This window comes from Triturus cristatus, chromosome 5_2, assembly GCF_964204655.1.
Source record: "Triturus cristatus chromosome 5_2, aTriCri1.1, whole genome shotgun sequence".
NCBI lineage: Eukaryota > Metazoa > Chordata > Amphibia > Caudata > Salamandridae > Triturus > Triturus cristatus.
The window spans coordinates 1,125,964,123-1,126,108,301 of NC_140588.1; the positions used below are offsets into that span (position 1 = coordinate 1,125,964,123).

The 144,179-nt window shown below is 46.1% G+C and overlaps 1 protein-coding gene and 1 pseudogene across 1 annotated transcript; one reads left to right on the forward strand and one right to left on the reverse strand.

Annotated features, from left to right (window-relative positions):
- Positions 1-11,999: 11,999 nt before the first annotated feature.
- Positions 12,000-12,665, forward strand: LOC146829881 (uncharacterized; annotated as a pseudogene).
- Positions 12,666-33,307: 20,642 nt separating this feature from the next.
- On the reverse strand, positions 33,308-114,319 carry LOC146829882 (vomeronasal type-2 receptor 26-like). The gene is made up of 3 exons (XM_085606558.1): positions 113,783-114,319; positions 111,731-111,854; positions 33,308-34,209 (listed from the first exon to the last, which is right to left on the reverse strand). Exons 1-3 carry the CDS (start codon positions 114,317-114,319, stop codon positions 33,308-33,310), a joined length of 1,563 nt encoding a protein of 520 aa, XP_085462684.1.
- Between the last annotated feature and the right edge of the window lie 29,860 nt (positions 114,320-144,179).

Genomic DNA, 144,179 nt, shown 5'->3' on the forward strand with positions numbered 1-144,179 from the left:
AAGAAAAGGAAGAAGGGAAAAGGGGAGGATGTAGGCAAACAGAAGAGGGAATATGGATAGGCCCAAATGGAAAGATATGTTTACTGACGATCATGCTTGATCCCATGGCCCAACATTTTCATGGTTCATCACTTGTCGGACGTGATGGAATGATCAGAGTGTTTTCCTAAATGCTGGTACAACAGTAAAATTGGAGAGGGTACTTCCACTGCCCCAGGCCACTTCTCTTCTCCACATGAAATGGACTTCATTGACATGCCTGCTACTCAAAAGCACAAGTACGTGTTGTTTATAGTGTGCATGTTCAGCAAATGGACTGAGGTATACCAATCCAAGACCTGCAATGCACAAACTGTTGCCAAATGCCTCCTGAAAGAGTTCATACCGCGCTTTTAAGTACCTATGCTTTTGGGTTCTGACAAAGGACTGTCATTCATCTCACATGTGATTGAGGGGTTGTGCAAGGGGCTAGGAGCTACACAGAAACTACCAAGTGTGAATGGTATCCCAAGCTCATCCTGAAGGGTTGTAAGTGCTGCACACATCAGAGAAAGGAAGAGTGTGTTAGCGGAACCCAACGATACAACTAAAGATGTCTGGAACATCAATGCTCCAAGCCCTCAGTCTACAAGTTGTGACAACGAGACATCTTTACCTTCTTGATCACTTTTGTTCTTCTTATTGAAAGTGCCTAAGTAATAGAAGTGCTTGTAACCTCTCAAATTACTTGAAGACAGGCACCAACGGTTACTTTTTCTGTTTACAGGTATGATCACTGAGGCTCTGCACTATTCCTCAACAGACTAAAAGTAAATGTTCAGGAGAAGATAAGACATTCTTTCAACTAGTCACACTAGCCACACGTGCCAATGATTGGAACAATGCCTCAAGACTTTCAGAACAATTAGAGAAAATGATCATGGGTGCTACTAGCAGTATTGACCCCCATTGCTGCCACTATAATGACTACGCTCCTTATAGTGTATTGTGGTCACAGTTCTATACCTGAGATATTGCTTAAATGACACAGGGATATTGTACCAAATTGAATAAATATCGATTGATATAGATGGGACAGGGGGGACAGTTGACAGGACTGGATCTCCCGTCCGAGATCCTCCCAGTCCCTCCAGCACCATGAGGCGCATTGTTGCCCACTAAATAGTATGTTTAATTGTCTTTTGTGTCGTAATGTTGATTATATGTTGTACGTAAATTGTTTGTTAAAAGTTTGTTTTATACATGTGAAACTTTCACGAATACTGGCACCTTACCAGCATGCCCTTATTTGCGTAAAACCTTGACAATCATGCGCTCAGTTTTTTCAGGATGTTTGAATGAAGTGACGCTTTACTAAGAGACCACAATTTTGAGCGTTATACTTACATGGCTCATGATCTGTTTTGCCTCAAGGTGCACGATAACCAAATAGTACACGCTATTAATATTATTTTCTGTTGCATACATGCTTTTCATTGGGCACAACGGGGTGAGCACTATAGGCACGATCCTTGCCTTAGTAGCTCACTCGTATTAGTTCTGTCATGCCTTTGGTCAGTAAGGAACAGATTTTAAAAACACCTGTACAGGATTCTATGTGGGTGTGCCTTACTTTTGCATGTTATTTATCACACGCACGCCATTGTTTCAATGTCACAGACTGTATATGATATTTACCTACACAATCAGAAGTAGGGTGTCCAACAAAATTAACAGTGTTTTTCCTCTACAGGTAAGATACCGTATGTATTAACGCGCATGCTTATTGTTTGCAGCACGTATCTTGAATTCCAATTTAGGTCACTTTTAGGAGTGGAAGGCACAGGGCTGGCCCCTGTACCTGTCCTGAAGAGGAGCTGAGGGGAAGCTCGAAACATGTTGACACCCACTAGGGATATCTGACGCATCACAGCCAGACCCCCTAGGGACTCACCCCTTTTTAATATATCAACTGGGAGCAAGAATAACAGCCATGTAACCCACTAGTTAGATATTTTTAATTCTTTCACTCCACTCCCCACACATATAGTTTCATTAAAGGGCTCCTACGTATTTTCCGCACGTCGCAGCATGCCTCAATCCGCAGCGGGTTGGGATGGCCCCTATGATGAAGCATGTCACCGTGGGGAGACCCTGGTGAGTGAGGGGACTCAAGAAAGGACATTTTTTCCTTCTTCTTTTTCATAATTTTTCACCAACATTTGAGTGATTATTAATTTTTGCTAGGTTCTCTATCTGAGAGTTCAGATTTTTTTACTACATATGATACAGGAGGGTGGACCTAGCCTCTTTTCCCTCTACCTCCCTCATTCTTTTTGATCTCGTATATTTACAGCATCCAGCTTTGGGAGCAATTTACTCTGTTCCTACTAAACACTACCCAACCATGACTGAAACAACAGGCCTAACTTTCTCGGAAGAGGAAGTAGAAAGGATAATCCCATCCATGTTATCATTAGCTGGGATACCAGCGAGAGACTCAGATGAATCTAGTCAAGATTGGGATGAACTGTCCGAACTAAAAAAGAATCAAATAAAAACCATGATACACGGCATTATGATGGCCGAATACTTAAGATCCAACATGGCACCACGAGGACTAATAGTGCGCAATGAGCCTTTCATCTTCCAACAGGACAAATTGTTCAAAAAGGATTGGTCGCTAATTTCCTGGCACTGCACTAGGGATTGGCTAGTGCTGATTATAAAAACAGCAGCACGTTTGTCCGAAGAGATGAAAGGGGAGATCCAATCACTAGAAATCCGTTTAAGATCCTATCAGAGCGTAGTTGACTTAAAGAAAAGATTGGAAGAACTGAACAAAACAATGACGGATATTGAAATAAGTCTAAAAGACACCAAGGTGCCGATTCCGATCCTGGAAAAATTTTCCCCGTACGAATCGTATCCGGATTTTTTTCTGTACGAATCGTACAAGTACCGTACAAACTGGCAAGTACGATTCGCATGGGAAAAAGTCCATACGAATCACATTGGGAAAATTCCCCCACACGTCCTCGGGTCGGAAAAAGTGTCCGACACATCCCTGGACGATTCACCGTACGAATCGGAAAAATGAAGTCCCACCGCGCAAGTACGATCAGTCCCGTCCTTTCGATTTTACAACCGTATGGAAGAAACACCGTCCGGACCGAACTCCCATAGCAACCATGAAGACATGTGCCCGCATACGAGCCGAACCCCCCCCCCGCCCCCGCATGTATGCCCCGAACACCCCCCCAGCCCCCGCATGTACGCCCCGAACCCCCCCCAGCCCCCACATGTATGCGCCATCCCCCCCCAGCCCCCGCATGTACGCCCCGAACACCCCCCCCAGCCCCCACATGTATGCGCCGTCCCCCCCAGCCCCCGCATGTACACCCCGAACACCCCCCCAGCCCCCGTATGTACGCGCCGTCCCCCCCAGCCCCCGCATGTATGCCCCGAACACCCCCCCCAGCCCCCGCATGTACGCGCCATCCCCCCCAGCCCCCGCATGTACGCGCCGTCCCCCCAGCCCCCGCATGTACGCACCGTCCCCCCCCAGCCCCCGCATGTACGCGCCGCCCCCCCAGCCCCCGCATGTACGGACCGTACCCCCACCCGTGTATATACACCTGTGTACATACGCACCATACCCCCACCCGTTTATGTACACCAGTGTAGGTACGGACCGTACCCCCACCCGTGTATGTACACCCGTGTACGTATGCACCGTAGCCCCACCCGTGTATGTACACCAGTGTAGGTACAGACCGTACCCGCACCCGTGTATGTACACTAGTGTAGGTACAGACCGTACCCCCACCCGTGTATGTACACCCGTGTACGTACGCACCGTACCCACACCCGTGTATGTACACCAGTGTAGGTACGCACCGTACCCCCACCCGTGTATGTACACCAGTGTAGATACGGACCCTACCCCCACCCGTGTATGTACACCAGTGTAGGTACGGACCGTACCCCCACCCGTGTATGTACACCCGTGTACGTACGCACCGTACCCCCACCCATGTATGTACACCAGTGTAGGTACGGACCGTACCCCCACCCGTGTATGTACGGCGCGAACCCCCGTACAAATCGTATCCATAGCGCTGGGGGTTCGCGGCGTACATACACGGGTGGGGGTACGGTCCGTACCTACACTGGTGTACATACACGGGTGGGGGTACAGTTCGTACCTACACTGGTGTACATACACGGGTGGGGGTTCAGCGCGTACATGCGGGGGCTGGGGGGGTGGCGCGTACATGCGGGGGCTGGGGGGGAGGGCGCATACATGCGGGGGCTGGGGGGGACGGCGCGTACATGCAGGGGCTGGGGTGGTGTTCGGGGCGTACATGCGGGGGCTGGGGTGGTGTTCGGGGCATACATGCGGGGGCTGGGGGGACGGCGCGTACATGCGGGGGCTGGGGGGGGGGGTACGGCGCGTACCGGGCCTCCTATTCCACTGGCTTCGTGGCGCACTTAGCTTTTCCGGCACTTTTTGGTTGCCGTAAAAAAATTGCCATCCGGACTGCTGTTTGTTCGAATCGTACTTCCTGGTTCGTGAAACGCAGCCGGAATGCGTCCCGACGTCACGTCGGCGCTTTCCCGGATCACATTTGTATGGATATTTTCGTCAGTCGGTGTTTTTAACGGTTCGTACGGAAATGGTGTTTCCGTGCGAATCGTACTTGCATGTTTGTAATGTTTTTTCCCCGGGTACAAGTCGGACGGAGAAAACACTCCGACCGACGGTTCGTACCCGGTTTCTCCAGGATCCGAATCGGCACCCAAGTATACTAAACTCAAAAAAGACCAGAGGAATTTCACACATGAAACGGTCTATCCATATACCAAGAAAGATTACATTTAATCTGGTAGAAACCCAGGATATAACACCAACAGCAATGGTTCAGACACTGGCTCAGACAACTCTGATGGCAGCTATAATAGTAACTACAGAAACAGAAGTAGACGCTCATGAGGTGGCCGCTATAGGAACAGAGGGGGATACAATTTTGGTTGGCCAGGATATCAGGGACCATCCACTTATGGAGGCCCACCACCTTTCTTCTATGGCACTCCACTTTTTCACCAGCAAGCCTATCAACAACAACCACATGCATTCTGGGAGCACAAACAGTCACATACACCACAGACCAATCCTTTTTTAGGACGGGGCCAAGGGACCACAGAGGGGAAAATCAAGAAGAAATCAACAAGTACAATGGGCACAACCTCTGGAGACGTCAAGGAGCCACACCAGGAGCATGGGCCCACCGGACAACCCATCAACTAGCCACAATCCCCCAGTCTAGTGGTTAATCTATCTGACATTACCCTTACTGCAATACAAAAAGCAGTCCTGGAAAAGGGACTTGGTTTTGTGCCTATGCCAAGTTTGGACAAATTCAGACTCTGCTGTGAACTCAATGAGTTTATTCGCAAAATCAAACTCCAAGTCTACTTCAAGGAGAAACCACCTACGACATCATCTACTACCAGTGACACAGGCCTCAACAGAAAGTCTAATTTCAAACCAGCAGCGGCATGTCTCCCAGTAGAATTACTAGCCTTTGAAAAGGCAGTCCTAAAGGAAGTATCAGAAATAGACCCAAAAACCATCAAAATCTTTCACAACACCAGCAAGAAAGAACATGAGGCGATACAAGAACTGGGTAACAATGAAAAGGTAACCATAAAACCGGTGGACAAAGGAGGTGCCATAGTACTACAGAACACCACTTCGTACCGGGAAGTGTGCCTATCCCTTCTGGCAGATGAAAGAAACTACACAAGAATCAAGAAGGACCCAACAGAACGCCTACTCATAGAAATTGCTCGTCTGTCAGAAGAGTCCACAGCTAACAATTGGATTAGCAAGAAGGAAGCCAATTTTTTAGAAAACAATAACCCCACCATTCCTTACTTTTACACCATACCAAAAATTCACAAATCCATGGAAAGACCACCAGGGAGACCTATAGTGTCAGGCATTGGTTCCATCCTAGAACCTTTGTCAAAATTTGCTGACGCTTTTCTTCATCCTATGATCCAGAGTACTAGCCCGTACTCTCAGGACACCAAAGCAGTGCTATGCCTTCTCCAAGACCTGAGTTTCAACCCAGCAACTAATATTCTAATTTGTCTTGACGTAGAAAGTCTCTACACCAGCCCACCACACAAAGAAACCTTACAAATCCTCGAAGAGGTCCTTTTTGAAAACCCATGGATTTACCATATACCACGGCACGTGGTTCTCGAGTGTTGCCAGCTGGCATTAACAGAAAATAATTTCAGGTTTGAAAACACGCTATACCGTCAGGCACACGGTACTAGCATGGGAAGCACTTTCGCGCCGAGTGTAGCGGGATTGCACGTCCACCATCTTGAAAGAGAGAAAATACTGAGTACCATCAATCCTCACATCAACCATCTAAAACTGTGGAAACGTTACATTGATGATGTTTTGGTAATCTGGGAGGGGAATGAAATAGAAGCCACAGAATTCATGAATTGGCTCAACCTTCAAGACCCCTTCCTCAAGTTTACTCACACCACGAGTAGGTCTGATTTGATCTTCCTGGACCTAAACATCACAGCTAATCAAGGCAAATTGTCCACAACGACACATTTGAAACCAACAGCAAGAAACTGTTTACTGGTCTATGACAGTTGCCATCCTCTGCAACTCAAAGATAAACTTCCTTTCGGTCAGTTCTTGAGACTAAGAAGAAACTGTACCGAAAAGGAAGACTACAATACCCAAGCAAAAGACCTCTCGAAAAAACTATTAGCACGACACTATCCAATACACCTGATCTCAAAAGCTAAGAAGAGGGCAGCCAACAACCACAGAGAAGCCCTTTTGGAACCTAGACCTACAAATGTAACAGAGGAGAACAGACCCATTTGTATAACCACTTACAATATTGCATCAGGCCAAGTGACTAAGATCATCAAAAAACACTGGCGCACACTGAACAGTGGAAATTTGGATATCCCATGGCCTATGTTTAGCCACAGAAAAGGGAAGAATCTCCATAACTATCTGGTCCACACCCAGCCTAAGAACACCAACACAAGGGATGGTCAAACAACCCTACACACACTACTCAGCGGACACTACCCGAGCAGTAATTGCAGTGTCTGCCACTTGACCACGGTCACCAAAAAGGTTTCCTTCAACAATGGTATGACCTGGGACATTCGCAATTTCACCAACTGCAACACATCAGGAGTTGTGTACATGATTACCTGCACATGCAATCTACACTATGTAGGAATGACAACCAGGAAAGTGAGTACAAGGATCGTGGAACACAGGAGCAATATCAGGTGTAAGCGAGCCACAACGAAAATGACAACGCACTTTATTGAGCAACAACATACCCCCAACAACATCAAATGAGTGGTACTGGAACAGATTAAGGGATGTGATAACCTGGAAAACAGACTCCTCGAGAAGGAGCAACGCTGGGTATTTAAATTACGCAGCAACATACAAGGCCTGAACGATAACATTCCTTGGGGCCAGCTCCGTAGATAAGACCCCTCCCAACTATTAACTGTCCACCAAGCTAAACGCGCCAATACCTGCATATGGTATCTACAGGATTCAGCCTTTTACTTAAATGGACCTTTTGGGACCAGTCCCAATCGACTACAACGTTTGTTTATACATATAATTAATGTCTGACCACTTCTGTTTTGTGTTATTATTACTTTTTTCTTTTATCATTTCCTAGATTATCCCCTTTAGCGTCCTAAAGGTACATCCTGTTATAATTTATATTCATGTGTTATTATTTTATAATTTTTTAGAGAGTTGCCTCTAATTCCCAGTTAAGGATAAATATAATTCAATAATCAAAACCCTTTATCGTCCTAAACACTTTCCATGTATCTAGGCGGTAATTTTTTTCCCCCCAACAGGGCGCCTCAACGAGCCATCAGGTGGTGGCCATTTTGAGAGGTTCCCGCTCTAGTCTTCCAATATGACTAGGCGGGAACACTTCCTTAAAAACTGAACCCGCCCCGAGACTCGCTAATATGCGGTCTCGAGGGACACACTAGGCAGACAAGCCAGAGAGGACTTTCTCCGACAAGTAAGCATTTTCTCCTCACAGGAACCGGGCAAACTAATGGTAACCGCTTTGATCCTTGGTTTTGCTCCCATAGCATCGAGGCAATTGACAACACTTTTCCCTCGTTTCCCTGTTTCCTTCTTCTAGCGCTCGAGATCCTCCCAGTCCCTCCAGCAGCATGAGGCGCATTGTTGCCCGCTAAATAGTATGTTTAATTGTCTTGTGTGTCGTAATGTTGATTATATGTTGTACGTAAATTGTTTGTTAACAGTTTGTTTTATACTTGTGAAACTTTCACGAATACTGGCACCTTACCAGCATGCCTTTATTTGCGCAAAACCTTGGCAATCACGCGCTCAGTTTTTTCAGGATGTTTGAATGAAGTGACGCATTACTAAGAGACCACAATTTAGAGCGTAAAACTTACATGGCTCATGATCTGTTTTTCCTCAAGGTGCACGATAACCGAATAGTACACGCTATTATTATTATTTTTGTCGCATACATGGTTTTCATTGGGCACAACGGGGTGAGCACTATAGGCACGATCCTTGCCTTACTAGCTCACTCGTATTAGTTCTGTCATGCCTTTGGTCAGTAAGGACCAGATTTTAAAAACACCTGTGCAGGGTTCTATGTGGGTGTGCCTTGATTTTGCATGTTCTTTATGACACGCACGCCAATGTTTCAATGTCACAGACTGTATATGATATTTACCTACACAATCAGAAGTAGGTTGTCCAACAAAATTAACAGTGTTTTTCCTCTACAGGTATACAAGGTTAAGATACCGTATGTATTAACGCGCATGCTTATTGTTTGCAGCACGTATCTTGAATTCCAATTTAGGTCACTTTCAGGAGTGGAAGGCACAGGGCTGGCCCCTGTACCTGTCCTGAAGAAGAGCTGAGGGGAAGCTCGAAACATGTTGACAGCCACTAGGCACATCTGACGCATCACAGCCAGACCCCCTAGGGACTCACCCCTTTTTAATATATCAACTGGGAGCAAGAATAAAAGCCATTTAGCCCACTAGTTACATATTTTTAATTCTTTCACTCCACTCCACGCACACCACACCACACATAGTCTCATTAAAGTGCTCCTATGTATTTTCCGCAAGTCGTAGCACGCCTCAACCCTGCAGCCGGTTGGGATGGCCCCTATGATGAAGCATGTCACCGTGGGGAGATCCTGGTGAGTGAGAGGACTCAAGAAAGGACATTTTTCCTTCTTCTTTTTAATAATTTTTCACCAACATTTGAGTGATTATTAATTTTTGCTAGGTTCTCTATCTGAGAGTTCAGATTTTTTTACTACATATGATACAGGAGTGTGGACCTAGCTTCTTTTCCCTCTACCTCCCTCATTTTTTTTAATCTCGATTTCATTATGTTTCATGGTCAAACATCAAGTGACCTTTTAGAAAACTTTTTGAAGCGTGGGTGTCACTTCTGTGTTCTTAAATATTTACGGGAAGTGACCGAAATGTTTCATGTTCTATAGGTCAAGGCACCTGATAATGTCGTCATTCTATGGTCAGTAGTTCATCATTGAAAGAATGTAAAGATCTGCTCATCAGTCCATTCTACGGACTACTTTGCTGAAATGACCCCTTGGATCACTTACGCGTGTGTGGTCTCCTACAGCCATCTATCTAGCATCTTTGGCTGAAGCTATAATTGCTTATTGTACTTGAAATTGTCTCTTTCTCTCTCCTCTGCATTGCCCTTATTCTAAAAACATTATTGCAATTGAATGTTCTTGCTCGCCAAGAGAATTTTCATTAACGTTGCATATTTTGTAGTGTATTCTGAATAGTATTTCTATTTGCATATGCGTCACTTGTTAGGGAATGTATTTTTCTCCTTGTACAATCGAAATGTATGATTTTTTCACTGCAGTTATCAAAAGATATATTTCTCTCATTACACTTTGAAGTATTCATCATTGTCATAGTTTACAGGATATTGTTCTTCTCTTATTATTGCATTTATGTATTTCATGATATATCCATGCCAGCTTTTTACCATGAATTGTGTTTCATTTTGTCTTTGCTAAGACACAGCATTTCGTTTTTGCACTTAAAGTGTTCTTTTTTCACTTCAGATTGGAAGTGGTTTTCATTTAATAAAGTGCAAACAAACCTGATTCAACTTCTATCATTTACACATGTGTTTCTCATATTTTGTAGAAGCACCCCCACAAATTAGGCTGCCCTGGTCCAGTGCCCCAGGACCATGAAATTTCACCTTTAACACTGTGAGATCGTCGGATTGGGCCCACAGGTACTGATACAGTAGAGGGCCAGATGTACGAGCAAGAATTTTGCGAGTCGCAAGTTGCGTCGCAATTGGGACTCGCAATTTTCGAGTCGCAAAATGCTGCGTAAAATAGTGTCTGAGACACTGCTAGCAATTCCTAATGGGGTCGCATATTGCATGTCTCCTGCATATTAATGAGGCACTTTCAATTTGCGACCTCATTAGGAATGTTGCGGTTCGAGCTCGAGCGCGCTCGATAACCCCTCCCGCCAGAACTGCAGTACCCAGAAAACCCGTGCGCGCATCACGCACGCCGCGTGATGTGTCATCACGCCCGCGCATCCTCTACAAAGACGTCGACGCAGCCACACTGAGCATCGGAAATTCCTTCCAGGAGCCGGATTCTTGTGTGGCGGTCGCTGTGGAGCCTGTATAGCCTCGGTGCGGAGGTCAGAAGGAGGAGGTAGAGAGTTTCCTTTCTGGCATCAGGTCCGGTAAGGGTGCAGTGCACCGAGTTCAAATGCTGACCCCGGTCCCTTCATCTTCTTTCCCGTTGGAGAGCTGAGTTCAGCTCATGCGGAGAAAGGGGAGTGGTTCTTCTTCATTGCACTCGTCGTCAGTGGTGCAGTACCACCGACTCCTTGACTATTGATATTTACACAAGTCCGGAGGCTTCCGGCTCTTCTCAGTATATTGCGAATCACCTGTCAAATTGTCACAGGCCAGTAAGGAGGCAGTAACCTAGGCCTCATAGCTTTACTCAAAGCTTGTTTTGTTGTGTTCTTACGTCTTTATCTCACGCTATGCATGATGTCGGGACTCCGACCTCAAGAGGAGGTTGAGAAACCCTTTGGCGAATTACTCTCTGTTGTTGCTCCTAAATGTTCAATGTTGTGTTGTATTGTGTGTGCTCTCGACTCCATCTTTAGCAGGGAGCCCTTTTAAGCGAGCGGACAACGCGCTCTTCCTGTGAAGCAAGGTGGTGCATTGCTTGGGGTAGGTGCGGGGGGGAACCTAAACTGTGATGTAACATGTGTTGGGGAAAACCTGTGCTTAGTGGAGACGCTGTGTTGTTGTCCTATGATTGCATTGTTGCTATGTATCCTCTTATGTAGCCCACCAAAGAGAACAGCTGTTAGGAGCACCCAGAGAGACGCCATAAAGCTGCATGTTCTTTTCCTTTACAGGTACACAGATATTGTAATATGTTTAGGAAGCCTGTATAGATATATATAGATAAAGAGGCATTACCAAGAAGTTAGGGAAGATAGGTAGGGTATTAATCGTGTTCTTTATGTCTTACAGATCTCCCTCCCTGCTGTCCCCTTACTTTCCTTCCCTCACTTGATCCTCCTAATGACCTATGCCATTACGGCTATTTAGGCTTGGGTAGATCAAGAGGTGGACCTCAATTAGCAACAATCCGATCCCGAGGGCTGAACCAATGTGACACCCTCCCAGGTATGGTGGCCTGCTGAGCTCAGCAGACATCCATGTCTGGGACTGATTTTAATAAAGCAGTTTTTTTTAATGCAGCCAGTTTTCCTTAAATGAAAACGGGATGCATTAAGAAAAATAAAAATGAAACTTTTCGGTTTAATTTTTTAAGGGCAGGAGGTGGTCCGTATAATTTTGAGACTGTGAGAGTAGCCTTGCAATGAAGACGCTCGCCCTCGTGTGCCTTTTGGCTGTCACTGGGCTGGGGCTGGCAGTCCCGTTCTGCTTGTTAACCACCCTCCTTCCAACATTTAATTTCTTTGGAAACCAAACCAGGATGATTGGTTATCGCCTGGGACAATCTTTTGTCGCCAGCACCCTGAGCTGCACCTCTGGCGCTGAGTACACGCCCACCTTCATCCTGGTCGCGGTCTTCACCATCTCCTTGCAGGTGTGACGGACACAGATGCCATCAAACACCTCATGGTTGTCCTTACGGCGCAGGTATACTATGCTGGGCAGTTCAAGACTGTGCCCTGCAGGGTAGCTGGAGACGTCGTCCAGGGAGCAGCAAGGGCCTGGGCAGTAGGTTCACACTGGCCACGGTCCTCGGCTACCAGGTGGGAATGGAAGACGGCACCACGTGCAAGGGGCCTACTGCAACCAAGCCCTGCAGCCGTCATCGTCTTACAGGGTGAATTTCACTGGCTGGTCCAACCCCATGAATACTTTAAAGTGACTGACGTGATGGACATCGACCTCGGCCTCTCGGGGCGGTCCAGCGGGACGCTGACCATCAGTGCTGCTGTCAGCGGTGCACTTCACGCTGATTCCGGCTCTGATTGCATCACTGGTAGTGGGACGGTAAGAATCGACGCTCCCCTAAAGGATGGCATCAGCCATCACAATGACGTGACAGACACTTGCAGCACATTCCTCGCACCCCCACGAGTGGAAATCACGTGTTGTGCTTAGTGGGAACTGTAATGGCGCCGAAGTAACAGTGCACAATGACCAAACAGGTCAGGCACTAGGACCGGCCTGAAGGGGGACCAGGGCGGGCGTAAAGGGAGGAGCGGAGGGCTAGGGATGGCAGTTAGCCGTTAGCCCAGGAAGAAGAGAGCAGCAATAAAGGAGCTGACCAGTAAGAACCCTGTGTCCGTGTCACTTCTTTCCACGGGGACTCGACAGGAACGTTTCGTGAAATGTCACAGTGAGAGCTGTTTCTTCCAGAAGCATCCTCCGGTTCAGACTGGTAGCCAAGCTGGAACCGCAGGGGTCGCAGATTCATGTAGATATACTATAAGCTCTTGATGTACACGGCAACGCTTCAAGACACAGCCCGTTTCACTGTACCAACAGCGGGGGTAAAGGGTCACTGTCTGTCACATATTTAAGTGTCCATTGTACATAGCCGGAAATGGACCTGTCTTTCAGCTCCAGGTTCTTGATAGGACCTCTGGGGGAGGGGTGGGGGGTTGTACTGGTGCAGATCAGGGCATATAAATTCTCCCTACTTCCACGGATAGAGTAATTTCACAGATACACGCACATACACTCACCATACACTTGGGCCCATTTCACTAACATACGCTCGATTACTCTATCAGTACTGAACCTGTGGAAAGAAATCTTCTAAACACCCTGCATCTACACTAAGGTCAATAAGACCAAATTGACACTGTCTTGAGTCATGATATAAACAATAATAACCACAATAATTGACAAGAAATAACCACCAACACTGTATTTAAAATAATGGTACTTTATCTAAAATTAGTTCAAAGAAATTCAATCAAAGCAAAATCATTATTCTCATAATTACCTATTCTAGCTAAATGTCATAAATGGGTCAGGACAGGTCTCTCAGTAGAAGTCTCCCAAGTCGCCGTCCTCACAGCATCGATCCTCACCAACGCAGGTTTGGGAAGAAGTGGCCTTATACCCTCTCTAGGCTAACAATACTTATAGAAAATCTTACAAATTAAAGTAACATAAAACATTTTAATATCCGCTGAACCGCTGAGCAAAGCGAGCAGGAAAGGATGTAGCATTGCTACATTTGGAAAAATCTCCGCTCAGAAAAATCACAAAAATAAAAAGACGGAAGAAGGAAACTCGAGTTTTGCAAATGTTTCTTTCGCATACACATTTCCTCGGAACCACCACTGTAATCACAAAGTTCATTGTGGCTCCCTTGTCCTCCAAGGTTACTTGGACTCACGCCCAGAACTGCTGTCCTCACGGAAAACTTTTAAACCAGGCGAAGACTGTGGTCAGATGACTCTCGACCATATTCAGCAAGGCCCTCTCATCAAAATTCGATCACTCGAGCACAGGCTTTAAACGGCAGCCATTTTCTCTTAGGCCAAAACAGACCATCTTAATTAAAAGAGACAAAAACAACATTACCACAGCATAGTGATTAAACAGTGTTAACCCCACTAATTACCCTTATGTGTATGTAATTATCTAGCCTTTTGCAACACAGTAAAGCATTAGTACACGTTATTTCAAAAGCATTTTGTGCTTTAAATAAACAGCACTTAGCGACATTCATTTAATTAAACCTGCACATTATTATTAAGCAACATTTATGCATTCCCATGTGTAATTTCTCTTGTTAATTCGTGTTGATTAGTCAGAATTTTCACACAGAAACAAATAATTAAGGATTACAATTAGTATTTTGAATTCACAACATATAGACAAACTGGAGCTTCAAAACCCGATAAATTTTCAACAGAAAACTCTGCTCCAGCAATCCCCCCTTTGGTGATATTATCACCAAATAAACAACCCAAAAAAAAAAAAATGTGTAAATTTAATCCCATTTTAGGAGAAATTGGAAATGTCTTTTTTCTCTTTCACAACACTACACACCAGACTCCCTTTCATCATCCCTCTTCGTTTCCAAGTAAACACTCTCCCTCAATTCTTCTAATTCTATTTCTTGTGGATCTCTTTTTGACCTCTTATTTCTCTTTTCAATATTTCTTTTGATTCATTTCTTTTTCCCTCCCCTGTTTTTACAACACAAACACACCAATCTTAGTATCAATAAAGCAACAATTACACAAGTCAAACGAAACAATATCTTACCTATAATAGTACTACCTATTTTTGCAATAAAACTTTTAACAGCAACTATCTTATTAGCTATTTTTGTCCAAATACTCTCAGCTTCCAGTGGTACTAATTCTTCATGCAAATCAGTAATATTTTTGATATAGACCTTCAGGTCTTTGCTTTCATCAGGAATGTAAGTGCAACAATGTTGAACTTTCAGCATTCCACAGACCCCACCCTCCTTGGCCAATAGAATATCAAGGGCAAGTCGATTTTGCATAGACATGGCACGTACGGCAATCATCTCCGTATTCACCAAAAGAAACCCTCCAGCGGTATTTGTCGATAAGCAATCCACCACTGTTGACAGTTTTCTAATCCCATATGCATTCAAAGAAATTCCCACTGCTGGAATTAAAGCTCCAAAAATATCACCTACAATTTCAGACCAAGTTTCTCTCTTAAAACGTGTTAGTAAATTAATATGTTCTACATCTTCTATTCTATCTATATGAAAGATCTTTGGAAAGACCAGGCCCACATAACACGTGCCATACCAATGGTCAGGCAACCTGTAATAAGCCTTGTTCCCACAAACATAATACACTCCTAGGAATATTGGATCTTCTCCTCCCTTGAAACCCCATCCTGTTGCAATGAAGTATGTATCATGACACTCACTAGTCCCAACAAAATATGTATCATATTGGGATTTCCTTCTTGTAATGCATAGCTTACCCTTCTGTGGTGCATCTAGAGCTAAAGTTGGACTAGCCCAATTTCTCAATTCTTTCCCCATCTCAATGTCCCAAATTGTCTCACTCATTTTATATTTCCCTGCCTTTTCATGCATGCTCATTCTCCTTTCCTCCACCATGTTTAGGAAAGCCTTCTCCTCTTCTTTCAAACTGCAAGTTAAATTATTCTTAAAAATGTAATCTAATGTTAATTCTTCTTTTTCAATAAAAATCTCACCAAAAATATTAGCTTCTTTAGCTGGATTCAGCTCTTTGTTCATAGGCAATTGCCCAAAAATGTTATCTTTGTTAGACATCTTATAATCTATTTTCCCTAACAAATAAAAAACACTACTTAATACACTACAAGAAATTCCATACGTAGCTGGTAAATGGTGATAAGTAACACCCTCTGAAACGGATGCAGGTAACTGCATACATACGTAGCAATCCCTAACTTCCATTGTCTTCACGTATTCATACAACAATTTTGAAAAAACATTACTTGAAAAATTATTAATTGACCTATCTTTATGTATATAAGTATTACTAATTCTAGTTGGAACTACCTTTTGTGAACTCTTCTCTACATTAGTCACATTCTCTGTATGTATCTCAAATGTACCTATAGTAACTCTAAATGTAACTAATAAAGCTAATACACCCCATAACAGCATTAATAACACCATCTTCTTAGGAAGGCACATCTACTTTGGTTATTCTCTATGTTAGCCATTTTACTACTTTGACCGTGTCTTTTGACTTAGCCTCTACTACTCCACTACTGGAATTTCTAGAACTCTGGATTACTTCAAACAACTAATTTTCAGACTTTCTCCTTTTCACTTTTCTCCAAGTGATTTCTTCTGTTCATTCAATTTGGATACTCATCACTCTTTACTTCATCTTCTTCAACATCAAATTGTATTAGATCTCCAACATCATCCTCAGTATCCGACTTTTCTCCAATATTAGTCAAGATTACTTTCAGGATTTCACCAGTATCTTCCGCAACCACTTCACGTACGGTCTCCTCTGGATTTCCCTGACTTTCTGCCTCTTCACCTTCAGACAGTGCCACGTACGTCCATTCCGGCGACCTATACTTCTGGTTAGGTTTTCTTATCCTTTTGATCTCCTCTGGTTCTTTCGACTCTTTTCGCTTTTCACCTTTTGCTGGATTCTGACTCGATACCTCATTCACTTGTTCAGCTTTCGAGGTATTTGCTCGTATCAGTCTGTATCTCAGCCTCTTTATTCTGTTGTTAGGCCAAAGATCTCCTCTTACAACCTTTTTTGGTCTTGTTTCTTTATTATTTCTTTCTCCAATCCAAGTTCTCTTTCTCAGAACTCGACCCTCTGATTTCTCATTTTCACTTTCATCCGATTCTGTTTCAAATGCCTCTTGTTCTTCAGCAGTTTTCTTTCGCTCCACAGTCTTTTTCACCACTGTTTGAGACTTCCCTATTTCTGTCTCTCCTCGAGTCTCCGACACGCAATCTTCTTGCTGTCTACTTGTCCCTTCACCTAGCTTATCAGGAATGTTCCCTACACCTCCTCGGGGGTCTTCCGCAATCTGTCCCTCTCTATCTTCTTCTAACCCTACTTCTTCAGGTATAATCTCAAGTGGTTTTTCAACCTTCTCCTCTTCTGATTCAGGAGTATTTTCTGTGGAACTGCTCTTTTCTCTTCTTTTTCCTCCACTGCTTGTTGGAACTTCAGGCTCTCTTACAGAATCTGATCTCCCTTCTGAGACTCTCAACGGTTCTCTTGAAACCTCCTCTGATTCTCTTTCAGAATTTCGATTTCTTCTCACTGGTTCTGTTTCTTCATCATCACTGGAATCTGACTCTTCAAAATACTCCTTACCAGTCCCATCTTTTGGGTTTGGAACTCTCAGAGTATGACTTGCATGTACCCAGTTTTTCACACCAGCACACTTCACTGCAGTTGTCGTAGTCAGAATGACTTGTCTTGGCCTTCCCCACCTTGGAACCAAGCAATTTCTTCTTCTGTGCACTTTAATCCTCACCCAGTCCCCTGGACTCAGATCATGAGCTTGCTTCTTCACAAGTGTGGTAGCGTCTTCTCCAACCTGGTGAAACACAGAATGAACTGCGTCAGCCAGGCCTTTACAGTAATCCAAAATCATGTCATCAGTTATTGTCATTAACTTATTGACAGGTACAAATGCATGACGCATTGCACGTCCCATCAAGATCTCATGTGGACTCAAACCAGTAGTTCTATCTGGAGTAGATCTAATAGTCATTAGCCCTAGAGGCAAGACATCAGGCCATTTCATTCCAGTGGCTAAACACATCTTACCAATCCTGTTCTTGATTGTGCCATTCATCTGCTCAACCACGCCAGAAGCCTCTGGCCTGTATGCACAATGTAGCTTCTGCTGTATGCTCAATGCTTCACAAATTAAACTCATGAGCTCATTATAGAAGTGTCCACCTCTATCAGACTCAATCGTTACTGGAAACCCGTACCTAGGAATCAACTCTCTTAACAGTAACTTTGCCACTGTTATTCCATCATTTCTCCTAGTCGGATAGGCCTCCACCCATCTTGAGAACAAGCAGACTACCACTAGAACATACCTCAATCTGTTCACCTGTGGCATTTCAATGAAATCTATCTGCATTCTCGTGAAAGGACCACCTTCTCTGCCTATCGTTCCCAGACTCACCACTGTCTTTTTCCCAGTGTTAAATTGCTGGCAAATCAAACATCTTTGACAGATGCTCTCTGCAATCGTCCTGAACTTTGCATTGTACCAAGTCTGTTTAAAAGACCTGATCATCGCATCCCTTCCCAAATGTCCCTGGCCATGATACATTCTTGCCATTGTTGACAACATAGAGTTAGGCATGACTGGTCTACCATCTCTATAGACCCAAACATGGTCTGTTTCTCTTGGGGCACAACCTGCCTTGATCCAATCTTTCTTTTCTTCCTTTCCTGCCTCATCCTGCAACTGTTTCACCTCATCCCACGTTTCTAGGACATTAGTAAACATCACAGAACACAAAGACATTTCCCCTTCTCGTTCCCTATTAATCGAGTGATTATTTTTCGCACAATACTGTGCAATGTCATTTGCAAACCTGTTTCCAAGTGTTACAAAATCATCTCCTTGTCCATGAGCAGCACATTTCACAACTGCTAATTCCTTAGGCAGCTGTATCGCCTCAAGTAATTTTCCAATCACTTCAGCATTCTTTATTGGAGTCCCACTCGACGTCAAGAAACCTCTCTGCAGCCAAAGCTGGCCAAAATCATGCACAACTCCAAATCCATACTGACTATCAGTCATTACAGTCACTCTCAGATTCTCTCCAATTTTGCAAGCTTTTGTCAACGCCACCAATTCAGCCACTTGAACAGATCTTACTCCTTTCAATGATGATGCTTCCATCACTTCTGAAACCTTGCACACTGCATATGCTGCACTCAGCACACCCTCATCATTCGTCAGACATGATCCATCCACAAACAGCACATGATCACTCTCAGGCAATGGAAGATCTCTTATGTCTGGTCTCGGTTTTGTACAGTAATCAAGCACATCCAAACAATTGTGATCATCTTCTGTCTTTATACCCACACTTTCATTATCTGGCAACAATGTTGCTGGATTCACATTCACACATCTCTCAAGAGTCACATTTGATGCTCCCAGAATGACTTTCTCATATTTAGTCAGCCGACTATGTGACATGTACTGAGTTCTGCTTCTTGTCAAAAGAATTGCCACATTATGAGGTACGAATACCCTTACAGGATATCCCATTATGATTCCCTCACTCTGTTCCAGACTTCTGCATGTTGCAGCTACAGATTTCAAACAACCTGGTAAACCTACAGCTACAGGGTCAAGTGTCGATGAGAAGTACGCAATAGGCCTCCTCAGTTGTCCGTGCTTCTGAATTAACACTGAAAGTGCACATCCATTTCTCTCACTGCAGTACAACTCAAACTCTTTTTCATAGTCTGGCATACCCAAAGCAGGAGCTTCACACATTCTGCTCTTCAGCTCTTCAAATGCTGCCATTTGTTCTCCATCTAGTTCCAATGGGTCTTTTACCTCACTCTTTGTCAACTTAATCATTGGTCTTGCTATCAGAGAGAAGTTACTAATCCACTGACGACAATAGCCCACCATCCCCAGAAACATCCTCACTTCTCTCTGGGTCCTTGGGGCCTTCATTCCCCTGATAATTTTGATCCTGTCATCAGTCACCTTTCTCAGACCCTTTTCAATATTGTGTCCAAGATAATGCACCTCTTTCTTGCAAAATTGCAATTTGGCTGGAGATACTTTCAACCCTCCATCTGCCAGATGATTCAGTAAAGCTATGGTATCTACTTCACAAGCTTCACGTGTCTTTGATGCCACAAGTAGGTCATCAATATACTGCACTAGTACTGAGTTTTCAGGCATGATCAAACTCTCCAATGACTTTTTCAATAACTGATTGAATATCGAAGGACTCTCTGTATACCCCTGTGGGATACAACACCATGCTAAAATACGCTGGCCAAACCTAAATGCAAAAATCGGCTGGCTGTCATGATGCAATGGAATTGAAAAGAAAGCATGACACAAATCAATCACTGTGTACCACTCAGCATCATGTGGAATCTGATACAAAATCACTGACGGATTTGGCACAATGGGACAACATGCCACCACAATCTTGTTAACTTTTCTCAAATCTTGTACAATTCTGAACTTCCCATTAGGCTTCTTTAGCCCCATTATCGGTGAGTTACACGGGCTACTCAGTAGTTCTCTCAAAACTCCTTGCTGAATCATTTTCTCAATAATAGGAGTTATTCCTTCAATTATTTCTGGTGTCATTTTGTACTGAGGAATGTTAGGATAAGTAATTCCCTCTTTCACTGAAATTTTCACAGGATCTACATTATTCATCAATCCCACATCCTCTCCAGTAAAATCCCAAACTGTCCTTTTCACTGTGTCTCTCAGCTCTTGAGGCAAATCCTCCGGATTAAACACAGCATATGTACCAACCATCTCACTTTCTCTATTATCTAGAGTCATTCGGTACAAAACATCCTCATCTGGTGTTTCAAAAGCTATTCCATCCGGCGTACAAAAAATTGTACAATTCATTTTACATAGCAAGTCCCTGCCTAACAAGTTCACTGGACTAGTGTCACAGACTACGAATCTGTGCATGTCTGAAAATTTCCCTATTCTTACCCTTACTGGCTCGGTAAGACGTGTCTTGATTTGTGTATTTGCTACACCAACTACTTGGATTGCTTCATCCGAGAGAAGAAGATTTCTAACATCTGCTGACCTGACAGTTGATCTTGTCGCACCTGTGTCTACTAAAAAAGTAACACTTTCTTCATTTATTTTCCCATCCACAAATGGTCCTGCCTGGTCTATTTCTAGAGTTGCACCAAGTATGCACTCTTCCTCCTCTCCTCGGCACCGTCAATAATCACCTTCAGACTCACTCCCTTCATTCTTTAACAAATACTGTTGTACCTGGTTAGAACGCCTTGGTTTGTTTACCTGCTCCTCATTGTAGAATCCCGAATCCTGATTGTACTTTTGTGACCCTCTATTCTGCGGCAAGGGCGGTTTTGGCTCTTGGCTCTGCTGTCTCACAACCTTCTGTTGTTGCTGCTGTTGATTATTCCCTTCGTTCTGCACCTGTTGATTTAAGGTTTTACTCTCATTATTCGCTAATGGTGGATTGGTACATTCAGATCTCCAATGTCCCAGTTGGCCACAGTTGTGACAAGGAAACTTCTTTTTTGCTTCCTTAAGATTTCCCTTTCCTTTCCCTGTATATCTGGGCCTATTCCCTGGATTATTTGCCTGTTCCACCAACTGTGCTTCTTGTCTTTCCGCAACCTTCACTTGTGCCCACATTGCCTTTTCTTTCAGCTTTCTCTGTTTTGCTTCAATTTCATCACTGAAGTACTTTGCATGTCTCAGAATCTCATCTATTTTCTTACTCTGCCAGTCCACTGTATGCTCACGAATTCTCTCACTAATCTCAGGTCTCAGGCCATATACAAATCTGTATACAAAATGACTCAAATCGTTGTCACCCAGGTGCTCATCCCCACTGAACTGTTTAAAAGCCAGTATCAGCCTTTCATAAAAAGCATGAACTGATTCTTTTGCTTCCTGATGTGTTCGATCTATTTTAACCCAGTCTGTCTCTTTCGGAGGAACTTTACTCTTCAGGTATACAATCACCTGATCATACTTCCTCATTACCTCTGGATCTGGTGCTCCTGTTCTCTGATCTCTTGGATATTCCTCAGTAGGCCAACTTACAACTATTTTACACTCAGCCCACAAGTCTGCTGGAACAATTATATCAAACAGACTATTCAGATCAATCCACAGCACTTTTGACAATTTCACAAACCTATCTACCTGCCTATACCACTCGACGGGCTTTTCTCTCAGTCGAGGGAAATCATTCGTAAATGATAAAATGTCCTGTCTGGTCCATGGAACATGTACATATCCTCCTCCAGGTATTTCTCTCATGGGATAAGCATCCACTGCTTTCTCTTTTTCTCTCACAGGAAATGCTGAGTAAGTCCTATCCACTGATTCTTCCCTTTTCTTGTACCACCTATCCTTCCATTTTTCAACATCACCCCATTTTCGCAACAATGCAATCATTTCCTTAATCTGTCCTGTTCTACCAGCACCATTCAGATTTTCAATATCTTTGTCCGTGAAATCCATCCTGTAAGACTTCTGCAAAGCTTTCACCTTATCAATGTCAACTCCTTGCTCATTCGCTATTGCTCTTAACCTGTCATGTGTATTTTTTGCTCTCCAGGTGATGTTTTTACACATAAATAATAATTCTCCATCATGATGGATTTTTAGAATTTCTGTAGGAATTGTCCCTGCAACAAGCTCCTCTAGTTCTACACGTAACCTGGCCACATCAATTGCCTATGAATCTTTATCCCTCTTTTGAAGGACTCTCATCCAATCATTCAAATCTTCAGCTGTTATTTCAGTAGTTCTTTTCACTGGAACCACTTTCTTCTGTGGTTCTAAAATTGGCATCCCTGAACAACTAGCATCACTAGCATCCAATCTCGAATTAGACTGCACTTCTAATCCTTCACTACATGTGTCATGTCTGGATTGTCTCAGATCACTACTTTCTGTCCTTCTTCCTGAGTCTCCTGAGGGGCCAAACTTGTTATCTTATTCCCAACATATGGAACCACCAAACCATTTTCACTCGTCCTCTGCTTTTCAAAAATAGGCATAACCGGACCTATGGTTACAGGCACCGTAACAGCTTCTAGATTCTTTGTCAGTTCTCTAATCTTTTCAGTCAGTTCAGATATAGTTCTGGCTAATTCTCTCGTATTCTCGTCACCACATCGATTCTCTCTCTCTTTTTCCCTGAAAGGATTACCACTTCTTAACTCAGGTGTCACAATTTCTGTCTCAATGATACGCAATGTATCTCTTATCGGAGAAACAACTGGTGTGCTCTCTTCTGGTTCTGGTCTATATGGAGGTGGTCTCTTGTAAATCATGTCATTCAAGACCTCATCCTCATACTCATTAACTCCATATCTTTTCACTTCTGCCTCAGGAACCCTTTCCGCACCCTTCCTTTCTTCCCTTTCGTCAACCTTTCTCATAGGATATAATCCCTCTGACATACTAGCATCTCGCCATCTCTTCATTCGATCATGATGAGTTTCACGATCATGTTTCCTCCCAAACATGTATCTGTAGTTGCCTCCAGACCTCTGTTTTTCTCGCTCATGTACTTCCTCTTCCCATTCCACCAAAGCCTCAAACTGTGTCGGCCTTGGTCTAGGCTCTAGACTCATCATTTTCTCCCGTAAATTTCTTAACACGGCCAGATTAAATGAACCATGTTCTGGGAATGCTAGGACACCATCTTCCTTAGTATACCTAACCCAATTCTCCAACCATATACAGGTATGATACCCATATCTCGCAACCATGAAGGATGCAGGCGTTTTCGTTGGAGGTAACAATTCACCTTCTCTTGTTTTAACATCTTTATCCTTGTTAAACCATCTTTTTATCTTTCCGAAGAAAGATTTCTTCTTTTTCTCTTCTTGGTAATACATTTTAGCTTTTACCAAAACTTTCTAATCCCTTCCGTAATACAACTGTACAGTACGATATTTCATCCAATAACAGCGCGACTCACACCAACGCACCAATCCTGGAGTGTCTACGTCACCCTGTACCCCTTCCAATCCTTGCGCGGCTCACACCAACGCACCAATCCCAGCGCGAACAATGTTCTGATCCAATATCCAATCAGAGCGCGGTCTGTTTGACGTCAGCAGTCGCTGCAGTCGCTCCTACTACTGTCTCCTGTCACTCGTCTACCCCTCCTTTACAAAACCTTCTCAGTAGACTTCGTGTCAAATTCTACAAAATCTATTAGTTACAACATATAAACATCTCCATTGTCTGCTTCGCTAACCACAGAATAGTAAAGAAAATCTTTTTCACATGAATCCAGTCTTTCCCTGAAACAGCACTCACTTCTACTCCAGTACGGAATTAATACTCTCGTTGACACAGTAGCACATCCCTCTACTCTGCCCTTCTATCATGCATTCATTAACTGTTTCCTCTAGGACTGCTCCAAAGAGTCTTACAATCAATTAAATGCTCATACATTCACGCACATTCATACAAGAAAATGTAGTACATACACACAGAATCCTTCCCGAGAACAGCGAACAATCTGTCCCACTACAGAATTATAACACACGTTAACCAAGCAGCTTACCTCTGCCCAGTCCTTCAAACAAGCTCAGAGAATACCTATTACTTCTCCCGCGATAAGCTTTAACGGCGAACCTTACGGATCCCTGGGACTTAAGACCAGAGTTTCACAGATAACCTTCGCTACCATACGCACTCCTTTTATACCAGAAATATATTTCTAATAGTAACATACGACGATGTCACTGATTCCGAACCCAGACAATGTGACGCGCAACTTCAATTGTCACACGTTTCTCCTGCATACGTACAGGACCAACAATCCCGTCTTTCCCGAGAGCAGTATATACTTCCCTCTGCCCTACTACGGAACTGCTACCAGCTCCCAAATTCCAGAAGCACTACATATAACTCAATACGACGACTCCAACATATAGTATTAGTACATATACCAACATTAATCAATAATCAATAAATCAAAAGCCAATATACAAGCAATCTAATCAGATCAAGACAATAATCAAAACCATCAAACTCTGCTACCAGGAAATTGGTGCAGATCAGGGCATATAAATTCTCCCTACTTCCACGGATAGAGTAATTTCACAGATACACGCACATACACTCACCATACACTTGGGCCCATTTCACTAACATACGCTCGATTACTCTATCAGTACTGAACCTGTGGAAAGAAATCTTCTAAACACCCTGCATCTACACTAAGGTCGATAAGACCAAATTGACACTGTCTTGAGTCATGATATAAACAATAATAACCACAATAATTGACAAGAAATAACCACCAACACTGTATTTAAAATAATGGTACTTTATCTAAAATTAGTTCAAAGAAATTCAATCAAAGCAAAATCATTATTCTCATAATTACCTATTCTAGCTAAATGTCATAAATGGGCCAGGACAGGTCTCTCAGTAGAAGTCTCCCAAGTCGCCGTCCTCACAGCATCGATCCTCACCAACGCAGGTTTGGGAAGAAGTGGCCTTATACCCTCTCTAGGCTAACAATACTTATAGAAAATCTTACAAATTAAAGTAACATAAAACATTTTAATATCCGCTGAACCGCTGAGCAAAGCGAGCAGGAAAGGATGTAGCATTGCTACATTTGGAAAAATCTCCGCTCAGAAAAATCACAAAAATAAAAAGACGGAAGAAGGAAACTCGAGTTTTGCAAATGTTTCTTTCGCATACACATTTCCTCGGAACCACCACTGTAATCACAAAGTTCATTGTGGCTCCCTTGTCCTCCAAGGTTACTTGGACTCACGCCCAGAACTGCTGTCCTCACGGAAAACTTTTAAACCAGGCGAAGACTGTGGTCAGATGACTCTCGACCATGTTCAGCAAGGCCCTCTCATCAAAATTCGATCACTCGAGCACAGGCTTTAAACGGCAGCCATTTTCTCTTAGGCCAAAACAGACCATCTTAATTAAAAGAGACAAAAACAACATTACCACAGCATAGTGATTAAACAGTGTTAACCCCACTAATTACCCTTATGTGTATGTAATTATCTAGCCTTTTGCAACACAGTAAAGCATTAGTACACGTTATTTCAAAAGCATTTTGTGCTTTAAATAAACAGCACTTAGAGACATTCATTTAATTAAACCTGCACATTATTATTAAGCAACATTTATGCATTCCCACGTGTAATTTCTCTTGTTAATTCGTGTTGATTAGTCAGAATTTTCACACAGAAACAAATAATTAAGGATTACAATTAGTATTTTGAATTCACAACATATAGACAAACTGGAGCTTCAAAACCCGATAAATTTTCAACAGAAAACTCTGCTCCAGCAATCCCCCCTTTGGTGATATTATCACCAAATAAACAACCCAAAAAAAAAAAATGTTGTAAATTTAATCCCATTTTAGGAGAAATTGGAAATGTCTTTTTTCTCTTTCACAACACTACACACCAGACTCCCTTTCACCATCCCTCTTCGTTTCCAAGTAAACACTCTCCCTCAATTCTTCTAATTCTATTTCTTGTGGATCTCTTTTTGACCTCTTATTTCTCTTTTCAATATTTCTTTTGATTCATTTCTTTTTCCCTCCCCTGTTTTTACAACACAAACACACCAATCTTAGTATCAATAAAGCAACAATTACACAAGTCAAAGGAAACAATATCTTACCTATAATAGTACTACCTATTTTTGCAATAAAACTCTTAACAGCAACTATCTTATTAGCTATTTTGTCCAAATACTCTCAGCTTCCAGTGGTACTAATTCTTCATGCAAATCAGTAATATTTTTGATATATTCGTTGCTAATACAGCGTTAGTGTGGGAAAATATTCCAGCGGTAGCTTGCGATAAAACTATTGGCGCTAAGCGCAGTCTGCGGTGTTTATTGCAGTTTGTTGGTAATATGGCCCAAAGTCCTTGACTGCCACAAGGGGAAGATGCGTCTATTTTATATCAAAGGCACTAGATGACAGACTTTGAACATGTTTACATATTTGGGGTTACCCTTTGATAGGGAATGCAACTGGAACCATCTTGGCCAGGTTAGATACATTAATTTGAAAAAAACGTTGCCGCTAATCACAAGTTTGGGTGCGCTGCTTGATATGTATAAGGTTAGAAGTGTTTCAGAAGCTACCTATGGAGCAGGGATCTGGGGAACACAAGAGCCGTCACGATTGCAGGTTGATGAGACAAATTTACACGCAAACTGTTGCAAATACCGCGGCCTGGACCGACATGCATTCGTCTTGAAGAGTTGTGTCTTTTCCTTGTGCGACGCACTGTCTTGTTCGTTCCACTTCTGCTTTGGGTCTCAGTCAGGAATCCTTCGGAAGCAGCGTTCACCAAAGCAGTAATCAGTGATTGTTTGAAGCTGTGTGAGGCAGGTAATATCCAGAGGTTGGAAAGTGTTAAAACACAATCCCAACTGATAGGGGGAAAAGACGTTTGTAATAACCTCATGAGTATCACAAGGCACACACAAGCCATGGTTACAAAGGAATGGGTGGATTGCACAATGAGACAAAGTGAGGAGGGGGAGCTCGGCAAAGGATGAGTCAAATTATAGGGTGCGCTGGTAATGACCAGATATATTGAACCGTATTTGCTCACTATCCTTCGTTCATACCAGTATTATTGCTTATAGTGAGATTTTGTCTCAAAATGTAACACTTTATGGCCCTAGACAGCCAGCTGTGGTCAGGACCCCCTAGCGTGCCCAGGACGTTCGCTTTCTGTCTAGTCACAGTTGCATTGTCTCTTTTTCTGTGGCTCGTATGATAGGAATAGGAAGGCTGTACCTGCTGCCCTGCGTAGGAGTCTAAACACCAAACAATGCAGACCTGTTACACTTACAAACACTTCAAACAGAGATGTTCTGCCACATAGTCTATAGGCCTGTTGTTTCCTCTGATAAGCTATGGAATATCAAGGGTGAATAACTCTTCTTATGTTTACACCGCGGTTTGTTGCCTCACAATCGTGCACTCTGATCTGCACACGCACTTTCAAGCAGAAGTTTCATCAACAACAGTTGCAGAGGTCACAGCATTACAAACAAGATGTGGAGGGACAACTAGAATAGGGGCACAATGCAATGTCTCTTTATGCCCAGTACATAAGCTGGGATTCTTTAGCATGATATAGTTTTACATGAATGGAATATTGATTTTATTTTATTATCCTATTAATACTGGTTAGCTGATGAGTCACCATTATTGCATATTCACTTTATTAGATCATGTTTTGAATTTACAAATTCGAATGAATTATAAAACATGATTTTACTATGTCCAATGTTGAACCCAAAATGTTTATGTTTTTAAATGATTTTATCTTAGATTTCATGGCAAACATTATTGATTGAAACAGCGTGCCAATGTTGACACATGTGGGTGCTTGGCTGTACATTCAACCTATTGACATCAGATGGGTGTAAATCGGGTGATTTCATACTTTGCATTTTTAGCTTTTTTGTAACCTAATAAATAACACTACCTACCTAAATATGATGGAGACCTATGAGAAACTCACAATGGGTGAATGCCCATCCATCATTAGTCTGTACACTGCATGATCGGATGTTGGTTCTAAGGTAGTCTGGATTGAGTCTAAAACACAATCTGAAGCACCCACTATTGCATTATAGACATGATGAAAAGCATATCTTAATTCACCTGACTGGTACGGATTCAAACCTTTTTAGTGCATCTACACCTGCAAAAACTGACTTTACCCTGCATGCCAGTTACCCTGTCTAGCTATACCATCGGCCAATATTTGGGAAGAATTGAAATCCTTACAATCATATTATCAGTGTAGTTAACGTCACCTATGCATACTTCATTGCACGATGACAGCGACAAATGGTAGTGGATAAAACAGGTAATCAGATTTCAATGGACATATCCGCTAATTGCAATACCTGGTCTCTTCCTTGTGTCAACTAAAACCACTCAAAGATAATCCGAGCCCCACGAAAGGGCACCAATTTATATGTTCACTAGAATGTCTTCTTTTTACATTGCTAGTCCCCCTGGCACCAAAGACTCAGTCCATGTACCACCCCGAGTCATAAAACCAGTTGGACTGCAACCATTTCACAACCCACTGAGCAATGTTTGCATAAGACATATTTCAGCGAAAAATCAGCATGAGACATGTTAGGGACAGTTAGTGGAACACAAATGCTCTTTCAAGAATACATAACACACTCAAGGCCCACGAGAAAATAGAATATCCTTTTTTAAATATTTATTTTAGAACCCTAATTTAGTGCACATTCGATTCAATTCCTCAGGTCTTGTAAGACGTGTAGCAACACAGAGGCCTCTCAGCGCTAGAACAAGTCCTCACAAAGCCCGCATTCCAACCAGACGGAGAAGTGAAAAGCCAAGTTTCATGGCCCTACGAAAGGACAGCTCATTGGACAGCTGGCGCACCTCTGGGGGAAGGGAAATCCAGAGTTTGGGGTCCTGATAGTAAAAGGAGCCGCCCCCCAATGACCTCTTCTCACTCTGGGAACCTGAAGCAACTGGGCTGAGGAAGATCTAGGTGACCTTCCAGGAATACACAGGTTAGTTAGCGATCCTCCCAGGGTAGGACCTCTCCTATGACAAGCACTAGGCATAGGGCCTTATAAACAATATGCGGTTCCACAGGGAGCCAGTGAAGCACTCTCAACGCTTTCCTGGCAGATTGGGGCCTAGGAAGATTCATCAGAAGCCGGGCGGCCGCATTCTGTGCGATCTGAAGCCTTTTCCTCACATAGCGAGGAGAGCCCAGAAAAAGAACATTTCCATAGTCCAAATGAGAGACAACAAGGGCTGGACAATGAGTCTTCTGACCAAGAAGGGCTGCAGATCTGAGACCTTTGTAACTCTAAGAACACCTGAGCCTCTTGCTGCCAATCTGTTTGCCAGGTGCCACTTAGAGACCAGAATCCAACCACACACCACGACTTGTATCACTTCTTTAAAAGGAATGGGAGTTGGAACATTCCAACTAAGATTTTCGCCCTTGATATGAATTGTAACTACAAATAAGATAAGCATACAGGCAGCAAACACATTCACATATTATTCTAAACTGTCCTATGTACCTTTAGCAGATACAACTCCCATTCTGAGTTTCAAAGGTGGTTCAAACTTGAATCACCTGAATCGGAACAATAATGAAACCTGCTATTAAGGCCCAGAGGAGCTGCGATGTGATAAGAACAGACAACCAGCAAAGACTGACTGTCCCCCAGCAGCCTTCAGTTAGAATTGATGCTGTGATTGTGTCTGTCTCGCTCCCCCAGCTGTGAAGGTCGACACTAATCCTTAGCTCTTTGGGCACAGTTTCTATAAGATAATTCAGAAGCTTTATTGAAGAATATCAGAATAAACAAAGGACAGAGAATGGGGGAAAGGCCTATTCGGCTATTTTGTATTCAATTGGACAGAGGTCTTTTGAATGGAAAAACAATATGAAACACACAAGCATAAAAATTTGCTCTTTCATAATAATAATTTTAAAACAAAATGCTTATCTCTAATAAAACACCACTAAGTTGTAGAAAATAGCAACAAGAAAAGAGTGTGAACTTCATATATTCATTGTCACTTGATTGCAGTTGATTCGCACAAAGGGAAGCTTCTTAAAATTAAAATACTTCATAGTTAAGACACTGTGATTTGGCTCTAATTTATATTTTCAAAATTGTTCTATTTCCTGTGCTTTCTTATTTGTTTAACCAATCTTTAATAATCTACATAAACCTTATTATTTTGAATACACTATACATATCTCAGGTATATAAGGAGCAAATTTAAATGTTCTCATTATCTTATACAAATTCCTTTTTTTAGTGAAAGATTACCTCATATTTCTTCAGATAGCTCTGAAATAATATATTGTTTCTACAGCACGTAACATAGCATGTGAATTTGTAAATTTCACTGCACACCCAAGGGCATCTTGGAGCTGAATATCAGATAATTATTGTCACCCAACTCATTTTAACAACCTTAGAATGATGAAAGTCATGAGGAAAGCTTGCATTTGTAAACATGAGGTCGAACAGCATTTCATTGAGGGACTGCATTTGATAGAAATTGTTGGTTGACTGGAGTGTGAGTCCTGGTCAAGCAGCAACCGCAGTCCTAGTCAGGGCAAGGCACAAGCAATCCCCAATTAACCTGTGCTCCCCTCTCATTCTTGACACAGAGCAGTCAGGTGTAATGAAGGCAATATGTAAAGCACGTGTGCCACACTACAAACAGTAAAAGCAGTGAAGGCTCCACGCAAAGAGAAAACTCACCAGGTTTAAGAAAATTACAGTAGATTTGATTTTAATAATTAAAACAAAACCAAAAATGACAAAAAATCTAGTAAGGAGTAATGGAAATATAGAATTTTAAAGGTTGAGGTAAGTTAGCAGTAACAAGGGATATCTAGACGCTCGGGATCGGGAAAAAGTCACAAGTTCAGATCAACCTCAATGGAGCACGGGCTGGTGATGGGGATTAGGTTAGGCCTGCCGAACAAAGTACCTTAAATCGGAGTTGTGGAGAGTTGAGTGGGACTGAGGCAGGAGGCATTGCGCAATCAAGTGATGTGTCAGGTCTGAGATGTGGTGATGATGCGGTGCAGGGTCCTGAGCATTGTTGTTGCAAAGTCTGGCCATCAAGGATGTGGCAAACAGCTGAGGCTGCGGTGCAGAGTCTGATGTCATTGTCGACCTGCCATACTGTCGACGATGCGCGGCTCAGAAACTGCCAGGGTGATGTGGACCTCCTGTGAAGGGCTTAATGTATGCAGCAGCAGCACATCATTGGTTCTGTTCGAGAATGCCCCTTTCAGAATTTAAAATGAGTTGGTTTTGCTGGTCACACCTTAGATCAAGAGACAGCCAACTAGCCCTTGGAGTCTCTGGGTTCTATGTTTAAGAGATGCAGGTCCAGTCCTTCTCTACCAGGCAAGAAGGCAGCATGCTGCAAGTCAACACAGCAAAGCAGGAGCCCAGCAGAGTAGCAGTCCAGCAGCTTGGCAGTCCTTTCAGCAGCCTGAACTGAGGGAGACTCCAAAGACAAACCTTTGTAGTGCACAGATGCCATGTCCTGTCAGCACTTGCTCCAGACTAATTACAGGGGATAGACAGCCCTTTGTGAGGGAAGAGGATGCAGTCTATTCACGTAAAAGTGAAGCTAGGTCCAGCTCCTTCCTCCCATCCTGTTGTGATAGCGATCTCAGGCACACCTAAATTCCCATTGTGTGTGGCTGTCTGGGTGGAACTTACAAAGCCCAGCTGCCAACTAAACAGTTATGTGATGAGAGACATGCTACAGGTATCAAATGGCTAAGGCAAGAACACGCTATCTAAAAGGGGCATTTTTTCAGAATTGTAATTGGAATCCAACATCACCATAAGTTAGGATTTTGAATTAGGATTCCAGAGGCAATAAACATGAACCAGGTATATATCCTCAGAACATGCAATGGGGTAATCCCAATGTTATCCCAAGGGAGATATAGGCCTTGTTTTAGTGAAATACCAATACCAGGATATGTAAAACTTAAAATTGCATGCACATATTTCTAAATACATTGAACCCTGCCCTCTGAGCTTTCTGGAACCAGCTGTAGGGGTGACTTATATGTATAAAAAGGATGATATGGCCTGGCAAGAGGTTTAACTTAGCAAACATTTGCTTACTTTGCCACTGGATTCAAGCTAGCCTGGCTGATGAGTGATGTTATCCCGAAAACGGTCACCGGATGCTTGTTTCTGGTCCAGGGAAGACCTTGCTTTGCAGTTCAGCCTGCACTGTTGCCATAAGGCCCAGGGGCAAGACTGATTTGAATATGGCTGAGTCTGAACTGGGTTAGCAAATTGATGAATTCAACCCAGGTCTGGTGACCGGGGGTGAGTGCCTGAAAAGTTTCAGCGCTCCGTCCATCATCTTATTTTGTTTGCTAAGAGATTTAACTTGCCAGGTCTACATGACAGTTTAAAACTGCACACACAGGGTCTGCATTGGCAGGCCTGAGACATGTTTAAAAGGGTAATTAATTGGGGGGCACAATCAGTTCTGCAGGCCCAATAGTAACATTTAGTTTAAAGGATGTGGGCACAGGCAGTGCTTACTACTAGAGACTTAAAGGTAAATTAAATATGCCATATGTGGATAAGCCAATGTTACCAAGTAAGGAGAGAGCAAACACATTTTACCACTATTTAGAAGAGAAGTAAAGTGCACAGAGTTCTAAATCCAACAAATATGAATTCAGCAAAAAGAGGAAGAAGAAGGCACAACGTTTGGGGGTGACACTGCAGAAAGGGCCATTTTCAACAGCATTAGTCCACTGAGCCACCAGACTGAACTGCCATGTTGATCGTATCTGCTGCAGACAGGGCAAGAAGAGAGGTTGTACGAATAGAATATTTTATACATCAATTACAGATTTTTTTGGGTCATTTGGAAATAGGCCTTTGCATTAAGTACTGTTTTGTATTCATATCTGGCCTCCAAATGATGATGTAACATTTAGGAATGAAGATACAACCCAATAGTCCTGCACTTGAAGACAAGATGGCAAAGATCTCCACGGCCACCAAATACTTTCCATTTGTGCTGAGATACGCTGGTATGAAAGAGGTCCAGACTGCCAGAAACACAAGCATACTGAAGGTGAGGAACTTGGCCTCATTAAAACTCTGAGGCAAATTGCGGGCATAAAATGCAACCACAAAGCTGACACTTGCCAACACGCCTAGATATCCCAACATCAGATAGAAGAAGAGAACAGAGCCCTCGTCACACTGGATGACGGTGGTGTCCCCCATCTGTATCTTCACTGGGAACGGAGGGTCAAGAAGCAGCCAGACTGTGCATATCAGGATTGGAGTAACTGAACACAGAAGGACCACCCCACTGGGGACTCTGGTCCCAAGCCACCTTGAAGACCAGCTGGTGGGATCGCGGGCATTGAACGCTATAATCACAGTGATGGTCTTGGCCAGAATGGTAGAAATGCTGATGGAAAAGATAATTCCAAATGAGTTTTGTCGGATCATGCAGGACACTCTCATGGGATGGCCAATGAAGGTGAAGGGACAGAGGAAGCAGAGCATGAGGGCGATGAGAAGCACATAGCTGAGTTCTCGATTGTTTGCTTTGACAATTGGCGTGTCCTGGTACTTCTTGAAGATGCAGAGAACAAGCAGAGTAACTAGAAAGAGGAGGACGGTGAGACACGAAAGTGTGATTCCCAAAGGCTCCTCAAGGGAGAGGAACACAACAGTTGTCAGATCACATCGGGTTCTCTCCTCGTTGGGCCAGTGGTCTTCAGGACAAGGCCAGCAGTCAGGGGAATCTGAAGTAAAGAAGGGAATTGGTTATTGATCACAATCTCTGTACTTAGGAATTCTCAAATGGATCTTAGGGAGAAACTGCAGCCCTTGTGACACAAAGAATCACCCCTTAGTTGCCTTTGTTGTGTTCTCTTGGGGTCAAAGATGTCTCATTAGCTTCCCTAATGAAAGCTAATTTAACAAGGAGGTACAGCCTGGAGAGCCACAGACCTACAAGACACGCTATTAGGGTGATTTTATGTGAAACGGTTCCCGGCAAAAACTGAGTCATTGACTACAAAAAGATATATCCACAAATCAATATTATATGTTATCTCAGTCTATAATTTTTTTAACAAAGTAATGAGCCCAATAATAATTAAAGCGTTAGCACAGACATGCATTAGTAAGGTGAAAACTATTCCTAATCTATACAAAACTTACCACACCTAATGAAGATACCCTTTGATGCTCTGCTGTGATGAATGGATGTACCCAATTCCCCCTCCTACCTTTCCCTGCATACCTTCTCTAGGCTAAAGAAAGCTTCTTAGTTTGAAGACATTCCAGATCTCTGGGTGTTGCTTGTTTGCCCTTCAGAATGCTTCCTGACACAGTGACTCAGGGGCATATTATCAAGACAGGCGATAAAATTATCGCCGCTTTGGCGGCAGAAAACTGCCACTAAAACGGCGATGATGGGCTTGATAATATGCTCTATGGAATCCCAATTGAAGCTCAGATTAGATGTGAAGGACATCTAACCTGAGCTTCAGTTGGAATTCCATAGAGCATATTATCAAGCCCATCATCGCCGTTTTAGCGGCAGTTTGCTGCCGCTAAAGCAGTGATAATTTTATCGCCTGTCTTGATAATATGCCCCTCACACCTCCCGTTTACCTCCAGAATGCTTCCTGACACAGTGACTTACACTTCCTGTTTGCCTTCAGGAAGCCTTTTCCTTCCTCCTAGGTTGAGCCTATCAGACAGCGCAAGCTATCCAGCTGCGAAATATATATTATGAACTTAACAAGATCAGACTGGGGGCTGCAGTCTCTTTTGACTGCTTCTTATTTGTGTTCCTATTTCTCAATCTTGTATTTGTTCCTCTCATGGAGAATAGCTCTTTACCACTCTTTAATTGGGTCACTTTCACTCCTTGTGTTTAGGAGACTACTTTTACCATTTTGTTATAGGACTAATTAAAAGTCCATGTGTTTTCCATCTGTCTCCCATGTCTCCTTTTCTCTCGCACCTCCATGGTATTCTCCCTCGAAAATAGGTTTCTCTCCCACACAAGAACTAGTGATCTGACCCTCAACATGTTACTTGTATCCCACCCCCTCTCCCAACCCACTCCCACAACCTGGCCATCATTTTTATTTGTTTAAGCACTTTTGTGCTGTGTATAAAAATACAATGTTTGTGTTCTTTTTTCATGTAATGAGCCATCTCAGCCAGGTATATAAAAACATAAGAAACACCCACACAATTTTAAATATGCATGCATCTTTTTTAAACATGTGTGTAAACCAAAAGGATTATGAGTCAGGCACATAATCAAACCTTTTCTTTGTAGCCATGCTGCAGAGCAACCTTGATGCTACACAGAATAGCCAAAAAAGATTGGCAGAGTCAATTGGCCAACAAGTTGAGACCTATTGGCTTTGGCAATGCTTGTTCATTTTGGCACATGACAACTTTGCTTGGGGGTAAATGGTTAGGAGTGAAAAAGGAAAGTATGTATTATGACCTGTGTCTTACTGAACATGTGTCAAGGCAAAGCTTCCAGTGCTTGAATTGTCATGGTCAGGACTTCAGGTGAAGACTTGACAGTCGTCTGTGAGTAGAGGAGGAGCCTGTTGCCTCTGGCAGCGACTCTAGACTTAGGTTAACACCAAGAGCGTAACAATATTTTGGAAGGGATGGAAGGGCAGACTGGTATTTTGTAAAACAAATATATTTGTCAGACGCTGTTTAGGTCATAATCTTCTGAAATTTTGGCTAGGCAAAAGAGTCTGGGGTCAAGCACACAGTCAATGGAGGGTGGGAAGGAAGATTTGGAGGCAAGCAGATGGGCAACAAAGGGTAGTTGGGAGGGGATGGGGTCTAGCTCACTTACAACAGAAAGGAGGCTATATGGGTGGGGCCAAGCACACAGGAAACAGAGGGTGGAGTTGCTGGAGGCAAGCACAGAGACAATGGAGGTTTAGGTGGGGAGTTAGTGGAAGCACATGGACAATGGACGCAGGGTATTCATAAGAAGCAGGAAGGAAGTAAACAGAGGGGGTGAAGTATACATGGAAGGCAGCTGAAAAACACACACACTTGTGTAGAGTGCATTAACAAAAGATACAAGTAGCACCTGAAAAATGAGCAGTGGAATGACACAAGTAATGCACCCATGTTCCAGAGAAGTGAAAAACACACAAAGTAGTTCCATTGACAACCGGTTTGACTTTAACATGCTAACGCAAGAAAACACAGGTATGCTCAAACACAATACAGCCATTAATGGAAGAAGACCACATCAAATGACCATATTGTGCATGACTGGACAGTCTTATATATAGGACAACAATCTGTGTATTTCTGAAATTCAGAAATCAAAAAACTGTTGATGGAATACAAACTATTACTGACAACCGGCCCCATTTAAGTTCCTTTATAGTCAATGTAAAAGAAATGATGACAGACATTTAGACCCCCATTGTCTTTTCTGGGTGGTCGGGGAGTAAAACGTACACTCTTGTACCTCCTTCTCATCATTCTCTTGAGGTTTTCTATGTTTAACTCCACTATGGCAGTATTTTGTAAAATATCATTTTTATCAGATGATACCTAGGCCACAATATTTTGAAACCACATCTCTACATCACAATTATCATCTGTGTGGTTGATTTAGTGACTGACGTGGCACTGAGTGATTGAACCTGTGCATGTCACACCTTCTGTGTCCAATCACACACTTGCCAAGTGTATCCCCGTAATGCCACATCATGCATGTGGGTGATTCTGTGAAGGAGACACCTCACAGAAGTAGAGGTGGGAAGTCTAGAAACTTTCAACAGTCTATGTGGCTTCTTATTTTTTATTATTGGCAGTTACAAGTAATCTGGAAGTTTTTGTCATAAGTCATCATTACACTCATACCTTGTCTTTCATACAAATAGGTGACTGCATGAGAATTTGGAAAGTTATTACTTTGCAGTGGCTAAAATTAACTCAAAAGAAACTGATGTTTGTTTTCCTTACTTTTACCTGTGTGCTCTCCTAAGGCAACACAGAGGCAGGGAGGGTGGGAAAAAAGGACTCAGGTAGGGGGAGATGACAGGCACAAAGGGATGGGGGGCTGCAAGGACAGCAGAGGGTGGTCAAGAGGAGCTAGGGCAAGCAGATGGATAATGGAGGATATGTGGGGATTCAAAATCATGTTTTTCAGTCATGCATGGAATCCATTTTGTCTTGATGAGTTCTCTGATATTCCATCATGATAAGGCCTGTAGGATGTTCACAGCTTATATTTTGAACTTTGGTGAACTGATGTACTCTGCTGCGAGTAAACAGCTTCTAATGCAAGGTTCGCTCACAGACATCACCTGTGACTTGCAATTGCATATTAGCCCAGCAACAAGACACTTAGGCACTGTTAGCACACCACTTAGAAAAAACCCTACTGTCCCAATCTGGACACATGGTAAGGATGTAAACACCACCTCTATCTTGCAACATTGAGGTATGAGCAATATTTGCTTCTTATGATTGGCTCTGTATCTAATAATAGCTTAACCTGAACTGTCTGTAGCATGGACACATGATGTATTAGTCCATAGCTGCAGATAAACTCTCTTGTTCTTTTGACTTATAATGAAACACCTTTTGTGGTTTGGGGGCATAAAAGATTGTGTTTAACTTCCACAATTCGGACATTTGGTTTTTCCATGCCATACGTTCCCGTATATATGTATAAAGCTACTTTTGAAATTCACCTGTGTCTGTGGCCATTTTATTTAGCTTCCACAGTGAGTCCTGTGGGGAGTTACACAGGTATCAGAGTATAGGTGAGAGGGGTGTTGGCAACCACACAGAGAGGGTGTGCCAAGCAAACAGACAGGAGATCGCAGTTGGTAGGATTTAGGGCAAGTTCACCCAAAGTGGTGGGTGGGCTGCAGGGGTTAATGCTGATCCGGCCTTAAACATAGGTCAGTTGTTCCACATATATTACATAGCTTTACATGGACACCGTCAATAATTTAAAATTGTCCTTGCTTCTAATCAGATAGGTAGTTGTTGACGTTTAGAGCCCTGTATATTGAACTAGATGAATCCAGCCTTAGGGTGGGGTCTTCATCAGGACTGTGATAGAGCACCTAGAGGTAATAGAATACTATGTGTAAGGGTGGTGATAAAGTTATCTCACGGTTGTGGATGTGAAAGCAATGTGTAAAATCAATTACCTAATTAGACTTCCAGCATGTGCCTTGTTGCTGGGGAATTGAAAGAGGATATGGGCTCGGAAGAGCTCCTAAATGCAGAGAAAAAGTCAAAGTAAGTATAAAAAAGAAAAATGCAGTAAATGGATGATTACGCACCCTGTGTAAAAAGACACTTATTTAGGGGTCGAAACGTCGACATCTACGTATCTGATTAGAAGCAAGGACAATTGTAAATTATTGACGGTGTCCGTGTAAAGCTATGTAATATATGTGGAACAACTGACCAATGTTTAAGTCTGGATCAGTATCACCATGCAAACGTGATGGATATATGTCACACTACCCTGTCCATGTCCACTACCCTCACAATTCCACAATGTTCACAAGCACTCCTTCTCCCATTGCCCTACCCCGAGCACAGAATAGTGTAAATATCTGTAAATATTAGTACCAGTTTAGGAGCACTGATCAACTGCGTTGCCACAAACAAGAACAATATAATACATTGGAATGCCGATCTATTGGTCTCTGAATGACTCGGTACTGTGGATGTGAATTACTGTGTGTATTCAATCTATTGCAAACTACCTGACCATTTTGTTATTGTACTGTATTATTAACCCGGGTCTGATAGTCCTTCGGGTATCCCCATTGATACACAACACATGGGATTATTAAAGTGCTGTCAATTTTGCTTCATAAATAGAGCTTGGAGATAAGTTACATTCTGTCATTAGTATTGTGGATTGCCTTCATGACAATTCATAGCTACAACCGATACTATAAAACAATTCCTGATACGAGTACTCCAGAGGGTATCATTGCCCTCTTGAATAATTATCCCCCTTAACCTTCTGATATACCTTGTTCCTATGTTTAATAACTTTCAGACACATGTTTTTTTTTTCAGGTATCTTCCATGCAACTTCCACGGATCCTCTAGTGAACTCTTAAGTTACTCTTGTATTTGCTATTTTGTTGTTCTCCTATTTTGACACTCTCTACTATCCAATATATTGACATTTTACCCCCTCTTTCCACCTCACATTGTCTCTCTTCTCTTCCTAAACTATTCCCTATACAGTATTCACACCCCCTCTTATATATTCTTTCCTTTCTCTTGCTTACTTTACCCCCTACCCCAACTAGCATCCGATTATGTTCAGGTATCACACTTTTGATGTTCTCTCTTTGTAATTCTGTTAATTGTGTTTACTTTAACAAGCCCACCTCTCTTCCCACTAACACTGACTCTCCTCTCTCTCTCTCTTACTATTTTCCGTCAGGTTTCTCACTCCCCTTCTTCTTATTTCCTTGTTTTCTCTCCCCTGTTTCTCTTTCCCACCAGTCTTCATCTAAAGAGCTAACATATCCCCCAATCCCTTCCTCACACCACCTGACACTGCCCTCTCCAGACATGGCCCTAACTCATGCCAAGATATTTTTTAAACATAAATTATTGATTTGTCACCCCGAAACATTAATAGTTGATACCTACCACAGTCTCTCCTCTCCTATAAAAACAAACTAAATCTTCTACTCCAAAAGCCCATCCAAATGGAAAAACATTTTCCTTTTCCACCTTAAAGTCTCTAAATCAAGAAAAATCCCCATAAGGATTCGAATGATCTACCACCCCATCCCCAGCTTTTCTTGGTGAAATTGACATTTCCATATTCAAAACTGGTATGATCCTCATTCAAGCATCTGAATACCACCTCAACATCAGCACCATTTCACTGCCCTGTCCTACCAACTATACAAACCAGTTCCTAACCCTTCTCCAACCCAACTGCTTGTCACCCTTATCTTGTCTCCCTCCCCCAATTCCTACCCCCTCCCCTAGACATCTCAACTGCACATGCTGTCATCCAAACTCACACTCTCTCTAATGACTGATCCCCCAAACCCCTCTCGCTATCTCTAACCTCTCTCCTACTTCCCAGCCCCCACACCTGGATTTCCTGACTGTACCCCCCTGCACCAATATCGCCCTCTCTGGACTGCATTCTCCCCCCACAACCCGATGTGACTTCCCCCTACATCCCTCACTCCCTCTTATCACCTCCTACCACATGGACTGACTCCATGATTGACTTGTCCTTCTCCACGTCCAACAGCGTGAACACTCCTCTGACTCCTCCTCCCGGCATCTTCCCCCTCCTCACATCAGACTTTCTTCCCCAGTTACTATGGAATCCCCCTCCTTTTCAACTGAGTTCCCCCTCAATCTTATTGCTCAAACACTATCTAACATTGAACGTGATCTCTCAACTGTGAAGACTGAACTTACACGACTTAGAGAGGATTACAACGCCCTTAACTCCAGGACCTACCTCAATCCTACTGATCCTTTCTGTTCTTGCTTCCAAAACATCTCCCAACATAACCGATGGAGAACTACACCCCTTTGCAGCCGAACACATAGTCCTCTCCGTGCTGTGAACTACCTCTCCACTTCTGACCTTATTGACCTATGCAACTCCTACCTACCAAAACCTTTGATTACTATCCACCCCCTCCCTTACTCCAACACCCCAGTGATTTTGGGAACTAGCAGAATCCCCTCCTCTCCCATCTCCCCAAGACTCCCAGCTCTACTACCACCACCCACTCTTGCCTTACCTCCAAAGGCAACCCTAATCCCCTCTCCTGCATGCTTGTGAACTGCTGATCAGCTGTCTGACATGCAACGGAAATAGTAGAAACCATCCTCAGCGAAGCTATTGACATCGCCTTCCTTACAGAAACCTGGCTTAATTACCACTCGACGGCCATCCTTGACTTACTCACCCCCCCAGTTACTCTATCATTAGAAATGACAGACCTGACAGAAAAGGGGGTGGATTCGATATTATCTATAAAAACGAACTTCAACTCACCCTGGTTAAGAACACAGACCACTTAACCTTTAAATACCTTGGCGCCAAACTCAATGTGCAGGCTTCTTCCCCAACTAGACTACATAACATCTACCACCCTCCTGGTGATCCTCTTCTCTTTGCTGAGGAACTATCCGACCTTCTTGCACAATCCTCACTTTTAAACTCAAAAAATCTCTACTTAGGAGATTTTAACCTCCACTGGAACAGTGTTGATGATCCCACAGTCATCCACCTCATTAATCCTCTTGAGATAAATGACCTTGTACAACTATGTCATTCTATGTCATTCTCCTACCCATACCAAAGGGGCAACTCTCAACCCCATCATTTCCAACAATGACTTGGCCTCCCTCTCAAACATCATCCCCATCGACTGGTCTGACCATCACCTCATTTTGTTTAAGATCTCAACCACTGCCCTACTCCCCCCTACAAAAAATTCCAAACCCATGAAATGGACCAGAAATCTTAATCAAATCCCCCCTGGTGAACTTGAGTCTAAACTCCAAGCACAACTTCTTCTCACTGAGCTTTTCAATAAGACTATAATTGAAGTCTTAGACCAAATAGCCCCTCCTAAACTAAAAAAAAATTAAAAAATATCCCATCCAAATTTTGTTTCAACTCAGATCTCAATAACGAAAGATGCTCACTTAGACTGACGGAAAGAACTTGGAGACAATACCCCCCTCCCTCCCATCTTGGCCTCCTCCAAACCGCTAGATCTACTTATAAGAAACACATTTTCAATGAAAAGGAAACCTTTTTTCGAGCAAAACTTGATTGTGCCAAAAACAAACCGAGAGAACTGGTTAAAATTGTTAGAAAACAAACATCTTCAGCCCCCCTAAAGCTGACGGCCTCTACAGATAGATGTGAGCAAATGGCTAACTTCTTCTCAGATAAAATCACCAAAATTGATCAATACTTCCATCTAACTCAGGTCCCACCCAGCCCCGACTTTGCATTTGACGTTACTTCAGACTTGCCTCCCTTGTTGACTCTACCTCCTGATTCTTCCTCTCATCGACCCGTTACAACTCCTCCTGAATCCAGCCTTTCCAACTGACTGCTGAAAAACAATGCATCCTGGCATAATTTCAACCCCGTGACTGAGCTCGAAATCTTTAACATCATTGCCAAACTAAAGCCGACCTCACACACCAAAGACCTTCTCCCCTCTAACCTTGTCCAAGATCTAAACCACATCATTGCCCCTTGCTGGACTACTATCATCAACACCCCCCTTGCCATGGGATGTGTCCCTGACCCCCTCCAACTCGGACAAATGACTCCCATTCTTAAAAACCTCACTGCTGATCCCAATGACCCTAACAATCTCTGCCCTATCTCTAACCTCCCACTTCTTTCCAAAGCCCTTGAAAATTGTGCTCTGCTCCAATTGGATAAACACATTGGCAATTTCAAATGTACTGGACTCCTTGCAATCCGGCTCCATAAAAGGCTGTAGCACAGAAACCGCCATGCTAAATATAGTGGATGACATCCATTGTTCCCTTGACAATGGGGAGTCCTGCCTTCATAATCTCCTCGACCTCTCTGCTGCCTTTAATACAGTTAACCAATCTTCCTTACTTAACTCGCTCTAAGCTCGCTTCGGCCTTAATGGTCCTGTCCTCAATTGGTTCGCCTCTTATCTCCAACACAGAACACAACACAACAAAATCAATGACTGCCTCTCAAACCCTACACCTGTCTCCCTGGGTGTCCCTCAGAGCTCTACTCTCTCCCCCACTCTCTTTAACCTCTTTATGGAACCCCTTCCACTCATTCTGAAACAAGCTAGAATCAACTATCATCTCTAAGCTGATGGCACAGAACTTTACTAAATGATTAGATCCCACACTGATGTACTTCATCTAAACAATACCCTGAGTAAGATCCAATCCTGGTTCTACTCCAATCATCTCAAACTAAACCCTAAAAAACTGAAATCATTTTCTTCTCTCCAAAAAACAACCGGCTCCCCATCCAATCCTAGATCACGGACCTTAATGCCCTCAATTGTTTGCTCTCCTTATCCAACTCAGTGAAGTCACTTGGTATCACCATTGACATAAACCTAACTCTTAATGATCACATAAAAGCTCGGCTAAAGGAGATCTCTTCACTCTCCGTCATATCAAGAAAATCAAACCATTCACTCCAGCTGACGACTTCAAAAAAGTTGTCCAATCACTTGTCCTCTTGAAAATTGACTATGGTAACGCTATCCACACAGGAACCCCCAAAGTAAACCTAGCCCCCCTAAGATCTGTGCTCAACCTAGCGGCCAGGCTAATCACTGACTGTAAATGCTTTGACCACATCTCCCCAGCCCCGAAAGCCCTTAATTGGCTTCCCGTTGAAGGTAGATCCTCCTACGAGACAGCATGCATTACGCACAAAGCTCTTTACAAAAAACCACGTTGTACCTTACAAACAAACTCAAAAAAGCGGGCTGCTCCAGATCGATGAGAAGCACTAACGCACTCCTTGTCATCATCCCCCTGTTAAAAAAGAAAACCACAGAATCACACTCCTTCGCTGGAAATGCCCCTAACATCTGGAATGCTCTCCCCAAGGACCTGCGATGTATCACCTCCTACCTCAGCTTTAAAAAAGACCTCAAACATCACCTCAGTGAGTATTTGGGTCCATAATCTCGCTTTTGACCCTACACTCTGCTTCCCCCTTTCTGGATCTCCTTTACTTTACTCTTGTCTCTCACCTCCCCACCCTCTTTTTATATATCACTCTGTTTACTCTCTCCCTACCCACTTTCTCTCCCCTCTCCCCTCTCCCCTCTCTTCCATCTCTTACCCTTACCCAGCTCCTTCAAATATCTCTCTCTGTCTAAAGTACCTCCTCTTCCTCAACTTGGTCCCACACACCTATTTTTTATCTAATTATTCATCACCTGCTGTCCCCCTCAGAACTTTTTCTGTCCCCTCTTTTCTTTAATGTGTTTCTTGTTACTGTGTAAAATAGTTTTCCTTGATTGCCTTTTTTTGTATATTGCTCTTTTTTTGCCCATTTGTTATTATTTGTTTTAATCTTGCCTGTCTGAATGTTTTTGTTATTGAACTTTTTCCGGTACTGTTTTCTTGCTCATGTAAAGCGCTCTGATACCCCCGGTTCTAGCCAGCGCTATATAAAACCTTTCAAATAAATAAATAAATGACAACTAATTATTCTGAACCGACTTTTCTAAATTCGGAATGATTCTTTATTGAGTGTCCTAAACACAACTGATTTAAAGGTGTCATATGATGAACTCCATGATAAGAAGCGGAGGGTCTGTGGTATCTCGATGTCTGGATCATGGGCGCCGGAGCGGAAATATTTGGGGTAAATTTGGCACCAACCATGAGTGTAAGAATATGCACTGATATGGATACTCACAATTGTCACTGATTAGTATGAGTGGGTGACTTGTAGAGGTCAATATACTTTTGCAGCCATTATTGCAGTTTATAAATTTAAAAGTGCACATGTGTCAATTGTCTTCATTTCATTTCAAATAAACTTTCAATTTCTCAAAAATTAAAGAATGATATAATTGTATCCGAAAATCCTTCTACGAAAGCAAAAGCTTCAATCTTTGCTTATTTTGAACATTAATAATTTGCCCATTCAATTAGGGCTTGATTTATATGTTTTCAGGGAGAGAACTTATTGTCAATGGAAACAAAGGGGCATTTTTATGAGCCAGTTTTCGTCAACCTTACACCACCCAATGTGGTGCAAGAGCGACGCAAATTAAAAATGAGATATATGAAGCCACGCAAGGCCCTAGGAGGCTTCAATAATCTTGAGTAAATAGCTGCCTGGCATTACTCGGCAGCAGGGAGGCATTTCCATGGGTGGCCACAGCACCACACCTGTGGATGTTTACGCATTCCCAGATTTACCAGAAGTGGTAGACCTCGGAAACCCTCTGCCTCCCCAAGTGAGGAGTAAATAGGAAAAAAAGACCCGTCCTCCCCAAAAACAACCCTCCTTATAACACCGGCACCCTTGCACTACAATGCAAGGTTACCTGTGTTGGGAGTAGGCAGCCAAAGGGTGCCAGAGCTGGGAAAAGGCAGGAATATGCCATGTTGACTTAAATGTGCCTCGTTCCTGCCCTTTCCCAGACACTTAATGCATCACAGTAAGGTGACTTGTGGAGAACTTGGCCATAAATATGGCCCAGAGTTCTTTCCCCACCTACAAAGTGATTTATATGTGGGCGTACCTTACGTTTAGCCACAGCGGTGATTACTCTGTCGCTGCAGTGACCAAGCCTGCGGTGGTACAAACTGCTCTAACATCCCAACAGCTGGCAGAGAAGTGACCATAAGTCAGTCCACCCAACCAGGATGGGAGGACATATAGCTGTTTTTTCAACTATCCATCACTGCCAGCCATACCCTGGTAGTGAGGGACAGTAAAAAATAAATGATGCCTTTGGAGCAGGGTACACTATCCCTTTTATTTTATCATGTTGATGGAGACCTGCACTAAACTGCGTAAAGGCTGTGGTTCCCGGAAACAGAAATGACAGCCATTTTGGATGTTATTTCTAAATCTGGCAGGTGGTATTTTCCTTGGGGATATGGAGTAATTTACTCCTTTGCCTGGGTTGAGAAAATGGTTTCCCACCAGTATATAATTCTGGCCCTTAATTTACTTTAATCAAGACAGATATTTAGGGGCATATTTATTAAGCTTTCATGCCTATTTGCTGTGCTGGGCTGTGTGAATGAGAGAGAGCTGAACAGTGCCATATCTGCGAAGAGATGACTCTCTTGACCTCTCTCTCTGCACTGGCGCACGTGAGGCCCCAACACATGCACCCTGCCCACATGCTGCAAGGTACCTGCACTACAAGCATGATTGTTTTCGTGTAGGAAGGCATACCTACCAGCACATAGAAATGCTTATCTGCTTTACTGTGGCTGGAATTCCCCCACTGTGCTGGAGAATTCCACACGTGCGCAGTTCGTACGGCCCCGGCCGTCCTCCGCACACGCCCACCGTGACGTCAGACGGCCGACACACGGAAGAGGCTAACATAACTTTTTAGGTCTCGCATAGGGCAGCGCATGCGCTGCCTCTCCGAGGCATTAAGTAATTTGTAAATGTGTTGAATCTCCGCCTACTGCAGCTCTTTGTCAGTAATTGGTTCCTGAGCTTGTCTGTTTTAGTGTGTTGGTTTCTGACAGGCTAATGCCCTTTGTCGATCAGCCTTTACTTTTTTAAGAACGCCCACGCAGCACCGCCTAACTACAGTAAACATGCTTTATGTGGCATGAAGTGTTTCAGTTGGAACTCTTTTGTTTCTTTTCGTGGCTATTGCTGAAAGAGTTTAGCTGTGTTTAGTTTGAGGCATTGGAATGAAGTGAATTGGGTCAGTAGCGTGTTTTATTATTATAGCTGTGTTTACTTTGAATTGGGTCCATAGCGTGTTTTATTAGCTGTGTTTTCTTTGAGGCATTGGAATGGAGTGAATTGGTTCCGTACTTTTAGTGTACGATGGTCCGTTTCTGCTATTTATTTTGTTTTCATTTTTTTTTTCAGAACAATTACACTGTTATTTAGCGCGTTTTACTTATGTAACTAGAAGGGTTTAGCTGTGTTATTTTGCTGCATTGGAATGGAGTGATTTGGCTCGTAATTTTAGTGTACGATGTTCCTTTTTCTGCTTTTTTGCTTATGTTTATTTATTTTCCCGGGAGAGTTGCATTGCTATTTAGCGCGTTTTGATTTATTTTCCCGGGAGTTTGGCTGTCTTTACTTTGTGGCATTGGAATGGAAAAGACCTTTCGCATCACTCTGTGTCTTCATTTGCATCTCTTTGAGGCTGGGAACGAAGAGATTACAATCTATACTGCCCATTTTAATGTACTTCATTATCTTGGCCTGGTTTCGGTTCTCAGCTGTCACAAACAAGTTGACGCTTCACACCATACCAGACTTTCTGTCTTCCGATTTTTTTACCCTTTTCACACATTATTCCCAATTGAAGGGCACTGCGAAGTGGCTGTGTGCGCGTAGCGTGGATGCGGGTAGGAAACCCTTGAATAATAGTGTACATGGGCGCAATGCTTCAGGCTCTTTTATAATTGTCCCTTGTGCCTTTATGAATATATAGCAAATGGCACACCATGTACTGACTTCGTAAGGATAGCAGGATGATTTGATGTGTGAATGAAGTCCCGTAAATATACGATCATACTTGATATCAGCAGCGAGCGTGAAGCGTGTTGATGTGTAAAATGGTATACATTTGCCCAAAACAAACGTTTCTTATTTACAACTGTGCTCGTGTTATAAGGAACATCAGTTTAGCCTTTGGTGCTATTTTGTTGTTGTAACCACATGGGCTCACTGTTTTCGGGTGTTTTATACTTGCAAGCTCTAACTTTATTAATCCCTCTCGAATCTCATCCCATGTTCTAAGTGTGTAAAGACGGCAGGATGATTTCATGTTACAATTTCGTGCTGTAACTATACTATCGCAGCTGATGTTAGCAGTGAGCGTGAAAATTCATCATTTTGTAGACAAGCACGCCGTCGTGCATAAAACTAAACATTTGTATTTGAAACTATGCTTGTTTTATAGTGTATATGGGCTCAGTGCTGCAGGCATTTTTTTTAGTTGTAACTTCTGCCCTTATTAATTCACAATAAATGTCACATTATATTCCGAGTGTGTAAGGATAGCAGGATGAGCTGAGATAACAATTACGTGCTGACATTATACTATCACACCTGCTGTAATCTGCCAGTTTTGCGAGCATTGGAATGGAGTGATTTGGCTCGTAATTACTATCGCAGCTGATGTTAGCAGCGAGCGTGAAAATTCCTGATTTTGTAGACAAGCACGCCGTTGTGCTTAAAACTCAGCATTTGTATTTGAAAATATGCTCGTCTTATTGTGTATATGTGCTCACTGCTGCAGGCAGTTTTTTTAGTTGTAACTTGTGCCCTTATTAATTCTCAATAAATGTCACATTATATTCCAAGTGTGTAAGGATAGCAGGATGAGCTGAGATAACAATTACGTGCTGACATTATACTATCACACCTGATGTAATCTGCGAGTTTTGCGAGCATTGGAATGGAGTGATTTGGGTCGTAATTACTATCGCAGCTGATGTTAGCAGCGAGCGTGAAAATTCCTGATTTTGTAGACAAGCACGGCGTCGTGCTTAAAACTCAGCATTTGTATTTGCAAATATGCTCGTCTTATAGTGTATATGGGCTCAGTGCTGCAGGCAGTTTTTTTAGTTGTAACTTCTGCCCTTATTAATTCTCAATAAATGTCACATTATATTCCAAGTGTGTAAGGATAGCAGGATGAGCTGAGATAACAATTACGTGCTGACATTATACTATCACACCTGATGTAATCTGCGAGTTTTGCGTGCATTGGAATGGAGTGATTTGGGTCAGAATTACTATCGCAGCTGATGTTAGCAGCGAGCGTGAAAATTCCTGATTTTGTAGACAAGCACGGCGTCGTGCTTAAAACTCAGCATTTGTATTTGGGAATATGCTCGTCTTATAGTGTATATGGGCTCAGTGCTGCAGGCAGTTTTTTTAGTTGTAACTTCTGCCCGTATTAATTCTGAATAAATGTCACATTATATTCCAAGTGTGTAAGTATAGCAGGATGAGCTAAGATAACAAGTACGTGCTGACATTACACTATCACACCTGATGTAATCTTGGAGTTTTGCGAGCATTGGAATGGAGTGATTTGGGTCCGTAGTTTTAGTGTACGATGGTCCATTTCTGCTATTTATTTTGTTTTAATTTATTTTTCCGGAAGAGTTGTACTGCTATTTAGGTCGTTGTATTTATTTTACTAGAAGGGTTTAGCTGTCTTCATTTTGCGGCATTGGAATGGAGTGATTTGGCTCGTAATTACTATCGCAGCTGATGTTAGCAGCGAGCGTGAAAATTCCTGATTTTGTAGAGAAGCACGCCGTCGTGCTTAAAACTCAGCATTTGTATTTGAAAATATGCTCGTCTTATAGTGTATATGGGCTCACTGCTGCAGGCAGTTTTTTTAGTTGTAACTTGTGCCCTTATTAATTCTCAATAAATGTCACATTATATTCCAAGTGTGTAAGGATAGCAGGATGAGCTGAGATAACAATTACGTGCTGACATTATACTATCACACCTGATGTAATCTGGGAGTTTTGCGAGCATTGGAATGGAGTGATTTGGGTCGTAATTACTATTGCAGCTGATGTTAGCAGCGAGCGTGAAAATTCCTGATTTTGTAGACAAGCACGGCGTCGTGCTTAAAACTCAGCATTTGTATTTGGGAATATGCTCGTCTTATAGTGTATATGGGCTCAGTGCTGCAGGCAGTTTTTTTAGTTGTAACTTCTGCCCGTATTAATTCTGAATAAATGTCACATTATATTCCAAGTGTGTAAGTATAGCAGGATGAGCTAAGATAACAAGTACGTGCTGACATTACACTATCACACCTGATGTAATCTTGGAGTTTTGAGAGCATTGGAATGGAGTGATTTGGGTCCGTAGTTTTAGTGTACGATGGTCCATTTCTGCTATTTATTTTGTTTTAATTTATTTTTCCGGAAGAGTTGTACTGCTATTTAGGTCGTTGTATTTATTTTACTAGAAGGGTTTAGCTGTCTTCATTTTGCGGCATTGGAATGGAGTGATTTGGCTCGTAATTACTATCGCAGCTGATGTTAGCAGCGAGCGTGAAAATTCCTGATTTTGTAGAGAAGCACGCCGTCGTGCTTAAAACTCAGCATTTGTATTTGAAAATATGCTCGTCTTATAGTGTATATGGGCTCACTGCTGCAGGCAGTTTTTTTAGTTGTAACCTGTGCCCTTATTAATTCTCAATAAATGTCACATTATATTCCAAGTGTGTAAGGATAGCAGGATGAGCTGAGATAACAATTACGTGCTGACATTATACTATCACACCTGATGTAATCTGGGAGTTTTGCGAGCATTGGAATGGAGTGATTTGGGTCGTATTTACTATTGCAGCTGATGTTAGCAGCGAGCGTGAAATTTCCTGATTTTGTAGACAAGCACGCCGTCGTGCTTAAAACTCAGCATTTGTATTTGAAAATATGCTTGTCTTATAGTGTATATGGGCTCAGTGCTGCAGGCAGTTTTTTTTAGTTGTAACTTCTGCCCTTATTAATTATCAATAAATGTCACATTATATTCCAAGTGTGTAAGGATGGCAGGATGAGCTGAGATAACAATTACGTGCTGACATTATACTATCACACCTGATGTAATCTGCGAGTTTTGCGAGCATTGGGATGGAGTGATTTGGGTCAGAATTACTATCGCAGCTGATGTTAGCGGCGAGCGTGAAAATTCCTGATTTTGTAGACAAGCACGGCGTCGTGCTTAAAACTCAGCATTTGTATTTGGGAATATGCTCGTCTTATAGTGTATATGGGCTCAGTGCTGCAGGCAGTTTTTTTAGTTCTAACTTCTGCCCGTATTAATTCTGAATAAATGTCACATTATACTCCAAGTGTGTAAGCATAGCAGGATGAGCTAAGATAACAAATACGTGCTGACATTACACTATCACACCTGATGTAATCTTGGAGTTTTGCGAGCATTGGAATGGAGTGATTTGGGTCCGTAGTTTTAGTGTACGATGGTCCATTTCTGCTATTTATTTTGTTTTAATTTATTTTTTCGGAAGAGTTGTACTGCTATTTAGGTCGTTGTATTTATTTTACTAGAAGGGTTTAGCTGTCTTCATTTTGCGGCATTGGAATGGAGTGATTTGGCTCGTAATTACTATCGCAGCTGATGTTAGCAGCGAGCGTGAAAATTCCTGATTTTGTAGAGAAGCACGCCGTCGTGCTTAAAACTCAGCATTTGTATTTGAAAATATGCTCGTCTTATAGTGTATATGGGCTCACTGCTGCAGGCAGCTTTTTTAGTTGTAACTTGTGCCCTTATTAATTCTCAATAAATGTCACATTATATTCCAAGTGTGTAAGGATAGCAGGATGAGCTGAGATAACAATTACGTGCTGACATTATACTATCACACCTGATGTAATCTGGGAGTTTTGCGAGCATTGGAATGGAGTGATTTGGGTCGTAATTACTATTGCAGCTGATGTTAGCAGCGAGCGTGAAATTTCCTGATTTTGTAGACAAGCACGCCGTCATGCTTAAAACTCAGCATTTGTATTTGAAAATATGCTCATCTTATAGTGTATATGTGCTCAGTGCTGCAGGCAGTGTTTTTAGTTGTAACTTCTGCCCTTATTAAATGTCACATTATATTCCAAGTGTGTAAGGATAGCAGGATGAGCTAAGATAACAAATACGTGCTGACATTACATTATCACACCTGATGTAATCTTGGAGTCTTGCGAGCATTGGAATGGAGTGATTTGGGTCCGTAGTTTTAGTGTACGATGGTCCATTTCTGCTATTTATTTTGTTTTAATTTATTTTTCCGGAAGAGTTGTACTGCTATTTAGGTCGTTGTATTTATTTTACTAGAAGGGTTTAGCTGTCTTTATTTTGCGGCATTGGATTGGAGTGATTTGGCTCGTAATTACTATTGCAGCTGATGTTAGCAGCGAGCGTGAAAATTCCTGATTTTGTAGACAAGCACGCCGTCGTACTTAAAACTCAGCATTTGTATTTGAAAATATGCTCGTCTTATAGTGTATATGGGCTCAGTGCTGCAGGCAGTTTTTTTAGTTGTAACTTCTGCCCTTATTAATTTGAAATAAATGACACATTATATTCCAAGTGTGTAAGGATAGCAGGATGAGCTGAGATAACAATTACGTGCTGACATTATACTATCACATCTGATGTAATCTGCGAGTTTTGCGAGCATTGGAATGGAGTGATTTGGGTAGTAATTACTATCGCAGCTGATGTTAGCAGCGAGCGTGAAAATTCCTGATTTTGTAGACAAGCACGCCGTCGTGCTTAAAACTCAGCATTTGTATTTGAAAATATGCTCGTCTTATAGTGTATATGGGCTCAATGCTGCAGGCAGTTTCTTTAGTTGTAACTTGTGCTCTTATTAATTTGAAATAAATGACACATTATATTCCAAGCGTGTAAGGATAGCAGGATGAGCTGAGATCACAATTACGTGCTGACATTACACTATCACACCTGCTGTAATCTGCGAGTCTTGCGAGCATTGGAATGGAGTCATTTGGGTCCGTAGTTTCAGTGTGCGATGGTCCGTTTCTGCTATTTATTTTGTTTTAATTTATTTTTCCGGAAGAGTTGTACTGCTATTCAGGTCGTTGTATTTATTTTACTGGAAGGGTTTAGCTGTCTTTATTTTGCGGCATTGGAATGGAGTGATTTGGGTCGTAATTTTAGTGTACGATGGTCCGTTTCTGCTTTTGGGCTTATTTTTATTTATTTTCCCGGGAGTTTGGCTGTTTTTACTTTGCGGCATTAGAATGGAAAAGACCTTTCGCATCACTCTGTGTCTTCATTTGCATGTCTTTGAAGCTGGGAACGAAGAGATTATAATCTATACTGCCCATCTCAATGTACTTAATTATCTTGGCCTGGTTTCGGTTCTCAGCTGTCACAAACAAGCTGACACTTCACACCATACCAGACTTTCTGTCTTCCGATTTTTTTACCCTTTTCACACATTATTCCCAATTGAAGGGGACTGCGAAGTGGCTGTGTGCGCGTAGCGTGGATGCGGGTAGGAAACCCTTGAATAATAGTGTACATGGGCGCACTGCTTCAGGCTCTTTTATAGTTGTCCCTTGTGCCTTTATGAATATATAGCAAATGGCACACCATGTACTGACTTCGTAAGGATAGCAGGATGATTTGATGTGTGAATGAAGTCCCGTAAATATACGATCATACTTGATATCAGCAGCGAGCGTGAAGCGTGTTGATGTGTAAAATGGTATACATTTGCCCAAAACAAACGTTTCTTATTTACAACTGTGCTTGTGTTATAAGGAACATCACTTTAGCCTTTGGTGCTGTTTTGTTGTTGTAACCACATGGGCTCACTGTTTTCGGGTGTTTTATACTTGCAAGCTCTAACTTTATCAATCCCTCTCGAATCTCATCCCATGTTCTAAGTATGTAAAGACGGCAGGATGATTTCATGTTACAATTTCGTGCTGTAACTATACTATCGCAGCTGATGTTAGCAGTGAGCGTGAAAATTCATCATTTTGTAGACAAGCACGCCGTCGTGCATAAAACTAAACATTTGTATTTGAAACTATGCTTGTCTTATAGTGTATATGGGCTCAGTGCTGCAGGCATTTTTTTTTAGTTGTAACTTCTGCCCTTATTAATTCTCAATAAATTTCACATTATATTCCAAGTGTGTAAGGATAGCAGGATGAGCTGAGATAACAATTACGTGCTGACATTATACTATCACACCTGATGTAATCTGCGAGTTTTGCGAGCATTGGAATGGAGTGATTTGGGTCGTAATTACCATCGCAGCTGATGTTAGCAGCGAGCGTGAAAATTCGTGATTTTGTAGACAAGCACGCCGTCGTGCTTAAAACTCAGCATTTGTATTTGAAAATATGCTCGTCTTATAGTGTATATGTGCTCAGTGCTGCAGGCAGTTTTTTTAGTTGTAACTTCTGCCCTTATTAATTCTCAATAAATGTCACATTATATTCCAAGTGTGTAAGGATAGCAGGATGAGCTGAGATAACAATTACGTGCTGACATTATACTATCACACCTGATGTAATCTGGGAGTTTTGCGAGCATTGGAATGGAGTGATTTGGGTCGTAATTACTATCGCAGCTGATGTTAGCAGCGAGCGTGAAAATTCCTGATTTTGTAAGCAAGCACGCCGTCGTGCTTAAAACTCAGCATTTGTATTTGAAAATATGCTCGTCTTATAGTGTATATGGGCTCAGTGCTGCAGGCAGTTTTTTTAGTTGTAACTTGTGCTCTTATTAATTTGAAATAAATGTCACATTATATTCCAAGTGTGTAAGGATAGCAGGATGAGCTGAGATCACAATTACGTGCTGACATTACACTATCACACCTGCTGTAATCTGCGAGTCTTGCGAGCATTGGAATGGAGTGATTTGGGTCCGTAGTTTTAGTGTGCGATGGTCCGTTTCTGCTATTTATTTTGTTTTAATTTATTTTTCCGGAAGAGTTGTACTGCTATTCAGGTCGTTGTATTTATTTTACTGGAAGGGTTTAGCTGTCTTTATTTTGCGGCATTGGAATGGAGTGATTTGGGTCGTAATTTTAGTGTACGATGGTCCGTTTCTGCTTTTGGGCTTATTTTTATTTATTTTCCCGGGAGTTTGGCTGTCTTCACTTTGCGGCATTGGAATGGAAAAGACCTTTCACATCACTCTGTGTCTTCATTTGCATGTCTTTGAAGCTGGGAACGAAGAGATTACAATCTATACTGCCCATCTCAATGTACTTAATTATCTTGGCCTGGTTTCTTTCGTTTTTTAGCTGCCACAAACAAGCTGACACTTCACACCATACCAGACTTTCTGTCTTCCGATTTTTTTACCCTTTTCACACATTATTCCCAATTGAAGGGCACTGCGAAGTGGCTGTGTGCGCGTAGCGTGGATGCGGGTAGGAAACCCTTGAATAATAGTGTACATGGGCGCAATGCTTCAGGCTCTTTTATAATTGTCCCTTGTGCCTTTATGAATATATAACAAATGGCACACCATGTACTGACTTCGTAAGGATAGCAGGATGATTTGATGTGTGAATGAAGTCCCGTAAATATACGATCATACTTGATATCAGCAGCGAGCGTGAAGCGTGTTGATGTGTAAAATGGTATACATTTGCCCAAAACAAACGTTTCTTATTTACAACTGTGCTTGTGTTATAAGGAACATCACTTTAGCCTTTGGTGCTGTTTTGTTGTTGTAACCACATGGGCTCACTGTTTTCGGGTGTTTTATACTTGCAAGCTCTAACTTTATTAATCCCTCTCGAATCTCATCCCATGTTCTAAGTATGTAAAGACGGCAGGATGATTTCATGTTACAATTTCGTGCTGTAACTATACTATCGCAGCTGATGTTAGCAGTGAGCGTGAAAATTCATCATTTTGTAGACAAGCACGCCGTCGTGCATAAAACTAAACATTTGTATTTGAAACTATGCTTGTCTTATAGTGTATATGGGCTCAGTGCTGCAGGCATTTTTTTTAGTTGTAACTTCTGCCCTTATTAATTCTCAATAAATGTCACATTATATTCCAAGTGTGTAAGGATAGCAGGATGAGCTGAGATAACAATTACGTGCTGACATTATACTATCACACCTGATGTAATCTGCGAGTTTTGCGAGCATTGGAATGGAGTGATTTGGGTCGTAATTACTATCGCAGCTGATGTTAGCAGCGAGCGTGAAAATTCATGATTTTGTAGGCAAGCACGCCGTCGTGCTTAAAACTCAGCATTTGTATTTGAAAATATGCTCGTCTTATAGTGTATATGGGCTCAGTGCTGCAGGCAGTTTTTTTAGTTGTAACTTCTGCCCTTATTAATTCTCAATAAATGTCACATTATATTCCAAGTGTGTATGGATAGCAGGATGAGCTGAGATAACAATTACGTGCTGACATTATACTATCACACCTGATGTAATCTGCGAGTTTTGCGAGCATTGGAATATAGTTATTTGGGTCCGTAGTTTTAGTGTACGATGGTCCATTTCTGCTATTTATTTTGTTTTAATTTATTTTTCGGGAAGAGTTGTACTGCTATTTAGGTCGTTGTATTTATTTTACTAGAAGGGTTTAGCTGTCTTTATTTTGCGGCATTGGAATGGAGTGATTTGGCTCGTAATTACTATCGCAGCTGATGTTAGCAGCGAGCGTGAAAATTTCTGATTTTGTAGACAAGCACGCCGTCGTGCTTAAAACTCAGCATTTGTATTTGAAAATATGTTTGTCTTATAGTGTATATGGGCTCAGTGCTGCAGGCAGTTTTTTTAGTTGTAACTTGTGCCCTTATTAATTCTCAATAAATGTCACATTATATTCCAAGTGTGTAAGGATAGCAGGATGAGCTGAGATAACAATTACGTGCTGACATTATACTATCACACCTGATGTAATCTGCGAGTTTTGCGAGCATTGGAATGGAGTGATTTGGGTCGTAATTACTATTGCAGCTAATGTTAGCAGCGAGCGTGAAAATTCCTGATTTTGTAGACAAGCACGCCGTCGTGCTTAAAACTCAGCATTTGTATTTGAAAATATGCTCGTCTTATAGTGTATATGGGCTCAGTGCTGCAGGCAGTTTTTTTAGTTGTAACTTCTGCCCTTATTAATTCTGAATAAATGTCATAATATATTCCAAGTGTGTAAGGATAGCAGGATGAGCTAAGATAACAAATACGTGCTAACATTACATTATCACACCTGATGTAATCTTGGAGTCTTGCGAGCATTGGAATGGAGTGATTTGGGTCCGTAGTTTTAGTGTACGATAGCTCTAAAATTTACAAATGCGAGACCTGTTGCATTGTAAATGCTTGTTTCCTTCTCTTTGTGATACAGAAAGCACCACTCATTAAAAGAGGAAGTAACAAGAAAATATCAACATATTTCTACTCATTACACCATGGTCAGGGCGGCTCACCATTTTGGTGCAATTTCCCATTAACTGATTTCAGTAAATCTAAGAATAAGTCAAATTCAATGGGTGGGGCATGGCAACACCCATGCCCCGCCCATTCTGCACCCAAACTTCTGCATTGTGTTACATTTCTTTATACAGTCACGCAAGACAGAATAAATCAGTCTGTGTATAATTACAATTTCTGTTTGTAATAGTACCAATTTACCCCCCACCTAAGGGTTTCAAGGCACTGGGGGGCATTTGGAAGATTAATGCCCAGAGTCACATGATGCTGAGCTCAGCTGCCACTGATGATCAAAGTGCGAACCTCATACTCCAGAGTCAGCCACTCTGGCCACTGCACCACACCTCTCCCTGTATGGTTTCTGAAGCTCATTCAAGGTTTTGCATTGCTTTCCATGATGCAAGGACAATGGAATGTTAGCAAATCTCTGCTAATATTGATATTTTCAATTCCCACTGGTCAAATACGGTAAGCGCCTTGCCCTGGTCAGAGTTCTAGATCTTAGGTAAGCCTCAGAACTTGGAGGGACATATTGCTTATTTCCCATTGCGGGGCTGCTGCAATGTGTTATGATATATTTGGGTTGCTTCTCTGTTTGCCTTGCAGGATCAGGTGCAAATGGGATACATTACTAGGCCTGTCAGTGCCTAAAATTGAGCCTGGGTGGAGAATGTCATTCCGCTCGTGGAATAGGGAAAATAAGGCAAGCGTAACAGAGTTCGGACCAAAGTCTGCCAATCGCTATGTGGTGGAACTCTTTCTCCCTCAAGGCTCCAGAAATACGAGCTGACTCGCGGGAGACAGATTTGTGTTCCCTGGCGATAGGGATTGGTTTTGTGCAGGCAGGAACACTTTCCTAGTTAAAGTAAAGAGGAGAAATAAAAATATTTGTCCTAGTTATGCCTACTTCAAGGAGGTGTAGCTTTTTGCCCCCAGGTTTGCAAGTCTCTGTAGGAATACACCAAAATCCAAAGGCAAGTGCATGGGAACTCCCATATTCCACAAATGGAGGGCCTCCCTGCTGCAGAGTAACACAAGGCAACTCTTTGCACCCTTTTGTATTTTTTTCTATTTTCTAAACTACAAAAGGCCCATAGAGGGGCTTTTCATGGCTTTTTTAATACAAAAAAAGATTTTGCGCCTGGTTTGAACCATGAAAGTGACTCAAGCCAGACACAAAACTTTTGTAAATGTCCCCTGAGGAGCTTACAGTTGCACAACAAAAATCCCGCTTCTAAAAACATTGTGTGGACCCTCCTCACTTGCATTTAAGTTACAAGTACCCCTCAGGGTCAGATCTACCACTTACTGATGCAGCCCAGATCCTGTGCTGTGTAAAAAGGAGAGAGGAGGAGAGCACCATATTTACAGAAATATGGTAGCCTCCCCCAATTTCCTCAGTGCTGGCGCTGAAATCAGCTGCTGTGTGCCACAGAGACACATTTGTGCCATAGTGCAAGGATGTTTCCATGAGTCTATCATAGGTTTTGTACTGGAAGGAACCCTTCCAGTCCAAAATACTAAGCCCTGCTTCATCTTACTTTTACATTATTTCCAGCGCTGGAAAGTAAATCATAAAAGATTATTTTGCGATGGTTTGTGTCATTTTTGTGACGCCAACACGGTGTAAAATCTTAGTAAATCAACACCTTAATTTTGAGACAATATCATGGTTCAAGGCACTGTTAGTAACTCAAAGACCTTCAAAGAATACTTTTTTATATTACAATTCCAAGAGCATTTTTTGAAGCACACACATAACCCAGCTCTCTTTCTCTGGCACAGTCATGGCTTCAAATACCAACCGACCACCCCACAAACAAAAACATATCTTCTCCCCATCTATCTGGCTGAGGTCTGTTACAGAACATCTCCAATTTACTGCCTTATCTGCACTGCACAACATTGAACGCCTACTACTCTGTCTAGCCCTCCACCCATTGTACATTACATCCTAAAATGGAAGGCTCTGGCCTCAACAGCTCTTTTCCTCTAATTTACAAAGTGAAAAGGATTCCTGTTGCATTCTGTCTCTGACAAGGAATGTCCTTCTTTACATCACCACTAACTAGGATAATATTGCTTCACTCACCAAAATGAAGCTGAAATGGCCAAAGTCAAACTCGAAAAATGGTTCTTCGAAGAGTCTTTTCATTTAAAAGAAAATATCTGAACTGTAGGCAGATGATGGACAGCCCATCCCGTTCTCCAATAAAACAGCTTGCCACATCCATGGGAGATGCTACAAAGCTGCCACAGTCAGAGCAGCAGTGGCTCACTTCCAGTGTCATGCTGTCAAAGCTCAACATTCTTCAGAAGTACTATTCTGAGTCTACCAAGAACTGATCACGCAGTCTTCTCTCACCACTAAATCACCTTCTTCCACACAACTCTATGAAGACTTCTTCTTTTTCCCTCAAGTGAAAAAGTCCCTCAAGGTAGTTGGGGATGAGGAGGTCTAAGGTTTTCCATCAAGAAGGAGAATTTACATGTTGCTCCAGAGGATTGGAATTTTTGTAATTGAGGAAGCCAATAATGTTGCCTATTCTACACTAGTTACAATATTCACTAGGGGGCAGATTTACAAGCACTATGAGCCACTTTTGCGTCACTTTTAACATGGGAAAAGTGACGCAAAAGTGGCGCAAGGGGCTTGTAAATCTGCCCCTAGGTTTGTCAATGTGTCTCTGCTGACAGGTGATATTTCAAACAGCACCATCATGATGGGTCTTCGTAAGAAACCCTACACAAACCCTGAGGAGGTAACAAACCACAGACTTTTTTCTGGCTTCCACACCATTACTGAAATTCTAGATGTGGTGGTCACCTCACAGCATTCTGGTTACTTCAAGGGAAACTGCCTCCTTTGTGACTCTTCGTCTTGCTTCAGATGTCAAAGGAGAACATTAACAGCAGTAATGAACCACAGGTAAGACTCTCTCAGCCAAAGGCACCAATTGTCCTGGATTTGTCTGTAGCCTAAGAGGTGTTGAATCCCAATTGATCAAATTCTTCTTAGTCAACAGAGCTCATGAGGGGAAACTTGGTTGACTGCTGGTGAATCATCAATATGACCAGTGGTATTTCCAAAGGGTCATCCCTATCCTAAACTCTCTTCAAAATATTCATGCCCTAACACAGGCATCCACAATGACTACAGTATAGTTATCAAACATTTATGCCCAAGAAACCTAAATACAGAGTTGATAAAGATCCAGAAAATTCATTGGAGAAAAGCCCTTGACAATCCCAATAGTAGTGCAAAAAAGGACGACAAAAAATTGATAATGCCTCAAAAGCGTGAAAACCAAGATAGTCCTTTTTGGCATCAAGAAAAAACACTCTAACCACTATCTGGCTACCAAGCCTCTGCCTCTCAATAATCCCTTTCATATATGTCAGGTACGTGGCAGTTATCTTTGATAATTAATGCTCTTTCCCCTTTTAGATCAATGCTGTGGCCACAAATTTGCATCTGCAGCTTCACATACTCAGGATCTTCACGCTACTGTAGACCGAAGAGCAAATTTATTTCACTTCAGACACCTCTCTATCGCGTATTGTAATCTAGTGTAACAGATTTAAAGTCCTCTACCCACTCTATGTCTTCAAGTTTGTTGAGAAGATCATAGGTATCCCTCGAATTTGAGGGAAGTGTGTGAACATAAGGCTGTAAAAACACATTGATGTATTCTGAAAGGTGCTTCATTGGGAGCCTGTACCCGATATTATGCCCCCCCCCAACGAGGGAATGTGCTTTGTTTATGTATTTTAGGTAATACATATCAACAAGGTATGCATACAGCGGTGAACAGTCTTAATATCGAAAAAAAAATATCGAATGGACATAATATTGAGTCTAAAATATAGAATGGACATAATATCGAATGGACATAGATTCCAATCCTGGAGAAACCCGGTACGAATCGTCGGAAGGAGCGTTTTCTCCGTCCGACTCGTACCCGGTTAAAAAACATTACAAACATGCAAGTACGATTCGCACGGAAACACCATTTCCGTACGAATCGTAAAAATCACCGACCGACGAAAATATACATACAAACGTGATCCGGGAAAGCGCCGACGTGACGTCGGGACGCATGCAGGCTGCGTTTCACGAACCAGGAAGTACGATCCGCTCCGACTTCACCCCGCACGGATAAAATTCTCCACCAGTCAAAAACTGCCGGGAAATCAGGACGATATCACAAGGAGCACCTGTACGCGATGGACAGCCATGGACCCGAACCTACATGTCATCCCAGCCCTCATAGCAGTCCACCTGCTCTACAGGCACCGACGCAGACGCCGCAGAAGGTCAGAACAACACCCAGGGGCAAAGGGGGGGGCAGGGGCAGGACACAAAACCCCCACCCAAGTCACAAATCATACATGCCCTGGACATACCTGACCTTCAGGGCCTGGTCACTTCGAGGGGGTGGGGGCGTGTCCAGAAAAGGAAGTGGATGTAGACGCGAACCGGCAACACAACAAGTCCGGTACGTACCGTACCCACGCCTTAAGAGCGTGGGTACGAGTCGTACCACGCCCACCCCTACGTCACCCCAATAATGGCGGTACGGCCCGTACCCACGTTCCAAAGGCCTGGGTACGGGCCGTACCCCCACCCGTGAATGTACGGCGCATACCAACACCCCACCCCTGGATGTACGGACCGTACCCACACCCGTGTATGCATGGAGCGTACCCAGACCCACGTATGTTCGGAGCGTACCCCCACCCGTGTATGTACGGACCGTACCCACACCCGCGTACGTATGGAGCATACCCCCACCCCAACAGTGTATGTACGGACCGTACCCCCACCCATGTATGCATGGAGCGTACCCACACCCGCGTACGTATGGAGCTTACCCCCACCCCAACAGTGTATGTATGGAGCGTACCCCCACCCCAACAGTGTATGTACGGACCGTACCCCCACCCGTGTATGCATGGAGCGTACCCAGACCCGCGTATGTGCGGAGCGTACCCCCACTCATGTATGCATGGAGCGTACCCACACCCGCGTACGTATGGAGCGTACCCCCACCCCAACAGTGTATGTATGGAGCATACCCCCACCCCAACAGTGTATGTATGGACCTTACCCCCACCCGTGTATGCATGGAGCATACCCAGACCCGCGTATGTTTGGAGCGTACCCCCACCCGTGTATGTACAGACCGTACCCCCACCCGTGTATGTATGGAGCGTACATGGCCAGACACAGGAGGGCTGGGTGCAGAGTCTCCCCAGCAGTGCCCTGACGCAGGAGGGGTATGTGCAGAATCCTCCCAGCAGTGCCCAGACGCAGGAGGGGTGTGTGCAGAGTCCTCCCAGCAGTGCCCAGACGCAGGAGGGGTGTGTGCAGAGTCCTCCCAGCAGTGCCCAGATGCAGGAGGGGTGTGTGCAGAGTCCTCCCAGCAGTGCCCAGACACAGGAGGGGTGGGTGCCTATCACTCCCAGCAGTGCCCAGACACAGGAGGGGTGTGTGCAGAGTCCTCCCAGCAGTGCCCAGACGCAGGAGGGGTGTGTGCAGAGTCCTCCCAGCAGTGCCCAGACGCAGGAGGGGTCTGTGCAGAGTCCTCCCAGCAGTGCCCAGACACAGGAGGAGTGGGTGCCTATCACTCCCAGCAGTGCCCAGACGCAGCAGGGGTGTGTGCAGAGTCCTCCCAGCAGTGCCCAGACGCAGGAGGGGTGTGGGCAGAGTCCTCCCAGCAGTGCCCAGACACAGGAGGGGTGGGTGCCTATCACTCCCAGCAGTGCCCAGACACAGGAGGCGTGTGTGCAGAGTCCTCCTAGCAGTGCCCAGACACAGGAGGGGTGGGTGCCTATCCCTCCCAGCAGTGCCCAGACGCAGGAGGGGTGTGTGCAGAGTCCTCCCAGCAGTGCCCAGACGCAGTAGGGGTGTGTGCAGAGTCCTCCCAGCAGTGCCCAGACACAGGAGGGGTGGGTGCCTATCACTCCCAGCAGTGCCCAGACACAGGAGGGGTGTGTGCAGAGTCCTCCCAGCAGTGCCCAGACACAGGAGGGGTGTGTGCAGAGTCCTCCCAGCAGTGCCCAGACGCAGGAGGGGTGTGTGCAGAGTCCACCCAGCAGTGCCCAGACACAGGAGGGGTGGGTGCAGAGTCCTCCCAGCAGTGCCCAGACACAGGAGGGGTGGGTGCCTATCACTCCCAGCAGTGCCCAGACACAGGAGGGGTGTGTGCAGAGTCGTCCCAGCAGGGCCCAGACACAGGAGGGGTGTGTGCAGAGTCCTCCCAGCAGTGCCCAGACGCAGGAGGGGTGTGTGCAGTGTCCTCCCAGCAGTGCCCAGACACAGGAGGGGTGGATGCCTATCACTCCCAGCAGTGCCCAGACGCAGGAGGGGTGTGTGCAGAGTCCTCCCAGCAGTGCCCAGACGCAAGAGGGGTGTGTGCAGAGTCCTCCCAGCAGTGCCCAGTCACAGGAGGGATGGGTCCCTCTCACTCCCAGCAGTGCCCAGACACAGAAGGGGTGTGTGCAGAGTCCTCCCAGCAGTGCCCAGACACAGGAGGGGTGGGTGCCTATCACTCCCAGCAGTGCCCAGATGCAGGAGGGGTGTGTGCAGAGTCCTCCCAGCAGTGTCCAGACGCAGGAGGGGTGGGTGCCTAGCCCTCCCAGCAGTGCCCAGACACAGGAGGGGTGGGTGCCTATCACTCCCAGCAGTGCCCAGACACAGGAGGGGTGTGTGAAGAGTCCTCCCAGCAGTGCCAAGACACAGGAGGGGTGTGTGCAGAGTCCTCCCAGCAGTGCCCAGACGCAGGAGGGGTGTGTGCAGAGTCCTCCCAGCAGTGCCCAGACACAGGAGGGGTGGGTGCCTATCACTGCCAGCAGTGCCCAGACGCAGGAGGGGTGTGTGCAGAGTCGTCCCAGCAGTGCCCAGACGCGGGAGGGGTGGGTGCCTATCACTCCCAGCAGTGCCCAGACGCAGGAGGGGTGTGTGCAGAGTCGTCCCAGCAGTGCCCAGACGCAGGAGGGGTGTGTGCAGAGTCCTCCCAGCAGTGCCCAGACACAGGAGGGGTGGGTGCCTATCACTCCCAGCAGTACCCAGACGCAGGAGGGGTGGGTGCAGAGTCCTCCCAGCAGTGCCCAGATGCAGGAGGGGTGGGTGCAGAGGCCCCCAGCAGTGCCCATGGAAAGAAAAAGGGTGGAGTACCCACAGATCCAATGGCCACAATTGTCAGTCAGGTGCACAAAGACCCTGCAGTACATGTAACACATGTGTGCGAGGCTGGGAGTACACACATGCATACTGCCAAAAAGGGAACATGTCCACATGAAGTCATGTCAACAGACTACATACACAAGTACAGTGATCACCAAGGATGCAACGAATGATGCAGGTGGAGACATCGCTCTGCATGCATGGCCAAAGTTGAAGGGGTCCTTCACACACCCAGCTAATGTAGACACAGCTCAGCACAACATATTGGAAACACCCTGCAGGGAAGATGTCAGGGTACACAGAGGAAGGAGCACACCTTGGGACAATTTCACTATGCAGTAACTGCTTACATGAACAAATAAACTTAGCTAACACCTTGTGATGGCACACAGATACCAGGGTCCCCCCTATGACCAGCACACTACTACATTTCCCACACACCCAACACATGATCACCACCCAAAATCATGTCGCAGCCCCACCAACAGCAATACCAGAAAAGCAGTAGGGTTCTAAGGAAAAAAAAAGGCTTTATTCAGCATTTTCAAAAAATGTTTGTGTGGATAAAGTTCAATATTTACAAAGCCCATAGGGCAGTCCATAAGTCACAGCTGGATGGGGGACACAGTGGGATGCGTGTCCCCTAGCTTGCCTGCACAGTTCAGACCACCCTGTCTTCCACAGGGGGGGGCATCATGTGGGGGGAAGGACCAGGCACCGCAGGGACAGGAGGGGCAAGGGCAGGCGTTGTGGGTGCAGGGATGGAGGACTCCACCACAGGGGGTGGGGCAGTGCCAAAGGAGGTGGTGAGGATGGCGCTGCACACGTCAGCAAGGTCCCCCAGCGTATCCCCTGCACCCGAAGGAACCACAGGCCCCAAGGAGGGGGGGCGGAGGAATGGGTCGCAGCGCCACTGGGGGAGGGTGTGGACAGGGGGCGGCACTCAACTACCCTGACCGGGGACTCCTTTGCCCGCTTGTGGGGTGGTGTCACTGTTGGGCTCAGGGATAGAGCGGCCATGAAGGAATCTTTGCTGGATTCGTGGCCAGGAGAGCTGAGGGGAGTGGATTTGGAGGGAGTGGATTTTGCGGAATGCAGACTCCCACTCTGGCTGCGTGACTTACGTTTGCCCCCCGACCCAGTGGGTGTGCCTACCTCACCCTGTGTGTGCGTGCCAGGAGGTGTGCGCTTGCCCTGCCCTGCTGGCATGGTGCCTGTGTCTGGTGGGGTGCGTGCATGCTGACGTCTGGGTGTACGTGGGACAGACATGGGAGTGGGAAGTGTTGATGGGGCAGGGGTAGGGGGTGGGACGTAGCGCTGCAGGAGACCCACTGCTGCAGTCAGTGTCATGTAGGCCTTGCCCGCCCCAACCACCCCCTACATGAGACAATTTTTTGAGACACAGGAAGCACTTACATCTCTTAGTCTGGAATAAAAACACATGGCCTGCAAGAAATCCTGATTGGACACAAAATACCCCTGGTGCGCCGGTACAAATACATCATCTACAAATGGCCATCATCAGATCATTTTAGCAAGACACACAGGCACTGGCCCCCGTGAGTATGAACAAGGGACATTTGGTCAGCCTGTACAGTGGACACATGTAGCAGAGTTCACGTAAATACAAATGGTGCCAGGGTACAGTGGCACAGAGCACAACCTATGCTGTAGACACGGAGATTGTCGACATTTTTGGATTACACACATGATGCCTAGGAAAAGATGCCCCAGGGGACAGTAGTGGCCACACTACTCCATGGTCCTGAATGGTAATGACTGCAACACAAGCCACCATCCCTGCTCTCTGCATATCTCACACTCATGCACATCATGTCACAGGCCACGAAATAGGACATGCATGCTGTAAAGCAATACACTTTTGAGACACACTCCTATGTCTGGACTCAGCATCAGTGACAACTGACATGGACCCCACAAGTACTGAACTGGACAGGGCACAGGCAAGGTCCCAAAACCTGTTACACACCACCCCCACACATGAAGCTGCAAGCATTGGGCACATCAATAAACTGGCAGCCTAGATAACCTTGTGCAAGTGTGACTACACACAGACCAGGGTACACATGGCAAGCAGGGGAAGGGAGGAAGGACAGCACCGCTACACTTTGGGGACCAGGAACTGCACTGCACATGTAAACCCTGGCAGTGTATCAATGCAACTGTGCACTTACAAATGCTGGTGACACACAACAAACACACATGTACCTACCCCCTTCCTGCTGCTGCTTTTCCCGTAAGCGCCTGTCCATGTCAGGGAAGACGACCGCCAGCACACGCTTGTGGATGGGGGTCAGACGGCGGCGCCCATGGTTCTTTTGGCTCACAGGTGAGTCCCCCAGCAGGACCCGTGCGATCCTCCGCGTCCAGCACCGGATATCCTGCCAGCGTTTCCTCACCTGGGCTAGGCGCCGCTTCCGACCATCCGTCCTCCTCACGGCACTGACGGCGTCCTTCCAGATCTGCTCCTTGGCACAGGCGCTTACCTGTGAGGATGAAAAAGTGAGACAACATCAATACACCTGCGACATGTCACAGAGACACACAATAGGACAATTTGGCTGGTTTTAACAGGGCATAGAATGCATCAAACTCATTACACCTGTGTCATAGGGACATTTTCCTCTGTGGAAGGCAAAATGCACTAGGTGGCTTTGTAGAGTACACAGGTGGCATGAGGGGTCCGACACAATCAATCATCCAGGCTCACACTGTGCATCACAAGCGACACCAGGATTATGTGCAGCACCTCAAAGCAGTCACATACCACAGGACACTGAGGCGCCCTCAGCAGAGTACACAGACACACACAGCCACAGGACAATCACCTGCCATTGCCGACTGCAGCTACACACCTCACTCTGCACATGTGCCACTAGACTGGGGGGTGTCACAGGTGTGGGGCTGGCCCATCACTGCAGACACACAGTACTGCTCCCTGCTCACATCAGATGGGCAGGGTATATCCATCCCTCATGCAGCTGGGGTGCTACACTCCACATATGCACTCACCCACATGACAGGGGACTTACACACACCCACCAATGTCCAGGGGACAAACACATCATTTGTACACTCTCAGCACAGGTACACTAAACAAACACACATCTGTGGGTACTGCCACCTGTCACACTGGAGGGACCACAGATTCACATAAGGACTGTAGTAACAACATTCCCAGGAGGATTAGACAGGCAGAATGTGTAATGCCACATGCAGTGATTGTCATAGTACACACAATGCAAGTGAGGAGAGCATACATGCACCACAGCATGCTCTGGCTGGGAGACATTAGGCATTCCCCCACCCGGGACCCACCCTACAGTACATTGCATGTGTGTTACACCTGGACACAATGGCAGAAGTCACAGTCACAAAAAAGGGGCACAGTCTTTGCTAGTGGACTCAGCACTCACCTGAACCCCTGGTCGACCATACAGCATGGGGTACTGTGGGAGGATCACATCCAGCAGGGCTCGGTTCTCCTTGTGGGTGAAAGGCTGGGCCCTCTCCACAGACCTGGACATGGTGCCAGAGGATTCACGAGCAGCAGCAGTGGTGTGGAATCAAAGGTTGTGCAGGCAAGTGCTCTCTCATGGGACCTGGCTGCCTTATATCTGCCTTGCTGCCCTGTTTCATTCACAGGAGTACAGAGTGATTGGTCACTCACATTTGCATCCTATGTTTCCTCCAATCCCTTCAAACCTACCACAGTCAGTGCCCTAGCATTTTTTTTTTATTGAGCATGATGTCAACTCAACAACCACTTTGCAACAATGTAGATTCTTTCAAACCGACTTTAGCTGGGCAACTGATGAAAAAAATTCAACTTTAAACTCGGTCTCCATGACAACCAGCATGCATGTAGGGCTTTATACTTGTCCCTCTTGTGTCCCCTATGTAATTTGGACATTCACACACAGGTACGGTGAGTTCCAGGGCCCTAGGGCACCCCAAATGCATAGAAACGGCCCGTACACGCGTGTGTACGGAGCGTATCACTATGGGTATGCATACGCGAGCAAAGCCATAGTGAAACGGCCCGTACAGGCGCGTGTACGGGGCGTATCACTATGGGTACGCATACGCGAGCAAAGCCATAGTGAAACGGCCCGTACACGTGTGTGTACGGGGCGTATCACTATGGGTACGCATATGCGAGCAAAGCCATAGTGAAACAGCCCGTACACCCGTGTGTACGGGGCGTATCACTATGGGTACGCATACGCGAGCAAAGCCATAGTGAAACGGCTCGTACACGCGCGTTTACGGGCCGTTTCACTATGGCTTTGCTCGCGTATGCGTGCCCATAGTGATACGCCCCGTACACGCGCGTGTACGGGCCGTTTCACTATGGCTTTGCTCGCGTATGCGTACCCATAGTGATACGCCCCATACACGCGCCTGTACGGGCCGTTTCACTATGGCTTTGCTCGCGTATGTGTACCCATAGTGATACGCCCCGTACACACGCGTGTACGGGCCGTTTCACTATGGGTAGGCCTACGGCAGCACTCCCATAGTGATGGGGAACGTACACACGCCCTCAGAGCGCATGTACGGTGCATTTCACACCTGACAGTGGTGACAGGCAGCACACAGAAAGGAATAGAGCTGACATACTTGTCCAAGGCTGGACATCAAGGCATTGTCTGTGCAGTACTACATGTGTGGGGCACAGGTGTGTCAGGCTGTAATGTGGCACATTACTCCTGAGTTGTGAAGGCAATAGATGTATGATGAGATGTGTACAGTTGTCATGTGTGATGGTGGACTATGTGCCAGACATCCCCTTCACTCCTTTGACATGTGTGCATGTAGTACAGAACACTTGTGAAAAGCGGCACTGCCATGGCACAGTCAACAACACACGCAACTGTCCCCTGATGCCAGCTACAGGGGTTTTCACACCTGACATGTGACTACCCGCGTTGCACGATGTGACTATGTCATGTATGTGTCGTGTGTTCCCATTAGCTTGCTGTAGGTGTTTGGTCAAATGCATCTGCAGTTGCTGCAACCAACATGTGTCTGTGTGTAGATGGGCATGGCACAGTGTTACGAATACCAGGCCACATGTGGAATCCGACGTAAGGTGTGTGTGTATGCGTCGACACGGAGTTTCAAAACAAGGACATATCTGCATCCTCTCAATGTATGTGGGATCATTCTTGAAATGTAATCCTTCATGGCAAGGTGTGTGGTCTGTCCTTTTTCTATTACATGTGACCTGTGCCTCTAGTATTCCGCAACCTGCAATGCGTCTGCCTGCTCACTTACACTGGCCCACAGCTAGTTTCATGGCATCGCATTATGAGGTTGAGAATAAACGTTTGGAGCTGTCTCTTGGTAGGAGTGTCACATGGCTGGCATACGTGTCCAGGGCATATTGCACAGACCTGACTCTGTATGTAGCATATGTGTATTGCCTGTTGACCATGTGCTCAGTACATTGACATTGGTGGTGTACTGTACTCATTCTTCGTTGTCCCTTCTAATTCACTGCAGGGCTCCGCCTCTCCCTCGAGCCATTCCGGACTTGGCTGACATGCGGGAAAATGACTGTATATGCCGCTACCGCTTCCCCCAACGTTTGATTGAGGACTTGACGACACGGCTGGCAGCACACATCCAACCGCTACACAGGTATCCTGGTGCACTGACACCCAAGGTGAAGGTGATGGCAGCCCTACATTTCTTGGCCACGGGTACCTTTCAACATACCATTGCCCATGTGGGTGGGATGTCCCAAACCATGTTAAGCCGTGTTCTGCATGATTTTTTAGAGGCCACGTTGAAGCACCTTGATGAGTTCATTAAATTCCCAACTCCTGAGCAGTTGACAGCTGTCAAGCGTGAGTTCTATGCCCTGGGAGGAATGCCCCATGTCATTGGGTCCATAGATGGAACACATGTGGCTTTGGTACCACCACAGGCAGAGGAGGTAGCCTTTCGTAACCGCAAGCATTACCACTCCATTAATGCCCTTGCGGTGATTCTTGCCAACATGGTGATTTCACATGTCTGTGCTCGTTTTCCAGGATCAGCACACGATGCGTACATCATGAGGCGTAGCAGGGTACCTGAAATAATGCTGCAGCTGCGCAACAAACGAGCATGTATTGTTGGTGGGTATACTCTGGCAGTCCTGTATTTAACCTCATCTTCCTGTCTTACTGCTTCTCCTGACCCACTCTTGTCCATGATGTTTCCATGTAGGGGACGCTGGCTATCCCAACATGCCATGGCTGATCACGCCTCTCCGCAACCCCCGCACGGCTGCCGATTACCGCTACAACAACGCCCATGGGCGGACCAGGCGAGTGATAGAGAGGACGTTTGGCCTCCTGAAGAGCCGATTCCATTGCCTCCACAAGACCGGTGGCGCACTCCCATATGCACCGGTGAAGGTCTGCAAGATATTCCTCGTGTGCTGCATGCTGCACAACATGGCAGTGGAGAAAGCTGTGCCACTCATCCGGAATCCAGATGAGCAGGACCATCCACCCGTGGAGGATGAAGGGCTTGGGCACGAGGCAAGTGATGTGGAGGAGGAGGATGCGGCAGAGGACATGCGGAGTCGGCTCATACGCGACTTCTTTGCTTAGTGGTGAGTTCCAGTGTCTGAGTGTGCACGCATTGGGCTGTGTGTGACATGTGTTGCAATGTGTGTGTCCATCTGCATGTCTTCCAAGTGAGTCTGAGGTGTGTTTGGATGTGTCACTCGAGTGATGCTGCAATAGAAGAATGTTTTTCCAGAGTCATCATTGTCACCTAGCATGTTGACAACCTAATACGTGTCGAGTACATGCACATGCATGCGGATGTACTTCTTTTGGCTGACTTCTGGTGTGTCTCCCATCCACAGGTACTTGCGCATGCTGTCTGCTGGTGGCATCGTTGTGCTCCTGCTATTCCTCATGAACACAGCAACATGTGCTGAATCAGCATTACATGCACGGACAAGTTTGAAAATCTCCTTCGGGTAAGGGATGCAGCACGGCTTTTTGGGAGTGGTATTTGTTTTGAATGTGTGTGCACTGCTCCTGTTCATGTTTGGTTACTTAGCATACATGTAGAATCACCATGGGGCACATGACCTGGAGCAGAATTCACCTGAATTGATGGTCAGACTTGGTGACAGTCATCTGTAATGGGATTGTGATGGAGCCATCAATGTGTGTAACACTGGCCTCGGAAACATACGGGTTGCACCGGGTTGACATGGTGTGTGAATTCCCCATTAGGGGTCAATGGTGTATAGCAGGCTCTCCGTGAGCAGCAGGGGGTGTTTAGCTGTAATCCGTCACTTGTGTGCCAGTGCCATGGATTTCCAGCATCTGTGGTGGTAAGGGGGGTGCCAGTGTTGGTCCCACGTGTTCATCCACATGACCTGTGTATGTGTTGACAGAGTTGCATTAGCATTCCGACACACATGAGTAATAAAGGTGTCCCTCTGCCTCCAAGGTGCCTCATCTCTGTCAATGGTGGTCTGTTGCCACTGTGCATGCGGCATGTCTGGCATTGTTCTCAGAGATGGTGCATATGAGTCTATGTGTAGAGTAGCAAGATGCAAGCTGTTTGTCAGGGATTAGATTCTGTATTGTGCATGATGTCCATGGCTGTGTAGGTTTTGTGGCATGTCAGTCTTCACGACGGCCACTGTGCCGCATGTGAATCCATTGTGTGTGTGTGTGCCATGTTGAACCAGACATTCCTTCCTTGACATACACCTTTTGCATGGTTCCTTCCTGAGATCCTTGTCTTTGTGTGCTACTTGTGGCATTGTTTCCTTGACATGGCACATGCTGCTGCAGGCCCTGTTGCAAGGGCACCCAGTGTCCACGCAAACAAGCTGGTGTCCATCATGGATTGCTTGCTGACATGTGCTATGCTGATCAGCAGCATCTGTGCCTCATGCTGCAGCACACTCTGCATTATGCACAAGATCCCCAGTTCCATCCACCTCAAGGCAAGAGGGAGACCATCCCCCAGCTCAACTATGGCATCCTTGTCTACTCCTACCCTGCACTCTACGGACATGTGCGTTAGAAATCCCATGATGCTTGTCCACATCCAGGGTGCATCTGCACAGCTCTGCTACTACATCCGGCGACCAGGCCACATCAACGTCCAACAGAGATGGGGGGAGTGGATCACTGCCAGCTTCAGGATGACCTTCTCAATCCACGCACACCCTCAGGATGCAGCCCACACCCACAACACAACCTTGTGGCACTGTGATCCAACACCCAATTGTGCCATCTCCATGCATCTAACCTTGGCTGGCCCACCATTCTCCACATCCACCTGACTCAAGCATGCAGGACATGGTTCTGCCACGTGTCTACACATACCTGGGACTCCAACCCCAGGACACTCCACAAGATCCCTGACCTCTGAGCATGACTGTTGCTCTTCTAAATAGGTCTGTGGGCACAGTTGTGCGGGCACCCCCTCAGCTGGTTGGGCCCATCACGGGTGAGTATGGTGCTCCATGTCTGTCTTGGATGGTACGTTGTGACCCATGTGTGTCCTGTGCAAGACTCAGACCCCAGGGTATGGTGGTTCGGAGTTAATTCAGAAATCAGGCATGGTTTGACTTTACAACACAGACATGTAGTGGAATAATGCAAAATGACGGCATCATCTTGTGATTGTGATGAATTGTATTAGTGCTGGGGTACGTGTTTGGGGGGTGACAAGAGGTGCTTGGCGGGAGAGTAGAATCCAAAGTTCACAGGGGGAGTTGGTGTCCTTGCCATTGACAGTCATCAGAGTCTGTGCCACAGTCTTTGTCAACATTGGTCAGACAGTGACCAGCAAGGCCATGTGGCAGAGAATGTCCTTTGCTGCTGTGCTGCTGTTGGGCCATAGGGCTAGGTGCCAGGCCAGGTGACCTGGGAGATGATGATGTTCCGCTGACTCTCACGGTCTTTTGCGTGGACGACCCACCTTCCTGCGGGGACCCTCAGACGCCTGGCTTGATGGTGCAAGGGACGCTCTGTCAGATGAATCCTCCTCCTCCTCACTCCCTGTGTGTGGTGCTGCTCTACGCCTGGTGGCACAGGGAGGGTTTGCCAGGCTTTGGGCGATCTGACGGAGGGATTGGCTCAGGTCCCTGTGCACCGCCAAGTGCTCTGCATGTCTTGCCTCCATCCTGGCATGATGCTCAACCTGCAGGGCCTTCATCTCATTGAGGGTCTCCACTACCTGGGCGATGCCTCTGGAGTCACGCCGGTATGCGTCCAGGATGGTTCTGACGTGTACCATAGCCGGGTCCTGAGGTGGCAGGTCAGGCTCGCGCCTCCGCCATCCTCCACTCCCACCACCCCTGCCCACTTGCGCCTGGCCTGCCGTTGTGGGCACATCGGGTCTCCGGGACCCCTGAGGGATGGCATTTGCGGTGTCGCCTGCCTCCTCCTGGGTGCCCGGAGAACCTTGTCCCTCCTGGACAGACTGGCTGCGTTGTTGTTTGCGGGCAGGGCTCCTGGGTGTCTCCTGGGATGTGGCAGGAATGGGGGGGCGGTTGGCACAGTTGTACCTGACGCAGGTGCTGCAGGTGGATGGACACCAGAGGGGCCAGGTTGGTCTGGGTCATCCACGGAGTGGTGAGAGTCGTCGCTGCCGGTGGGGTCCTCTTCATGCAGAGCCTGGTCCTGTGAGTCTTCCCCCCAGTGTTGGGCGGGAGATCGATGACATTGACCTGTGTGTGAGAGAGACAGTGTTAATTGTGTCACATGCGACATCCATGTTTCATTCTTTTTTGATTTGGCACAGTTCCTCTGGGTGGTTGGATTTGGCTAGCATTCCTTACACAGTGCACTTGTGCATGGGTATGTCCCTTGGCCACAGCTGTCGACACTTTACCTATGTGTGACACAATCTTAGTTGATGCATCTTTTGGGAACGCAGTCAGCAGTGTAGTGAGCGGGCGTAGCAAGCCATGCAGAGCCGCCTTGCGTGTTGCACTGTACGTGGCCAAATGGTGTTTTGTCCATGCTATTTGAGAATGCAGGTAGGTAACTTAACAATTTGTGACAGGGTTCTGACGAACACAGTGGGTAGGTATACTGGGTGTAAGGTTCTGTTTGTGCCTGCAGCACGGATGTACTCGTGCACAGATTGACACATGGCCTAGTGTTTATCAAAGGTTGAAGGGGGGGTTAAGGCACTGCCAAACCTTGTCTACATGCACACAGTCCACCTGCTGACGAGCGGACATGGCCACACCACCCAAGGGTGATTTGGTCTCCCTCTGTCTCCCTTTCTCCATCCCTCTGTCAGCCTCCTCCCTCTGTCTGTCTCCCTTTCTCCCTCCCTCTCTCAGCCTCCTCCCTCTGTCCGTCTCCCTCTGTCTCCCTTGCTCCCTCCCTCTATCACCCTCCTCCCTCTGTCCGTCTCCCTTTCTCCCTCCCTCTGTCAGCCTCCTCCCTCTGTCCGTCTCCCTTTCTCCCTCCCTCTGTCAGCCTCCTCCCTCTGTGCGTCTCCCTCTGTCTCCCCTTCTCCCTCCCTCTGTCAGCCTCCTCCCTCCCTCTGTCTGTCTCCCTGTGTCCACCTCTGTCTCTGTCCCTCTCTCTGCCCCTCTTCCTCCCTCTGTGTGTCACCCTCTGTCACCTCAGCCCAGCTTCCTGGGCACACACAGTTTGCAGGTCTTGCAAAGGCCATTGGCTTGTTCATGTGGGTTTGTTTCTTCTCTGCGGGCACCCATTGGGCGTAGTGTCTGAGTCTGCGCTGCTGCTGTGGCGGTGTGTGCTGACACTCTTTCACTGTGCTTAGTCTTGATTGGCTGCTGTTATGTGCAAATTGTGCCTTCATACCCATGTCGTCCTGCAACGCGGCCACCATTAGTAGGCAAAACTGTACTGTGTGGGGACACACTGTTTGTATGGCTGTGCCCTTAGCCATATGGGCTGAGGGCATTGTTGTGTGCTTCAGAGTTGCTCTATGTTAGTTTTGAGGCCCACCCTCCAGGCATCAGGGACATCCAGTCTTGTTTTGGTGTTTTGTGTGGCCTGTGACTTGGCATGGCCTTGCTTGGTGCATGGGGCATGGAGGCGCTAGTGGCATGTGTGTGTTTTTGGAGTGTGGTTGTGTCCGGTGCTAGCTTTGGGGGGTTGCGTGCATTATTGGTATTTGGGTTGTATATGGCGTTCCCCCATGTGAGGTGAGTTGTTTGTGTACTCACCAGGCTCTCGGACTCCCCCTAGTCCGTCTACTATCAACGGCGGCAGCGTGGCCATCACCTTCTCCTCCCAGGGATGGTAGTGTACGGGTCTGCGGGGCGGCCCTCCTCCAGTGATGTTGGCCTGGTTGTGTTCGTCCGTCATTTTGCGGCGGACCGTCCTCCGCAGATCGTACCACCTGGCTTGGCACTCATGCCTGGTCCTTCTGGTGGACCCAACAGCATTCACGGAATTGACTATCCTCTCCCACATGGCAGTTTTTTCTGATATGCTGGTCCGTCTGACCAATGTTCCGAAGAGCTGTGGCTCGACTCTGATGCTTTCGTCGACAAGGGACTCCAGCTCGTCCTTTGTGAACTTTGGATTCTTGTTGGTGGGCATGGTGTGGGGTGTGGGTGTGGATGGTTGTGGGGGTGGGGGTGTGGATGGGTGTGGGTGTGGATGGTTGTGGGTGTGCAGGTGTGTGTGTGTGAATGTGATGAGGGTGTGTTTGTGATGGTGGTTGTGTGAAGGAGTGCAAGTGTAAGGTGTATTGATGGTTGAAGTATGGTGCAGTGCGTTGTCTCTGGGGTCTGGCAGCAGTGGATCTGTTGCAAAGGATCATGGTTTGTGTGTGTTGGGCCTTTTTATTGGTCCATTTGTGGGTGTGGCTGTGTTTGAACTTTGGGTGGGTGTGTTATAAGGAGTGGCAGTGGTTTGGGCCTCTGTTTCTCTGTTTGTCAGTTGCAGGTCAGTGTATAGGATGTATTTGGCCTTGTTGGATGTGTTTTGTGGTGTTGTGTGCCTCGGATTGACTGTCCTTGTGTTTTTTTGGTTGGTTCTGGTTCAGTAGGAGTGTTTTTAGCGTCTGTATGGTGCGTACATGGGCCATGTTGTTGTACAATGCTGTCCTTTGCTATGGCTTAGTACGACTCGTACATGCCCGATGTTGTGTGAGGGTGCTGGTGTGTGGGCCTGGGGTAGGGTGCGTATGAACACGGGCAGGGTGTTGGTCCGCACCGTCCATCGGTGGTGGTGTTTCACACAGTACATACAAGGGGGGCTGGGTGTAGGGTCCGTACATACACGGGTGGGGGTACGGTCCGTACATACACGGGTGGGGTGGGGTATGGTCCGTACATACACTGGTGTGGTGGGGGTACGCTCCATTCATGCATGGGTGGGTGTACGGTCCGTAAATACACGGGTGGGGTGGGGGTACGATCCGTAAATACACTGGTGGGGTGGGGGTACGGTCTGTACTTACACGGGTGGGGTGGGGGTACAGTCCGTACATACATGGGTGGGGTGGGGGTACGGTCTGTACATACACTGGTGGGGTGGGGGTACGCTCCATTCATGCACGGGTGGGGGTACGGTCTGTACATACACTGGTGGGGTGGGGGTACAGTCCGTACATACACGGGTGGGGGTACGGTCCGTACATACACGGGTGGGGTGGGGTATGGTCCGTACATACACGGGTGTGGTGGGGGTATGCTCCATTCATGCACGGGTGGGGGTACGGATCGTACATACACGGGTGGGGTGGGGGTATGGTCCGTACATACACTGGTGGGGTGGGGGTACGGTCCGTACATACACGGGTGGGGTGGGGGTACGGTCCGTACATACACGGGTGGGGTGGGGGGTACGGCCATACATACACGGGTGGGGTGGGGGTACGGTCCGTACATACACTGGTGGGGTGGGGGTACGGTCCGTACATACACGGGTGGGGTGGGGGTACGGTCCGTACATACACGGGTGGGGTGGGGGTACACTCCATTCATGCACGGGTGGGGGTACGGTCCATACATACATGGGTGGGGTGGGGGTACGGTCCGTACATACATAGGTGGGGTGGGGGTACAGTCCGTACATACACGGGTGGGGTGGGGGTACGGTCCGTACATACACTGGTGGGGTGGGGGTACGCTCCATTCATGCACGGGTGGGGGTACGGTCCGTACATACACGGGTGGGGTGGGGGTACGGTCCGTACATACACGGGTGGGGTGGGGGTACGGTCCGTACATACACTGGTGGGGTGGGGGTAAAGGTCCGTACATACACGGTTGGGGTGGGGGTATGGTCCGTACATACACGGGTGGGGTGGGGGAATGGTCCGTACATACACGGGTGGGGTGGGGGTACGGTCCGTACATACACGGGTGGGGTGGGGGTACGGTTCGTACATACACGGGTGGGGGTTCGGCGCGTACATCCGCGGCCGGGGGGCATTTTGCGTGTACATGCGGGGTCTGTGGTGGGGTGTTCGGCGTGTATGCGGGCACGTGTCTCCAAGCTTACTATGTGTGTTCGGTCCGCACGGTGTTTTTTGCATACAGTTGTGAAATCGAAAGGACGGGAGTGACCGTACTTGCGCGGTGGGACTTCATTGTTCCGATTCGTACGGTAAATCGTCCGGGGATGTGTCGGACACAATTTCGGACCCGAGGACGTGTGGGGGGGTCTTTTCCGGATGTGTTTGTATGGAGTTTTTCCCATGCGAATCGTACTTGCCAGTTTGTACGGTACTTGTGCGACTCGTACGTAAAAAAATACGGATGCGAGTTGTACGGTATTTTTTTTTTCCGGATCGGAATCGGCACCAATATAGTTGTTAAAAATATCGAATTGCAGGTAAGTAATATCGAAGTACATAATATAGGCATTAAAAAATTTCGCATTTTTCTTAATATCGATTTTTTTAAAGTGTTTTGCATGTTAGTATATGTGTTAAAAGTGTATATTAGTTTTTGTAATGTATGTTTAATTTTTTTAAAGTAATGAATTTTATGTTAATACATTTTTGCATAATTTAATTCCGTAGCGGGTTGTGGGTTTATAGGGGAATAGGGTGGGAAGTAATTTAATAGTAATTAAGTAAATATTTATTTGTATTTATTGGTATTGGTAATTAATGTACTAATTAATTATTAATTGGTAATTAAATGTTATTAAATTATTAATTGATAATTATGCTAATTGTATTAATTTATAATTTGTAGTGGGTTGTTGGTTTATTGGGGAATATGGTGGGTAGTAATTTAACTGTAATTAATTAATTACTGAAAATATTGTTATGTATTGATAATTAATTTACTGTTAATTATTAATTGCTATTTTTTATTTATCAATTTTTGGTATTGAAAATTAATTGGTTGTTGATTAATTATTAATTGGTAATTAATTTGTATTAATTGGTAATTCATTTTTATTAATTGTTTAATTGATAATTATGTTAATTGTTTTAATTTATTGTTTGTAGTGGGTTGTGGGTTTATAGGGGAATATGGTGGGAAGTAATTTAATTGTAAATTATTAATTATTGAATTTATTTTTGTATATTGATAATTAATTTACTTTTAATTAATTATTGATTGGTATTATTTGTATTTATTAATTTTTGGGATTGAAAATTAATTGGTTAGTAATTAATTATTAATAGGTAATTCATTAAAAAAATATATATTTATTGGTATTTATAATTAATTGATTATTAAATATTTTGTTATTGGTAATTAATTTTAATAATTTTTGTATTGGTATTAATAATTACATTATTTTTAAAAAAATATTAGATTATTATTTTCCCTACTACTGCACTCATTGGAGTGGGAATAGTAACTTTTACCCCTACTTTATCCAACGCTTTCCCTACTGTTGCACTCTTTGGAGTGGGAATTGTAATTTTTACCCCTACGCTATCCAACGTTTTCCCTATTGTTGCACTCACTGGAGTGGGAATAGTACATTTTACCCTCCCACTATCCAACGCTTTCCCTACTGTTGCACTCTTTGGAGTGAGAATAGTAATTTTTACCCCTACGCTATCCAACGTTATCCTTACTGTTGCACTCTTTGGAGTGAGAATAGTAATTTTTACCCATACGCTATCCAACGCTTTCCCTATTGTTGCACTCACTGGAGTGGGAATAGTAAATTTTACCCTCCCGATATCCAACGTTTTCCCTACTTTTGCACTCTTTGGAGTGGGAATAGTAATTTTTACCCCTACGCTATCCAACGCTATCCTTACTGTTGCACTCTCTGGAGTGAGAATAGTAATTTTTACCCATACGCTATCCAACGCTTTCCCTATTGTTGCACTCACTGGAGTGGGAATAGTAAATGTTACCCTCCCGCTATCCAACGCTTTCCCTACTGTTGCACACTTTGGAGTGGGAATAGTAATTTTTACCCCTACGCTATCCAACGTTTTCCCTATTGTTGCACTCACTGGAGTCGGAATAGTAAATTTGACCCTCCCGCTATCCAACGCTTTCCCTACTGTTGCACTCTTTGGAGTGGGAATAGTAATTTCTACCCCTACGCTATCCTTACTGTTGCACTCTTTGGAGTGAGAATAGTAATTTTTACCCATACGCTATCCAACGCTTTCCCTATTGTTGCACTCACTGGAGTGGGAATAGTAAATTTTACCCTCCCGCTATCCAACGCTTTCCCCACTGTTGCACTCTTTGGAGTGAGAATAGTAATTTTTACCCCTACTCTATCCAACGTTTTCCCTACTGTTGCACTCTTTGGAGTGGGAATAGTAATTTTTACCCCTACGCTATCTGACGCTTTCCCTACTGTTGCACTCACTGGAGTGGTAATGGTACATTTTACCCTGCCGCTATCCTACGGTAAAAATATTGATTATTTTTTATTAATATTACGTTAATATATATCTATTAAAAAATAAAAATTTAAGTTTATTGTTTTTTAACTTACATTAATTATTTATTATTTTTAAGGTTATTTAAGTATTTTTAAATATGTTTTAGTTAATTATATTTATTATTTTATTATTTTTACATTACTTTTAAGACATTTAAAAAAATTCGATATTTTGACTAACTATATTTTTTTACTACGATATTTTTGATTCGATATTTTTGTACTTACCTGTTTGTAGATAGGAATTCGATATTTTTGCATTCTATATTTTGTCATCGATATTTTGGTAGGTCTATATTTTGGTAGTCGATATTATGTCAGTGATTCCATACAACATATAAGACAATATTTGCAATTTATACATATAAATAAAAACAATTCACCTTTTGGCACTGAATCTTTCTAATGCCAACACATATTGAGGAACTGATGATTGAAATGTATAAATCAAAGGCACGCTTAATTCAATACTTCTTTAACATGACTTGATAAGAAAAACATGAATTGAATTTTTGGTCCAGAATAACCAAAGAAATGTAGCTCTTTTCTGAGCATGAATTTTAATCATTATGTCAACTATATCATTTTTGAGAGCTGTGCAGTATTTTCTTCGCAAGTTATGTGTAATCCAGCGTCCACAAAGAAGAATACCAGAAATTGTTATTGATCTTATCCACTGAGGCATAGAAGACAGTCACCCACGCTCTCATCACCAGCAGGCTGGATTACGGAAATGCCCTCTACGCCGGCATCAACAAGTCTCTACTCTGCAAGCTCCAGATGATACAGAAAACCGCCGCCAGACTCGTCCTCAGTATCCCTCGACACGAACACATCAGCCAACACCTGCGCAAGCTCCACTGGCTCCCCGTTGAGAAAAGTGTCACCTTCAAGACACTCATCCACACCTAAATATGCCTACACAACACCGGACCCCAATCCCTCAACGAAAGACCCACCCTCCATGTACCCAAAAGAAACTTCCGTTCTGCCAACCTCTTCCTCGCTGAAACCCCATGCATCCGCAGAGCCAGATCAAGGGGAAGATACTTCTCAACATCGCGGCAAAGACCTGGACCGAGCTTCCCACCAACATCAGACACGCTCCTTCTCTGAACACCTTCAGGAAGGCTCTGAAGACCTGGCTCTTCTACTGATACAGAGCTGCTGACCCCCCACCCCCCAGTGCCTTGAGACCCTCACAGGTGAGTAGTGTACTTATAATTGCCCTGATTGATTAACTGTTATGAAGACATCGGAGTTAAAATGGTGGTTTGGGTAGCGTCTGCTCCAATACTGTAACTTCTTTTCAAATGTGTGATTTGTTTTAACTCATGTAAATTGTTTTAACCCCTTCGCTGCGGCGGAAATTCCGCCGCAGCGCTGGGGGGTGCGGGGGGCAGCGCGGTGGTGCGGTGCTCATGACGGAGCCACTCCGTCATGAGCCACGGTTGGGCTGTGCTCATGACGGAGTGGTTCCGTCATGACTCCGCCCACGGCGCTAATCGCCCGCACAGGCAGGGAATTAGCGCCGCGTGGGCGGCGCGGCCGCCAACGGCCGCAGCGTGACGGAACCACTCCGTTATGAGCACACGGCAACCGTGGCTCATAACGGCGTGGTTCTGTCATGAGCACGGAACGAGTTAATTATATGTACATATAGTAAATATTGGCTTATGTGTTGTATGTATTTCTTGCAGCCCTGAAGAAGTCCTGTGTAGACGAAATGGGTTGCGCACTGTGTTTTATCATTCACTGATGTATTTTTTCATAAGAAGAAAATTAAAAAAGAACAACTGAATAAATATGCACTGAATATTTGCTGTGAGCCAATGCACCGTGAATATTGATGTTGTGATAGGAATTATTTTTGCTGTATTTCAAATGCATTTCACTTAATATACCCACAAATCTAGATTACTGAGCCATTATTTTTTATTTGGTTTTGGAAGTTTCTTTTATTCGAAGTAGAGAGGGGCTGTAATTCAGGCTCATTGCACCATTGGAAATATTTATTTTTCGCCTAATATGTTTGTTGGCATGTGGGGTCTTCTGTTGCTTCAACCCGTCTTTGTCTTGTTGTATATATATATATATATATATATATACTAGGTGGAGGGTGAACATATACTTGAATTCCACATCTGTAATAAGACACTTTTCAGTGCCAAAATGTATGTTTGGTTTCAATCAATTTAGTGACATTGTTCAGTGGATTACTCGTAAGCTTAATGGACACTTGACCATCCAAAAGATGTCTGTCTACTTCCTGAGTGTAGAACTTCTCTTGCATTAAAACAATGTTACCCCTCATGTCTGCATCTTTGATGGCAATGTTCAGTGTTTTGAGCAGTGACTGAAGGGCCGAGTATTCTTCCTTGTTCAAATTGTGTCGTCATTGTCTGTGCTTCGCAGTGGATTCATTCTCCAGTGAGTGTTTGTCATTTGTCACAGACCTGTAAACGGAGTCTACCAAATTATCATGGGGTAAGGTGGGTATCAAAATAGACTTCGGTTTCAAGCCACTGCCAATATTCAAATTGGATGTTTTGTCTAAGTCAGATAGCACATCTAAAATGGTGGGTGTATAACCCGCACTGTCATCCAAGGACAGCAGTAGGTGCAGATCTTGTATTTTTTGTATTGTTTTTTTTCATTCCTGTGTTGCTGAATGAATGCTGGAGAGTACAGAGGTTTTAATCAAAATACTTTTTTCAATATTAAACAACGGACACATTTTAACAGATCTATGTGTATCGGTGTGAAAGCCGGACCAGCAGCAGGGCACAAGTCCAGACCCTTACTAAGTACATCAAACTCAGAGTTAGTAAACTCATGATTAGACACATGGGCGTGTGATGTGTGTGTGCGTGTGTGACTGTGAGATCACTCCGTCCGTGGAAGTAGAGGGGATTCGGAAGCTCCGATCTGCACCACATGCACAACAGAGATATTGTCAGTGCTTATAACACATTTGGTGCCACCTTTAAGGAAAATCACCTTAGAAGTGGTACATCATTTTTCTGATTGCGGGATAAGGATTTTGTGGTGACCCCCTCCCTTGTACTTGCGTTGGCCCGTGTGTCTGACCCTCCTTGTTTTCTTACATTTGACTTAGGACGCTGTCAGGTTACTTGAGGGGCTGGACACATCTGATTTGCTTGCTGATCTAACAACCATTAGTGCATCATTCACATCCCTTACATTAGATCATAAATTAACATCATCAAATTTGTGAGCAAAAGTAAAGCTATTTTTGTAGTCATTGTTGTCTGGCCCTAGTTTTCTCATTTACATACTTCTGATGTGCACTTAACACCTCTTTAAGAATTATTTAGTTTCTCTCCATAGCCTGTTGTAGGTTGAGGCCCTTGATTTCCATTTCCAATTTTTAAATTTTTAATATGAAAATAGCTCTTTTGTGTTCCGCAAGTCTAATTAGGATGTACATTATCCTTAAAGAAGAGGAAAAGAAAAGGTCTTCCCATTTGTTTAACAAATCTGTGTCCGGGTCCTTAAAGGAAGGGAATATTATACCTTGCAGACCTGTTTTATGTCAATGTATCTCTTGAGAATGGTGAGATCCCACCATCTCGAAAGCTCCTGCCTTCTCAGGCATTCCAATTTCATAGATTTCTGCCTCAAACCTTCATGACTAGTGTTGGGTGTATCGATCCTGGTATTATCTTTTGTGCCAATAAAGAGTTCTTGTAGAAGCTTATCTCTATCATCGCCAAAGGATGCCATAGTCAACTGTAATGAGTTTACAAGTAAGTAAAAATCATCTCCCACAATCAGAAAAACACAAGTGCTGATAACCACAATTTATAAATGGGACAAACAAACAGGTACTAGTGGAAAAAATGGCACCTCGTACTGATGATATGCTATTTAGTAGGCATAATAGCAAACATTAAGTTTCACATTAAACTTTGTTTGTTGGAGTGCTGTGGTATTACTTTCTATTGCATTGGGACATTGGGCCCATGGCCCTAATTGTACTCACACCTGTGGTAGTAAGGTGTGGGACTACCTTAAGCACCATCTGTTAAAATAAAGATTTCATTTACACTTAGGGGCCATTTCCGATGTTGGTCGGAAGCTTTATTATGTCGGCGGTTGGAACGTGAACCGAGCTTTCATTCCGACTCAGTTCAAACCGGCTTTCAGAGTATTCCTGTTGGTCGGTGCCGCACCGCAATCCCCTATGGACTGTATTTCTGTTGCCAGGATTATGATGTTGGTTTCTCACAGCCTTTCCGTGTTGGACTTTCTGACATGGAAAGACTGTCGGAAAGCAACTTTGGGGGCCCCCAGCAGGGCCCCATTGCCTCCATGGTCTACCATCTGTGATTGAGGGGGAACCTACTGTACCCCCCTGTTCTACCCAGCACTGTATGGCAAGCACCATGGGGTTCCTGCTACAGGGTGAAGGGTTTTACACACACACCCATTTCTCTATGGGATTCTTAATTATGGCCGGTGTATGGCCGTAACACAAGCTCCCATGGAGAGCAGTGGGAAATCCGACAGAACAGTGTTCGATTGCATCGTAATCAGGCATTCTGAATTGCCGACCTCAGGTCGGTCGGTCCAGAGTACGAGACTGTGTCCGTCAGAGGGAACTCCAACGGACATCGTAATAAGCCCTTATATGTCTACTAGTATGCCCACTAAATAGCAAATAGTTAGTGCGAGGTGCGATTTTATCTACTACTACCTGCTTGTTTGTCTTATAAACAACAGACTTATGTCTAGCTTTCACACCATTACTAAAATTCTAAATGTGGTGGTCACCTCACAACATTCTGGTTACTTCAAGAGAAATTGCCTCCTCTGTGAAGGAGATCCATATCCGCTGTAATGAACATCAGAGACAAACTCTCTCAGCCAAAGACAGGGATTCTTCTGGATTTGTCTGCAGCTTTTGATACACTTGCCTGTAAACACTTTTTTCACATCTGGAGTCCTTCTCTAGCCTAAGAGGTGTTGAATCCAAATTGATCAAATTCTTCTTAGTCAACAGCGCTCATGAGGTGAAACTTGGTTGACTGCTGGTGAATCATCAATATGACCAGTGGTATTTCCGAAAGGTCATCCCTATCCTAAACGCTCTTCAACATATCCATGCCACAACACAGGGATCCACAACAACCACAGTGCAGTTATCAAACATTTATGCCCATGAAACCTAAGCACAGAGTCAATAAAGATCCAGAAAATTGAAGAAAAGTCCTTGACAATCCCAATAAAAACGCAAAAAGGACATCAAAGAATGAATCATGCCTCAAAATCATGAAAACTGAGATCATACTTTTAGGCGTTAAGAACAGAAAGAGACTCTAACCACTCACTGGCTCCCGCGCCTTAGCTGCCCATCAAACCCTACTAAATCTGTCAGGTACTTGGCAGTTATCCTTGACAAATAATGCTCGTACTCCTTTCAGGTCAATGCCGGGGCCACAAGCTCCATTTTGATATTGTCACATAAAATCCTCCCGCTACTGTAAACTGAAGAGCACATTTCTCCACCTTAGCCGCCTCTCTGTCCTGTATCGGCTTCTGTAATTTAGTCCCATAAAAAGCTCTAGACCCAGAACATAAAGGACTCAACACCTAAAGGGCTCTCACCACACCACTGAGGCCCACACATGCCTCCACTCACAGCCCATCAAACAAAGGCTTGGATTTAATATTCTTTCATTGGTTCAAAAAGCCGTCCATGGTTCAGCATCGGTCACAGCCTCCCAAGATTGCATCTCAGCCAGCAAGCCAACCCCTTCGAGAGAAGATCACTGCACCAAGAAGACGTCGCCTCCTTGGTCTCTTTCCCAGTGCATCTTCTCCAGGAAATCCAAAGCATGACAGAGATCTCCTGAAGATCCTTTTTGCTCATTTTTAGTTCCGCTGAAAAAACACTGCAGAGAAAACTCGAGCAGTATCCATTCACATAATTTAAACATATTATTTGTGACTACGATATGACTACATGAACCTCTGAACTAGTTCTAAACCTTTGGGCCCCAGTGGACTGCTCAATGAAGGGTCTATGCCCAGAGAAGAGAACATATGAAGTGGTTGTGACCATTGACACATATTTTTGAGGTAAAAACTGCCTCTCATTCCTGGAATTCAGCACTCTGAACCGATAATATCTGCCATCCACCGGGTGATAATGGTGTATTAATTGAACATGTGACCAAACTCATGAGTGATAAATAAACATATTGGCGCCGATCACGATCCTGTAAAAAACGGGTACGAACCGTCGGACGGAGCATATTCTCCGTCCGACGCGTACCCGGTCGTCAAAATTTACAAACATGGAATTACGATTCGCACGGGAACACCATTTCCGTATGAATCGTAAAAAACCCCGACCGAACAAAATAAACCTACAAATGCGATCCGGGAAAGCGCCGACCTGACGTCGGGACGCTCGCAGCCTGCCATTCACGAACCAGGAATTTCGATTCGCACCGACGTCATCCCGCACGGTGAATATTTTCCGGCTGCCAAAAACTGCTGGGAAATCAGGACGACGCGAACAAGGACTAACAGTACGCAACGGACAGACAGGACGACACAAACAAGGAGGACCAGTACGCGACGGACAGACAGGATGACGCGAACAAGGAGTACCAGTACGCGACGGACAGACAGGACGACGCGAACAAGGAGGACCCGTACGCGACGGACAGACATGGACCCGAACCTACGTGTCATCCCGGCCCTCATAGCAGTCGACCTCCTCTACAGGTTCGGACGCAGACGCCGCAGAAGGTCAGAACAACTAAGGGAGGGGGGAAAGTGGGGTGGGGTGGGGGTGGCAGGACCAGGGCAGGCCACAAACCCCCCACCAAAGTCAAACAGCACACATGCCCTGGACATACCTGACTCCCATGCCCTAGTCACTACGAGGGGGTGGGGGCGTGTCCAGCTAAGCCAGCGACCGCCACAACGGAAGTCCGTCACGACGCGAACCGGCAACACAAGCAGACAGGTACGTCCCGTACCCACGCCTGAAGAGCATGGGTACGAGTCGTACCACGCCCACACCCACGTCACCCCAACAATGGCAGGACGGCTCGTACCCACGTGGCAAAGGCCTGGGTACGGGCCGCACAAGCATCACATAGCGTGGGGACGGATATGTACGGACCCTACCCCCACCCCGTATGCATGGAGCGTACCCCCACCCCAACAGTGTAAGTACGACCCGTACCCCCACCCGCGTACGTATGGAGCGTACCCCCACCCCAACAGTGTAAGTACGACCCGTACCCACACCCGCGTACGTATGGAGCGTACCCCCACCCCAACAGTGTAAGTACGACCCGTACCCCCACCCGCGTACGTATGGAGCGTACCCCCACCCCAACAGTGTAAGTACGACACGTACCCCCACCCGCGTATGTATGGAGCGTACCCCCACCCCAACAGTGTAAGTACGACCCGTGCCCCCACCCGCGTACATATGGAGCGTACCCCCACCCCAACAGTGTAAGTATGACACATACCCCCACCCGCGTACGTATGGAGCGTACCCCCACCCCAACAGTGTAAGTACGACATGTACCCCCACCTCGAATGCATGGAGCGTACCCCCACCCCAACAGTGTAAGTACGACACGTACCCTCACCACGAATGCATGGAGCGTACCCCCACCCCAACAGTGTAAGTACGACACGTACCCCCACCTCGAATGCATGGAGCGTACCCCCACCCCAACAGTGTAAGTACGACACGTACCCCCACCTCGAATGCATGGAGCTTACCCACATCCGTGTATGCCATGAGCGTACATATTGTGAAATAGGAGGGGTGTGTGCAGAGTCCTCCCAGCAGTGCCCAGACACAGGAGGGGTGGGTGCCTATCACTCCCAGCAGTGCCCAGAGACAGGAGGGGTGGGGGCCTATCACTGCCAGCAGTGCCCAGAGACAGGAGGGTTGGGGGCCTATCGCTCCCAGCAGTGCCCAGACACAGGAGGGGTGGGTGCAGAGTCCTCCCAGCAGTGCCCAGTCACAAGAGTGGTGTGTGCAGAGTCCTCCCAGCAGTGCCCAGAGACAGGAGGGGTGTGTGCAGAGTCCTCCCAGCAGTGCCCAGAGGCAGGAGGGGTGTGTGCAGAGTCCTCCCAGCAGTGCCCAGAGGCAGGAGGGGTGTGTGCAGAGTCCTCCCAGCAGTGCCCAGAGACAGGAGGGGTGGGTGCCTAATACTCCCAGCAGTGCCCAGAGACAGAAGGGGTGGGTGCCTAACACTTCCAGCAGTGCCCAGAGACAGGAGGGGTGGGGGCCTATCACTCCCAGCAGTGCCCAGACACAGGAGGGGTGGGTGCAGTGTCCTCCCAGCAGTGCCCAGTCACAAGAGTGGTGTGTGCAGAGTCCTCCCAGCAGTGCCCAGAGACTGGAGGGGTGGTTGACTATCACTCCCAGCAGTGCCCAGACACAGGAGGGGTGGGGGCCTATCACTCCCAGCAGTGCCCAGCGACAGGAGGGTTGGGGGCCTATCACTCCCAGCAGTGCCCAGACACAGGAGGGGTGGGTGCAGAGTCCTCCCAGCAGTGCCCAGTCACAAGAGTGGTGTGTGCAGAGTCCTCCCAGCAGTGCCCAGAGACAGGAGGGGTGTGTGCAGAGTCCTCCCAGCAGTGCCCAGAGGCAGGAGGGGTGTGTGCAGAGTCCTCCCAGCAGTGCCCAGAGGCAGGAGGGGTGTGTGCAGAGTCCTCCCAGCAGTGCCCAGAGACAGGAGGGGTGGGGGCCTATCACTCCCAGCAGTGCCCAGACACAGGAGGGGTGGGTGCAGAGTCCTCCCAGCAGTGCCCAGTCACAAGAGTGGTGTGTGCAGAGTCCTCCCAGCAGTGCCCAGAGACAGGAGGGGTGTGTGCAGAGTCCTCCCAGCAGTGCCCAGAGGCAGAAGGGGTGTTTGCAGAGTCCTCCCAGCAGTGCCCAGAGACAGGAGGGGTGGGTGCCTAACACTCCCAGCAGTGCCCGGAGACAGGAGGGGTGGGTGCCTAACACTCCCAGCAGTGCCCAGAGACAGGAGGGGTGGGGGCCTATCACTCCCAGCAGTGCCCAGACACAGGAGGGGTGGGTGCAGAGTCCTCCCAGCAGTGCCCAGTCACAAGAGTGGTGTGTGCAGAGTCCTCCCAGCAGTGCCCAGAGACAGGAGGGGTGTGTGCAGAGTCCTCCCAGCAGTGCCCAGAGGCAGGAGGGGTGTGTGCAGAGTCCTCCCAGCAGTGCCCAGAGACAGGAGGGGTGGGTGCCCATCACTCTCAGCAGTGCCCATGGAACGCAAAGGGTGGAGTAGTCACAGATACCATGCCCACAAATGTCAGTCAGGTGCACAAAGACCCTGCAGTACATGTACCACATGTGTGCGAGGTTGGGAGTATACGCATGCATAGCCCAGAAAAGAAAACATGTACACATGAAATCATGTCAATAGGCCACATACACAAGTACATAGACTACCAAGGGTGCCACGAATGATGCAGGTGGAGACATCGCTCAGCATGCATGTGCAAAGGTGAAGGACTATGTCACACACCCAGCTAATGGACACACAGCTCTGTGCTAATGTCAGGGGACACCCTGCAGGGAAGAAGTCAGGGTACACAGAGGAAGGAATACACCTTGGGACAATTGCAACATGCAGCAACTGCTTACATGAATGGAGAAAGGTAGCTAACACCGTGTGATGGCACACAGATCCCAGGGTCCCCCCTATGAGCAGCACACTACTACATTTCCCACACACCCAACACATGACCAACACCCACAACCATGTAGCAGCCCCACCAACAGCAATGCCAGCAATGCAGGAGTGTTCCAAGGGCAAAAAATAAATAGCTTTATTCAGCATGAGCAAAAAACTAGTATGACGTAAGTCCAATATTAACAAAGGCCATAGGGCAGTCCAGGAGTCCCAGCTGGATGGGGGACACAGTGGGATGCGTGTCCCCTAGCTTGCCTGCACAGTTACAATCCGTTGTCTTCCACAGGGGTGAGGGCATCATGTGGGGGGGAAGAAACAGGCACCGCAGGGACAGGAGGGTGAAGGGTAGGCGTCGTGGGTGCAGGGATGGAGGACTCCACCACAGGGGGTGGGGCAGGGCCAAAGGCGGAGGCCAGGATCTCACTGCACACCTTAGCAAGGTCCTCCAGGGACTCCCCTGCACCCGAAGGAACCACAGGCCCCAAGGAGGGGGGGGACAGAGGGATGGGTCGCAGTGCCACTGGGGGAGGGTGTGGACAGGGGGGGGGACTCAAGCACCCTGACCGGGGACCTCCTTGACCGCTTGCGGGGTGGTGTCACTGTGGGGCTCAGGGACAGAGCGGCCATGACGGAGTCTTTGGGGGAGATGTGGCCAGGAGAGCTGAGGGGAGGGGATTTGGAGGGAGTGGATTGGGTGGAATGCGGACTCCCACTCTGGCTGCGTGTCACACGTTTGCCCCCTGACCCAGTGGGTGTGCCTACAGCACCCTGTGTTTGCGTGTCAGGAGGTGTGCGGCGGACCTTCCCTGCTGGTGTGGTGCCTGTGTCTGTTGTGGTGGGTGCATGCTTACATCTGGGTGTATGTGGGACAGGCATGGGAGTGGGAATTGTGGAAGGAGCAGGGGTAGGGGGTGGGACGTAGCGCTGCAGGAGACCCACTGCTGCAGTCAGTGTGGAGTCTATGGACCTCAGCAAGTTGCGTTGGTCAGCCTGCGATGAATGAATGCCCTCCAAGTATGCCTCCATGTTGTTGAGGACCTGGCTGTGGCCATGGAGGACATTAAGGATCGTAGTCTGACCAATCTGCAACTGCCGCTGGATGTCCACAGACTCAGCATTGGCGGCAGCAGTGGAGACAGGGGCAGGGGGTGCGGTGCCTGGCAGGAAGGAGACATGTGGTGACCGGGCACGTTGGGAAGGGACACGAGCACGTGGGAGGCGGCTGATGCCAATGGAGGGGGCGGTGCCAGATGTAGGGCTGCTGTCAGATGGTGGTGCAGCCACCGCCCACTCGGAGAGATCATCCTCGGACCCGTCAGCTTCATACTCTGTTGTGCCAGTCGACAGGTCCCCGGGTTCACTCTCCTCCGCCTCAGTCCCACTCGAAGTGCCAGCCCCGATGTCACCGCTGGCACTGGTGCTCGGTCCCTTCCCGCCGTCTGTGTCCATGTCTCCCTCCGTGTCCCCCGACGATGCTGTGGGCAGGGTGAAGAGACAGAAATTAATCATACACCTGTATACATATGTCACATGAGTCAAATCTACGTAGGTTACAGTGCATAGCCTGAAACAAAGGATGAGTTACAACTACAAAACAAGGTACATACGTAGGCCCTGCAAGACACAGTTGTGTGACCCATCATGCCATGGAAAAACTATGGAGAGCATGACACAATAGCAAATGAGATGACATGGTATTCTGACTGAGGAGCAAGGCCCTGGGGACAATACAGCACTGCATCTGCACCACACAGCGTGGCAGGAAATTGGGATGAGCAGGGACCAAATCCAGGAACTAGAGGCACATGCAGCATAGGTAATACTGAGAACATGCCCACCCTGACTGGCACGCTGCACCTTGAGTGTATGTCCAGACAAACATCACACACTGGCCAGTCCGAGCAAGGAGATGACAGGTCTTGACATGTAGGCCATGGCCGCCCCACCCACCCCCTACATGAGACAAATCTGTGGAGACACAGGAAGCACTTACATCTCTTAGTCTGGGTGAAATACACATGGGATGCAACAATTCAAGATTGCACACCAAATACCCAAGGTGCGCCTGTCCAAATAATCATGTACAAATGGGCATCATCAGATGATTGCAACAAGACACACAGGCAATGGCCACCGTGAGTATGTACTTTGAAAATCAGGTCAGGCTGGACATTGGACACTTGCAATACATCTCACGTCAAGAAACATGGTGCCAGGGGACAATGGCACAGAGCACAATCTATGCTGTAGACACAGAGATTGTCGACATTCTCGGATTACACACATGATACCTAGGAAAAGATGACCCTGGGGACAGTAGTGGCCACACAACTCCATGCTCCTGAATGGGAATGACTGCAACACACGCTAACATCCCTTCACTATGCCTAACGCACACTCATGCACATCATGTCACAGGCCACCACATGGGACATGCCTGCTGGAAGGCCTGGCACTCGAGAGATTAACTCCCATGTCTGGACTCAGCATTAGTGCCAACTGACATGGAACCCACAAGTCCAGAACTGGACAGGGCACAGGCAAGGTCACAAAACCTGTTACACACCACCGCCACACATGATGCTGCAGGCATTGTACACTTGGAGAAGGTGTCAGGCTACATAACCTTGTGATGGAGTGACTACACACAGACCAGGGAACACATTGCAAGGAGGGGAAGGGAGGCAGGAGAGCACTGCAATACTGTGGGGAACAGGATCTGCACAGCACCATAAACCCTGGAAGTGTATCCATGGAACAGTGCACTTACAAATGCTGGTGAAACACAACAAACACACACATGTACCTACCCCCTTCCGGCTGCTGCATGTCCTGTAGACGCCTGTCCAAGTCAGGAAAGACCAACGCCAGCACACGTTTCTGGATGTGGGAGAGACGGCGGCGCCCGCGGTTCTTGTGGCTCTCAGGTGAGTCCCCCAGCAGGACCCGTGCGATCCTCCGCGTCCAGCACCGGATATCCTGCCAGCGTTTCCTCACCTGGGACAGGTGCCGCCTCCGACCATCCGCACTCCTCACGGCGCTGACGGCGTCCAGCCATATCTGCTCCTTGGCAGAGGCGTCTACCTGTGAGGATGAATAAGTGACACTACATCAATACACCTTGCACATGTCACAGGGACACAGATTAGAACACATTTGCTGTTTACAACAAGGCATAGTGTGCATCCAACGCATTGCAACTTTGTCATAGGGACATGATCCTGTGGGGGAAGGCCAAAAGCAGTACGTGCCATTGAAAGGACACAGGTGGAATGAGGGCAACTACACAATCAATGAGCCAGGCTCACACTGTGCATCACACCCACCCCTCCTGTCTCAAGGCACTGCTGGGAGGACTCTGCACCCACCCCTCCTGTCTCAGGGCACTGCTGGAAGTGATAGGCACCCACCCCTCCTGTCTCAGGGCACTGCTGGGAGGACTCTGCACCCACCCCTCCTGACTCAGGGCACTGCTGGGAGGACTCTGCACCCACCCCTCCTGTCTCAGGGCACTGCTGGGAGGACTCTGCACCCACCCCTCCTGTCTCAGGGCACTGCTGGGAGTGATAGGCCCCCACCCCTCCTGTCTCAGGGCACTGCTGGGAGGACTCTGCACCCACCCCTCCTGTCTCAGGGCACTGCTGGGAGGACTCTGCACCCACCACTCCTGTCTCAGGGCACTGCTGGGAGTGATAGGCCCCCACCCCTCCTGTCTCAGGGCACTGCTGGGAGGACTCTGCACCCACCCCTCCTGTCTCAGGGCACTGCTGGGAGTGATAGGCACCCACCCCTCCTGTCTCAGGGCACTGCTGGGAGTGATAGGCACCCACCCCTCCTGTCTCAGGGCACTGCTGGGAGGACTCTGCACCCACCCCTCCTGTCTCAGGGCACTGCTGGGAGGACTCTGCACCCACCCCTCCTGTCTCAGGGCACTGCTGGGAGTGATAGGCCCCCACCCCTCCTGTCTCAGGGCACTGCTGGGAGGACTCTGCACCCACCCCTCCTGTCTCAGGGCACTGCTGGGAGTGATAGGCACCCACCCCTCCTGTCTCAGGGCACTGCTGGGAGTGATAGGCACCCACCCCTCCTGTCTCATGGCACTGCTGGGAGGACTCTGCACCCACCCCTCCTGTCTCAGGGCACTGCTGGGAGACATCAGGCATTCCCCCCCTGGGACCCCCCCTACAGTACATAGCATGTGTGTCACACCTGGACACAATGGCAGAAGTCACAGTCACAAAAAAGGGACACAGTCTGTGGCAGTGGACACTGCACTCACCTGATAACCTGGTCGCCCATACAGCACCGTGGGAGGATCACTTCCACCAAAGCCATGTTCTCCTCCAGGTTGAATGGCTGTGACCTCTCCACAGCCCTTGACATGGTTCCAGGGAATCAGTAGCAGCAGCTGGGTCATGGAATACAGAGATGTGCAGGCAAGTGCTCCCTCATGGGACCTGGCTGCCTTATATCTGCCTTGCTGGCCCATCTCATGCACAGGAGTACAGAGTGATTGGTCACTCACATTTGCATCCTATGTTTCCTCCAATCCCTTCAAACCTAGCAGTCTGTGGGTTCTCTATCGGTTGTATTCTCCTGCATGATGTCAGCCCCACAAACACATTGCAACAAAGTAGATTAATTCCAACTGACTTCTGCTGTGCACCTTCCAGAACAAATTCAAAATTTGAACTTGGTCTCCATGACAACCAGCATGCATGTAGGCCTTAATACTTGTCCCTCATGTGTCCCCTATGTAATTTGGAGCTTCACACACAGGTACGGTGTGTTCCGGGGCCCTAGGGCACCCCAAATGCATTGCAACGGCCCGTACACGCGTGCCTACGTTCACTATCACTATGGGTGTCCTCGCGTATGCGTACTCATAGTGGTACGGGCCGTACACACGCCTGTACGCTCCCTATCACTATGGGTGTCCTCGCGTATGCGTACTCGTAGTGGTACGGGCCGTACACACGCCTGTACGCTCCCTATCACTATGGGTGTCCTCGCGTATGCGTACTCGTAGTGGTACGGGCCGTACACACGCCTGTACGCTCCCTATCACTATGGGTGTCCTCGCGTATGCGTACACGTGTACGGCCCGTACCACTACGAGTACGCATACGCGAGGACACCCATAGTGATAGGGAGCGTACAGGCATGTGTACGGCCCGTACTACTACGAGTACGCATACGCGAGGACACCCATAGTGATAGGGAACGTACAGGCGTGCGTACGGCCCTACCACTATGGGTGTTCTTGCGTATGCGCACTCGTAGTGGTACGGGCCGTACACATGCCTGTACGCTCGCCATCACGATGGGTACACATACGGCAGCACTCCCATAGTGATATGGGAACGTACACAGGCCCTCTTAGCAGCAGTACGGCGGTTTTAACACATCACAGTGGTGACAGGCGGCACACAGGTAGGAATAGGGAGGAAATACTTGTCCATGGATGGACATCAAGGCATCGTCTGTGCATTACTACATGTGTGGGGCACAGGTGTGACAGGCTGTGATGTGGAACATTACTCCTGAGTCGAGAAGGCACCAGATGTATGATGAGATGTGTACAGATGTACTGTGTGACGGTGCAATGTGTGCCAGGCATGCCCTTGACTCCTTTGACATGTGTGCATGTCATACTGCACACTTGGGGTGAGCGTCACTGGCATGGCACGGACACCAACACACGGAAGTGTCCCCTGATGCACGGTACAGGGGTTACCACACCTGACTTGTCACTACCCACGGTGCACAATGTGACTTTGTCATGTATGTGTGGGGGCTTCCCATCAGGTTGATGTTGGAGCACCCTCAAAAGCTGCAGCTGTTGCAGTAACCAACATGTGTCTGTGTGTAGATTGACATTGCACACTGTTCCGCACACCATGCCACATGTGGTATCGGATGTGAGGTGCACATGTATGCATGGGACACGGAGTAGCGTGACAAGGACATGTCTGCATCCTCACAATGAATGTGTGGTGAGTCATGACATGTGCATCTTCATGGCAAGGTGTGTGGGCTGTCCTAGTGTAATGTCATGTGACCTGTGGCTCTAGTGTTCCGCTACCAGTCTCTGCAATCGGCATCCTACTTCTGCTGATGTGTGGGCGTATGTCACTCCTGTCTTGCGTCTGGCTGTTCACTTGCACTGGGACACAGCTATTCCCATGGCATGGCATGGGGAGGTTCTCAATCTCCGTGTGTAGCTGGATCTTGGTAGGAGTGTCACCTGGCAGCCATATGTGTCCAGGGAATGTAGCACATACCTGACTCCCTATGTAGCATATGTGTATTGACAGATTAACAAGTGCTCAGTACATATGAATTGTTGTCGTAGTGCACTCACTCTTCCTTGTCACTTCCAAATTACTGCAGAGCGCCGCCTCTTGCCCGACCAATTCCAGACTTGGCTGCCATGCGGGAGAATGACAGTATCCGGTGCTACCGCTTCCCCCAACCGTTGATTCTGGAGTTGACGGCGAGACTGGCACCACACCTGCAACCGCAGCACAGGTATCCTACGGCACTGACACACCAGCTGAAGGTAATGGCTGCCCTACATTTTCTTGCCACGGGTACCTTTCAATATACCATAGCTCATGTTGGTGGCATGTCCCAGAGCATGTTCTGCTGTGTGCTGCATGATTTCTTAGAGGCCATGTTGATTCACCTGGATGACTTCATCAAGTTCCCAACCCCTGAACAGTTGACTGCGGTCAAGCGTGGATTCTATGCCCTGGGAGGGATGCCCCATGTCATTGGGTCCATAGATGGGACACATGTAGCTTTGGTACCACCACACGCACGGGAGGTAGCGAACCGCAATCGGAAGCACTACCACTCCATCAATGCCCTTGTGGTGTGTCAGTCCAACATGGTGATTTCACATGTCTGTGCTCGTTTTCCAGGATCAGCACACGATGCCTACATCATGAGGCGTAGCAGGATGCCTGAAATGATGATGCAGCTGCGCAACGAAAGAGCATGTGTTGTTGGTGGGTACAGTCTGTCTGTCCTGTATTTTGCTTAGCCTACCAGCACGACCGCTTCACCACTTCTAACGATGTCCATGTGCTTCCCATGTAGGGGACGCTGGCTATCCCAACATGCCATGGCTGCTCACACCTCTCCGCAACCCCATCACGCCGGCCCAGCTCCGCTACAACACCGCCCATGGCCGGACAAGGCGAGTGATAGAGAGGACGTTTGGCCTGCTGAAGAGCCGATTTTGGTGCCTCCACAAGACCGGCGGCGCGCTCCCATATGCCCCTGCGAAGGTCTGAAAAATCTTCATGGTCTGCTGCATGCTGCACAACATGGCAGTTGAGAAAGCTGTGCCACTCATCCTGGATCAACATGACGAGGACCATCCACCCGTGGAGGACGAAGGGCTTGGCAATGGGGCTAGTGATGTGGAGGATGTGGAGCCGCAAGAGGACATCCGGACTCGGCTCATACGCGACTTCTTTGCTTAGTGGTGAGTACCAGTGTCTGAGTGTGCACGCATTGGTCCCCGTGTGGCATGTGTTGTGATGTGTGTCTCCACCTGCATGTCTGGCACGTGAGTCAGAGGTGTGTGTGGGTGTGTCACTGGAGTGATGGTGGCAGTGATGGTTGTATTTCCCCAGTCATAATTGTGACCTAGCATGTTGTCATCCATACATGTGTCGAGTAAATGCACATGCAAGTGGCTGTGCTTTTTGTGGCTGACTTCTTGTGTGTCTCTCTTCCCCAGGTACTTGCGCACGCCGTCTGCTGCTTGCATTGTTGTGGCACTGCTATTCCTCATGGACACGTCATCGTGGGCTGACTTAGCGTTACAGGCACGGACACGTTTGGAAGTCTCCATAGGGTAAGGGATGCATCAGGGGTGTATTGGGTGTGGCAGTTGTTCACGATGTATGCACACTGCCCCTGTCGATGTTTGGTTCCTCTGCAGCCATGTAGCATCACCATGGGACACGACATGCAGCTGTGTACACCTGAATAGATGGTCTGACTGGTTGACAGTCATCAGTGATGGCATAGTGGATTGTGATGATGGCATCAATGTGTGTGACACTGCCCTCGGACACATACGGTTAGCATTGGCTTGACATGGTGTGGGACTTCCACATCAGCGGATCAATGGTGTATGGCAGTCTCTCCGTGAGCAGCTGTGGGTGTTTAGCTGTTAGCCGACAATTGTGTGCCAGTTCCATGGCTAACACGCATTTGTGCTGCAGAAGGGGGGTGCCAGTGTTGGACCCACATGTTAATCCACAAGATGTGTTCATGTGTACTTCAAGTTGCCTCTGCAATCCCGAAAACATGACTAATAAAGGTGTCCCTATGCCTCCAAGGTGCCTCTTCTCAGTCAATGCTGGTGTGTTGCCACGGTGCATCCAGCATGTCTGGCATGGTTTTCCCAGATAGTGGCTATGTGTCGATGTGTCGAGTAGCAAGATGCAAGCTGTGTGTGTGGGCTTAGACTGTGTATTGGGCATGATGTCCATGACTGTGTGGGTATTGTGACATGTGCCATCCCCATGCATCCAACGTTGGCCAGGCCCCCATTCTCTGCATCCACCGGACTCAGGCTTGCAGGACATGGTTCTGCCACCTGTCTACACATACCTGGGTGCCCCCCAGGACACTCCACATGATCCCTGACCTCTGCGCATGACTGTTGCTGTACTCAATGTGTCTGTCAGCACGGTTGTGCGGCCAACCCCTCAGCTGGTTGGGCCCATCACGGGTGTGTATGGTGCTCCATGTCTGTCTTGCCTAATACACTGTGACCCGTGTGTCCTGTGCCAGACTCAGGCCCCAGGGTGTGGATGGTTGAAGTCAAAAGAGAACTCAGGCATGTTTAGACTTTACAACACACATGTAAGGTAATAATGCAACCAGCAGGCATCTTCTCTTCATGGTGTGATTTTTTATTTTTGGGGGGGGGGGAGAAAGTGAGGGGCTTTCCGGGAGTTTGGAATCCAAAGTTCAGTAGGGGAGTTGGTGTCCTTGCCATTGGAAATCCTCATAGTCCATGCCACAGTCTTTGTCAACATTGGTCAGACAGTGACCAGCAGGGCCATGTGGCAGAGAATGTCTCTTGATGCTGTGATGCTGTTGCTCCAGTGGGCCAGGTGCCAGGCCAGGTGTCCTGGGAGATGGTGATGTAGCGCCGACCCTCACGGTCCATTCCGTGGACAACCCGGCCTCCTGCGGGGACCCTCAGCAGCAGGCCGTGACGATGTTTGGGATGCTCCGTCGGATGTCTCCTCCTCCTCCTGATCCCTCCCTGTGGGTGGTGATGTTCTACGCCGTCTGGCACAGGGAGGGTTGCCCATGTTGTCGGCCATCCGACGGAGTGTATCGTGAATCCCCTGGAACACCGTCACTTGCTCAGCCTGTCTGTCCTCCATCCTCCGTTGGTGTTGCAGTAGACAGGCATGTTGCTCCGCATGTTGCTGGGCCTGCTGGGTCTTTATCTCATTGAGGGTCCCCTTGATCTCATTGAGGGTGGCCCAACCTGGGCCATGCCCGTGGTGTCCTGCCGGTATGTGTCCATGATGTTACGGACATGGGCAAATACCGGTTCCCCAGCCAACTGGTCAGGCTCGCGCCTCCGCCGTCCTCCACTCCCACCACCCCTGCCCACTTGCACCTGGCCTGCCCTTGTGGGTACATCGGGTCTCCGGGACCCCTGAGGGGTGGCATTGGCGTTGTCGCCTGCCTCCTCCTGGGTGCCCGGGACACCGTGTCCCTCCTGGCCAGCCTGGCTGCATTGTGGTGGTGGGGCAGGGATCCTGGGTGTCTCCTGGGATGTGGCAGGAGTGGGGGTGGTGGTTGGCACAGTTGTACCTGACGCAGGTGCTGCAGGTGGTTGGACACCAGAGGGGCCAGGTCGGTCGGGGTCGTCCACAGAGTGGTGAGAGTCGTCGCTGCCGGTGGGATCGGGCTCCCGCAGATCTGGGTCCTGTGAGTCTTCCCCCCCAGTGTTGGGGGTGAACCACGACGTTGACCTGTGTGTGAGAGAGACAATGTTAATTTTGGTCCATGCAACATCCATGTTTCATCAGTTTCAAAGTTGGCACTTTTCCTCTTGGAATTAGGATCTGTCTTGCATTCCACTCACAGTGCACTTGTGCATGGGTGTGTCCCTTGGGCACCACTTTGGCCCCTTTAACTATGTGTGGCACAGTCTTACTTGTTGCGTCAAGTGTGACTGCAGTCAGCAGTGGAGTGGGCAGGTGTGGCGAGCCATGCATTGGCGCCTTCCGTGTAGCACTGTACATGTGCACATGGAGTGGATCCACACACTTATATAATGCAGGTAGCTGTCGTTGTGCTCGTGAACAGGTTGTGACATGGCCCTGTGTTTTGCCATGGTGAAGAGGGGGGGTCTGGCACTGGCCACCCTTGGCTACATGCACGCAGTCTACCTGCTGACGAGCAGACATTCCCACACACCACATGGCTGATTTACTCTCCCTGTGTCTCCCTCCCTCTCTGTCCCCCTCTCCCTCCCTCTGTGTGTCAGCATCCTCCCTCTGTCCGTGTCCCTGTGTCTCCCTCCCTCTCTGTCCCCCTCTCCCTCCCTCTCTGTCCCCCTCTCCCTCCCTCTCTGTCCCCCTCTCCCTCCCTCTGTGTGTCAGCCTCCTCCCTCTGTCCGTGTCCCTGTGTCTCCCTCCCTCTCTGTCCCCCTCTCCCTCCCTCCGTGTGTCAGCCTCCTCCCTCTGTCCGTGTCCCTGTGTCTCCCTCCCTCTCTGTCCCCCTCTCCCTCCCTCTCTGTCCCCCTCTCCCTCCCTCTGTGTGTCAGCCTCCTCCCTCTGTCCGTCTTCCTGTGTCTCCCTCCCTCTCTGTCCCCCTCTCCCTCCCTCCGTGTGTCAGCCTCCTCCCTCTGTCCTCTGTCCCTGTGTCTCCCTCCCTCTCTGTCCCCCTCTCCCTTCCTCTCTGTCCCCCTCTCCCTCCCTCTGTGTGTCACCCTCTGTCACCTCAGCCCAGCTTCCTAGACACACACTTTTTCCAGTCCTTTGAATGGCCCTTGGCTTGTTGATGTGAGTTTGTTTCTGATCTCCAGGCACCCATTGGGTGTAGTGTCTGTGTGTGCGCTGCTGCTGTGGTTGTGTGTGCTGCCACTCTTTCACAGTGTTGGCTGTTCATTAGCTGCTGTCATGTGCAAAACAGTGCCTTCACCCCCATGTGTTGATGCAAGGCGTCCGCCATTTGCTGGCGAGTCTTTCCTGTGTGGGGACACACTGTTTGTCTGGCTGTGACCTGGGCCATATGGGCAGAGGGCATTGTTGTCTGCTTCTGAGTTGCACTATGTGATTTTTGGGGACCACCCTCCCGCCATCTGGGTTACCGTGTCATGTGTTGGTGTCTTCTGTGGCCTGTGACTTGACATTGTCCAGCTGGGTGCATGGGGCATGGTGGCGGCAGTGGCATGTGCGTGTTCATGGAGTGTGGTTGAGTCATGCGATAGGTTGGGGTGGTTGCGTGCCTGTTAGTGATTTTGGTTGTGGATGAGGTCCCCCCCATGTGAGGTGCGTTGTTCGTGTACTCACCCGGGTCTCGGAGTCCTCCTAATCCTTCGACTGCCTCCACCGGCTGTATGGCCATCACCCTCTCCTCCCAGGGCTGGTAGTGTACGGGTCTGCGGGAGGGCCCTCCTCCAGTGGCGTTGGCCTGGTTGTGTTCCTCCAGCATCTTGGATCGGACCCTCCTCCGCAGATCGTACCACCTGGCTTGGCATTCCTGCCTGGTCCTTCTGGTGTCCGCAACAGCATTCACAGCATCGACGATGGTCTGCCACATGGTTTTTTTTTGCTGCCATGCTGGTCTGTCTGACCAATGTTCCAAAGAGCTGTGGCTCGACTCTGAGGATTTCATCAACAAGGACCTCCAACTCTCGGTTACTGAACTTTGGATTCTTGTTAGTGGGCATGGTGAGGGGTGTGGATGTGGATGGTGGGGGGTGTGTGTGGATGGTTGTGGGTGTGTGGGTGTGGTTGTGCAGGTGTGTGTGTGTGAATGTGATGAGGGGGTGTTTGTGAAGGTGGTTGTGTGAAGGTGTGCAAGTGTAAGGTGTGCTGAAGCTTGTAGTATGGTTCTGTGGTGTCTGGCAGCAGTGAGTCTGTTGCAAAGGCTCATGGTTTGTGTGTGTGGGCCCTTTTTATTGGTCCATGGGTGGGTGTGGCTGTGTTTGAAGTTTGGGTGGTTGTGTTATAAGGAGTGGTGGTGTTTTGGGCCTCTGTTAGTTTTTGGCAGTTGCAGGTCAGTGAATGTGTTTTTTTAGTGTTTGTTGGCCATGTTTAGTGGCTTTGTGCCATTCGAATAGTGTATTCTTGTGTTGTTTTGTTTTGTCCTGGTTGTGTACGTGCGTTTTGAGCGTGTGTACGGTGTGTACATGAGCCATTTGGTTGTACGGTGCTGTCCTTGTGTGTGGCTTGGTACGACTCGTACATGCGGTTGTGATGTTGGGGCCTGGGGTGCGCTCCGTACTTAGGAGGTTGTGTTGGGGGTGCGACTGGAACGTACTGGGGTGTACATTGACGGTGGTATGACACGTACAGGGGTGGGGGTACGAATCGAACGGACTGGGGTGTACATTGACGGTGGTACGACACGTACAGGGGTGGGGGTACGACTCAAACGTACTGGGGTGTACATTGACGGTGGTACGACACGTACAGGGGTGGGGGTACGACTCGTACGTACTGGGGTGTACATACATGGGGGTCGGACACGTACAGGGGTGGGGGTGCGACTAGAACGTACTGGGGTGTACATTGACGGTGGTACGACACGTACAGGGGTGGGGGTACGACTCGAACGTACTGGGGTGTACATAGACGGTGGTACGACACGTACAGGGGTGGGGGTATGACTCGAACGTACTGGGGTGTACATTGACGGTGGTACGAAACGTACAGGGGTGGGGGTACGACTCATACATACTGGGGTGTACATACATGGGTGTCGGACACGTACAGGGGTGGGGGTACGACTCGAACGTACTGGGGTGTACATTTGACAGTGGTACGACACGTACAGGGGTGGGGGTACGACTCGAACGTACTGGGGTGTACATAGACGGTGGTACGACACGTACAGGGGTGGGGGTACGACTCGAACGTACTGGGGTGTACATTGACGGTGGTACGACACGTACAGGGGTGGGGGTACGGCTCGTACGTACTGGGGTGTACATACATGGGGTCGGACACGTACAGGGGTGGGGGTATGACTCGAACGTACTGGGGTATACATTGACGGTGGTACGACACGTACAGGGGTGGGGGTAGGACTGGAACGTACTGGGGTGTACATAGACGGTGGTACGACACGTACAGGGGTGGGGGTACGACTCAAACGTACTGGGGTGTAAATTGACGGTGGTACGACACGTACAGGGGTGGGGGTACGACTCGAACGTACTGGGGTGTACATTGACGGTGGTACGACACGTACAGGGGTGGGGGTGCGACTGGAACGTACTGGGGTGTACATTGACGGTGGTACGACACGTACAGGGGTGGGGGTACGACTCGAACGTACTGGGGTGTACATAGACGGTGGTACGACACGTACAGGGGTGGGGGTACGACTCGAACGTACTGGGGTGTACATAGATGGTGGTACGACACGTAGAGGGGTGGGGGTACGACTCGAACGTACTGGGGTGTACATTGACGGTGGTACGACACGTACAGGGGTGGGGGTACGACTCAAACGTACTGGGGTGTACATTGACGGTGGTACGACACGTACAGGGGTGGGGGTACGACTCGTACGTACTGGGGTGTACATACATGGGGGTCGGACACGTACAGGGGTGGGGGTGCGACTAGAACGTACTGGGGTGTACATTGACGGTGGTACGACACGTACAGGGGTGGGGGTACGACTCGAACGTACTGGGGTGTACATAGACGGTGGTACGACACGTACAGGGGTGGGGGTATGACTCGAACGTACTGGGGTGTACATTGACGGTGGTACGAAACGTACAGGGGTGGGGGTACGACTCATACATACTGGGGTGTACATACATGGGTGTCGGACACGTACAGGGGTGGGGGTACGACTCGAACGTACTGGGGTGTACATTTGACAGTGGTACGACACGTACAGGGGTGGGGGTACGACTCGAACGTACTGGGGTGTACATAGACGGTGGTACGACACGTACAGGGGTGGGGGTACGACTCGAACGTACTGGGGTGTACATTGACGGTGGTACGACACGTACAGGGGTGGGGGTACGGCTCGTACGTACTGGGGTGTACATACATGGGGTCGGACACGTACAGGGGTGGGGGTATGACTCGAACGTACTGGGGTATACATTGACGGTGGTACGACACGTACAGGGGTGGGGGTAGGACTGGAACGTACTGGGGTGTACATAGACGGTGGTACGACACGTACAGGGGTGGGGGTACGACTCAAACGTACTGGGGTGTAAATTGACGGTGGTACGACACGTACAGGGGTGGGGGTACGACTCGAACGTACTGGGGTGTACATTGACGGTGGTACGACACGTACAGGGGTGGGGGTGCGACTGGAACGTACTGGGGTGTACATTGACGGTGGTACGACACGTACAGGGGTGGGGGTACGACTCGAACGTACTGGGGTGTACATAGACGGTGGTACGACACGTACAGGGGTGGGGGTACGACTCGAACGTACTGGGGTGTACATAGATGGTGGTACGACACGTAGAGGGGTGGGGGTACGACTCGAACGTACTGGGGTGTACATTGACGGTGGTACGACACGTACAGGGGTGGGGGTACGACTCGTACGTACTGGGGTGTACATACATGGGGGTCGGACACGTACAGGGGTGGGGGTACGACTCGAACGTACTGGGGTGTACATTGACGGTGGTACGACACGTACAGGGGTGGGGGTACGACTCGAACGTACTGGGGTGTACATAGACGGTGGTACGACACGTACAGGGGTGGGGGTACGACTCGAACGTACTGGGGTGTACATACATGGGGGTCGGACACGTACAGGGGTGGGGGTAGGACTCGATCGTACTGGGGTGTACATAGACGGTGGTACGACACGTCCAGGGGTGGGGGTACGACTCGGACGTACAGGGGTGTACATACACGGGTGGGGGTGTACATACACGGGGGGTACGTCTCGGACGTACGGGGGCGGGGGGGAGTGTTGGGCGCGTATGCGGGCACATGTCTCCATGGTTGCTATGGGAGTTCGGTGCGGACGGTGTTTTTTCCATACGGTTGTAACATCGGACGCACGGGATGGATCGTGATTCCTCGCTCGGACTTCACCTTTCACATTTGTACGGTACATCGTCCGAGGACGTGTCGGACACATTTTCCGACCCGAGGACGTGTGGGAAATCATTCCCGATGTGGTTCGTATGGACTTTTTACCATGCGAATCGTGATTGCCAGTTCGTACGGCACTTGTACGATTCGTACGGTAAAAAGACCGGAAACGAGTCGCACGGGGAATTTTTTTACCGGATCGCAATTGGCACCATTGTCCGTAACGGACCACCAAGTTTAAATATACAGTACCCGGTTATGAGCCCCACCACCTCCCCAGGGCTTCAAACACCATTGACAAGGGCATTTGAACTTTAGCACTCCTATGACTTTCAAACAAATACCATTGCTAATAAAATCAGTATGGCACAGCTTTGTATGATACCCACACATTTGAAAAGGACCATCCAGGACTTCTTGTAACAAAGGATTGTGTTCTGATGACTAAACCCCTTACTGGATGACTAGACAGACCTCACTCCTTTGTTCCACATCACAGAAAAATGTTCTGACTGATGAACACGGAAAAATAACTAAAAATGGATGTAGGAATGTGAATTAGTAATTGGGGTGAAGGACTTAGATGTTGATGTGTGCGATTGTTTACAGTCCATCCAAGGTCTGGTAGTCCAACATTTTTGTAAGTCTAAATTATTAAATGAGTTCAGAACACCTTTTGCGGGATACCACTAAAACTCCCCGAACCTCAGAGATAGCACTTAGGGGTCAGGACTTACTCTAGCAGAGGCTACCAGAAGGTTTCAGCTCTTTTCCAGTGACATGGTCACTGCAAAAAAGGCCTTTTTCAGCACTTGGTGTCTTTTGAGTCTCATAGCATTTCAGCATATTGAGTCTTGAAGTCCACTTCTTAGTCATGGGAACACGATGGAGCAGGTTCATCCTTTCAGGTCTTGTCACCGGTTTCTGACAGCAGGTCCAGACCTCTTAGGTTCTTCCCATGTCAAGAACGTGTTTTGCTGAGCTGTGGATGAGGTGCCACTCTTTTCTAGCTAGTGAGTGGAAATGTCTCCTGGAAACTCCCCAGCCAATGAGAAAAATGTTTTCAGGGTAACCCTTCCTGCTTTAGGAGCTCAGCTTGGAAAGATTCGTCACTTATAAGGAGGCCTTGCATTTTGCACTCCTATCATGACTCGAGTCCTACAGCATCCCCAGCAGGTACGGGAGAATCAGCGGGGCACTGAAATCTATGACTACCTTACTGCGGCCCCCCCAATGGTAGGGTATTGGGGCAGGTCATTCTTCTCCTTGGGGGATTGTCTTGCAGAGGCTCCAGCATCGTATCGAGCTTGGGTCTCTTTCTTCCTGTCCCAAGGCGTTCTGTGTCTTAAGTGATACATTTGCCAGATGACCTTCATTAATTCTTTCCAATAGCCTTTTCCCAATACAATATATTGGCATGAATCCTTGATGTATCTTCGTTCTCTTCTCCTGTAAAAAGGAGTAAGTCCACCTGTAACTTGCACAACACTTTGAGTAGTGTATTTCATCATTTTCCATGTCTCTCTCTCTTGTCCTGATGACTTTTCCTCTGAATTTGTGGCAGTTTCTTCTTCTTTTGTTCGTCCTGTGCAGTATCTGGAAATCTGCACCTCTGTCTTGTCTTCTATTCTTCCGCATCAGCGCGACACGCCCTGGACCTGGTTCTTCTCTAAGAAGGAGCTATTAGTTCCTATATCATCACGCTTTAAACAATCCAGAAGCCCACCTCCATTGACTACAGGCTTTTTACCACGGTGAATTTTTTCCTCAGGGTGCTGCTTCCTGAAGGTTCTACCTTAAGCAACTCAGATCTGTGAAGATCATCAAGAGCTCGTGTAGACTTTGACAGAGTGACATTTGCAATGCCAGCTTTCCAGAAGATGGACCAAGCTCCGGTCCTTGCCCAGGCCACCGAACAGCAGGTACAACACCTTCAGCAAGCACAGAGTGAAAATGCACTTTTACACCAAACCCTCACTGCAGATGTTCCTGTAGTCTGGCTTGGTACGCCCTATCAATCTGGGGATCCAAATAAACTGAAGGGGGTCCTGGATTCCATGACGTGGTTTTTGCAATTCACTCTGTCCAGTTTATGCAAGATAGGGCCAATGTTGGCAACGTGGGCAACTGCTTTAGTAGCCACAGAGGACTCGTGTTTGTTGATTTTTGTCATGTCTTTCACTATCAATAAACTGACGCTCCAAAGACCCAGCCTCAAAATCTCTGCTGGATAGGTTCCCTGGGACAGTAAGAAAGGCAAACATGATGTTTGGAAATATATAACTCAGCTCCATCAATTAGATAATGAGACTACTTGAATTGAATAAACTTGATTGACCTTTTCGTAAAAGTCTCAAATAGGAGATAAGGATGAATTGGTGTACTTGCCCTGGACAGCATCTTTCTTCAAAATAGTGGATCAGGCCATAAAAATTGAGCATCGCCTACAAGAATGCAGAATTGAAAGACAAAGAAGCCTCTCATCTTCCCCGACAGGATAATTCTCGGCAAGCCCCACTGAGTTTGTCTAAAACCCATACAAATTGGTGTTTCCCACAAATTACTTTCTTGGTGGTGATCAGATATCATTAGAAGCATAGGCCATGCATGTAGTAAGTGTATGCAGAACATTTAATTTGAGCCTGTTCAAAACTTAAATGTACATGTCGTCCAAGCTTTTAAATACACAGCATTCTGCCCTATGGGCTACCAGGGACCTACATTAGGGTGACTTTATGTAATAAAAGGGGAGTTTGAAGCTTAGCAAGGGGGATTAAATGCTAGTCAACATGGCAGTGCAATGGCAGGCCTGCACCATGTTTGGAATTTCTACCTAAGTGGATAGCACAATATGTGCTTCAGGCTCCCTGGTAGCATTTACTTTACAGGCCCTGGGTACTTAGGCAATATGTGGCCAAAAAGTGCTCCATGAACCAGGAGGAAACAAGATCAACCTGCTGGCCTATCCGCCTGAGGTAACTTGATGCTATGTTATTCTCCCCAAGATCAAATCCATTTTAGGAATTCTTCACTAAAGGGATTTCCAATCTTGTGGAACTCTCTTCAGCTACAACCCACTAATTCACCCCGCTAGAGATTTTTTACTTCTATTTTGGCATCTAAGCCCTAAGGTAAAAACTTGCAGCGTTGCTTTCTGGCCATCCAACAGTGACACTCCCTACTCAGACACTCCTGCAGCTTTGTCCCGCTGAACTTCTACCTTCTCAGACATTTATTCCTCAGACATTTTTCTAAGTTTGAAGGTAAACGCTGCTTGGCCCAATCCACTTCTTGTATCAGAACCATGCTCCAGCGCGGTTGGCCTTAACTTTCGACTTTGACCAAGTCTTGTGCAAACAGATGTCTGAGGTTATCGCTTTGATCTTTTAGAGGGTGAATTTCATTCAGAAGTTCAAAAATCCATAACTCTGGGTCTACTGATTGGATTTTCGTCATGTTGATGTCAAAAAAGTTATAACAACTTTAGCTATTCTTCTAAATTTATTTGGGATTTTTCTTGTGTTGTTTTTTCACTTTATCACTGTTTGTGTACTGCATAAATACATTCCACATCACCTTTAAGTTAAGCCTGACAGTTTTTTGTGGCTGTTGCTTTACCAGAGCTCGCACCCCTGTAGTGTAGTTCCTATTTCCCCAATAGGCTCTGCGCATTGGAATAATATACCCTATAGATTTGGCATAGGACCGAGGTCAGTATGCCCCTATTGAGTATATTAAACTTAATTACTTTGTGCCAGCTAACTCAGAGGCCACCAGAAACTCCTTGTAAACAAGAAGAGAGTAGTTTCTGGCAACCGCATAAACATGACAACTTTGTTTCCCTTTAAAATCTGAACACTCTCAGAATCGTGGAAACAACAGATAACAGTTTCTCTCAGCTAATCGTGCATGCTTAGTTTCTTCAGAGTTACACAGAAATAGATAGACGGGCGTTTCAATAAAAGGATTTATTGAACAGTCTTGTTTCTCGTGTAAGAGATATGAGCTGTTACAATCATAAGATAGTATGCGAGATATATTATGTACAGCGTAAGCAGTAGAAATAAATAATACTGTGCTAGCATTATCTTTTAGCTATGACACATATATTCATATACATAAATAACATAAGCTAAAAATGTGAGCACTCATAAGATGCTTCTCTAACTAGTTCTACCCCAGTGTACCTAACCTAAGTGTAGTACAAATCAAGAAGTAGGTGATGTATTCCATAGTATAATAGGCTATAGTATGGTATGCTATAGTCTGGTATGCCAAGAGTCCCTCTAGGTCTAGTCAGCTCCATACCTTGAGAATGAGAGAGGTGGGAATCTCTTTCCGGGTCTCAAACTGTAACACCCCGCAAAGGGAGTCAGAACACTGGAAACTGCATTCTCTGCGAGCAGGGATGACAGTGTCTCTTGTCAGTGCGTCAAGCCGGGACACAGGCTCCTCTAAAGTCAAGGTCTCCTCTTTCTTGCTTGGGCAAAGGAAGGTATATTTTTACCGGATAGGTGCCTTGGAATGTTAGCATTGATGTAAAGTCAGGCAGAGGAAGATGTCAGGAATGAACCCTTAAGAAATAGCAGTTCATGCATAATAAATGAGTTCTTGGAGAAATCAATAATCCTGTGCAAGGGGAACTCCCAAGAGCTTAAGGGTCTGGTTTCTAAGAGCTAGTTGGGATGTTGGGGTGGATGGATGTGGGTGACCATGCCTGTATTTGGATAGCATGGCTAAGGCCTAAATAAGGACTGGGATCTTGTGCCTATATAAGGACATGTTTCTGGAAAACCTATATACGGACTCCAAAAGTGGAATACAACACCCTTTTCAATCAACAACCCAAATTCTCACCCTTTTAATATGCTGGCAGTGAACATATCATCTAAACTGCAAATCCCAAATTAGAAAGGCTCATGTTGCAGACAACCATGATGAAACCATAAAGAATATCAAAGATGAGGTGCTCATGTCAAGACTTGGCTATAGAAGTGCTCTACTCACAGGAACTCACAAGTTACACATACAAGACCATACAAGACCTATTACAGGAGTGCAACACTTCGGTCAAATCAACCCATGGATTCCCACTAAAATGAGACGCATATTTCAAGTGACCTGCATCACACACAAACTATGAATCAGTTTCCTTGGAGCCACCATGATACAAAACACAGAGAACCAACTCTCATTCATTTTTTGTTTATCCCCCTCCCAATGACATTCATGGCACTCCTTATACTACAGGACTGATGAGGATCAACACACAAGGGCATCATAATGAAGGGAGTTGCATCACTCTTGCACCATGTAATGTGGTGCAAGAGTGACGTAAGTGCAAATGAGATTTCTAAAGCCATTCAAGGCCACCTTGAGAGGCCCTGAGCGGCTTCATAAATCTTGAGAAAAGCAGCGCAGCGCAAATCTCTGCTTTGTGGTATTCTGACCCTGTGAGGCATTCCATGGGTGTTCCATGGGCATTTCATGGGCGTTCCATGGGTGTTCCATGGGTGTTCCATGGGTGTTCCATGGGCATTCCATGGGTGTTCCATGGGTGTTCCATGGGTGTTCCATGGGTGTTCCACAGGCGTTCCATGGGTGTTCCATGGGCGTTCCATGGGTGTTCCATGGGTGTTTCATGGGTGTTCCATGGGTGTTCCATGGGCATTCCATGGGTGTTCCATGGGTGTTCCATGGGTGTTTCATGGGTGTTCCATGGGTGTTCCATGGGTGTTCCATGGTTGTGCCAACGCAACATCCAAGGATGTTGATGCAATCCAAGATTTACTAGAAGTGGTAGACCTGGGATTGCCCCCAAAACCTGTTCATCCCCAGATGAGGCATAATGAGGAGAAATGTTTTTATTTCTCCTCGTTTTTTGCTCTTGCTATGTGTGCTGCAGTAAGAAAGATAGAAAGAGGAAACAACCCCTGGGGATATTTGTGTGCCCCTTCCTGCACATAAACAATCCAAAATGCAACAAAGACACCCTTACACCATGGTGCAAGGGTGCCAGTGTTGGAGCTAGGCAGTCCATTATGTACCAGCACTGGGGAAAGGACAGGGGTGCACCATATTCAGACACATACGGTGCATTATTGCCCTCTTTCTGGGATACAGGGTGGCAATGGAAGGTACTGCGCTGCGCCACACGGCCATAAATATGGCCAACAATGGTTAGTTACTCACTGCAGTCTACTGACTCCAAAGCGGCTACAGAGGTCTCTGCATCCCTTGGAACACGGGATAATAGCTCCATGACAAGAGGATATATTGTTCTTTATGGATTCACTGGGTAAATGGACAATCACTCCATAACAGGGGGACATTTTGAAATGTTCTTTAAGGGTTATGGCTAATACTTCCATCAATACTGTAGCCTGATCGATATTAATGCTAAATCATGAAATCAATAGATGCAGTCCTTGGTTTTGTGACGTATGCGCTTCAGACTCAAAGGGTACTCACCGGTCTCATTAGAAATCTCTCCAGCAGAGCAGGGAACACAGTCAAAGCAGCAGACAGGCCAGCCTTTCCTCACAGACTGTCTGAACCCAGGGAGGCAGCTCTGGCTGCAGAAGGAACTGGGAGCCTGGGGGAAGAACAGATACAGAGTGAGGAACTAAAACCATAACTCACATGATGAAAAATGAATCACATAGAGGGACTTATGGCTTGGTGCAATATAAGGATGCTATAGGGTACTGAACCATGCCGTAGCAGAGCGTAGTATTCCACACCACGCCATAGCAATCCACACTGTGCCATACCTACCTGTATCACATCCACCCGATTATAACCAAAAGTCAGCTAAGGGGGAGGGGAAACAGAAAGTTTCTGCACATAGATTGCTTGCAAAGTCACAGCACAGCACACTAGCAAGCTCTTGAATATATTGTTGCATCCATCGAGGATTGTCCATGCGTCAGAATGCTGTGACATAGACACACACAAAGGGAGGCCACTGTCTGGTATTTCACTGCAAAAAGCTGAACACACAATGGTAAGTGTTCATTAAGATTTGTTATTGGTATAAGAAGTGTGAGGCATACTACAGTGTCAGAACCAAACCATGGCAGAGAAACACGCCCCCTAGCAACAGTTCGAGGTAAGGCAGGGTGGATCTAGAAGATGTCAACCCCCTCTGACAGCTTTATAGGAAAGAAATGAATACAATCACTCCTGATAAATAGAATGATATCAGACACAGTGTGAAACTTCGGCCTGATTTACAAAGGGTTTACGTCTCCCTTGCAAGGTTGCGCAAGGCAGCCGAAGCCCTTTAGTGAGATCCACTAAGACATGAAAAGCCGCTGTGCCTGGCCCTGCGAGGCCCAGTAAAGACAGAGGCAGCTCACAGCGCTGCTTCACATGAGCCTGGATTGGAAATGTGTTCCATGGGAAGAGGCATGAAATATGAAATATCAGCGCACAGCTACCTCCAGAGAGGTGTCCCGGTGCTGCACAGTCACATTGTGCTGGGCTAACCTCCCACCAGCACTGGGGATTGAACCGTGAACCCCGTGATCCGGAGTCAGGCACCCTGGCCGCTGCGCCACACCTCTTGCACCCATGCATTGTGACGCAATCCCGGATTTGCAAAGGCCTGTAAATGTGGGATTCCATCAAAATGGTCCACCATCCAAACGGAGGTGTAACTAGGAGAAATATCTGTTTGTCTCCTTGTTATTTCCCCTTTCAATGTGTGGTGCTTTCTGCAGAAACAGGAAACTGTCTCAAAGGATTGTTTTTATGCCTTAAGTTCTCCCTTCTCATACATATCCCCCAAGGCATGGAGTGACCTCCCCACCACACCAGAGCCTGCTCCTCACTTCTCAAGTTCTACAGGAAGCTGAGGGCCTCATCAGGAGACAACGTCTCGCACCTTGCAAAGCGCGCTGATGGTCCATGAAGGCAGATGGGCTCTCACAATGACTTGTCTTTCTGCCAACATTTTAAGCTGCCCAAAATGTCACTGCTAAGACACTCGAAGGGCTCCCAGGGAGAGTGTACAATACACAACACCACACGTGATGCGACTTCAAAGAAGCCATGAAAGCATGGAGGGGAGGACACAGGAAGAAAACACAGTTCAAGTTTGCTGAATTACCCTTTTCTGACCTTACATAAATTGTTCGGATACTTTTTGAGGTTGCAAATCAGTTTGAGAGCAATTTCTGAATCACCAAACATATGTACACGAGGTCCAAAGACACCACAACCGCTCCCTACCCTCAAGGAATGAAGATTCCGCTCCTGGAAACAGTGTGCGGAGAAAGAGTACTGGAACATGTTAAGATCATGCAAGGCCTCCCAAAGTAGCATGAGCAGACAAGTATGAGGTTTTCACAGCCTGCCAACCCAATGTAAAAGCCCCTCGTAAGGGACAGTGCAGAGGGGAGAATGGGCCACACAACACCACAGTACCCTGGGAATGCATACTTGCTTTGTTTTTTAATTGAAAAAGAAAATACAAATTAAAAACCAGCACAGAGAGGCGAGGAATGGGCGTTCCATCACGGTAATGGAGTCCATCACGGCAATGGAGGCCTTCACGGCAATGGAGTCCATCACGGTAATGGAGTCCATCATGGTAATGGAGTCGATCACGGTAATGGAGTCCATCACGGTAATGGAGTCCATCATGGTAATGGAGTCCATCACGGTAATGGAGTCCATCATGGTAATGGAGTCCATCACGGTAATGGAATCCATCACGGTAATGGAGTCCATCACGGTAATGCAGTCCATCACGGCAATGGAGGCCTTCACGGCAATGGAGTCCATCACGGTAATGGAGTCCATCATGGCAATGGAGTCCATCACGGTAATGGAGTCCATCACGGTAATGGAGTCCATCATGGTAATGGAGTCCATCACGGTAATGGAGTCCATCATGGTAATGGAGTCCATCACGGTAATGGAGTCCATCATGGTAATGGAGTCCATCACGGCAATGAAGGCCTTCACGGCAATGGAGTCCATCACGGTAATGGAGTCCATCATGGCAATGGAGTCCATCACGGTAATGGAGTCCATCACGGTAATGGAGTCCATCACGGTTGTGGAAATGTGGATTTTCCTGATCAGTTATGTCCCCTATCTTGGACCCCAACGGTTCTATATGCATGTTACAAGTACATGTATGTTCCCTCCAGTTCCAGTTTCGAAGACGCAAACATATGTGTGTCTACCGTCGACATGTTCTCTGTCAGATCCGCCATCAATGGGCTGGATATTCGATTCCTAAGCATGAAAGGCCACCGACTTTATATGGCTAAGTTACTCCATTTTTACAGTTCAGGCAAGTAGGCCCGATTCTGTCCTCAAAGCCTTTCCCTGCTCTCTGTCTCTGACAGCTTCAGCTTGAGCTCGCATCTGTATCCATGAACTTTGTCCTACTCCCTGTGCAGCTAACGGTGCCTGCCTCGGCCAGTTTTCGCCTGCCTGCCAAGAAGCTGTATTTCACCTTCGAATTATCTATTTTGCTCTTCAGCCGATGCATTCCTGTCTAGTGATTTAGGTAAACATTTCCTTTAGCTCACAAGCAAAGGACTCAGCCTTTCCGTCCTCCTGCAAGTGATTCATAGCCCTGCTGCCATGGAAAGCTTTCTGCCTCTCGCTTCTCATATAGACACTTAGGCGTTTGTGCACGCACACAGTCAGTATAGACTAGATTCTGTCCGAGAGTCCTTCCTTGTGGATAACATAGTTCTTTAAACATAGGATGTTAGATATGATTTGGGATTAGGTTGACTTGACCCCTCAGACTTCTCGTCTCCACATGTAGAGCTAAATGTCAAGTCCCTTCACCCCCTAGTTGCACGTCAATTACACGTCATGCTGCTGCGCGCGCATCTATGCCAAGTATTATCTTATAGATCCACCTATGTCTGATAATCCTAACCAATCATGTTTCTTTTATTCCTTATTACGCCTAGTTTCGATTACGTACCTGTCATGTCACTTTTCTTATCAAATGTTACGCCTTCTACATTCGTTTCATTGTAATGTACTTATTATAAAAATGCATGTCTGTCAATAAAGTATTGTACTTCACTTCCTGAACCCTCGCGGTGACGGAACCTGAAGGCCGCGACTCGAGTCGGCCATTTTGAATGGAATAAAGCCCATTTAGAAACTCTTATACCACGGATTCTGCCTCTTGTTATTTTGAGCTATTTTACTTTATTTTAAGATCCCGTATGAAATTCAGTCCGGTAAAGAAGATTTTATTTACCACATAATGGCGCCCGAACAGGGACACTTTCTCATCTCACGCGCCGGCGGTGCGTTGCAGGCCCGGTCTCCTGCCACAGCTGGACGGACCATAAACGCGTACCAGCAGGATTTCCTGTAAGCTCCCTCCGGTCAAGCGGGGGCGACTGAGGCTGCGATCAACCCAGACGAGGCGGTGAGAAGTGCGAAGTGTCCCGACCAGAGCCTAGCTGAGAGAGCAAGATCCGAGGTATACAGAGGCCCACCAGGTTTCTCGAAATCCCGATGTCCAGAGGGTCCGCTGTCCGCAGTCATCGAGTCCTGTCCATTCTCTGAGGCCTTTCGTTTCAAGGAGCTACTCGGTGAGTACCATCGCCGGGGAGGCGTGTTGACGCGCACATAGGTTGTGCCGGTCAAGACGGATTTGGGTACACAAATCCGGTCTGCACTGTTTAGCAGTGTATATGTACTGTTTAGCAGTATATCAAGTATTCCGAAGTATTCAGTTATTGTCAAGAATTCAGCGTGGTGATTAGTTAGGCAGACTGTCATCATTGTCGGTCGTTGTTAAAATGTTTAATGTTTAATGTTTAAAGTGTTCAAATATTGTGGTATGAATGAGTGTTCATTGTTCACTGTTCATTATTGTGTTTTTCGTATTAAGTGAGTTCAAGAGTAAGTATCAGATCAGTTGTCAATATGCCGCTCTTCTCGAAGTTAAGACAGATTACTACCAGAAAAGGGGTGCTTGAAGAAGCAGTTCCTATTCCTCCTAGGGACACTCCAGGGCATTTTATGTACCATAAGCATGGCTTAGATGCCATATTGTTTCTTGATCTATGGGTAGATTATACCAAGGGATTGCCGGAAAGTCAAAGGTGGCCCGTAGCGGGAACCTGGGATGCAGAATGCATCATGAAAGTGGAGGAAGAGTTATGGAAAAGAAAGGTCAGACAATCACAGAAAGACGCTGTTGAGTTATGGCGTAAGGAATCTCATAGACGAACAGAAAAAGCACGTAGGCAAGAAGAGAGGAGTAAAGAAAGTTCAAATAAAGTTCAAGAAAATCTATTAATTAAGGAAGGTATCCGAGTGAAATCAGAACAAGTAAATAGACAAAGAAATGCTCTTATGAATGGTATGTATCCCCTTCTAGCCGAAGGACTACCTAAGGCTGCTCCAGAGATGCCAAAAGACTTGCCACCCCCATTATTTCCAATTAAGGTACATCCAAAAGGGCATCCCAGAACCGCAGAAGATGTTTTTCTTTCCTCATATCTAGACGACGCAGCTCCCGAGTATGCTAACGCCACACCACATAGACCGTCTGGCGGAGGGGTTCAACGTCAGGATCAGGTATCTGTCCCCGTGCAACAGCAAGTCCCGATACAAGCTTCGGCAAGCACATCTGTTTCCGCATCTGTCTCCGCAGTCGATCCTACAGGGGTATCGACACCCATAGTTGCTGTGTCACGTTCAACGAATCCATTCACACCCGACGCCCCAGATGGGGCCACGGGAGGTGCTAGCAGTACCTTTACACCACCCAGAATAAATAAACTTGTTTTTCAAGAGTCAGCGCATTCACGTACACCTAAATTCGTAAGTGAACGTACGCTTAAGGAACTCCTTGTAAATTGTAGATATGACCCAGTGGTTGGTAAAGAGGACGAAATGGTCCTGGCATCATTACGTATCAGGCGAGCCGCAGAGTATTTAGCAAGGTTACCAGGAATGACTACGCATCTAGATAACATATATCATTTTGTTCAAACAGGACGAGATCCAGGATGTATTAACAGAGCTATGGAATTCCAGAAAGTAGAGATACAGGGGGAACTGTTACGTTTCCTCATAAACTGTGTGATCAGAAATCAAGACCGCCCGGGGGTAGACCCGAATGCAATGCTTATTCTTACAAGATGGAGTCAGAATATATCAGAAGGGAGACACGATAAGCAAAATTGTATAATAGCCATGTGCCGAAAAATCCGTAAAGAAATAGAGCGTATTCATGAAGAAAGATTGGGAACAGACGAGTTTGAGCAAGATGAAGTGTCCGAATCAGGGAATTCCGCAAGACAGTCAGAGACCATAGCCTATGTAGGCAGAGGAGGATCCTGTGATAATGCTAGATGTTTTTCTGATCCCATACACTCAGTATGCCCAAATAATAGCAGAACGTATCCGACGCCTGTAATGAATCTGAAGTCTCCAGAACATTTGTTCCAAGCCGCAGATAAAATACTACGAGAACGAAGAGGTTACCACCTCCTCGATTCCATGGATGAGCAAGAATTAGCCAGATCAGCCGTTCACTGGATTGACAGTCCTGAAAAATACGGTGATGAGACCGTAGCACACACGTTTTTTAATCTCAGTACAGATGAACAACGTTTAGCTGGAATATATATGATTCAGCAACTCCTCATATTATATAAGAGCCAACATGCTGACCCTGGTCCTTTACCTGATATATTAACGGAACTACTCACGAACAGATGGAGAGGTTCTAGTAACAAGCTAATTAAAGAGATATTAGTGTCACGTAAGCAGTATGTCCTTTTTGTAAGTCCGGATCCTCTCTCGCTGCCCCGCAGAGAAAGAGCGCCGTACTATATGGATAGACAAAATCCCCTACGAGAAGTGCACCCAATAAAAGGCGAAGACAATGAGTTTCACCGTGTATTTGTTTACACACCCATATCAAAAATGGAATTATTAGAAATGAAAAAAGTAGTACCTAGTCATGACAAAGACCCAGCGGGTTTCCACCGAGAAATTAAAGACATGTTACTGATGGGAGAGTACACCTTTCCTGATATTATGACGATATTAAAGGTGCTTTTGCCTGCTGGCATTTATGAAAAACTGAAAGAAAAAGAGTGGGAAGTGGGTGACCAAAAGATAGACTGGACAGCATTAGCAGAGGAAGAAAGGGGCCGAACTGCAGGTTCAGGGCTCGGGGATAAAGTTAAACTGTTACCAGGTTTACTAGTACAGGTACTGCCACGTTTATTAACTACAAAAAAGGAAGATTGGGGTGCAATCACAGCCTGCAAACAAAAGCAAGATGAAGACACAAGCGATTATTATGCTCGATTTGAAAAATGTTTTGGTATAAATAGTGGTATAAAAGCAAGTAGTGACTCATATCCACATTTATTTGTGACAAAATTAGTGGAAAATGCATTGCCTCCAGTAAAGAATAGAATATTGAAATTCGAGAGTACCTGGCAAAGTAACACTCCGTCGCAAATGCTACAAATGTTACAGTATCATCACAATAGAATTAGGGATGAACAAGAACACGAGCATAGACGCATGAAGGATACAAAAATGAAAATGCTAGTTTCTCAGACAGTACCAGCAGATGGTCACAAAAAGGGTGTGACACATTCTGGTGATTCTGCAGTTCCTGTAAAAGGAACCTGCAATTACTGTAAACAACTGGGCCATTATGTACACGATTGTCCAGTCCTGAAACGTAATATAGCTACAGGTATTGCAAAGGAGAGACCACGATTAGTTAGACAAGATCAGAATGAACAAGGAACTATGCAGCATGGACAGTCCATGCCAGTTCAGCAACAGTCCATGCCAGCCTCACAGCAACCCATACAGTTTGTGCCAGCTGCACCACCGTTGCCTGCTACTGCCACACAAACCACGACACGACAAATGTATCAGACTGCACAGTATGAATACCCTGAGTATCAGCGTTACGCATGAACCAGCCTAGAGAGGGAAGTTGACTTACCGCTTATCGAGATTCCTGTAGATCAAGAAGGACCTTATGTACATAGTGAATTATTAGGTCAGGATAGAAAATTCTTACTCGATACAGGGGCAAGTCGAACAACTATAAAACGTAGTGAAGTTCCAGGGGCACCCCTCTCAGGCTCTCAAAATGTTTCCCTTGGTTTTTCAGGAAAACCTATTGTTAATGAAGTATCACAGCCTCTACCACTTACGATAGGACCTTTGACACGAACTACAGATTTATTGCTTACTAAATCATGCCCAGAAAATCTGTTAGGAATTAAAACTCTGAAAGCACTAGGAGCCATAATATGTTGTTCTCCGGAAGGAGTAAGGTTGTTTTTACGTGATTTTAAAGGTCACTATGTGTCTAGAGACATGGATCCCCGACTACAGACTTTACCAGTACATCTATGGGCACAAGGCCCTGCGGATGTTGGCTGCATGAACATTACACCCTATCGAGTCACACTGAAAGCAGGAGTGGTACTACCACGAATGCGACAATACAAGTTACCGCATGATGCTGTAGTGGCTTTGCTGAAAATCATTGATGAGCTGATTGCCCAGGGAGTAGTTGTAGAAACAGACTCCAATGTATGTAATTCACCGATAATTCCGATTCTTAAACGAACTGATCCTACTGCCCCACCAGTGTACCGATTGGTTATTGATTTGCGTGAACTAAACAAGTGCATTGTACCACAATTCCCTGTGGTCCCTGATATATCATCATTGTTGACAGCAATTGATTCCGAAGCAACATTCTTTACTGTAATTGATCTCAAGAATGCCTTTTTCAGCGTCCCAATAGATCCGGAAAGCCAATATTTGTTCGGATTCAGTTTAAATGGGCGCAGCTTTAAATTCTCACGCGCTCCCCAAGGATTCACAGAAAGCCCCAGCATCTACAGCCAAGCACTGAAACGAGAACTTGACAGTATCCACATGCCAGTCAATACAGCACTGCTTCAATATGTCGATGATCTGCTGATCACCGCGAGAAGCGAGCCAGAATGTGAAAAAGCTTCTCTGACAGTTTTACATTTTCTAGCCGACAAGGGGCACAAGGTGTCTCCTTCTAAGCTGCAATTCTGTGTCCAGCGAGTTATTTATCTTGGTCACTCGCTGTCCAAGGAGGGAAGGCAGCTTACACCAGATCGCATCCAGTTAATTGCTAACATGTCAATACCCCAGACACAAAAGGAGGTGCGGGCTTTCATAGGCCTCACTTCATATTGTAGGCAGTGGATCCCTCAGTACGCATTTCTAGCAAAACCACTCATTCAGTTAACCACACAGGAGGCAGCCACATCGACTGTTCTCCCTTGGACTCAGGAGCATACACAAGCTTTTGAAAACCTAAAGGAAGCTTTATGTCAAGCACCTGTTTTAGCAACACCATGTTATAGCAAACATTTTACACTCTTTGTTACAGAACGCGAAGGTACTGCCTTGTCAGTACTCACTCAGGATCAAGCAGGATCACGCAAGCCATGTGCTTATTTTTCCAGTACATTAGATCCCGTAGCTCAGGCTTTGCCTGCATGCCTGAAATCAGTGGCAGCGACAGCTTTAGCAATCAGACAAAGCGATGCCATAGTATTAGGACACCCATTGACAGTACAAGTACCACATGCAGTAGAGGTTCTTGTGAACCGAACACAAACACAACACTTGACCATAGCAAGACTTACCGGTTATGAACTGACATTGTTTCAACCACACATAGAGATCCGACGGTGTAATACATTGAATCCTGCTACACTATTACCTGTAATTGGAACAGACCCACTAGCTCATGATTGTGTTGAAATCATTGAAATAAAGACGAAACCTAGACAAGACTTGACAGACGTTCCATTGTTAGATCCAGACCTGACGTTGTATGTAGACGGATCGTGCATGAGAACAAGTACAGGAGATTTAGTGGCCGCGTATGCAGTCACAACAGACACTGAAGTTATTGAGACAAATTGTATAGATACTTTGTCAGCCCAAGCAGCAGAACTTATTGCTCTAACACAAGCCTGTATTCAAGCCACAAATAAGAAAGTTAATATATACACTGACTCACGTTATGCATTCGGAGTTGTACACGACTTCGGCGTGCTGTGGCGAGAGAGAGGTTATTTAACTTCCCATGGTGCCCACATTCAGCACGGACCCCTCATTCATGCTTTGTTAGATGCAATACATCTACCCACTGCTATATCGATTATGAAATGTAAAGCACACACGAAGGTTACTGATACCATTTCTCAAGGCAATGATTTAGCTGACAGAACAGCTAAACAGACTGCTCAGAATCGCACATTAGACATGACAAAGCCAATAGTTCAGACACCAACACAGTGTATGACAATTAAGGATCCCGCACTTGACGTAATTGACATACAGACACATGCCACAGCAGAAGAAATAAAGAAGTGGACTGAACTAGGAGGGATCCAGACAGATCAAGGATGGATGACGAAGGAGAAATCTGTATGGTTTCTCCCTGATTCCATGGTTCAAGCCATTATAGCTACAGTTCACAGTCCAGCACATTTAGGAGAGAAGGCTATGCTAGACAGCATTCAGCACATTTGGTTCAACAAACATTTACGAGCAGCAGCTAAACAAAAAGTTCGTACCTGTATGATATGTTGTCAGTTTAATCCAGGAAAGAGTGTTCCCGTAGAGCAGGGTGGATTTCAGCCTCCTGACCATCCTTTTGAAGTCCTCCAGATGGATTATATTCAGATGGAACGTTGTCGAGGATTCAAATATGTTCTCGTAGTTGTCTGCGCTCTCTCCCGTTGGACAGAGGCGTATCCCGTATCAGATTACACTGCCCCGACTACTGCCAAGCAGCTAGTTCGAGAATTCTTCCCACGGTACGGTTTACCACGTGTTGTATATTCAGATAACGGCCAGCCTTTCGCATCCGAATTAATGAAACATGTCTCACTTTTGTTGGGATATCAGTGGAAATTCCACTGTGTCCGACACCCCGAGGCAGCAGGTCTCGTGGAACGACATAATCAACTTTTAAAAATCAGACTGTCTAAAATATGTCAGGAAAAAGGTGTGGACTGGATAGTAGCCTTACCAGTTGCGCTATTTTACATGAGGATGGTAGCACACTCTCGAACAGGGCTATCCCCTTATGAGGTGATCTTTGGTAGACCACCGAATATGTGGGGGACGCCTATACCCCGTAAAATAACTGATGTTGACTGTAATATGCTGACAGATTACCTGGCTTCCTTGATGTCTGCACTACAATCTTGTCGTTCACAGGTAGTCGCAGCTTTTCCCGACAACACCGAGGTGAAACCTCATGACGTAATTCCCGGCGATTATGTTCTCGTCAGGAATTTCGATCGGAAAACTAAACTGGAGCCAAGGTGGAGGCTTCCTAAGTTGGTCCTGCTGACGACCAGAACAGCTGTGAAGATCGAAGGGAGAAAGGGCTGGGTGCATTCCAGCCATATAAAGAAATTTCATGGACTTCCTCCTGACACAAACAGTACTCCCCGTGTGTCTTCCCCCATTGACTCAAAGCTACCTTTGGCTGAAGCCAGTAGCACCGAACTCTATAAGCAGAAACTCAGGTCCAGATCCAAACTGTCGGACGATTTGATTGTTTAAGTCCTCTCCAAGGTGAAGCGGTTGAATCTGTCCCGACATGTATCCCTTAGGTCTGAATGATGTAGAGTCCAGAATCATAATGAAACGACATGCTTATTGTAAATTACTGCGTAGCCACTGTATTGTGACTTTATTAATTTTGTTTTTCTTGAGTTTTTTAATAGTTACTGCAAGTATATTGTTGCATATGTATTATCCTGTTTCTAAACGTGCTTTCAATATAACTGATGAACATTCTTTTAGTGAATTACCCCCACATGAGTTGTCCTATAGACTTGCGCTGCGCACCAACACCTTCATTAGTATGTTACATCATTCCCATCAGACTAGTAATGCCACCAATTGTTGGGTGTGTGGCCGACTCCCTCCCTATCAGAATAACAAAGGAGTTCTGCCTTTCTTTCCACATCCGTTCACACACAATGGCTCCTGTGGAGCATGGTTTAGTTTATTAAATTCCATAGACCCAGACACAGCAGTTTATCAACAACATTGGATATGGGGAAATCTGAATCTAGTTTTATTCAAAGTCTGTCACCCTAATAAGGAGGGTCACCCCAGTAGAACAGGAACTGATTTAGAAAATGAAGTGTATAAATTAGGTAATTTTACGCCTAATCTTATGATTTTGAATGTCAAATCCGAAGTTGAACTAATTCTGCCCACTATGTCAGTATTTCCAGCTAAGGGTGAATTATGTGTAAGAAAAGTTGGTTCCATACACATGGGCCATAGCCAATGCGTTACTACAGTAGAATATAGTGATCAAGGTAAATCTTCATTTAGAGCTTCTCGCCATTCTTACTTTATATGTGGTCAGACTGCATATATGCGTCTGCCTCTAGATTGGGATGGTACCTGTTACATAGCATTCCTTTTGCCACCTGTTTTCCTAGCTCCCCCTGATTATTATCGAAATGTTCATTTAGTACACAATAGAGAGCGAAGAGATCTCCCAGTTGTCGATTATACTGAGACGGCATGGGACAAGTATGTAGATTTCAATAAAGGTATCTTTCCCTATATAGGTACAATATCAAATAGTAAGCTGATACGCAGACTCACCAAGACTCTTGAAGCTGTAGTAAACGAGACTATAGCCGCCCTAGGCAATCTGACAGAGGAACAATCAGTGATGAGAATTGTTGTTCTCCAGAATCGTCTTGTCCTTGACGTCATCCTGGCCGATAGGGGCGGAGCTTGCAGGGTCATCGGATCCAGCTGCTGCATATCCATACCAGAAAATTCGCCATCTGTATATAAAGCTATAACACGCCTTCATAAGATTGTAAGCCAGATACACGAGAATCCAGGCACTTGGACGTGGTCCGGGTGGTTTTGGAGTGTGATATCGGCCTGGGGATGGAGAGTTCTATCCTTCCTAGGTATTGGCCTTCTTATGCTCTTCAGTTGTTGTTTATGCCTGCAATGTGGACCAGCGATTTGTGGTCTGTGTGCCACATCATGCATTCCATATCACAGTTCTCGTTCAAAACACCGGAAGAAGAAGGAAGAAGAAATGATGCTCCATGAGCAAATCGATGGAATGATGAAGATTGATATCTCTTAAAGGGCAAGTAGGGGACAAGGAGGGAATGTGGAAATGTGGATTTTCCTGATCAGTTATGTCCCCTATCTTGGACCCCAACGGTTCTATATGCATGTTACAAGTACATGTATGTTCCCTCCAGTTCCAGTTTCGAAGACGCAAACATATGTGTGTCTACCGTCGACATGTTCTCTGTCAGATCCGCCATCAATGGGCTGGATATTCGATTCCTAAGCATGAAAGGCCACCGACTTTATATGGCTAAGTTACTCCATTTTTACAGTTCAGGCAAGTAGGCCCGATTCTGTCCTCAAAGCCTTTCCCTGCTCTCTGTCTCTGACAGCTTCAGCTTGAGCTCGCATCTGTATCCATGAACTTTGTCCTACTCCCTGTGCAGCTAACGGTGCCTGCCTCGGCCAGTTTTCGCCTGCCTGCCAAGAAGCTGTATTTCACCTTCGAATTATCTATTTTGCTCTTCAGCCGATGCATTCCTGTCTAGTGATTTAGGTAAACATTTCCTTTAGCTCACAAGCAAAGGACTCAGCCTTTCCGTCCTCCTGCAAGTGATTCATAGCCCTGCTGCCATGGAAAGCTTTCTGCCTCTCGCTTCTCATATAGACACTTAGGCGTTTGTGCACGCACACAGTCAGTATAGACTAGATTCTGTCCGAGAGTCCTTCCTTGTGGATAACATAGTTCTTTAAACATAGGATGTTAGATATGATTTGGGATTAGGTTGACTTGACCCCTCAGACTTCTCGTCTCCACATGTAGAGCTAAATGTCAAGTCCCTTCACCCCCTAGTTGCACGTCAATTACACGTCATGCTGCTGCGCGCGCATCTATGCCAAGTATTATCTTATAGATCCACCTATGTCTGATAATCCTAACCAATCATGTTTCTTTTATTCCTTATTACGCCTAGTTTCGATTACGTACCTGTCATGTCACTTTTCTTATCAAATGTTACGCCTTCTACATTCGTTTCATTGTAATGTACTTATTATAAAAATGCATGTCTGTCAATAAAGTATTGTACTTCACTTCCTGAACCCTCGCGGTGACGGAACCTGAAGGCCGCGACTCGAGTCGGCCATTTTGAATGGAATAAAGCCCATTTAGAAACTCTTATACCACGGATTCTGCCTCTTGTTATTTTGAGCTATTTTACTTTATTTTAAGATCCCGTATGAAATTCAGTCCGGTAAAGAAGATTTTATTTACCACACGGTAATGGAGTCCATCATGGTAATGGAGTCCATCACGGTAATGGAGTCCATCACGGTAATGGAGTCCATCATGGTAATGGAGTCCATCACGGTAATGGAGTCCATCACGGTAATGGAGTCCATCACGGCCTTCACTACATTGCTGTAGGGAGATGCGTCACGTTGTAAAGCCCTGCGCCACATTAAACCCGCGTCAGGTTTAATGTATGCAGGGTGGGTGTTACTTCGGAAAAAGCCTCGGAAAAGTGACGCAGTGAAATCTACAAGATTTCACGCAGTCACTTTTCCGACGCTGGTGCGTCAAATCCTTATGCCTGCTTCAAGCAGGCGTAAGGCGTGACGCACCATGTTAGGGATAGGGCAGGTTGGAACAGTGCTGGAGTTGCGTCGCGCTTGCGACACAACTTCAGCACTGCGCCAACCTTACCCCGACAGATGCGTCACACATCTGCTTGTCATTGCACCACGATGCACCGCATTGTAAATGCGGTGCATCTGCGGCGGCGTAAGGGCAAACTTGCGTGACGCATCTTCCCTGGCGCATCCCTGCTGATTTGCAGGGATGCGCCAGGGAACGTAAATCTGCCCCGTAATGTTCACCAATCAGCATCAACAACAGACGTCACTCCACAGAAGCCTGTTACCCAGGTCCAGAGAAAGCCATAATTGGCTAGATGACAACACACCTGCATACCCTGACCTCTGCTTGGGGCAGCACCCCAGTTCCCTAGATGTGGATGTTGGTGAGGGTTCAGAAGTATGTTTAAGCCCTGTCATAATCCAATGTTGTACAACACCCAACAGGCTATAACTATCTTTGGCTACGTCAGCACCACCCGTATGGTTAGGGCTTCTTAATTCTGAGTTTAGGAGATCAAACTTGCACTCTTTAATGGCTCCAGTACAAATGTGTGCCCTATTGTACAACTGCTGCGATACTGCGGTAGAACATCCTTATGGAGTGAGCAGATGCGGAGAGAAAGCAGCGGGTAAAACAAAATAATGAAAATGATCCTCCGTCGTATTCAGAATATGTTATGTGTGCCAACCTACATGTAGTACCTGTTAGGGTCATGTATGTTACTTGGGTAGCAGTCATTTGGTATGATTGTGAAAAAGACACCAAGGAAATGAGGCCATACCGGCACTTTTGTGCTGCCAGAACGTTTGACGTTCCGGTGGCGCGATATGCCACAGATAATGTTATCAGGCCACGTAATGCCACTTAACATGGCTTTTCATGGCCTTATAAATATGTGCCCCTTTCACGTAGAAAACAGTGTGAAAAGGGCATTCCATGGGTGTTGCTGTGGGGGTTCCCACACAACACCCATGGAACCCGACACATTCCCAGATTTACGAGAATTCGTAAACCTGGGAATGCGTCAAAACCCAGGGGTGGCATTAGCGAGGTGCAATGAGGAGAAATGTTTTAATTTCTCCTCGTGCTTTCCCTTTTCTATGTGTGTAGCTTTCTGCAGTATGCATAGAAAAAGGAAATAACATGAATTCAATGATTTTGTGCAGGAAGGCATCCCTTCCTCACAAAATCAATCAGCCTGCAACGCAGGGTGCTGGGGAAAATGACAGGAATGCGCGATATCACATAGATATTGTGCATTTCTGCCCTTTTGTTTTGACGTAGGGCAGCACAGCAAGATTTCTTGCAGCACTGCTCTACATTAAAACCTCATAAATGAGGCCCCAAGTATTAATAATTAATTAATTAATAGTTGTGTGTGCTGTCTGGAAACACATCATACGCACTGGTGAAGCAGCCTCTGGCGTCACAAACAGCTGTTTCTGTTGCAGAAAAGGTCCTGCTGTGGGGCGAGGTGGCTGAACTACCACATGAGTGCATCACAAGAAGAAGGACGGTGCACCAGGATGAAGTCAGAAGATTCCGAGTGTATTCCAAAATATATTTTTTATTGAATTTTCAATTTAAAATTGGTTGTGAGTCCGGATGAGGGACTGGTACTGCTACTGCGAGCGTCGACACTGATAAGGAATATTGGCTGTTACTTTGTCCTTTGGATTCTTTTATATTTTGAAGTGAAAAGTGAAGATTAATATGACGGACCTGGGTTTTACGGTCCAGATGAATTGATCTACTTGGAAGCCTGCGGTATGCTGAAAGTGTTTGCGATTTTTGAACCCTGGCTCTTAATGAATATGTTGCGATTTTGGAACCATTTGATTGTCGGACACGGATTGAGTGGATCAAGACAAAGAAACTTCTGCCCTGACGAAGTTCCTTATGGAACGAAACGCGTTGGCTGATGTCCAAATTTTAAATTGAAAATTCAATAAAGAACATATTTTGGAATACACTCGGAATCTTCTGACTTCACCCTGGTGCACCGTCCTTCTTTTTTTGAATCTATCTATCTATGTGGTTTCCAGTGGAGTAAAAGTGAATTTGTTTATTTAAGAAACTAAGCTGCTGAGCCTTTGATCAGCCGCATTTTGTCTTTTCAACTGTGTTCCACATGAGTGCAATCACTAGCACCCGGAAGACGTGGGAAGTTGGACATTGATTACAATCCCTCATGGACCATTGGCCTTCTGGCCAGTGATTGTGCCATGCCTATGAAAAGGCGCACTTTTCAATTGATACACCTGGAACAGATTCAAGCATGGGGACTGGCTTGGGTGTGAGATGCCTAAAATGCTGATGAACAACCTGTGAAAAGATTCAGTGGCAAGAAAATGTAGAGTGGACTCTGGAACTTACATCTTGGCTTCGCATCCAAAGATATTAATATTAATTTCGTAATAATTTGCCTAAAAGTACTCTCTGCGCTCCTCCTTCTACAAAACACAGGCAGTATTGCAGAACATGTTGTTAATGCTTCATCTTTGTGGTGTATTTAGCGCGGCTGCGTCTGGTCATATTTGAAAAAGTTATCATTTAATTGCCAGTGTCTTAAGTGTTTAAAGCAATGTTATTTACATTAGTTTAGAAATAGGGATTTTAACTTATTACTTACATTCACATTTGAACAGATTGGGAAAACAAAATACAGGTAAGGTAACAAATATTAGTGTTAAAAAGAAAGTGAAATGCTGGTACAACAGATGTAAAAACCTATAAAATTACAAGTATATTAATTTCATATCATCTATCGACACTTCTTACAACAAACCAAAACTGTAACAAAACAATTTGAGTAAATTAAGTTTAAAAATAAATCTCTTATATAAGGTTTTTCAATAAGTGGCTAGACTTCATGTATGTTGTGGCTTTTAACTAGTATTAAGTATAACATTTGACTCTGTAAATAACCCCTCCAAGTCCTTTCCCGAATATTCACTTTTGAACAGATTGGAAAACAAAATACAGGTAAGGTAATTAAATATTAATGTTAAAATTAAAGTTGAAATGCTGGTACAACAGATGTAGAAACCTATAAAATAACAAATAGATTAATTTTGTGTCATCTATCAACACTTCTTACAACAAATCAAAAATGTAACAAACAATATGAGTAAATTAAGATTAAAATATTCCCTTATGTAAGGTTTTTGGATTACCAACAAACCCCCATGTAAGTGTCTTGAGTTCATGTATGTTGTGGCTTTTAACTTGTACTAAGCGTAAAAATTGACTCTGCAAATGACCCCTCCAAGTCCTTTCCCGAACAACTCCTTAATTCTCTCAATATCACTCACATTTAATCTAAAGAATTGTTATTTTTTTCGTTCAAGTCCTCTGTATCCCTCATTCATTGACCACTACAATGGCAGTGGCGTAGTAGAAGTACACACATAAAAATATAAGACAGGCAAAGGCTTAAGACTCCATGCGTAGTTTGTTAATAGTACTTTGTGCAACATTTTTAATACTACTAAATATATTATAAATGTAGTTTCTGAATCGACGTCAATGTGCAGAGTCTTATAGCTATGCCTGTCTTGTCTTTTTCTGTGTGAAGTCCTCTGCTTGATAGCGGACTCTCAGTCTGAAGAGTAGATTCTCCATCCAATAGGGGTGACTCTGCCATGACTGCGTAGTCTCCACAGTTGTAAAAATACCAATTGTAAAGTTGCAAACATAGTTTGTGAACATGAAAAAATGCCATACTTACACAAAAGTGTGGGTTTACCTTTGTAAATTAGGGCATGTGTGTCCCAGAGCGTACCATTCAGTAGGATGAAAGGAAGCAGACGCGCCTGACAGCCTCAAGATTAAGGTTCATTATTGCAGATTACCTTAGATTCCACTTTCTCTTGTCTACTCTCTGTTATCTTTTTTGATGTAGAATAGGTACAATGACAGTAGTAGAGAGATTACAGGTTGCAAGGGGCAGATTGGAGGTAGATAGCAGTAGCCTTGCTGGGTCGTGGCAGGCAGAGCACACAGTGACCCCAGTGGTGGTTCGTCTTCCTTTGCCCCTTGTTGGCTCTCTCGTATTTCCAATCATTTTTACTTCAATGATCAATGAAGCGTCACAGGTCTCAAATTCCCAATCCTTGCTCGATGCCCACTCATCCATTCACTCAGTCCTCATACGTGCAAATAACAGATTAATACACATATATGAGGACCTCTGCTCTAAAACCAATCCATGCTGGTGTACTGCTGAGCCATTTGAAGTGCACTGTATTTCAATACCATCTGCCTTCAAGTTTCTTTCTCTTTTAATTGATGTCTTTTATTGAACGTTTATCAAAAGACAATACAAGACAAGACCTGGCATCGAAGGGAGAAAGCTCAAGTGCACATCAAGCAAAGCATTTCAAGGCAGTAGGATGCAACATCAGCATTAATGAGCAAAGAGAAAGCCAACCCATGTGGGATGCCTTTGAATGAGTCATGCCAAGAATGAACAAAACAACATAAGAACAAAGGTAGGCCACATCAAATCAATATGCACCTTCAGAATCACTCAAACCCAGAGCAGCACCAGTTAGGGGTATAAACAAAACCCTCAGGCACAAGGGGAAGATGTCTGAGCACAGCCCAAGAAGCACAGCCCAAGAACTTAGCATGAATCTGAGGAGAGGAGTGTTTAATCAAAAATCTGCAATGTTTTAAATTCTGGGGATGTAGGACAGGCAAGTAAGATATGAGAGTAAGGGTTGCCAAAAATGTAAGAACTTGGCAAAAGTGCGGTCCACATTGTGTGAGAGTTGTTCCCTCACCATCATATCACAGTGGCATTGGAACCATAGGGTGACAGGTGGTGCAAGAACATTTTTTAAATCAGTGCGCTGAGCTGTCGGGCAGCATCCGTATATGACTGATCAGTCACCAGTCTGCATGTGTCATTGCTTTCAAGGACGGGTCTGGATGCCCAATATAAAGGGGGTGTGGGTATAAGTGACTGAGTATCTCTCTACTCCATTAATGTGCCCAAGTTCCCCTTCCAATATGTAGCTATAAGGGAACAGGGTTCAAAATGTAACAGAATCCTTGTCTCTCAGTTCCATATCTCCAACAAGGGGAGATAGAGAAGGATATATAGTGTGGAGTCAAGACGATGTTTAGTACCACTGAACCATCAGTTTAGAGGATGCCTCCCATTGGGAAATACTCCTGTATATTTTTCCTGTGATTCCCTTTGAGGTGTTATTCTGCTAGCTAGCTTGGTAGGCATGTGCACAAAGGGTTGTAGCAAGCTGTAGAACATTGTAGATGCTCAGACCACTAAAGTCATTATAGGTACTACCAGGCTTTTCAGCACGCGTAGTTCCAAATGTCCCCTTGGTGATTGGAGGGGTGTAGTGCCCAGTGGCGCAATTGGTAGTACTGCATCTGTGCAAATTTGGGGAGATTGAAGTCTACCTTGCAGTGCTCTAATGACTTAAGTGTGCCTCTCACAAATGGATTCCTAAGCATTCTACATTTCCTGGCTTCCAAGCTAGGAAACACGTGGGGGCTTGGTGCCATGATGAACTCAGGGTTACGGGGAATAGGGGAGAGGAAAGTAGCAAGACCTCTCTGGAGTGCTGTCTTATCCAAGATCACGCAAACCATTCGAGTGCAAGTGGCCAAGTAGATGCTACTTGGTTGAGCATGCTTAGGGTGCTAAGTTAGATCCCATAGGTGCAACAGGTCACTGCCCAGTCCATATGATACTAGTGATTGTCACTCTTGTGAATGTTCCAGGGCCCACTGAAATGGCACTAACTCTTGAAATGCAGAGAGAGCCTTCTGGGGTATGGTGAAATTGAGCACAAATGATTTTGACATGTTGACTTTAAATCCTGGGACTGCATCAAGGTGGATAAGCAGTCAACGATCATCAGCAGGAACGTCTCTGGTTGGGTGATGGTAAGTAAGAGGTACTCTGCAAAAAGACTGAATTTGTGGGCTTTGCCGCCAAAAGGGAAGCCAACTTAATCTGCCATCTGCCACACAGTAATAGCCAAGGGCTCAACCACTAAGGCAAAAAGGAGGGGTGATAGCAGGCACCCCTGTCGGCTGTCTCTTGAGATGTGAATTTATGGTGTATACTGACCATTAATGCTTGCCGATCATACCCGGCCCAAGCCCAATCTTGTCCAGGACTATGATCGGAAAAGACCAACTCACCTAGTCAAATGCCTTCTCCGCATCCAGCAAAAGGTGCCAAGCCGCAATACCGTAGCGCTGGGATTTTTGCACCAGGTGAGCAACAAAGTGACTATTTACCACACGGAAGCTGCCCCAGGACGATAGCAGCCGGAGTGGTGGCAAAGGGCCCTGGAGCCGATATGTAGGCCCATGGGGATACCATGTTGAGGTGAGATATGTCTCTCTCTCCATTCCTATCCTCCATTCCAATCCTGGCCATGCCCCCCCAATTTCTATCAAATGGACTAGCTGTTATTTTATTTAAGCAATTTGGGGGGAAAATTCCAAACAGCCCCAAGATTCTTTCTTACTTGTGTTTGAGACATTTATTTCCCCAAATTGTCCACACTATTGAATAATTGAAAAATCACGCTTGCTCTGTGCGAACCTCTTTAAAAATGCAAATACATGAATTAATTAGTGCAAAATATACCAATAAGAGGATAGAAGGATGGGGCGCTAGAGAGCCCGAAGCAAGATGGCTGCACATTAGTGCAGCTCCACCGGTCAGGCAAATAATATCCGGCTAATATCCTCTCATCCGACTTCCAAAGGTCCCAAAATAGGAGGCAAGCGTGAGGAAGTTGCACTATTTACTCATACTGTCCAGGAAAACTGCTAAGAGACGTGAAGTGGATGCAGATGGGAGATGGGGCGGCGGGGCTGAACCGGGACAGGGACTCTGCATGGTTAGCTGATTACTACATCAGTCGGGTAGCGGGCTGAATTGTACAGCCTGGGCCCCGGGTCTGCAGCATTGAGGTTCTGAGGGGAGCTATTACCTGCGCCAGGAAGCCAAGGCTGGTGAGCTGACCTGACCGCTGTGAAGGAGGCTGCAGGAGGGTGCCAAGATGTGACCACCCATGCTGTGCAGCTTGGGCCTGCCTGTCAGAGTCCGGCCTGAGAACACAGGGTGCCCGCAAGTGAAAAAAAAAAAGCACACTGGCTCTACAGCTGCGGTGAAGGAAAGTGGCGGCAGTTGCACCCAGGAGCGATAGCGACATATTCTGAGGGTTCGCAGCGGCCCTCGTGTGGAGTATGTAAGGCAGGGTATCGGCGCTGGTGCCATTTTGTAGAACTGGGTGAAGGCCTGTAATATTGCTGCGTGAGAGAGGGCTTGCAGATACTGCGGTCTCTTGCTTGTCGCAGCGGTGCGCTGGGCAGTCCCCTGGGACAACAGCAAGCAGGGAATGATAAAGGAGCGCATTCCCCCAGCGACTGTGATCAGGAGGCTGAGGACATGTGGGGTCCATGTCTCAGAGGATAGAATAATACAAAAAATAAACAAACACAAAAATAAATAAATCAAAAGTGATAAGCTGGAGACGCACTCAGGGTGAGTCTAACAGCAGTTAAAGGCCTCTGGCTGGCACACAGGCAGCCCCCACCTTGGGACCAACCAACAAATTGGATAAGCCTCATGAGGGGCAGCCTCGGCTCACCTTCTAGAGAAAACAAGCACAAAAAATGGCACAGAGCGACCAGGATGACCTGGAGAAGACCCCTTCCACGCTGACCCTACGCAACTCGTGGCGACGCTTCAGGCCATGCAAAAAAGTCTTCTTTCCATAGACAGTAAGATGGACACCCTAAATCAGCGAATGGATTCCATGGTGTCCAAATTGGACAAACAAGCCTTCAGAATTGCAGAGGCGTAGCAAAGAGTATCTAATGTAGAGGATTTTGTGCAAACCACAACAAGCAAGTGCAGTAAAATGGAAAAGGTCCTCAATATTATTCAAGATAAAAATGAAGACCTGGAGGCATGCTCCATACGCAGCAATGTTCGGATTGTTGGCATTCCATAGACCACAAACACTGGTAAGATGGAGCTGTATGTGGAGCAGATGCTCATTGACCTGTTTGGCTGGAAATGCTTTTTAGCGATGTTGGTGGTGAACCGGGCCCACAGATCTCTGACAGCGAGGCTGTCCCCTGGTGCACCCCCAGGCCGGTAATAGCAAAACTGCGAAACTACCGAGATTGAGACGCAGTCCTCTGCCAGGCACATGAGAAAGCTGATCTAAACTACCAGGGCTTCCAGGTTGCCTTTTACCCAGACTTTACGGCTACAGTGCAAGCGGCAAGGCGAGAGTATCAATCAGTCAAAAAACTGTTGCAAAAGGCGAACATCACATATGTCATGCTGTACCCGGCCAGGCTGCGGGTTGAATATGATGGTCAACATAAAATCTTCAACTCCCCTAAAGTATTGCAAGAATTTCTGAAAAAAAACTTTGAAAGTGTAATGCACTCATCGTTCGCAGTAAACTGAGGACTCGGACGGACGATGAACACAAGCTGACAACATGGCCTATGCTAAATCACATGAGCACGCTGCAGACCCATACATGTAAGCTGTGGGGTGGATTGGGATATGCCTCGCCTGGCCACCTCCGTTGAGGAGATTATACAGGCTCCTGATGACCCTCCAGTAGGTGATCCCCGTTTTTCATTACCTCAAGCATGTTGTTTGGGTTTGGGGGGTGGGTCCTGTGGTAAATTGTCTGCAGCATGTTTGGGATGCTGTTGTGGGTGTGTTGGGGCTGGGGTTGGGGGGATTTGTGGGACTGTTTTATATGGCTTGTTGTCGTCATAGAATCTACTGTTGTGTACATAGTTGCATAGTTGCATCTGGTTGTCCCTGTTTTTAGTAGATGTCTGGGGTAGCAAAGATAGACAGTGTGTCGATATCATGTGTGTCATGGAATGTGCACTGGCTGAATTGCCCAAAGAAAAGACAAGTCTTAGCCCAACTAGATAGACACCATATCAAGGTATCTCTTCTTCAGGAAAAGCACCTGACTAAACACACTGAGGTTAGGATGGGTGCACATTTAGCGGTGTAGCGGTTGGGCTCTTCATATTCATCTTATGCACGGGGAGTGATTATACTTATCAAAAAATATACTCCTTTTACTGTGATCAACTCAGTGATAGATGATAGTGGCAGGTATGCCATAGTCCACGGCAAGCTTCATGGGGTGCCCATCACTTTAGTGAACACATATGGGCCCAACACGGATGAACCCAATATTTTTGAGGGCTTATTGCTCTGTGAGTGGCCAGAATCAGAAATAATATGGGGTGGGGACCTCAATACATACTTAGATACCTCAAAGGATAAATCAAGTCAGCAAAGGAGGCTGTCCCCTAAGGCCGCTCACATTAGAGAAGGGATGGAGGAGTTAAGACCTGTGGACACGTGGAGAATTCGGAATGTGGATATCCTAGAAGGTACATGCATGTCCAGTGCCCACGGAAGCTGGTCGAGACTTGATTACTGCCTATTCAGGGGAGTTGCCAATGCATGGGTGTCAGACATGGTTAGATTACCCAGAACTTTATCTGACTACAACCCGGTCAAACTCACGCTACACATCTCGATCAGTGTTCCCCGCCAGATCACATGAAGAGTTAGGGCCGAGGCGCTGCTCGACCCAACATACAAGGCCACAATCAGGAAACCTATTCAACAATACTTTAATCTAATAAGGGGTCCGTTAGTGAAGGCGCCGGGTCCTGATGGCCACTCAAGTGAATTCTATAAAGAATTTGCAGACGAGTTGGTACCTCATTTGCTGGCTATGTACGAGGATACCTATGTAAAAGGTATCCTGATTATAGCCCTTTTAAAGAAAGACAAACCTCCATGAAGGTGTAAATAATATCGCTCATTGTCAGTCATCAACATAGATGCTAAGATTCTGGCAAAGATACTTGCTACTAACCTCCAGCCCCTGCTCCTGAACATTGTCTTGCCAAACCAATTTGGTTTCATACCGGAAAGAACCATGTTGCATAACCTCTGCATGATTTTTGCCTTGTTTCACAACTTAAAACATGAGCTACAGGTGTTGGCACTCCTGTTAGATGCAGGCATGGCTTTAGATTCCATGGAGAGGAGCTATATGTTTCAAATATTGCAAAAAATGGGCTCCCAGTGTTTTTCTGTAGGTGAGTGAGGCTGTTATATACTGACGCAACAGCCCGTATAAGGATCAAGGGCCTGACATGGGAACCTAGAAAGATCTGCAGATGGACAAGGTAAGGGTGCCTTCTATCGCCACTTCTCTTCTTAATATTGCTGGAGACTTTCCCTGCATCATTAGGCAGCGACACAGGGAGTCAGCTCTGCGTTTGGAGCTAAGACCTCTCAGCATTTTGCTATACAGGATGATATGGCGCTGTTTGTCAGGGAACCTCAGAGGTTCCTATCTACATTACTACAGGAATATATTCGCTTTGGGCACTTTTCGGGTCTTAGTATATACTGGGCCAAATCAATTGTAGTGCCTTTGACTGAGAACACGGCTCCGCACACTTTGGAGTTTCCCCTTGAGTGGGCCGTCGACCCTGTTACGTATCTATGCATATGGATTAATTGCAATCCAGACATAGTGGTGAGAGAAAACTACACAGGCATGCAGCAAGCTAGACCACCAGGTAGCAAGGTGGATTGGGCAGCTACTATCGCTGGCAAACGGAATTGCTCTCATTAACGTGATTATGCTTCCGTGCTTTCTGCATCATTTAGCAATACACCCATCAAGCTGTCCAATCAGTTTTTTAAGAATGTACGCTCACAATTGCTGAAACTGGTCTGGGGAGGCAGAAAACCTCGAGTAAGTCGGGATACACTTATATTGGAATACAAAAAAAGGAAGTTATAATTAGGGATGGGCGGAATTTGCATAGTCGCGCTACGCAAAGCTCCACGAAAGGTAAAAAATCTCCCCGAGCATGCTGAGTTCTGTGAACACGCGGAATTGCTTGTTCCACCCGTTTGCAATGCTTGTTTCATTTTTTGGAACGCCGTTTGCCTGCTCAGGGGGAAATATCTCATGAATACACATTTTGAAAGTGAGAACAAGCAAAGAATTTCGCGAAGCCGCGGATCGCGGACTTTTTGGCATTCCCCCTTCTCCGCGGAATGCAAAATTACCCAAATTCCGCAAATTCCGCGAGCGGAACGGAATTTACTGCCCAGGCCTAGTTTTAATGACCAGACTTGTACTTGTATTATCTTTGCGCTCAAGCACCATATGCCCATTACTGCTATAACCCTCATGCTTTTATTCCGCACCTAATGGTGGAAGATGGGCATGGCCAAGTCCAAGTCCTTTGCGCAGCATCCTGTCGCACTCCAAACGTGGAACACCCAAAACCGAAATCAATACTATTGACTGTACAATATCAGTCTGGCAGGCTATAGGTCGCCTAGCAGCAAAACGTCTGCAGTATGCCCCCCTGCTCCCCCTTGCACATCATGCAGCACTGTCAGTCACTCAAGAGGTGGGGGCTGTACACTCTCTTAGGCTAGCAGGTACATATGTTAAGCAAGATTTGGTCCCGAATGGCTGCAATATACACAAAATAAGATGCCGCTGTTCATGTTTACGTGCTGCAGACTGAGGGCAGCTGTACAGGCACATTATCTCACCTTCCCAGATGAGCCACCAACACTACTAACACTGCAGATACTACTTGCAAGTCCAATGAGCTGCACCGAGCCGTCCGGGACGAAAGCCTCCCAGACACTGATAAGAGCCTTGCCTGCTAGAAGGAAATAATCCAGCTGTAACTTATGCAGGGGAAAGGGGAGTACTGTTGCCAGCTGACAGATGCCCTGACCTCGAACAGTAATCTACATATCATCCACTTCAAACATCTACACCCGGTTTAGTATACACTGGCCCAACTGCAGAAGTATGGGCTCAGAGAACCTGATGAATGTAAAATGTGCGGGCTCAGGGAGCAGATTTCATACATTTGGCATGGGATTGTGGGTGAGTACAGGAGTTCTGGTTTGAGGTGGTATCTCAGCTACAAATTAAAACTAATGTTGCATTACAGTGTTGCCCAAAAGCATGTTTATTGTGTACTACACCTAATTTCAAAGTTGCAACTGGGAAATTTATAAAAATTGTGTTGTTTCTTGCAAAGAGGAGGGTTGCGATGTGTTGGGAGAGGAAAGCAGCTCCTCAGCCTGAGCCTTGGGTAAAGGACTTAGTGTACTGTAAAGAAAGCCTGGAACTGTATGTGGAAGAGCCTTCGCCAACATCAAGGCCCAAGGACATTTGGGAGTCACTCCTGGGCTCTTTGAGAAAGCGAACTTACCTTTGTCTGACGATGAACAAGATTGAGCATCATTTCATGCAGCTAGATCACATAATGTAACTGAAATGGACACAATGCCTGTGGCTGGGGGGCGTTCAGGCACTGTAATTTTAGCAAGCCATGTTCTGTTGGTGTTTGTCACTTGAATGAAGGCAAAATAATAAAACCAAAAAAAAGGAGTGGATGGGAGTCTGGCTGCAAGGACGTGCAGTTTGATGTAGAACACTTAATCATTATTCATAAACTAAGCATCTTCAGAAAACTTCTGCTTCAGTGGTATACTATATACCCAGGGTGGAAAATAAATGCTGCTAATGGGTCAGCAAAACTTATTGTGCCACCCTCTTTGGTAGCTTCCAACAACATTTCTCGGGCCTGCAACTGCAGACTGCTGGCAGCTTTAAACTGCTATTTCAACTCAGCGAAGCACCCTTCCCTTGCCTAGCCCTAAATAACCTTTTATTACGTATAAGTCACCGCTAATGTAGGTCTTATGTAGCCCATAAGACTGGATGCACTATAATAAAAAAGCTGGACATGTACTTTTCAATTTCATATGGTAGTGAAAAACTTCTAATTCATTGTTCACTTCTGCGAAGTCCTGCCAATCCTATAGGATAACTTGGGTGCTCCTATTACATTTGATACGTGCTATCTCTTGACTGGAGACACGTTGAAAAGTTATGTTTGGTGTCTAAGAAATTGAAGTTTAAAATTATCTTTTATGGTGAAGTCAGATTTCAAATCATAATTTTGAACATGTCACTTTTAAAAGTTTGCTTTTTCTTCTTCTAACCATTTAGTGCCTGTAGGAAGTTCCTGGGTCACATGACTGGCTATAGTTGACAGTTGGACTTTGTATATTCCCCCCAGACAAAATAGCGAGATTAGGTGTGCCTGGATGGGACATTGTTGCAGTGATTCTGCGCAAACACAGAACTATGCGTAGGATTATGGGAGGGACCTTAGTGCATAGGGACTGAGTCATTCTACCACCTTAGTACCCACAAGTCCAGGACTGACTAGCTATAGTGTCTCACTTGCTCTCCTACTCACTCACAAAAAAACAAGTGATTACCCACCCCAGAACACAACACTTCCGACTCTCCCAGGAATCAAGGTTGCAAAACACACCCTTTCACTCACACTCTTGTACTTGTCCACAATAAGATCTGACAGAGACATGAACAATTTTAAAATATTTATTTTAACTAAGGTGCTCTAATATACAGTATATGTGCCACAATGAACAGGGAAATGCATTACACAAATACGGTCCGCATAGCAAGTAGCCCATAAATAATGAAGGGAGCAGTGTAGGTTAATCTCCCTCCTCTTGTATAGAAGCAGAATGATTATATATTAGAAGATCTCTGAGCGTTATCTGCAGACCCTGTACCTCAGCCTATAGATGGTAAATCTATATCAGAGGTGCTGTCTTGCTCTTCTCCCTGGAAAGGTCCCTCTCCAAGATTCCGCTACCTATTTGTGCATTCCAATTAGACTAAAGTGCGTATTCCCAAACAAAAGCGGCCTGGGTATGTTTTGTCTTAGTTCTAGGGCCTGAACAGAACAGAATAACAAGAGGCATTGTTGATCGCCCCAACTCACAATGTTCAGACTAAATCCCAGGAACCTGCAGAGTATGAACACAGTGGTAGGTTCTCATGTGAAAACAGCAAAAGAGGCATTTGCAAAATAAACTTGTGTAGTAACGTGCGCAAAGCAGCGGACAGTCTACAGTGTGCTCATGCTAACTTAGGGAAGATGACATGGGCCATGGGACAACATCACTGTCAGGATTGGGGACAGTGCTGGGCGCTGCCCCACTTGCAAGTCAATAGGGTCTGGCTTGTATTCATGCAAAGGACTTCACATTCTCTGTAGGTGTATTGCTTTGCCCTCCCAAAAAATAGAAAATATCGCCCTCCAACATGGAGGCCGAATATGATGAAACAATAAAAACAAACACCAGGAAAGGGATTTAACTTTTATAAAAGGAGACACATCAAACATTGGTTTCAGAATAAGGCCTGGGGTTTTATTTGTGCAATTCTCTCTAACAAAAAGGCTTTCCTGGATGTCAAATGAACAACATTCAAATGTATATAGAGATATATATGTATATATATGTGAAAGCAATATTAACACACTCATAAGTAGGCAATTGCAACTATAAAATGTATGGATGAAATCAAAAGCAAGCAGATAATACTGGACATCGAGCAAGAAAACAGAAAGCTATATACACTAAATACATTGGATGATTACAACCACTGAAGACTCGGATGTGCACACAGACACCCACACATCACAATGAAATCACCTCAGATGAATATAACCACTGAAGACTTGATTGTGCACACAGACACTCACACATAATAAAGTCAATACTCAAAAACAAAACAACTCACTGGCTGCAAACACTGCATCTTAGCCCACTCAAGACTGGGGGATTCACAGCCCGGGTTAAGAGCCTCAACAAACCGGGTTCTGCTGCTCTGTGCCAAGGAAACTTACCAAAGTTGGCCACTTTCCATGCAAGTATTCCAAAGGCAAAAGAGTTTTCACAGACCTTTCAGCACACTCACATGTTCTAACCTTTATCTTAACAAATCTTACAAAAGTCTTACAGTAGTGCAGTCAACAAAAAAATCTTGAACGTGAATACCCTAAACAACTTGAGTAATAATGGGGGCCTGCCTGTGTATGCAAAAGCTCAAGCTAGCTGACAGAATTCAAGATGACATGAAGGCATGTCAAAGCCAATAGTAAGAACTTCATAATACTTCCCAATGTACAGCACAATATACATCAGTGCACCACTGCCTATAGCATCACACACTTCATCTCCCAATGTAAAAAATAATGCACATTTGAGCGCCACTGCTCATAGCACTGCACTCCGAGAGCAAGAAGTACATTAAACACCTCTCTCTCTCATGCTTTCAAATGCACATCCCACATATTTTATTCCTGGCAAGGCTGTTTTACTCTGTGAAAGCTCTCCCCCTCTAAAACTGCAGAGACACAAAAGTCATCCCCAAAGAAACGTGCACATGCAGGACATTCAAGCTAGGATAAAGTAAAACACCAAAAGTCGCCACAAGTCAATTAAAACAATGGTAGTTAAAGGTCATCATGTGGTTTCAATACATAGGAGTGCCTCTAGCACCACAGTAGGTCAGTCACATGTAGCCCATAAGACAGGGTGCATTGTAATAAAAAGACTGGACAAGGCCCTTCACATATTACATGTCCTGGTAGTGAAAATGTTCTACATTTTTTCTACTGTGAGGCCTGCTCCTCCCCTAGGTGAACATTGGGGATTCCTTGTTACATCTAATAAAGATAATTCTCAAGTGGAAAGAGGTAGAGCTGTCATGTTTAGAACCTATAGAGTTGTAATAATACATCTGCTTTAATAATGAAGTTGCATTTATCATTACAAATTTAAAAAAATGACACTTTAAGAAAGTTGCGCAATCACAACGTAGAGGGCTTGAGTAATGTCAGAGGGTGGAGAAAACACATACACCAATGATTCAGTATATCACAGTTATATTTATATTTTTCAAAAAAGGAGAAGGATATATACAATGAGAAAAATAAAGATCATTTGTGTGAAGTGTCCCAAGTGAAAACAGGAACCTAAGACAATAGTTAAAGTTGTGAGAATTTTTGCAAAGTTTCCAAAATTAAACACAAGTCGACCATTATCACATATATATAGGGTGAACAGCAGCTCTATACAATGACATGCAATGATTAATGGTTTGCTTACTCTTTGTTGTTGACAACGTTTAGACCCTCTATGTGGTGTGGGGTCTCATCAGGACCTAGGGATGTAGGGACGTCTAGGAAGAGAAGGGTAGAGTAAGCATAGGGCCCATTTACTGGCACAAATGTGACAGAGAGGAGAAGGTTGTATAAGAATGGAGGGTACCTGATGGTTGGAAAGCGCAGCCGCGTGAGGAGTGTGTGCCACACATGAATGAAAGAAAAAGGGTACTCACAATGGGACCCGGCCGGGTACTGATTGTTTAAGGAAGAAAAAGGAGAGAGGGTTCAGTCAAATGAGTGCTGCTGAATGAAAGAGCTGTGTGCCGTTATCACTCACAACACATAATACATTTCAAAACACTTACCCCAAGTGGGAGTGGGGGAAGGGGCTGGCATTAAATCGGTAATGCAGCGCTTGAGATGTAGTTGATGGCACACTATAGTGGTCGTAGGCTGATAGTGTTGTAGGGAACTCTATGAAACGAGGATACTGTAAGGGCATCTTCAATTGGGCAGAGGTGAGTAAGGACTAATTGAAAGTGAAGGCATGTGCGAACTGTCGCTTCCGTACCATCTTAATGATTATTAGGTAAGAACATTTGTGCTAGTTCGGGCACATCTTTAGCAATAGTTGACGCGCTGGATGTTCAATTACAATTGCGCCACTCTTGACTCCTACAGGTCACGGCCTCAACTACATCTGCATTAAGACGGTACTAATACCCACAGCAGGGATGAGCTGCAGAATCTCTACAAGTAGAGGGGTTACATGCAGGAAAGAAGCCACAAATCTGGACCTCCAGAGAGCCCTCCAATCCTATGAGGAGGTCACGTGGATACAGGCCACACCAGACAAGCAGGAGGATGACAATACTAAGGTGTAGGACTTGTACTTGGATGAGAAGGAGTGCATGGCAAGGGAACCAGAATGTGAAGGGGGATTCCAAGTGCCCTAAGAGCGTACCGCCCCAATAAATGGCCTGTGTAGCACTTGAGAAGGACTCTACTTGGGGAGAGATAGCCGAGGATACACTACTGACCCTCAGTGACATAGAGATGCCGCCCGAAGCCCGCATACCTTCTAATTCTTCCTAGTACAAGTAGTGCTTCATTATCAATAGGCAGAGAGTGGAGGGTCTGAGGGACATAAGAACCAGTATGTTACTGCCAGGTGTCATCTGGGGTCCTTAGAGCAGGTGATCCCCAATATATTCCATTACGTTGTAGTAGCAGACAACCACAAGAGCCACTACCCAGAGGCTCTGGTTCCCTTTGAATGGGCGGGTCTCAGGTTCACTTAAGGTAGCTGTGAGCCCTGCCATCTTTGTAAATCATTTGTGAGGGAATAACCTGGAGCACACTGCCTTGAAGGAAGTGGAGCGCAGGTCACAGCTGCAAATGTTAGGGTTACCTGAGTGGGGCTGCATAGCCACACAGTCCATGGCTGCCTAGGATGGGAAACAAAGAGTCCTGAAGCCTGGAAAAATTGTCCAGAAAGATGCCTAGAAAGGGAAAGGCAGGGGGCATTGGAAACCAGCCCCAAAACCTCCAGATGAACAGGTGGATAGGGCGCAGAAGAGACCACCTTTGAACCTACCAGGGACGACATTGCCTCACTAGGGGGCCTGCCAGAGCTTGCTGGATGGAAAGTGGAAGGTGGTCCCACCAAGGAGGTGCTCTGCATGCACAGAAGAAGTTTCCAATCCAAGACAGCATGGGGACGTAAGCAGAAGACCAGGTAGCTGGTGACACCTCTGGTGATCACCTCATTTATTGGGAGAATTACCTTCTTTATAATGGGCCTAAGGCACCTGTATATCAGCCAACATGGTAGGTGGTGGTCCCCCAATTCTACAGGGTCTTACTACTGGGTATGGCTCTAGAGATACCCCTGGCCCGACATCTGGGACAGGACAAGACCTTTGCAAGACTTGTCTTCCACTTCTATTGGCCGAGGATGACTATATCCTCACATACATTCTGCATGACATGTTTCACCTGCCAGGTCAGTGAAAAAACAGCACCCTTGAATCACTTATATGGTATTGACACCCCCTT

Excerpts from the sequence above, each read along its gene's own strand:
- LOC146829882 (XM_085606558.1), bottom strand. The coding sequence starts at position 114,319 with ATGGACTCCATTACCGTGATGGACTCCATTACCGTGATGGACTCCATT. Across the intron at positions 111,855-113,782 it reads CCGTGATGGACTCCATTACC|GCTCCCAGTTCCTTCTGCAG; the intron begins GTGATGGAACGC and ends TTCTTCCCCCAG. Across the intron at positions 34,210-111,730 it reads AGAGATTTCTAATGAGACCG|ATTCCCCTGACTGCTGGCCT; the intron begins GTGAGTACCCTT and ends TCTTTACTTCAG.